A 144,179-nucleotide genomic window follows, 5' to 3' on the forward strand; every position below is an offset into this window, starting at 1 on the left:
ACGGTCCCCTTAAGGGTATACACTCACCAGAGCACAATGTATAGCCAGCATAACACAGGGAACACTCGTCTGAATTATTATACAATGAAATTGAGAATAAATGACATTAGTCAATAATAGATGTAATAACTAATGTAATTTATCCTTAATTTCATTGTATAATAATTAATCAAATGAGTGTCTGAATTAATGAACATTTAGACATGTTTTTGAGTGTGATTATATATTAATCGCTTTTGTTCACCTATGTCTGGGATAGGACGAGTATCAGTGCGGTGCAGCTCGCTTCTTTCTACAGGAGGAGGCGGTCACTGAAGGTGGGATTGCCACTTCCACTCCGGTTGATCCGGGGTGTTGAGTGGTTGTCCATAACGAGGCTTGGATCTCGTTTTTTCATGACGCGTACGCTCACTATTTGCTGTTTGCGCTCCGCCGCGGGCTGGGCCTTCCCTCACAACGGCGTGATGCGCGTGCACGTGCGCGTCTGACCCGGGAATGATATGAGACAGGAATGCCCAGAGTGGACTGATTCTTGTTCACAATGGTTCTTGGGTATAATCCGTGGGTTTTCCCTGTTGTATTATGGGACAGGAACGCCCAGATTGGGCTGATTCATGCTCTCATTGGTTCTTGGGTATAATCCACGGGTTTTCCCTGTTGTATTTTGCGTCAAATATGCCTCCACCACCACCCAGATGGTGTGGGCACAGGTGATGGTTTAATGTGAGGCTTGGTGTTCTGGCCGTGGAGCGCACGCGCATGCGCATGAGCCGCTCGTGACACTTCCAAACGAGGTTTGGTTTTCTGTCTGGGGCGTGCGTGCGTGCGCACATGGACCGGAACTGAGCCCTTCCATATGACGCTGTTAGCTATTTAGGGGGGTGATGCGGTGTGCCGCCCATGCCCCTTGATGAAGCGATCTTTTGCGAAACTAGTAGGGCGGAACGTGCGGTACATCGGCGTCACCCCCCTGGACTGCTTGGTTTCCCTGTTTGGACGGGTTCGTCTGTATGTATCTGGCCGGGACATCAGACTTTAAAGGCTCTTTTACCACTGCAAAATTGTGAGTTGTTAGCACGTACAATTTTTTACAATAAAGTTTTAAAGGTTTTACACGATCGAGGCCCCCTCTTTCTTCTTTTTTCCATATCCATGAATTATGAATGTTTATGCTTTGGATTAATGGAACGAGGTGACAATTCCCAATAGGCTGTCTCCATCCAGCTTGAGGCTTCGCAATCCCTATACCTACATGCTACCTGGGGTCCCCTATAATCAGGGGACCACCGGGATCTGGTACGCAGATTTACATGCTTTGTTGGTGGAGGATCATAGCTATCTGGTTGTCACTCCATATTGGTGATCCATTAGTTATATCTTTTTGAGGACTCTTTTTTCTTCACTGGTGAAGGAGCATTCCACTTTATTTTTCTTCTTTGGATTTGGGACTCAACGTTTCAACCAATTTTTATCTTATGGACTTTTTGCTGAAAGTTTTGTGTATTTTCATGCATGACATATGATTATATATAGACTGTTACTTTTCCTTGTCAAGAATATCTTTATTAAATGCAAGAATAAATTGTACATGAAGCATACATTCGTTACAGTTATCAGGTGGTTATTATAACATAAGATTGACTAACAGTATCATCTTTCTTAAACAACAATAAACGGGAATATTTTAGCCATGTTCTGTGTACTATCGCAGGAAGAGTTTAAGTAGTTAACATAGCCAAATATGTAATCCTTACAACTTGTCCTAGTGGCTAGTGGATAATATATCAAAGATAATATGTCCTTATTTAATGTAACCTTACTACCTATCAACTTTAAATTTCTAAAATGTGCTACCTTTTCAAAGTTAACGGTAGATACACGAGGGTACTACCTTATGCAGTATCAGATCAGGAAAAGGAAGAAGCGAAGAAAAGGAAGGAAAATGGGGGGGGGGGTCAGGTAAGGAAGTCTGCAGGGATGGGCTAGGATCCGGCGTCAAAGCATGAAATGTACAACGGTTATTTTCGTATAGGAAAGCTACCATGGCATCATTACACCTCTATTAAAATTTTCTGGTATAGCATATTGTATCCAAGGGTTCCATATTTTTTCAAAGTTGGCGATCGTGTCCGTTTCTAACGCTTCCATTTTGGCGTGCGTCATAGCAATATTCATTCTATTTTTTGTTTCCGTCGTTGATAAAATTGGAGTTTTCCAAGCTTTTGCTATGGTTTGTTTGGCTGCCGTAAAGAGTTGTGTTAGTAGCTTGAAGTGCGTGTGTGTTAGATTGATGGGCTTTAAATTCAGTAGTGCCAATTTAGGGTCTGGAAGTATTCTCAATTTAGTCACCGCATTTACCATCTTGAAAATCTTATCCCAGAATTTCTGTACTATTGGACACGTCCACCAAGTATGAAAATATGTACCTTCGGTGATGCAACCCCTATAGCAATGTCCGGTGCAGTTTGGTGCATATTTAGCTATTCTGCTTGGCACCAGGTACCATCTCATTAATACCTTATAGCCCGCTTCCAATGCTATTATATTCGAGGAAGCCGATTTAGTGTTTCGCCATATTTGATTCCAATCCGAGGTATTAAGTTCTATACCCAGGTCACTCTCCCATTTCTGAACATAAGGAAGCTTTGTTGTGTTATTGTGGGATAGTGACTGCAAGTACAGAACCGAAATTGTACCTCTTACATGTGGATTATCTTTACATATACTTTCAAAAGGTGACATCTGGTTTTTCAGAGCCGAAGAGGTCAGATGTGTTTCCACAAATTTTTTTATTTGGAGGTATCGAAACAATTCTGATTGAGGTATACCGTATTTTTTACATACTGTCGGGAAGGGCATGATACCCGATGAATCCAAAAATGTATAGACATATATACAGTCTTTCCTTACCCATTCCTTGAATGTGAAGACTGTTACTTTTCAATTCATCATTACAATTTACAGTTATCATATATGTTCACACCAGTTGTTTTAATGTTTAGCGCTACTTGTTTTCTTTCCAAATTTTTCACTGTTTAATGTTACACAGTAAGTTACAGCTTTACTATTTGCTTCACTAGCTTCCACTTCTACACTCGTTTGATTTACGGGTTGCTTATTGCTTTATTAGCGCAGTTTTTTCTCCTTTTTTCACAATTCATCATATTACATATGGACTTTTCATTTTTATATGTTATGTTTTATAATTGTTTTAACTAAAGTGTGGATTGTTTATGACATTTTTTTGGTGTATAGGGCAGCACCTACTTTTTAAATGTTTCTATTTGCATAGTGTTTGATTTGCACTTAATGGGGCAGCAGCCCTAGGTCAGTGAGTGGGATTTATTGGCATTTGGGTTGGAGCCCTTCATATTTATTATACTCAGATCCAGTAACTAAACTGTAAGATCTTGAAGTATTTTTATAGTGCGTATACGCAAGATGAAACACGTGACATTAAAAGCTTAATCTCGCGCATGAAATGTATGACACTACAGGCATGTGTTGGAAAAAAATAAACCCTTCTCCCAGATCTTGCATAAGGTTTTTTTTACCCTTACATGTCTGTATTATCGTACAGCACATGAGGGATCTAAAGCACAAGATGCCATTTGCTTCATCTTGTGCTTGTGAAGCATTACAGGTTTTTTTTAAATGGTGGCATGGGACCTAGGCTGCACAAAGGCAGGTCCAAAATAGGTAAGCATGAAGAAAAATTCTAAAAGTTCCAAGGACATAGGTAAATATTATTGTTTGGTTTCCCCCTTAGTCCGTTTTTAAAGTGTTGGGTTAAGCATTTTTTGAATAGTACACACTGACTGTGGCACATGCACAGTGGAGTGTACACTCCTATCCTATTCCTGACCTGTAAACATGGAGCAGCTGTATTCCTGGACAATTTAACTTATGTGTAGGGATTGGCTCATCAGTAGCAACCCAATGACCAAAGAGGGGGACAGGAACCTTGAATAAATAGTGGATAAGATAAGAATGCTAGCAAATGAAGCAATAAGTGAAATCTTTGAGCTGTCAAGGATAGGTAAAGCAAAAAGAGAGGTTAGGTTGCCATGATGTCCAAGTATGCTGTGCCTACATGCACAATATGCAAAAGAGCAGTGGACCTATATATCTAGATTCTTGCACAAGTCCAGTCACTATACACAAACAAATACCACTGCCACACTTCTTATTTCCTACTCTCCATCTTTACCATTCTGCTTTTGCTGCTAATGTTAATAGTAGCACACAAAAAGAGTCCCTAACTGGAGTAGAGCATTGATAGGTCTTATTCAAATAAACATCTTACTGCGGCAAAATATACCTGATGTGTTTCACACTAGGCTTATTTTTGCTGCCGTAAGGTGCTTAAGTCCTCCCAGTGCACTACTTAATTTGTGGACTCTATTGTGTGCCTATGAGCTCATTCATGACTAGTTCTCTTTAAGGAACAAGAGATACATACCCCCCTCACTGTTATTGTGGCAGTAGAAAAGTCAGAAAAATAAGTTTGCTTTTCTATGATTCTGTATATGTTCTTCTAAGAAAAATTATCATATGTCCAGCAAAATATTGCAAAAGCAAAATGTACTTACTGTAGTTATGTTAAAATATGAATTCAGAGTGCCAATAGGCTGAAATACCATCTCCAGTGACCTGGTGTTTTTAATGCTGTTTATTAGCTGATACTAAATGTGGATATAGAGCACACTCACTGGGACCAATTCCTTTTGGCCTGAAAATTTTAAACTCTCAAATGTACTCCAGTCCAGATCTAATTAATGGGATAACATCTGCTTAAAGCATTTTTCTATGATAACTTCTATCAACTTCTCTGCAATTCTGGCTGTCAGAATTCATAGTTTCCAAGAGTGATATTAATCTATAGCATTGAAAGAAGTAAAAACTCAGTAGAGTGTAGAGTAGCTTTTACTTAGAATATGTTTATGAGCTGAGCCATTGGGGCTGATTAATTTACATATCAATAGTAAAGAACTTTAGCATAAAGCAGTGACATAATCTGAAAGGCTTCATAGATTTGTGCCCGCTTTGAATAAATAGCATCATGATTGGAAGACATTTTTTAGGCAATCTGCTGTTTAACCTGTGAATACCTCTTTTAAAAAAATTACAGAAATATACATGACCATTTTTATTTTCCTCGTTTTAAGATCCATATTGAAAATAAATTACCTAAAGCATTTAAATATTAAAAATATATTTCTCATTTATGTGATATTGGAAGGCTACATGAAATGTTGCCATTTGAAAAATAATCTGTGTAAAGACTGCTCACAAGTAGAAGCAGTAGACATGCTTTATACAAGCAGTGTAAGAACTTTAAACCAAGCCCTTACTCACCTCTGTAGCTATATGTACAAATACATCCTCAAAGTTTATAAAAAGAGGCATGGAAGTGGCAGCAAATCTCCTTTTATTTTCTTTATTAACTAGAATTTGGCAGTCAACCAGCCCCTTTCATAATAGCACATGCACACTTTAAAATAGGCATGCATAGGCTCTCTATGTGGTTGTTGGTGATTTTAATTATGCCAGCTTGACTTTATACGTTCATCAGCATGTCACTGTTGTCATCCAATGAGTGAACATGCTTAATTGAGTATATACAAATAGACAGAGCTAGTCCTCAACCCCATCTTGACTTTTCTGATCACATTTCCATAATCGTGGTCCCTGCCTACCACCCCTTGCAAAGTCAGTAAACCAACAACGACTATTATGGTGTGGCCTAGTGACACTGCCTCAAAGCTACAGGAAAGTTTTGAGTGTACTAACTGGCAGATCTTTAAAAAGGCAACAACAATTGTCAGAGGTGTGGATCTGATGGAATAATCGGTTTTGAGCTATATCAGCAAGCGTGTGCAAGATTTTCTACAGCTAGAATAATTACTATTTACCCAAAACAGAAACCCTGGTTGACTGTAGAGGTTCACTCTCTGCTGAAAGCCCTTGAGTCTGTCGACACATTCAACCACTTGACCTCTACAGTGCTTTTCCCCCTTTATGACCAGAGCATTTTTTGCTATTCAGCACTGCGCTACTTTAACTGGCAATTGCGTGATCATACAACACTGTACACATTTTTTTTTTGCACAAATAGAGCATTCTTTTGGTGGTATTGGGTACAATTGGGTAGTGGGTAAAAATGACTAGTTTTTTTATTTTTATTATGTAATTGAAAAAAAGACCAAAAATGTTGAAAAGTAAAAACTATGGGCCAGATTCAGGTACAATTACGTTACTCCGCGGCGGCGTAACGTATCCCATTTACGTTACACCGCCGCAGGTTTACAGCATAAGTGCCTGATTCACAAAGCTCTTACCTGTAAACTTGCGGCGGTGTAACGTAAATCCGCTCGGCGCAAGCCCGCCTAATTCAAATGGGGCGGGCACCATTTAAATTAGGCGCGTTCCCGCGCCGAACGTACTGCGCATGCTCCTTCAGGAAAATTACCCGACGTGCATTGCGCTAAATGACGTCGCACGTACGTCATTTGTTTAGATGTTAACGTAAATGGCGTCCAGCGCCATTCACGTACGACTTACGCAAACGTCATGATTTTTTAAATTTCGACGTGGGAACGACGGCCATACTTAACATTGCTTAGAACACCTAGAAGGCAGCCCTAACTTTACGACGCGTATCGCTACGGAAAAAATGTAAATTTAGATCGACGGGCATCGCGGACGTTCGTGAATCGCCGTAACTAGTCATTTGCATATTCTACACCGACCGCAAAGGCCTCGCCACCTAGCGGCCGGCCTAGAATTGCATCCTAAGATCCGACGGTGTAAGTCAATTACACCTGTCGGATCTTAGGGCTATCTATGCGTAACTGATTCTATGAATCAGCCGCATAGTTAGGACGGGCGGATCACAGAGATACGACGGCGTATCAGGAGATACGCCGTCGTATCTCTTTTGTGAATCTGGCCCAATATTTTCTACATTCTTTTAGAAAACATACCAAAACATACTGCTTTAATATTAGCTTCTTCGCATAATAGCAGTCGCTGCCTGGTCCTGGACATTGATGAGCATACTCTGTGAGAGAGGTACTTCACGTGCCCCCCAACTGGCATGATGGACAATATTTGAAAATATGTTAAATATGTGTATATATTGTACAGAGGTCAAGTCATTAGGCTTTATCATGTTCTTTATCTGCACTGTATATGTTATCATGTGTTTACTTTAGTATTTAAAACATTAGTAGTTTTGTTGTAGTAGCAGAGCATTACTTAAATACTATTGCATTGATTTGTAGTGTGGGAACACGTGATAGTGCCAGCTGACTGCACTAGTATTTATATTTAGGTCACAAGTAGCACAGGAGAATTACAATAAATTAAAGACACAGGTGATGATGCTGGACTCTAGGAAGACTGACACCACTAACCCTCCTGTCTACCTCAGGTGTGAAGCTGTTAAGACAATCCCTTGCTCTAAATATTTATGGGTGCACATCGCTGATAACCTCACCTGGACACTAATAGAGCCAACATAGTGAAGAAGGCCTATCAATACTTTTTGAGGAGATTGAAGTGTGCTGGCTTTAGTACTTCAGTTCTCATCTTACTTTATAGGTGTAAGGTGGAGAACATCTTTACTTATTTTAATACCATCTGATATGGTAATTGCTCTTCTGCAGATAAACAGGCACTGTAGCAGGTAGCAGCACTTTTCCCACCATTAATAACATTTATAATGGGTGGTGTAGGTCCATCCTCCTGTTCTTTGGGCCCCTGCCAGTGCGCTGGGCCTCTCCCACTTGCTGAGTGCCCCCATAGCAAGTCAGCACTTGTGTGTCTGTACAGAGAGAGCGGTTCTGTTCCCGCCTTACTGGCTGTGATTGACAGCAGCGGGACACAATGGCTCCTGCTGCTGCATTACTGGATCGAGATCAGGCTTAGGTAAGTATCAGGGGGCCTCATAGAATGCATGAAGGTTAAAAACCTTCAGCCTTTAGAACCACTTTAATGGTATTATTATTCATCTTCACACTTTTATCTTTATACTTATGTTTACAAACTCATTTATTTCCTTTTTTGTTTGTCTTGCTTTTATTGTTGTTCAGTGGGAACTCAGTACCTGATTCCATTCATTTCATGTATAAAAATTTTTTGGAATAACATCAAAACACCTTTATCCTTATAAATAAAGCATATCTAAACAGAAAACCAAAAAAATGTAATAATGCAGTTTACAAATTCTTATATTAAGTGGTTGTGTTTGTATTTTTGTGCTACCAGTGGGACAATTGGGGTGCTGATGATGAAACGGAGGAAGAAATTTGAGGTAGCTTTAATGGGGACATTTTACTCCTCCCCAATTCCAGAATTGGGAGATTGGAAATTGGGTGATTGGCCATTACTCCAGAGTCAGCAAAAAAAATTGTCAGTTTGAGGATCTCCTGCATCATAGCTACAGGGGGAAACCTATGGCCATGATTTGCCCACCCTTCCACAACATACAAAACAGTAACGCTCAAGTAGATGGATTTTTATGGGAAACACATCCTTTTCAATTCCCAAAATGCAACACTGTGTAAAAACAAGTGTTTAAATGTAATACACAATGTTTGGCAAAAAAGCCTGATGTACTTTACCTGCAATTCAAGCACACCTCAGTAGGACCCACTGCATTTGAAGTAATGCAGGTCAAACACTGCCTCTGAAATTTCATTTACAAGACTTGGTTGTAAATGAAAGTTTACTGAAACAATTTTCGGCTCAAATCACATAAAATGTGTCTCAAATACACATAAAATGCAGATAAACAACACCTGTATACATATGAATGAATGAATGAATGAATGAAAACTTATATAGTGCGGCACATGCGAACTTAATCGCCTCTCGGCGCTTGTTGTTCCTGTCTCCTTTGGTATCAAAAGAGATGCGTTTTGATCTTTCTCCTGAATGCTAAGTGGTTCTCCTCCAACCGAATGCTGGTTGGTAAAGCGTTCCATAGTCTGGGACCTTGGACCGCGAATCTCCTTTCTCCTTTGGATTTGTAGTTGGCTTTCGGTATCTGAAGAAGATTTTGATTGGTGGATCGCAAAACGCGATTGGGATTTTGAGCTTTTATTTTTTTGCATAGATAATGGGGAGCATTCCCATGGATACATCTATGCGTTAGACAGAGTGCTTTAAAAGCAATTCTGTCTTTTACTGGCAACCAATGAAGGGATCTCAGTGAAGGTGAGATTGATTCCCAGGGTTTTTTCCCAGTCACAAGCCTGGCGGCCTTATTTTGAACGACTTGCAGATGAGCGATTTGGTATTTTGGGAGTCCGAGGTAAAGGGCATTTGCATAATCCAGTCTGGAGTTTACAATAGCTCCCACCACGACCGCTATGTCTTCTTTTGGAATGAAAGGAGTAAGTCTGCGTAGTAGGCGCAGCAGATGGTGAGATCCGCTGACTACTGACCCTATTTGTGCATCCATTGTCATGTAGGAGTCGAAGATGACCCAGAGACTTTTGACTTTGGCGCTAGGGGTGATGATTTTGCCCAGAATGGGCGGGGGGTCCAAGTTGTTGCAGGTTGTTTCATACGCTTGGCGTATACACATAGGCTTTAAAAATGTCATGCTTAAATAATTCAGCATGGTTGCAAATTGGTTAGCTCTCTTGCTTTGTAAGGCTGAGAACCCAGTTACATTCCCACCAAAGACACTATCTATCTGGTATGTATGTGTTCTCCTTGAGTCTATGTCTCACCATCTTTATTGGTTTCCCAATACTGTCCAAAGCTATACTGGTGGATTTAATCAGCTTCCATATAAATTGGATATTTTGTATACTTGTGTATTCCACAGTAGTATGAATCTAGGTGCATGGGTAGAGAAAGAAGCATCAACACTTTACCAGTAATTTAATAATATAAATATTCGAGACCCATATTCACCCATATCTTTTACATTTGTACAGAATAAAATCCTGGAATTTATGTTTACTATACCACAATACATTGGCAGAAGTCCTTGGAATCCTAAACTTTAGTTATTTTGCCACAGCACAGATAATGACCCTAATAACCCTTCATGCAACTAGAAAATTCCCCTTATAGATACTGATACCAATTCAACCTTATCTAGTTGCCTCCTAGAGACCGACCCCCTCCCCTCTCATTACTGACTTTACACCACTCTCTTCTCCAATGGGACAAAAAAGTCTCTGTAGCCTTGCATCCCCCCTTCTAGGGAACAGTACCCCCCTTTCCCTCAGCCCATAATGACCCACTGGGCTTCTGCTGGTGGACCTACAAGTATGTAAAATGAGATTGCATTCTACTCACAATAAATGGTATCAAGTCTCTTCAATTGTTTGAAGTAAATAGTACATGCCTCCTGAAGAAACATTTGTAGGGCTTATTTTTCAACTTTACTACCCTTGAATTACTTCTAATAAGCACTTACACATGACGTAATGGGAATGTAATTTTTGTGATGGCCTTGATCTCCCCAAGTAGAACAAAGTATGGATGGCCATTGCTACGTTTTCCACTAATGTCTTAACCTAAGGAAACTCTCATATTTTTTAACTGACAAATGACTTCAACACAGATTGCCAAATTCGCACCCGGACCCTTCACAAACTTCTGAGCTCACACTCATGTTCGAATGCCATTCAAAACATTGATGCAGTGGTCAAAGTATTTCCACAGTAAAATGCTGACAAGCATAAAATTCAGCAGACATGTTGACTGGTTACCTTTAATTGTGATTGCTAAATAGGAAATTTGACTAACATTTCATTGTCGTTGCAATCTACTATCTTGGAATTTTGAACCCACGTAAGATTAACCATTCCTTGATCCCCATTAGCACCCTGGGCACCCTGGGTTATGCTCCATCCTTTGTTATTTAACACATGCAAGTTGACACACTGGTGTTCTATTTTTACGTCTTAATAAGCAGCTCAGTGGGACATTAGGATAGTAGACCTTCAGTAAGTTGAAATTTTAACTGCAATGGAACTAAGCAAGTGAACTATAGTGTATTTGAAGTGTATCCATTATATGAATGCATCACGGTTGAACAAAATGATCTTTGCAAGGACTGTCAGTGGGCTTCCCCAAATAAGATTATATTTTCCATGGGTATAAAATCAAGCAGAAAGTGGGAATTAGAACATATCTACAGTTTATTTTTGTTGTTTTGCTTTGATAGAGTAATGGGGGGGGGGGGTAGAACAACTTTTCCCTGTCTGTGTCTCCATTGGGAGATGCATTTATTTTTCTTACAATCACTCTCAATTTTAAACTGTAAGTTCCCCAATCCAGAATAGAGGGAAAATCTTTGGATATTTGTACCAGTGACAACTAAGAGAGGATTTTCCTCACTTGTTGCATCTCCTGGACAGAATATGAAGGAAAATCTTGTGTGACACAAATGACAAAAAAAAAGAAAAACTCTAACGGGGATGATTTTAATGGAACAGAGAATCTTCGGATGGGCAGCACACCCACACAGAGAATAAAGTAGAAAGTCTTTATTGAAGCATAAATATTAAAAGCACTGGGTGAGTACAGGCAGGGGAAATGAAGGTAGATTGACGTGTTTCACATTGTAGAGGTGCTATGTCAAACCAGGGTTGATTTTAACCCCTTCCCGCAGAGCGTACGCATATATGCGGCCTCGGCTTTAGGGGGTTTATAGCGGGATGATGCCCGCAGCTGCAGGCATCATCCCAGTATCATTTTTTAGAGTGGGCAGTCGGCTTTCCAGGGATAACAACTTTGAAGTGTAAAGGAGAGATTTGGGGTATTTTAGCCCTCCATAAAGAGTACCTGTCACCACCTATTACTGTCACAAGGGATGATTCCTGCAGCACAATGTAAAAAAATAAGAAAAAAATAATTAAAGTGCCCTGTCCCCGCGATCTCGTGCAACAAAGAAAACACATACGGAAGTCGCGTCCACATATGTAAACGGTGTTCAAATCACACATGTGAGATATCGCCACGATCGTCAGAGCGAGAGCAATAATTCTATCACTATACCTCTTCTGTAACTTGAACCTAGTAACCATTATTTTTTTTAAAGCGTTGCCCATGGACATTTTTAGGTACCATAGTTTTCCGCCATTTTTACGAGTGTGCGCAATTTTAAAGCATGACATGTTTGGTATCTATTTACTCGGCATAACATCATCTTCCACATTATACAAAAAAGTGGGCTAACTTTACTGTTTCATTTTTTTAAATTCATGAAAGTGTCCTTTTCCCCAAAAAGTCTGCTTAAATATATATATATATATATATATATATATATATATATATATATATATATATATATATATATATATATATACAAAAAATACGGATTTTAACTTGTAAACACCAAATGTCAGAAATAGACTTATGCCGCGTACACACGATCGGTCCATCCGGTCTGATCGTGTCAGAACGCGGTGACGTAAAACACAACGACGTGCTGAAAAAAATTAAGTTCAATGCTTCCAAGCATGCGTCGACTTGATTCTGAGCATGCATGGATTTTTAACTAATGGTTGTGCCTACTAACGATCGTTTTTTTTTCTATCGGTTAGGTATCCATCGGTTAAATTTAAAACAAGATTGCTTTTTTTTAACCTATGGATAAATAACCGATGGGGCCCCCACACGATCGGTTTGGTCCGATGAAAATGGTCCATCAGACCGTTCTCATCGGTTTGACCGATCATGTGTACGCGGCATTAGTCATGAAAGGGTTAACAACAAATATTTTTTGTATTCAAAAAATGTAAGCTATAGGTATGCTTTAAGGATATGGGAATTACAATGTTCCCCATCATTAAATACTAAACCATCCACTTCATACCACACACAATAGTGATGTACATATGAGCCTACTGGTCAAATGAGCTTACTAGAGACAGAAAACACATATATATATATATATATATATATATATATATATATATATATATATATATATATATATACTGTATATTATTGGTATACAATACTTTTTGTCTTGTCCTATTTAAAGTGGAGGTTCATCCGAAAAGTACATTTTTAACCTTAGATTGATGCTCATTTTGTCAAGGGGAATTGGGTAGTTTTTTTAAAATCTAAGCAGTACTTACCGTTTTAGAGAGCGATCTTCTCCCCGATTCCCCTTGACAAAATGAGCATCAATCTAAGGTTAAACTATTTTTTTCGGGTGAACTCCCGCTTTAAGAAAAGCTATAAGATAGCAAAGGATGATTTGTTAACGTGGGCCACAAAATAAGATTCACATACGGTACTTAAAATTGCGTCCCAGAAAACTGAATACAAATACATGAGCTATATCCCCTCTTTGATTTAGTTAAACTCTATTGTTTAACAAAAGAAAATGAAATTGGTATGTAGGTCTTCCTGCTATCCAGTGCTTTTTTGTTTAACCATATTTTCTTCTTTCAGAGCAAATGAACATACTTATTTTGCATATCTTCGGAAACCATTTATAGACAATAAAATATCAACATAATGTTTTTGTCACTTTTAAAAATGCTGGTTATTATAATGGGTACGATATTTTATTACCACAAAACACAGGATTTGATTTGTGCTGATTCATTGATAGCACGTTTATCTGCCTCATATTTTAACCAGAAATGTTCACTGATCTGCATTCCAATAAGTCATAATTTGATATCGCTGCAGGTGCTTTATTTCAGTTTCCTAAAATCCACATTTATAGACAGACCATAGATTTTTTGGTTTAGTTTCAAGCATTAGGAGGGCCTCATGTCTTATACAATACATTTTATATAGAAATTAGGTTTGTAGTGTTTAGAGTACAAGGTAAATGCACAGCATCAATATTTTGTTTGCTTTTAATAATTGTTTATAGTATCTACAGTATATTTTCTAATTTATTTCCTTATTGCATTTCTTTCTACACTATGTTGATGTTAGGAATATACTGATAGAAATCTGGGATCTCCACAAACATAGAGATCATATCTGCAGTGTATGTCCGGGTTTTATCTTCTATTTTCTGGGACGTTCTGGGAAGTTTTGTCTCTCCAGCTAAATATGTAGGTACTGTAAGGGGTTAGCTCGGTAGCGGGGGTGTGTGACCCCCTGGATGGGTTCACTACACACTGAACGATATAGAGAAACAGCCGAAGACGGTTGAAAACAAAGAATTTTGTTTATTCTTCCATCTTGCTGGAAACAATTGCAAGCATCCAAACAGCATAAACAAAATCAAACATAAAATAAACCCTGGCCACTTGGGGCGTCTACCTTCACCACACAGGAACCTATCTATGGAGTCTGGCACAGCCTAGTGCTGGGCAGACACTGCTGGTCATACAGCAGAAAACAAATAGTCCTTTTGATTTTTATCACACAGAAAAATCAACAGCACCTCACCTCTTCAGAAGTATTTCTGTTCACTGCTCTCCTTCACTCAAAAAGCCTTTACAACCCCTTTAAGCATTCCATAACATACTGTAGGTATCTAATTTTTCCATTTCATAACTGCAGAATATTATATATTACATCAGGGCTCAAAATTTCAAGTCCTGACCTACTAGCCAACCCCTACCCTGCCCTGACCCTAATCCCGCCCCTAAACACGCCCTCATATATTATCTCATGAAATTACACTTAAGTGTTCTATGCAGAATTAAGTTATAAAAATATTAACAACAACTTTATCCTGTGTCCGCCAATGCAGCCTGTGTCCGCCAATGCAGCCCGTGTCTGCCAATGCAGCCCGTGTCCGCCAGTGCAGCCCATGTCCGCCAGTGCAGCCCATGTCCGCCAATGCAGCCCGTGTCCGCCAGTGCAGCCCATGTCCACCAGTGCAGCCCATGTCCGCCAATGCAGCCTGTGTCCCGGTCCTCAGTGCAGCATGTGTCCCCAGTTCAGTATGTGTCCCCAGTTTAGCCTGTGTCCCCAGTTCAGCATGTGTCCCCAGTTTCCTTTAGTACCACTTTAAGTCAGACTGAACTGATAACAATTGGGAAGATCAGTTGTGTTGATTCTACAAACCAATGCTACTTAATCTTTATACAATAGGGTTTCTTTGGCAATGCATTATGGTAAGTTAATCTCCTTGCTTACATTTCCTCCTCACCCTCATCTTGAATAAACCACTAGCCGACCTGCCGCCTTCATTATACCGCGGCAGGTCGGTACAATCCCACGTTTAAGAGGAATAACATTAATGCACGCACCGCGTGGACGCACCCGCTGCACTGCAGGGGTGCTGATGCTCGTGACTGGCAGTCCCAATGACCGCTGGCCATGAGCAATTGCGGGCATGAGAGGCAGAACAGGGATGTTCCCTGTTCTGAGAGGAGAGTGAGTTCCTACAAGCTGGGAACCACGTTCTGTCATCTCCTATAGTCAGTTCCCACCCCCCACAGTTAGAACACACACTAGGGAAAACAGTTAACACCCTTGATTGCCCCCTGGTGTTAACCCCTTCCCTGCCAGTGATATTTACACAGTAATCAGTGTATTTTTATCGCTGTATAAATGCCAATGGTCCCAAAAATGTGTCAAAAATGTGTCCGCCATAATGTCGCAGTACCGATAAAAATCTCAGATCACCGCCAGTACTAGTAAAAAAAATTATAATAATAAAAATGCCATAAATCTATCCCTTATTTTGTAGACACTATGGGCCGGATTCACGTAACACTTACGCCGACGTATGTACAGATACGCCGCGTAAGTGTAAATGTGCGCCATCGTATCTATGCGCCGTGCCCATAGAACTAGATACGCCTGAAAATAGGCTTCCTCCGACTGATGTAACATTCCTACGCCGGCGTATCTTGGGCGCATATTTACGCTGGCCGCAAGGGGCGCTCCCGTTGATTTACGCGTCGAATATGTAAATGACTGAGATACGCCGATTCACAAATGTACTTGCACCCGTCGCAGTAATATACGCCATTTACGTAAGGCGTACGTCCGGCGTAGAGTTATTCCGCGTATAGGAGGCGCATCCCATGCAAAGGTATGGACCATGGAACAGCCGTCGTATTTTACCTTGTTTACTTAGTACTACGTGAATAGGGCTGGGCGTAGGTTACTTTCAGTGATTCGACGTATCTTAGGCATTCGTTCCGACGTGATTCTAAGCATGGGCACTGGGAAGCATCTACGGGACGGCGCATGCGCCGTTCGTTTGGCCCATCATTTGCATGGGGTCACGGTTTATTTAAATGTATCACGCCCACTTCCTCCTACTTTGAATTAGGCCGGCTTATGCCGAGGAATTTACGTTACGCCAGCGCAATGTTGGGAGCAAGTGCTTTGTGAATATCGTGCTTGCCTCTCTGTGTTACGTCGGCGTAGCGCATATGAGATGCGCTACGCCAGCATAAAGATGCGCTCAGGTATGTGAATCCAGCCCTATAACTTTTGTGCAAACCAATCAATATTCACTTATTGTGATTTTTATTACCAAAAATATGTAGAAGAATACATATCGTCCTAAACTGAGGAAAAAAATTGCTTTTGTGAAAAAAAATTGGGGATAATTATTATAGCAAAAAGTATAAAATAGTGGGCCGGATTCAGATAGGAGATACAACGGCGTATCTCCTGATACGCCGTCGTATCTCTGAGTGCGGGCCGTCGTATCTATGCGCCTGATTCAGAGAATCAGTTACGCATAAATTTTCCTAAGATCCGACTGGTGTAAGTGTCTTACACCGTCGTATCTTAGGCTGCATATTCACGCTGGCCGCTAGGTGGCGCTTCCGTATAGTTACGCAAGGAATATGCTAATTAGGTATTTACGTCGATTCAAGAAACGTATGTCCCGCGGGTGCATTTTTTTACGTCATTTATGTTAGGCTTTTTATTGGCGTATAGTTACCCCTGCTATATGAGGCGTAGCTAATAGTAAGTATGGCCGTCGTTCCCGCGCCGAGTTTTAAAATGTTACGTCGTTTGCGTAAGTCGTTCGCGAATAGGGCTGTACGTCATTTACGTTCACGTCGAATCCAATACGTCCTTGCAGCGTACTTTGGAGCAATGCACACTGGGAAATTTTATGGACGGCGCATGCGGGGTCAAGTGAAATTTAAATAAAACACGCCCCCAACATCCCCATTTGAATTAGGCGGGCTTACTCCGCCACACATATGTAACGCCACCGTAATCAAGGGCGCAAGTTCTTTTTGAATACAGAACTTGCGCCCAAAGTTACAGCGGCGTAACGTATCAGAGATACGTTACGCCCGCAGAAAGATGCGCTCATCTTTCTGAATCTAGCCCACAGTGGTTTTTTTTTTCAAAATAGTCACTCTTTTTTTGTTTATAGCACAAAAGAAAAAATGCAGAGATGATGAAATACCACCAAAAGAAAGCTCTATTTGTGGGAAAAAAGAATGTCAATTTTTACAGCGTCACACGACCACGCAATTGTCAGTTAAAGCGACGCAGTGCTGTATCGCAATAAATTACCTGGTCATTGAGCAGTCAAATCTTCCCGGGGCTGAAGTAATTAATATTGGCTGCTTTGAGAAACCTTACCTTACCAGCCCCTTTCATTCATTGTATTTCAGCTCTTTCAATCATGAAGGCTCAGCACTGCGAGGGCTCTTGAGAGGAGTGTTGAGGCAGGGTGCTTTATTGTTGTCAGTAAGCTACGTCCAGCATCCAGCCATGATCTGCCTACAAATGCATAGAGAAACATAGAGTCCCCGTGTTAAATAATACCAACCATTCATTAATCTTTTTTTTTTTTACTTAACGTTCAGGTTGAACTAAAACAAAAAATGATTTCAATCACTCCCGCATTCAATGATCAGAGACGGCTGCACTGAAAAACCCAACAGGCTGGTTCTACACAAGTCAGTACATTTTTCCATGACTTGAAGCACTGCCTGTGTAATCTTGAGGTCTATGGACCTCAAGTCGCATTAAAGTCAGACCAAAGTAGTGCAGACCAAAGTACCTTGAAGTCGCACAGATATGAATGGTACTCACTGGAAATGACGGGGTACGCCTTGTCGTGCGACTTTGCAGTCACAGGACAAGTCAAACAAGTGTGAAAGGGACCCTAAATTTGAGTCAGTAGTGTCAGTGTGTTTGGGCTGGATAAAAAAGCAAAATGAGCACTATAGTTTCTGGGCTGTACTACGGGTTCAAACAACAACTAACATACACATATGTGGTATTGCTACAAGCGTCAGAAGCAGGAGAAATTAATGTGGGTTGTTCTTTGGTGGAAAATGATGGTCGTTTTAAGAAATATACAGCTAACTTTTAAAAAAATATTTTTTTACTATTTTGGGACAGTTTTCTTATGATAATAAAAAAAAAATCAGGAGAATGAAAATGGAAAATGATAGCTCTAAAAAAAAAACAAGGTATAATCCACCTGGATGCACAAAATAATTGTGATGATATGTACAGTTTACGAACACATGTCAAAGTTGAAAAATTGTGCTCAGGCATTTAGATTTTTATTTACCTTTAGGCGCAAAGAGGTTATTAATTATACCTACTGAAAAAAGTAGGAGGTTGCCATTTATAGCTTCTGAAAATGCTAGTTGAATGGTCATATTTTGCTTCAATGCTCTACAGTCACAGACTTAGAACAAGCATGCTGAAAAAGAGTGTCATAATAGTGTAATGCCGCGTACACACGACCGTTATTCATGTAGTGGAAAAAACACGTTTTTCTCGACGTGATTCCTCTCAAGCCTGCCTTGCATACACACGATTGTGATAAAAAATGCTCGAGCAAAGCGCGGTGACGTACAACACGTCCGACAGCACTATAAAGATGATGTTTCATTTAACTGGCACCACCCTTGCACCACCCTTTGGGCTGATTATGCAAATTTCCCTTCTCATAACTTGCTTCTGAGCGTGCATGTTTTTTTCCCCGTTGTTAAAGCCTACACACGACCGTTTTTCACGACGAGAAAAACGACGACATGAAAAACGATGAGAAAAAATAGAGCAGGTTCTACATTTTTAATGCCCATTTTTCTCGTCGCGAAAAATGGCCTGGAGCTTACACACGACCGTTTTTCACGACCAATTTAAAAAATGCAATTTTTCTCGTCATGAAAACCGATTGTGTGTACGCAGCATTAGACATAGGGGCAGATCCACAAAAGAATTACGCCGGCGTATCTATTGATACACCGCGTAGTTTTAAAGTTCCAAAGTCGTATCTTTGTTTTGTATCTACAAAACAAGATACGATGGCATCTGGGATCGATCCGACAGGCGTACGTCTTAGTACGCCGTCGGATCTTAGATGCATTTTTTCCGCCGGCCCGCTAAGGTGGCCTTTTCGTTGAATTCCGCGTTGAGTATGCAAATTATCTAGTTACGGCGATCCACGAACATACGTCCGGCCGGTGCATTTTTTTACGTCGTTTGCGTTCGGCTTTTTCTGGCGTGTAGTTACCCCTGCTATTATGAGGCATACTCAATGTTAAGTATGGCCGTCGTTCCCGCGTCAAATTTTGAATTTTTTACGTCGTTTGCTTAAGTCGTTTGCGAATAGGGATTTGCGTAGAATGACATCACCGTCGGAAGCATTGGCTTGTTCAGATTTAATTTCGAGCATGCGCACTGGGACACTCCCACGGACGGGTCACAAAGTATTTACATAAAACATGCCCCCATCACAGCCATTTGAATTCCGCGCCCTTACGCCGCCAAAGATACACTACGGCTCAAATTCTTTGAGGATTCTAAAAAAATAAAGTTACGGCGGCGTAGTGTATCTTAGATACGCTACGCCCGGCGGAGAGAAGCGCCGATCTACGTGGATCTGCCCCATAATCTCTATCCCCGTTCTATGTCAAGATTCAGAAAACGTTACAGCACTGGCATCAGCATGACAGCCAGAAAACAAGCGTTTTAAAATGAGATGTTGGCAGTGGCATCCTAGATACTTTTCTCATGACATGTGCACTTTAAGTTATAATGACCAAGCATCAATCTGATACTTTTAGCTATTTCTCTAAATATATTGTGCATTTCATCGCTGGACCATGGGACAGGTTAGTGTGTGCTTATTAAACTGCACTTTTTGTAGCTGCTGACTTTTAATAAATGTAAAGACGACTGGAACAGCGCTTTAACTCCTTCCTGCCGGCCGTACGCAGATATGCTGCCTCGGCTTTGGGGGGTTATACCGGGATGATGTCTGCAGCTGCTCTTCAAGGATAACAACCGATGTGGCTAAATGCAGCTTGGTTGTTATACCGCAGGAGCGAGAGAGGATTTCCCTTCCGCCACCTTCTGCCACTCTTTCCGGGCCTCCCTTCCCACTGGGAGACCCGAGACATGATCCGGCACTTCCGCCGGCTACAGTGAGACTGGAAGGAAGCCGTAAACGGCTTTGATCCAGTCTCCTTAGTATAAACGCAGAAGCAACATCACAACATCACTTCTGATTTACTCAGCTGCCAATAGCGGCATTTAAAATAAATACCGTATTCAGAATGGCTGTTTTTGCCGATCTGAATACTTTGAAGTGCTAAGGAGGGATTTGTGGTCTTTTAGACCCCCGATCCCTCCATAAAGTGTACCTGTCACCACCTATTACTGTCACAAAGGATGTTTACATTTCTGGTGACAACAATAAAATATTTTTTTACTATTTTGGGACAGTTTTCTTATGATAATAAAAAAAAAATCAGGAGAATGAAAATGGAAAATGATAGCTCTAAAAAAAAAACAAGGTATAATCCACCTGGATGCACAAAATAATTGTGATGATATGTACAGTTTACGAACACATGTCAAAGTTGAAAAATTGTGCTCAGGCATTTAGATTTTTATTTACCTTTAGGCGCAAAGAGGTTATTAATTATACCTACTGAAAAAAGTAGGAGGTTGCCATTTATAGCTTCTGAAAATGCTAGTTGAATGGTCATATTTTGCTTCAATGCTCTACAGTCACAGACTTAGAACAAGCATGCTGAAAAAGAGTGTCATAATAGTGTAATGCCGCGTACACACGACCGTTATTCATGTAGTGGAAAAAACACGTTTTTCTCGACGTGATTCCTCTCAAGCCTGCCTTGCATACACACGATTGTGATAAAAAATGCTCGAGCAAAGCGCGGTGACGTACAACACGTCCGACAGCACTATAAAGATGATGTTTCATTTAACTGGCACCACCCTTGCACCACCCTTTGGGCTGATTATGCAAATTTCCCTTCTCATAACTTGCTTCTGAGCGTGCATGTTTTTTTCCCCGTTGTTAAAGCCTACACACGACCGTTTTTCACGACGAGAAAAACGACGACATGAAAAACGATGAGAAAAAATAGAGCAGGTTCTACATTTTTAATGCCCATTTTTCTCGTCGCGAAAAATGGCCTGGAGCTTACACACGACCGTTTTTCACGACCAATTTAAAAGTGGATCAAAAGTGACAATGTAAAAAAAAAAAATAAGATTATTTTTTTTAAAGCACCCCCGTCCCCACAAGCTTGAGCAGCAAAGAAAACGCACATGTAAGTCACGCCCGCATATATAAACGGTGTTCAAATCACACATCTGAGGTATTGCTGCGATCGTCAGAACAAGAGAAATAATTCTAGCATTGGACCTCCTCTGTATCTCTAACCTGGTAACCGTTATTTTTTTTAAACCCCGCCTATGGAGATTTATAGATACCGTAGTCTGTCGCCATTCCACAAGTGTGTGCAATTTCAAAGCATGACATGTTAGGTATCTATTTACTCGGCGTAACATCATCTTTCACATACATATACAAAAAAATTGGGCTAACTTTACTGTTTTTTTTTTTTCATTCATGAAAGTGTGTTTTTTTCCCCCAAAAAAATGTTTGAAAGACCGCTGCGCAAATGCAGTGTGACATACAATTTTGCATCAAACACAATTTTATTCTCTAGATATATAAAAAATATATAATGTTTGGGGGTTCTAAGTAATTTTCTGGCAAAAAAATACATATTTTAACTTGTAAGCATCAAATGTCAGAAATAGGCTTAGTCATGAAAGGGTTAGTAGTAGTTTGATGTGACTTTGACGAGACTTTACAGTATCTTATGCAGATATGCAGCATAAAAGAATATGCCATGCACTGCCTGTGTAATCTTCCTGTAATGTCGGATCCGAATCACATCAATATAGATAAGGATTCGACTTGGAGAAGATTTCTATTAAAGTCTATGGGCACAATTTAGATAGAAGTCGCCTTGAAGTAATACAGGAACCCTTTCTACGTCAGAGCGACTTCAGTAGTGCTAATTAAAACATCTCTTATTGACTAACATGGGATTTCACATTGGGATCTCACAAATGGGATCACAAGTCGAGGCAGTATTAAAGCAGTTGTAAACCCGCACCAAATTTTTTTTTTCTCCTGCAAGGCAAAAGTCATAATGAGCTAAAATGCACCGCATATTAGGTTATTATGAAATACTTACCTCGGAACGAGGTGTGTAGAACTTACCAGGTTCACGCCGAGCGAGATATCATCTTGCCTCGGTGTGTCTTCCGGGTATCGCCGCTCCAGCGCTGTGATTAGCTGGAGCGGCGATGACGTCACTCCCGCGCGTGCGTGCAGGAGATTAAAATTCGGCAAGGTCCAGTGGCTGCCGGTCCTTTCACCGTAGATCCCCCGTGCGCATGCGCCGCTGGGATTACGAGGGGAATATCTCCTAAACCGTGCAGGTTTAGGAGATATTCTCCTTACCTACAGGTAAGCCTTATTATAGGCTTACCTGTAGGTAAAAGTAAAAAAAGTGGGTTTACAACCACTTTAACCGAGCCTCAGCGGTCTCCTCCCCACCTGCACCCTATGATTGGACAGTGAAATGAAGAGGTGCAGACTGATGAGCTCATCTCTTTGTCACTCTGCTTTCTCCTCCTATTAGCATGCACTGACACTATAATGACTAGCATTCATTATTCTTGCACTGTAGCACAACTGATTGGCTTGTTGTGCTGCTGCCTCCTCCCTCATTCTGAGTTCTGTTGTAAAGGGAATTGAAAGAAACTAATATCAATCACAAGATTTTTTTTTTTTTTTTAACTGCTTGCATTTTTTTAGACATGTGCAGAACAAAACAATTGTTTTGTTTTGTTTCGTTCTGATTCGTTATTCACGTAAGATTGTTTTTTTTATTTATTTGTTTTTTATTTGATTTTAAAATGGCTTGGTACAACAGGCATATATTTAAACAGATAGCAATATTACAGCATACGAGCCAAGAAAGGAAAATTAAACAAAAAACGACCAATTACAGACAATACTAATCATATTCTCAGCTTGTATAGCCGAAGGTGCCTGGTGCCTGCTATATCTCCTAGCCATATGTCTATTCTTCCCCTCCCCCAACCCCCCTCCCTACCCCTGTCTAAGGAAGCGTGCTACCCTATTGATCGATCCACTGTGCAAAAAGGAGAGACGAGAAGAGATGAGGCCATTGGGTTTACAGCTTTTTCCTTTATATTGGTGTTAGGGGTCAAATTCCCGGGGGGTACTAAACCCTGTTTGGGGCTCCCATCCGTCCCACCCCGACCTCAATGGGGATCAGCCACTGCTGCCGGGGGCGGGCGTAGTATCCTGGAAGGAATTTTTCCGATTTCCCTAGCCTAAGTTCCCCTCCGCCCTCTGCCACGGTCCCCATATTCTTTCAAATTTCCCGTAGTTCCCTTGACGAGTGAAGTACACTCTCTCGTTTGAGATTGTTAGCTTCATAGTTGCTAACCAGTTTTCTACCGACGGAGGAGTCTGTGCCTGCCATTTTTGGGCTATCGTCTTACGTGCCTGGAAGAGGCATCTCAGTATAGCTTCCCTATTGCCTTGAGGAACTCTTATGTCCTCTATGCACCCCAAAAGACAAATCCTAGCCACTGGGTCAAGAGATATTCTGAAGACTTTGTTTATCTTTTCTATTATTTTCACCCAAAAGCCATAGAGTTTGGGGCACTTCCAGACCATGTGTATTAGATCTCCTTTATCTTTACATCTCGGGCATTCATTATTTTGTCTCCACCCTAATTTAAACATTTTGTGCGGGGTATGGTATACCCTATATAACAGGAACAAGTGGGACAGTCTTTGCGCGGGGGCAATTGAGACCAGAGCGCCTTGTTGAAGGATCCTATCCCACAGTTCGGGTGATATTGTTCCCAAGTCTTTTTCCCATGCTACTTTACTCTTAGCCGGGCCCGCTCTACTTATTGCGCTAGCGCCCAGACTATTATATAATGTTGATATTAAGCCTTTGGCAATTCTTGCATTGATTACCTTAATAAGAATGGGTATCTGGGTCCATACAATTGTATTAGAGCTAAACTGTGCTTGAATAGCATGGCGAATCTGCAAGTACTTATAAAATGTTTTGTTTGAGATATTAAATTCCCTTGTTAAATCTAGAAATGTTTTTAAGGTATTGTCCTCAAACAGGTGCTTTAGGCGGGTTATACCTTGACTCGTCCACTCCCTTGATTCTTCTATACTTGTTACTTCCTGTAAGTTGTTATTTTTCCATAGGGGGGAAAATTCTGTTTGGCCAACATATCCCAATAGGGTCTTTGTAATATGCCAAACTTTAGTAACTAGTTTTATGGTGGGGTATTTGTGGGGGAAAAAATTTGCCTCTAGAGCTTCCACCAGCAGTTTGTGGGGGTTGCGTATTAACATCAAACGGATAATGGAGTCGTCTCTCTCTGCGGTTCCGCACCCTGCTAAATGTTGCAATTGTGACGCAATAAAATATAGCTTTGGGTGTGGAACCGCCATTCACCCTTCTTTTATTGGCAGTTGAAGTGTTTGCAAACTTATCCTTGCTTGGCCTCCCTTCCATATAAGTTCTCTAAATAATGATTCTATGTTTTTGAACCACATGTATCCCAACCATAAGGGTGCATTATGGAGCACGTATAATAATTGTGGCTGCCATAGCATTTTAATTAGGTTACATCGTCCTGCTACGGACAAGGGCAGTCTTTTCCAGATATCACATTTATTTTTCCACTTTGCTAGCAATGGGGCAAGATTTAAATTTGCATATTGAGAGACGTCTTTCGTTATCCATATCCCTAGGTATTTGAATTTTGTAACCACACTTAGTTGAGAGTTAAGCTGGAGGTCAACTGGATCCAGTGGTAAAAGGGCAGATTTTTCCCAGTTTATTTTTAACCCTGAGAAATGACCAAAATCGTCTACCAATTGCATCACTTTGTCTAGTGTGGTTTCAACATCACCTAGAAAAAACAAGATATCATCTGCAAATAGTGCAATTTTGTCTTCCCCTTGGTGTCTTCTAAACCCCATTATGTCCGACCTCGCCCTGGCCATTATTGCAAGTGGTTCCATAGCGAGGGCGAACAGAAGGGGGGATAGAGGACACCCCTGTCTCGTCCCTCGCTCTAGTTGAAAGACTTCCGATATCTCATTATTAATTTTAACTTTAGCTCTTGGCTCGCTATATAGTAATTTAACCCATCTAATAAAGCGAGGTCCGATGCCGAATTTCTCTAATACTTCCCATAAGTATCTCCATTCAAGGCTATCGAATGCCTTAGCGGCATCGAGAGATAGCACCGCTCTGGGTCTTTCATTATCCGTTGGGATTTGTATATTTAAAAAAGTTCTTCTTATATTGGTAGTTGTTGCTCTGCCTGGTATAAACCCTGACTGGTCTAGGTGAATAAGGCTACTAATATATCTATTTAGGCGTGTTGCTAGAATTTTAGCTAGGATCTTAACATCGGTAGGTAGCAAGGAAATTGGGCGATAAGATGAGGGCGACAATTTTTCCTTCCCCTCCTTGTGAATTACTATGATAGTTGCTTCCAGCATTGAACAAGGGAGTGTACCTCCACTTTCAGCCCCTTCCAGGGCCTTCAGCAACTCTGGAAGCAAGATCTCGCTAAATTTCTTGTATATCTCGATGGGTAATCCATCCGGGCCAGGAGATTTTTGATTTGGCATCTCGGTTACTACTTGCTGGATTTCGCTTAAAGTGATTGGTGCTTCCAGGGCCTGTCTATCCTTATCAGGCAGGGTAGGGACTACTATTTTCTTGAAAAACGTTTCCATGGCTACTCTCCCGACCCCCCCCTTAGATTTGTAGAGTTCTTTATAGTAATCACAAAACGTTTGTAGAATCACTTGGCCATCCATAGAAGTTTCTCCCGCTATTGTCCTTATTGCTAGGATATTTGACGGGGGGGAGTTAGTTCTACTCAGGAGCGATAACATCCGCCCTATCTTCTCTCCCTCGCCAAACTGGCACTGTCTTTGTAGAGTTCGCTTATTCTCCGCGTTTCTCAGAATGGCTGTGCTATACTCTAGCTGTTTTGTCAACCATGCTTCCCGCGTGTCTGGGGTAGGCTGCTCGATAAACCTTTGTTCTGCTTGAGTGGTCTCACGGGCCAACCTAACCTCCTGCTCTCTCCCTTCTCTTTTTATCCTAGCGACCTGCTGTATTAGCAGACCTCGCATAAAGGCTTTCAGAGAATCCCAGACTATTCCCGTCGGTGCGGATCCTGTATTAATGTATACAAAATCTTTTAATTTAGACTCCAAGGATCCTGGATCGACAAACAGCTCCAGCCAACCTGGGTTAAATTTCCATTCATTGCGGGAGACTTTAACTCCAATCTTCAATATAAGCACCAGAGGGGAATGGTCCGAAACCCCTCTGGGGCCATAGTATATTCTCTTTACCAGGGGAATTACATCCTCACTACCCACAGCCAGATCTATTCTAGAAAGCGTGTGGTGGGAGCTGGAATAGCACGAGTATTGGTGATCCTGTGGAAAATAAGTTCTCCATATATCCCTCAACCCTATTTCCTCTAGGAATCGAGCTAGTCGTCCCTTGTTAGATTTTTTCCCAGGAGGGAATCTATCCAGGCTTCTGTCTAAAACCTCATTATAATCCCCTACAGCTATTACCGGAACAGCTGTTTTATCCAAAACAAACTCAAAGAGTTTATATAGGACCTCTAGCTTAAATGGTGGGGGGGATATACATGTTGGCTAGAACGTATGGGCGGTTCTCGATTAGACAGGAAAGAAATATATATCGACCTTGGTCGTCTATCTGAGACTCGATACAGGAAAACGTCACGCCCCTCCCCACCAATATGCTCACTCCCCTTGAATAAGATGAGTGCACCGAGTGAAACTGGGATTGAAATTTACGACTATTCAATAATGAAACTGAGTCCTTGGTCAAATGTGTCTCTTGCAAGCATATCAGTCCCGGTATACCATCTTCCAGGAGTGACATAACTGCTGTTCTCTTGGTTGGATCCCCCATTCCTCGTACATTCCAAGAAGTGATGGCCAGTAACCTATCCTGCATCTAGACTGTTTAACATAATAATAAAGTGCTCGGATTTGGTCCCGCAGCCTAGGTACATGGCCATCTCTCGCTTTTCTATGTAAACCTGGGCGCCCTCTGGCACAAAGGATGTTTACATTTCTGGTGACAACAATAAAAGTGACAATGTAAAAAAAAAAATAAGATTATTTTTTTTAAAGCACCCCCGTCCCCACAAGCTTGAGCAGCAAAGAAAACGCACATGTAAGTCACGCCCGCATATATAAACGGTGTTCAAATCACACATCTGAGGTATTGCTGCGATCGTCAGAACAAGAGAAATAATTCTAGCATTGGACCTCCTCTGTATCTCTAACCTGGTAACCGTTATTTTTTTTAAACCCCGCCTATGGAGATTTATAGATACCGTAGTCTGTCGCCATTCCACAAGTGTGTGCAATTTCAAAGCATGACATGTTAGGTATCTATTTACTCGGCGTAACATCATCTTTCACATACATATACAAAAAAATTGGGCTAACTTTACTGTTTTTTTTTTTTTCATTCATGAAAGTGTGTTTTTTTCCCCCAAAAAAATGTTTGAAAGACCGCTGCGCAAATGCAGTGTGACATACAATTTTGCATCAAACACAATTTTATTCTCTAGATATATAAAAAATATATAATGTTTGGGGGTTCTAAGTAATTTTCTGGCAAAAAAATACATATTTTAACTTGTAAGCATCAAATGTCAGAAATAGGCTTAGTCATGAAAGGGTTAGTAGTAGTTTGATGTGACTTTGACGAGACTTTACAGTATCTTATGCAGATATGCAGCATAAAAGAATATGCCATGCACTGCCTGTGTAATCTTCCTGTAATGTCGGATCCGAATCACATCAATATAGATAAGGATTCGACTTGGAGAAGATTTCTATTAAAGTCTATGGGCACAATTTAGATAGAAGTCGCCTTGAAGTAATACAGGAACCCTTTCTACGTCAGAGCGACTTCAGTAGTGCTAATTAAAACATCTCTTATTGACTAACATGGGATTTCACATTGGGATCTCACAAATGGGATCACAAGTCGAGGCAGTATTAAAGCAGTTGTAAACCCGCACCAAATTTTTTTTTTCTCCTGCAAGGCAAAAGTCATAATGAGCTAAAATGCACCGCATATTAGGTCATTATGAAATACTTACCTCGGAACGAGGTGTGTAGAACTTACCAGGTTCACGCCGAGCGAGATATCATCTTGCCTCGGTGTGTCTTCCGGGTATCGCCGCTCCAGCGCTGTGATTAGCTGGAGCGGCGATGACGTCACCCCACGCGCGTGCGTGCAGGAGATTAAAATTTGGCAAGGTCCAGTGGCTGCCGGTCCTTTCACCGTAGATCCCCCGTGCGCATGCGCCGCTGGGATTACGAGGGGAATATCTCCTAAACCGTGCAGGTTTAGGAGATATTCTCCTTACCTACAGGTAAGCCTTATTATAGGCTTACCTGTAGGTAAAAGTAAAAAAAGTGGGTTTACAACCACTTTAACCGAGCCTCAGCGGTCTCCTCCCCACCTGCACCCTATGATTGGACAGTGAAATGAAGAGGTGCAGACTGATGAGCTCATCTCTTTGTCACTCTGCTTTCTCCTCCTATTAGCATGCACTGACACTATAATGACTAGCATTCATTATTCTTGCACTGTAGCACAACTGATTGGCTTGTTGTGCTGCTGCCTCCTCCCTCATTCTGAGTTCTGTTGTAAAGGGAATTGAAAGAAACTAATATCAATCACAAGAATTTTTTTTTTTTTTTAACTGCTTGCATTTTTTTAGACATGTGCAGAACAAAACAATTGTTTTGTTTTGTTTCGTTCTGATTCGTTATTCACGTAAGATTGTTTAGTTAAATTTGCTTTATTTGTTTAATTTGTTTTCGGGATTTGTTTTGTTTATTTATTGACAAATCGATTTGAAAAGTTTTCAAATCACTTTGAAAAGTTTTCAAATCACTTTGAATAGTTTTCGAATCAATTTCAAATAGTTTTCGAATCCATTTCAAATCGTTTTCGAATTTGAAACGTTTTTGAATTTGAAAAGTATTCGAATAGTTTTCAAATTCGAATAGTTTTCCAATTCAAATCGTTTTCCAATTTCCAAAAATAATAAAATAGAATAGAATATAAAGGAATATAATAGGAAAAAAACTATTATATTCCTTTAATTTCTATTCTATTTTATTCTCTTTGGAAATTGGAAAACTATTTGAATTTGAAAACTATTTGAATTTGAAAAGTTTTTGAATTTGAAAAGTTTTCAAATTTAAAAACTATTCGAAAAGTATTTTGTCATGAATATGCATCATGTCTGTCTGCCTACCTGATCTCCATGTGTTCATTAGAGGCAGATCCTGTTCTGGTTTCCCTTCTTATCACTTCCTCTTCCTGTATGGCTCCACCCTAGTCCATCCCAGGAAGCCTATATTAACCTTTGCTCTACAGGTCTGCAGTGCTGTTCAACAGTGTTCCTATGCTCAGTTCCTGTCTGCAGTGTATTGCTAGTTCCTGGTTGCAGAGTGCTACGATCATCTTCCGTGTACCGTTTTGGCTTGTCCCCGACTTCCCTGTCTGCCTGTGCCCCTGACTATTTGCATGTTCCACGGTTATCCTTGTCTGCCTGTTGCCCTGACCTCGGCCTGTCCATCACCACTGTTTGTCCTGCTGGCTGCTTCCCCCTTCTCCCTGCGGAGTGTGACTTGAGGAATCCCGGGAACGCGACCTGGACCCAGTTGCGGCCAAGACCATCCCTACCACCAAGGGCTCTGGTGAATACAAAACTGGGTCTTAGACTCCGCGCCCTGGGTGATCTTGGGTTACGCTTCCTCCCTGCCAGCAGTAGTCGGCTATAGGGTTCACTTCCCTGTGGTGCATCCCTGACCCCTACAGGGTGCACTTGTCACCTGGCCACAGGTGACCTGACAGTTTGAACAGCCATGAACCCGGCCGACGTGCCGCTTCCTGCAGATGACCCATTACAGGGCGTTGTTCACAGACTCGAGACGCATGAAGCTAATCAGGCTCAGGTGATGCGTTTCCTTCAGGATCTGGCTTCCCGCTTTGATCAGCTTCAGACCTCGTTGGGAGCCCCGAATCTACAACCCCAAGTACAACCAGCGGCAGCGGCTGCGCCCGTCGCACCAGTCGCAGAGTCGCATTCGCTGAAGCTACCACCTCCAGTCCGTTTTTCTGGAGACTCCAAGGCCTGCAGGGGGTTTCTTAGCCAGTGCACCATCCATTTTGAACTACAGCCTCAAAACTTCTTGTCTGATCGGGCAAAGGTAGCCTATATTATTTCCCTCCTTTCCGGTGAAGCTTTAGCCTGGGCTGCCCCTATGTGGGAGAGGAATGATCCGGTAGTTTCCAGCCTGTTCAACTTCCTAAAGCTCTTTCGGAACATCTTTGAAGAGCCGGCTCGGGCCTCTTCAGCAGCCAGTGCTCTGCTACGTCTCCGCCAAGAATCTCGTTCAGTGGGTCAATATGCTCTTCAGTTCCGTATACTCTCAGCGGAATTGAGCTGGAACAATGAGGCCCTGGTCGCTACCTTTTTACATGGCCTCTCTGACCGAGTGAAGGACGAATTAGCGGGAAGAACCATCCCCGTCGGTCTGGACGATGTCATCTCCCTGTGCAATCAGATCGATATTCGTTTTCAGGAGAGGTCCATTGAGAAAAGACACCAGCACTCCCTAGGTCGTAGTCAGTCTGTGCTTCCCTCACTTCGTCCCGTAGACCATCCCCTGCCTGCTGAGGAACCTATGCAGCTGGGCCGGACCAGACTAACACCCGAAGAACGTGCTAGACGCAGAACTCTGGACTTGTGCCTCTATTGTGGAGGCAAGGGCCATCTTCGTGCCTCCTGCCCGCTTCGCCCGGGAAACGCTCAGGTCTAATACATTTAGAAGGTGGAGTATTGGACCCAGAAACATCACCTTCCCGTCTGCTCCTTCCGGTGTCCCTTCATGTAGGCACTTCTCCCCTATCGATCTCTGCATATCTGGATTCCGGGGCTGCCGGCAACTTTATGGACTGGAGAACTGCTTCTTCTATGAAGCTTACCCTTTCACCCCTCACTACGCCGCTGGTAGTCTCGGCAATTGATGGCACTATTCTCCCAGGGGGTCCTATTCGCTTCCAGACACTACCCATTAGGATGTCGATAGGGATTCTCCACCAGGAGTGGATATCCTTTCTCATCCTACCTAAAGCCTCCACTCCCATTGTATTGGGCCTTCCTTGGCTACAGCTCCACTCTCCCCATGTGGACTGGGCTTCTGGGCAGATTCTGGCTTGGGGTCCCTCATGTTTCTCGTCATGTCTTTCCAAGGCGACTCCTAAGGGGGAACTTCCGGTTGCTACCACATCAGTATCTTCGGATCTTCCCACTGCTTACAGCGATTACCGGGATGTGTTCTGTAAGAAATCAGCCGAGGTGCTTCCTCCCCACAGATCTTTTGACTGTGCCATTGACCTTGTTCCTGGAGCAATTCTGCCCAGGGGTCGCACATACCCTTTGTCCATCCCAGAGACCCAGGCCATGTCTGAGTATGTCGCAGAAAACCTTGACAGAGGTTTCATTCGGAAATCGTCATCGCCTGCAGGAGCAGGGTTCTTTTTTGTTGCCAAGAAGGATGGTACCTTGAGACCCTGTATTGATTATCGAGGATTAAACGCTGTTACTATTAAGAATCGTTACCCCTTACCCTTGATATCTGAATTGTTCGATAGGTTGAGGGGTGCCTCCATTTTCACTAAGTTGGATCTCAGGGGGGCGTACAACCTCATTCGAATACGAGAAGGTGATGAGTGGAAGACTGCGTTTAACACTCGAGACGGCCATTATGAGTATCTGGTCATGCCTTTCGGGTTATGTAATGCCCCAGCCGTGTTTCAAAACTTTGTCAACGAAATCTTCAGGGACCTGCTGTACCAGTTTGTTGTCATCTATCTGGATGACATTCTAATCTTTTCGGAAAATCTGCATGTCCACAGGAACCATGTTCGCACTGTACTCCAGCGCCTCAGAGAGAATAATCTCTATGCCAAACTGGAGAAATGCTCCTTTGAATGTTCTGAGGTCCTGTTTCTAGGATGCTTTGTTTCAAGCTTGGGCCTTCGTATGGATCCTGGGAAGGTCTTAGCCATTACCAATTGGCCTCTTCCTGCTAGCCTCAAGGCCACACAGCGCTTTCTTGGTTTCACAAATTATTATAGGCAGTTCATCAGGAATTATTCTTCCATTGCCGCGCCTATTATCGCTTTGACCAAGAAGGGTGCTAATGCCAAAGACTGGCCTCCCGAAGCTGTCTCTGCGTTTCACGATCTGAAACAGGCCTTCGTCTCTGGACCTCTTTTGAGGAGACCAAACCCTGAGGAGGCATTCTTTATTGAAGTGGACGCTTCTTCAGTGGGAGTGGGAGCGGTGCTTCTTCAACTTTTTGAGAAGAGACGTCAACCATGTGCGTTCTTTTCCAAAAAATTTTCTCAGGCAGAGAGAAATTATGCCATCGGTGACCGGGAACTTCTCGCAATTAAATTGGCGCTAGAAGAGTGGCGTCATCTTTTGGAGGGTTCTCCTCACTCCATAACGATCTTCACCGATCACAAGAATCTACAGTACTTACAGAATGCTAAACGTCTGAATCCCAGACAGGCCAGGTGGAGTCTCTTCTTTTCCCGTTTCAGTTTCACGATTACATACAAACCTGGTTCCTGCAACGGTCGGGCTGATGCGCTTTCTAGATCCTTTGACACCTTGGACGAAGATCTCACTCTTGAACCTGAGCCGATCATTCCAACTTCATGCATTGTTGCCCATTCTACCACCCTGGACTCAAAAATTCCTCCTGGTAAGACCTTTGTCCCCACTGAGCTAAGAGCCAAGATCCTTCGTTGGGGACATGATTCCAAGGTGGCGGGCCATGCTGGTTTCCTCCGGTCCTTCCTACTCATTAGTCGTCACTATTGGTGGCCAAATCTCCGCTCAGAAGTTAAAGACTATGTCAAGGCTTGTCATGTCTGTGCTCAGTTCAAATCCTCCACACAAGCTCCTGCTGGTCTCCTCATGCCCTTGCCCATTCCCAAGGAGCCCTGGGCTCACATTGCCATGGATTTTATCACCGATCTTCCACTGTCTGACGGTAATACGGTCATTTGGGTGGTAGTCGATCGGTTCTCCAAAATGGCACATTTTGTTCCCCTTCCTGGTCTGCCTTCTGCTACTGCTTTGGTCCCCATTTTTGTTCGAGAGATTTTCCGTCTTCATGGGGTTCCTTCTCATATTGTTTCGGACAGGGGTGTTCAATTTACGTCTCGTTTTTGGAGAGCCTTTTGCAAATCCCTCAATATTGCTTTGGATTTTTCCTCTTCTTACCATCCTCAATCCAATGGGCAGACAGAGAGGGTTAATCAGGAGTTAGAGGTTTTTCTTCGTACCTTAGTCTCCGCTCATCATGACGATTGGTCCTCTCTACTTCCATGGGCGGAATTTTCCCATAACAATCATGTGAATACCAGTTCGCAGAGAACACCCTTTTTCTCAGTTTATGGAAGACATCCTCAACTTCCACTTCCCATGACCTGTTCTCTGGATATCCCAGCTTTGGCTTCAGCTCAAGAGTCATTCAATTCCATCTGGAGCGACGTCCATGATTCCCTCCGGGCAGCTGCCGACAAATTCAAAGGCTTTGCTGACCGCCGCAGGCGTAAACCGCCTTCTCTTCAACCAGGGGACAAAGTCTGGCTCTCCACCAGAAACATCAAGCTCCGAGTTCCTTCTCTGAAGTTTGCTCCAAGATTCATTGGTCCATACACCATAATGGCTAAGCTGAATCCAGTTTGTTTCAAGCTTCAGATTCCCAAAAACCTCAAAATCTCTAACTCCTTCCATGTTTCCCTTCTGAAGCCTTTAGTCCTTAATAGGTTCTCTCGTCCTCTCCCCACCACGGCACCAGTCTCTGAGGAGAATCAGGAATATGAGGTCAGTCAAGTACTGGATTCCCGACTCTGTAGAGGCGCTCTTCAGTACCTTGTTCATTGGAAAGGCTTTGGTCCTGAGGAGAGGTCTTGGGTTCCTGCATCAGAGGTCTTTGCACCTCGTCTATTGAAGAATTTTCATCTGAAGTTTCCCTCTAAACCCGGACCCAGGCAGGGAAGGGGGAGGCCTCGTAAGAGGGAGGGTACTGTCATGAATATGCATCATGTCTGTCTGCCTACCTGATCTCCATGTGTTCATTAGAGGCAGATCCTGTTCTGGTTTCCCTTCTTATCACTTCCTCTTCCTGTATGGCTCCACCCTAGTCCAACCCAGGAAGCCTATATTAACCTTTGCTCTACAGGTCTGCAGTGCTGTTCAACAGTGTTCCTATGCTCAGTTCCTGTCTGCAGTGTATTGCTAGTTCCTGGTTGCAGAGTGCTACGATCATCTTCCGTGTACCGTTTTGGCTTGTCCCCGACTTCCCTGTCTGCCTGTGCCCCTGACTATTTGCATGTTCCACGGTTATCCTTGTCTGCCTGTTGCCCTGACCTCGGCCTGTCCATCACCACTGTTTGTCCTGCTGGCTGCTTCCCCCTTCTAACTGCGGAGTGTGACTTGAGGAATCCCGGGAACGCGACCTGGACCCAGTTGCGGCGAAGACCATCCCTACCACCAAGGGCTCTGGTGAATACAAAACTGGGTCTTAGACTCCGCGCCCTGGGTGATCTTGGGTTACGCTTCCTCCCTGCCAGCAGTAGTCGGCTATAGGGTTCACTTCCCTGTGGTGCATCCCTGACCCCTACAGGGTGCACTTGTCACCTGGCCACAGGTGACCTGACATATTTGAAAACTATTTGAATTTGAATTTCATTATTTCAGGTTCTTTTAAATACAGTACTATTCTAATACGGAAATTCGGATAAATCAAAATTTCCGAATAACAAAAATTTGTCAGAATTTTTATTTGGAACGAAAGGAACCACACATGTATAGCATTTAATATACATAGAACGATGTACAGTATTGATAAATACAGAGCTGCATTTATTTATGTTTTTTATATCTGCTCGGAGTTCAGCTTCAATTCTCTTCCTAATCCATCTAATTACAATTCACGTCCTGGAATGTATATCATTTCTTTTAAATATACAATCTGTATACAGTGCAACTTTAGCGCTCATTGTCTTATTCCATATGCGACCATCATGCTTCGAGTTGATAAGATCAGTAGCACAGTTATGGAATAGTTGGCATTGCTGCTGTGCATTATAATGAAATTGATGTGTTTGGATTTGCTCTCCATACCTTGACTGCTGGCTGAATCATAGTGATCATAATGAAATATTTAGTTTTCAGTTTTTTGTTTTATTTTCTAGCATCTCTAACGATTTTCTAAACATGTACTGACACCTGCTGTGCCAAATGAAAATGCAGTACAGATTTGTAGCTTTTCAAATTCTCATTTGGATATTGTGGCTTTGATAATACTGTTTACAGAATGTTAAATGAAAAATAGATTTCAGGTGGTGGACAGCGGACACCTCTTTCCATGGGTCGTCTGAGGAATGCAGAACACAAGTCCCATGTATTTTATGGCAATAGGTAGGCGTTTGGCAGTAACAAAGGTTACCTTAGAAGGACAGTTTGAATGGTTTGCTGGATGCGTGAGGCAATAGCCTTGAACAAACATTTTAATTGTTGTTTTTGTAAGCTGAAAAGGTATTTACTTATGACATTTTTTTATTTTTATATGCTTAGGTTAAAGACCAACTTAACTTTCAATTTAAATCCGCAAAATACTTAACAGGTATATTTAAACATGTGATGTAAATCCTACATTTCATTTTCTTTAAACCACAGTCACAGCCTGGGTAGAAAAGTGCGTCTCCTGCCTGTAAAGAAGAACTCTTTTGTTTTCTCTTTGGAAGCAGCGGTCTCTCTGCTGAGATGTGACTAAAGCCTCGTACACTCAATTGGATTTTCAGCAAACAAAGCGTCGGTCTTTTGTCTGAAGGGCGTTGGCCATGAACTTGTCTTACATACAAATGCAGGGCAGCCATCAAACATTTTGGGGCCCCTTACACAGCTTTCTCTGGAGCAGAGAATCGGGGGGGGCCCTCCTTTCTCCTTCTGCGAGATGATAAGCATGGAGGGGAGGTTGTGGTAATGAAAGTGTCATCTCTTCTCTTCTTAATCCTGCCGCGAGATGATAAGTGGGACGGGGGGGGGGGGGGTGTGGCTGACGTGCAAAACAAAGACAAGTCAAGTCTTCTCTCTCCTGCCGTGAGTTGCTAAAGTCAGATGAAAAATGGGGGGGGGTGGGCCCTTGCCGCGAGTTGCTAAACAACAGTGGGGGGGCCATGCCACGAGTTTCAAATGAAAAAACTTGAGGGGGGTCTACCGCAAGTTTCAAATGAAAAAAAAAATATGGGGGGCGACTGGGCCCCTGGGGACCATCGGTCCCCTTACATGTGTAATGCCAGTACCCTCCTGATGGCAGCCCTGTACAAACGGCACACAATTATCGGCCAACCAACACAAACGTAGTGACGTACTACATGTTTTTTCCTCTCTTGAGTGCCACCCTTTGGGCACCTTCTGCTAATGTTGTGTTTGGTGAGCACTGATTCTGAGCATGCGTGTTTGTACTTTGGACTTTTGTCTGATGGACTTATGTACACACACTACCATCCAACATTTGTTTGTGAAAAAAATCCGACAGCAATTGTCTGATGGAGCATACAAACGGTCGGAACTTTCTGTCAATACACAATTTCCTTCGGAAAATCCAATCGTGTGTATGAGGCTTAAAGGAGAAGTATGGTTTTCACATTTTTAGGCTATTTATATTTACCTCAGTGGATGGAGCATCAGACCGATGCTCCAGCTGTCCCCCGCCGTCTGTGCACTGAGAACCGAGCCACCGAACATCGCCGCTGGCTCGGATCTCACAGATCCCCGAGAGGAAAGAGGCTGACTGTCCACGCTCTTTGGAGAGCTGAGCAGTGAAAGGCGGGGAGAGGATGTCTCAGCGTCTCACTGAGACTCTGAGACTGCCATCAATCAAGGCAGCTGGCGTATCCCGACTTGGGAAGTCGTGATGACGCGCTGCCCCGACTAATGGCAGTGACATCAGCAGAGAGCAGACTTCAGGCCGATCTCCACTGAAAACGGGTCACAGGAGTGCAAAACGAATTGCACTCCTGTGACCCATAGGAGAAGCCCAGCCTAAAAAGCTCAGGCTGGACTTCTCCTTTAAGTCAGAACTAAAGCCATCCAATCAGAAGAGAATGTGAGCTTTGGCTGATTGCAGGGTTATAGGTCTGATTCAGCAAAGGGTATGTTGGACCTCTATAGAGAGACCACTGCTTCCATACAGGTCCAATTTTACAACATGTTAGGGTGAGACAGGGTTTTCTTGGATGGTGCTTTAGAAAAAAGAAAGACTGTAAAACTTTGTAAACCTTTTGTTTTGTTGACACTGTAATGCATTTATCTGATTTAAGCTTAAAGTTAATTTGGTTATCAACATTGTTTAGCCTTCTTGCCATTTAGGCCTCATGTACACAGGACATTTGAAAACCACTTCTGAATGCTGGAACTTAACAGCTAGTAACTGATGTTTGAAAAATGTCAGTTTTGTCGCATTTACATGGTGCGTTTATGCACTTTAGCAGCGTGTATGCGCCTTTGCGTTTAGGGAAGCGTTTTTGACAGATAACGGAAAATTGTATATCAAATACTTACTGCAATTTCCTTTCCTGACAAGAGCCATGTCAGCCACCACCAGGTAAGGCCCCGCCCACCCCCATGCAATCAGGACCCAATTTATAAATTTGACCCCCTGCCCTGAAGGGAATTCCTTTTCTTTCCTCTATTTCACTGTACACAGGTTTCTTCCTACAAAGCCTCTTACATGGAGATCCTGCAAATAAGAGCACATCCTTTTGTGGGTTGAGTTGAATATACCTGGGTTCAGTTTGGGGCAGAATATACACTATATTGCCAAAAGTGTTGGGACACCTACTTTTACATGCACATGAAATTTTAATGGCACCCAGTCTTAGTCCGTAGGGTTCAATATGGAGTTGGTCCCCTTTTTGCAGCTATAACAGCTTCAACTCTTCTAAAAAGGATGTTTACAAGGTTTAGGAGTGTGTCTATGGAAATAGGGAATGCGGGTGTAGCGCTAAAAATAAAAAATTAAAAAAAACAGTTCAAATAAATCGCTCCAAGGTAATGGAATGAAGCACACATTGAATCCAAAGGTCCAAGGAAGAGGAGACCAGGAGTAGAAAAAAATGAGAGAGCCATCACCAACACCCGTACACACTGACCCTTACCGTCAGTGCATAGGTAATGCACATGTAGAAAAAATCCTGAAGCAAAAGGCAAGGGAACTTTCAATCACCATATGGTTCCTCCTAAAAAACGATCTCCCAAAGTTCCTCTATCTACAGACCGATGTTTCTTCACCAACGTGTGTCATCAGGGGCGTGGATGACACACGTTGGTGAAGAAACGTCGGGGGAGTGGAGGACGGCAGATGTATTGCTGTTGGACGGAGGAGTGAGCGCCATCTTGTGGGTAGGAAGCGCTGGTCGCTTTCCTTATTACACGTTTATTATCTTTGAATTTTATGTGAGTGCATTCATATCCATTTCTCAATAAATTTTATTTTTTTGATGGATGTTTGCGCAATGAGTTCCTTTTTTTTTATCCTTTATACATGTCACTATAATTTTCTAATTGGAGCTGCTCTGGTTGACATCATGCTGTGATTAAATTATATCACTATCATCCGGCTCGTCTGTAGAAAGAGGAACTTTGGGAGATCGTTTTTTAGGAGGAACCATATGGTGATTGAAAGTTCCCTTGCCTTTTGCCTTAGGATTTTTTTCTACATGTGCATTACCTATGCACTGATGGTAAGGGTCAGTGTGTACGGGTGTTGGTGATGGCTCTCTCATTTGTTTCTACTCCTGGTCTCCTCTTCCTTTGGATTTAATTTATGCTTTATTCCATTACCTTGGAGGGATTTATTAGAACTGTTTTTTTTTATTTATTTTTAGCGCTACACCCGCATTCCCTATCACTGTTTATTGTGCCCAACAATATTGTGTTAGCTGCTATATTTTACATCTAATTTCTAGCGCAACAAATCGTGGCTTTCAGTCTCCACTCTAATTCATCCCAATTAGGGCCTTGACCTGAAGGGCCTGGTAATAAAGTTGAGCGGACACCTGAATGTTCGTGTTCGACGGGTTCGGCCAAACTTCGGTAAAAAGTCCGGATTCAGGACCCGAACTTGACTCCGAACCCGAACCCTGTTGAAGTCAATGGGAACCCGAATTTTTGAGTACTAAAATGTCTCTAAAAAAGTAATGGAAAGGGCTAGATGGCTGCAAATAGCAGCAACATGTTGGTAAGAACACTGCAAACACTGGAGGAAACACTGCAAAATATATTTTTTACCCTAAATGGGTGTTTTTTGAATAGCAAAATAGAAGAACAGTAGCTAAAGTGTTTATCTCACACGTACAGATATAGAGGAAACACTGAAAAATATTTTTGTTTTGCCCTAAATGGGTGTTTTTTGAATAGAACAATAGAAGAACACTAGCTAAAGTATTTATCTCACACGTACAGATATGGAGGAAACACTGCAAACACTGGAGGAAACACTGCAAAATATATTTGTTTGCCCTAAATGGGTGTTTTTTGAATAGAACAATAGAAGAACACTAGCTAAAGTATTTATCTCACACGTACAGATATGGAGGAAAACCTGCAAACACTGGAGGAAACACTGCAAAATATATTTTTTTGCTCTAAATGGGTGTTTTTTTAATAGAACAATAGAAGAACACTAGCTAAAGTGTTTATCTCACATGTACAGATATGGAGGAAACACTACAAACACTGGAGGAAAACACTGCAATTTTTTTTTTTTGCCCTAAATGGGTGTTTTTTGAATAGAACAATAGAAGAACACTAGCTAAAGTATTTATCTCACACGTACAGATATGGAGGAAACACTACAAACACTGGAGGAAACACTGCAAAATATATTTGTTTGCCCTAAATGGGTGTTTTTTGAATAGAACAATAGAAGAACACTAGCTAAAGTGTTTATCTCACACGTACAGATATGGAGGAAAACCTGCAAACACTGGAGGAAACACTGCAAAATATATATTTTTTGCCCTAAATGGGTGTTTCTTGAATAGCACAATAGAAGAACAGTATCTACAGTGTTTATCTCACACGTACAGATATGGAGGAAACACTGCAAACACTGGAGGAAACACTGCAAAAAATGTTTTTTCTCTAAATGGATGTTTTTTGAATAGCACAATAGAAGAAAAGTATCTAAAAGGTGTATCTCACACGTACAGATATGGTGAAAACACTGCATTTTTTGTTGCCCTAAATGGATGTTTTTTGAATAGCACAATAGAAGAAAAGTATCTAAAGGGTGTATCTCACAGTAACATATGCAGTGCTGGTATAATTTGATTTCTGAAGCAGGACTGACTCCTATATATTTCTCTCCCTACAAGCAAAACCAGGAACCTTTCCCTAAAGTATCTAATGCAGAGTATCTCACAGTAACATATGCAGTGCTGGTGTAATTTGATTTCTGAAGCAGGACTGGCTCCTATATATTTCTCTCCCTACAAGCAAAACCAGGAACCTTTCCCTAAAGTATCTAATGCAAAGTATCTCACAGTAACATATGCAGTGCTGGTGTAATTTGATTTCTGAAGCAGGACTGACTCCTATATATTTCTCTCCCTACAAGCAAAACCAGGAACCTTTCCCTAAAGTATCTAATGCAGAGTATCTCACAGTAACATATGCAGTGCTGGTGCAATTTGATTTCTGAAGCAGGACTGACTCCTATATATTTCTCTCCCTACAAGCAAAACCAGGAACCTTTCCCTAAAGTATCTAATGCAGAGTATCTCACAGTAACATATGCAGTGCTGGTGTAATTTGATTTCTGAAGCAGGACTGACTCCTATATATTTCTCTCCCTACAAGCAAAACCAAGAACCTTTCCCTAAAGTATCTAATGCAGAGTGACTTGCTGTGCTATGTAGATCGCTGAGTAATTTGATTTCTGAAGAAGGACAGTCTGACTCCTATCTAATCCTCTCCCTTTTTTAGAGCAGCAGCAGCAGCAGCCTTTCCCTACCCTATCTAAAGCAGAGTGACGTGCTGTGCTGTGTGCCTCGAGCTTATATTGAGGCTGGGTCACATGCTGCACTAGCCAATCACAGTCATGCCATTAGTAGGCATGGCTGTGATGGCTTCTAGGTCATTACATTGCCGAACCCAAACTCGAACCCGAACTTACAGTAAATTGTTTGGGTTCGGGTTCGGGTACCAAAAACAGTTCGGGTTTACTCAACCCTACCTGGTAATGGAATTTGGGGGGACCCCCATGCATTTTTATTTATTTTTTGGTTTGGGGTTCCCTTTAATATTCATACCAGACCCAAAGGGCCTGGTAATGGACTGGGGGGAAACAAATGTTGTTTTTTTCAATGACTTTTATCTTTATTGCCAGGACCCGACAATTCATTAGAGCCACGAGAAGTTTTGAATGACTTTTTTTCCTTTAGAAATTTAATTTTGTGCAGGGACAGGGAACATGCGCTACTTAACAGGCATACTATAAACACCCCCCACGTACGAAATTTAAAGGAATATTTCACATTTATTGTTTTACATTAAGCTTTATAAAATCACTGCTCCCGAAAAAACTGACGTTTTTAAAACTTTATTTTGCATTGATACAATGTCCCCTGGGGCAGGACCCCAAACTCTTTTTATGACAATAACTTGCATATTAACCTTTAAAATTAGCACTAAAAAAATTCCATACAAAAAATATAAAAGTATAAAGGCATTTACTAAAGAAAAAAAAATCCCATAATATGAATCCATCATCATTATGCTGTCGAGTGATGCAGATACTGTATATACCAATCATGATAAATAACACTTGATGCCCATCAAAGGAAAAAACAAATCTGCTGACCAACAACCCATAGACCTCACCACTAAAAATAAACAAAATGTGTTCATTGTTAGCAATATTTATTCAATGCCATTGCACAAATTAGAGGCCATATTTGGTCAAGGATGTAACACCAACCTTGTTCCTGTGTGTACACGATTGGGGATTCCCAGACAGTAAATGAATGGGTTGGCTAATGCAACCCTTCAAAGCAGAAAACTCTCATGTACTGTATATTAGCAGTATTCCAGAAATTCTTGACATTCCTGTCCCGTTGAATAAAAATTCCAGTGTTTGGACGCATGCCGAAACAGCTTGTTTAAACTTTGAGCTCACCCCTACTGACAGTGCTACAATTAACAGCCATATTGTCAGCCTGCTGTACAAGCTCATTGAGTTGTCTGTTGGCCTGTCTATCTGATAAACCTGATATACAGTGCATCCCAATGGTTTACCCACAGGACTCTGTTTCTTGCTGCATCAGATATTACTTCAAATGAGCCTAAAGGCTGAAAGTTTTTTAACTTAATGCATTCTATGCATTAAGGTAAAATCCTTCTGGGTGCAGTTCCTCTCTTAACCCCCCTCCACCCCCTTATACTTCCCGTCCCATTTTGATCCAGCTGTGTGCATGACAGCAGTCACTCTCCCGGGTCTCTATCTCCTCATTGACTGACACCCTAGGCTCCTGCTGCTGTCAATCACAGTCAGTAAGCCAATGAGGAGAGCTGCACCCTGAGCTTACACAGTTGTGTGACATTAGCAATTTAATGTTTGCTAATGTCTTTCTGTTTCTCCTCCCGGCCAATTAGGGAGCAGGTCTTGAGACCCAATTTTCTGGAAGTCCTAAAACCCCATTGGCCAGGATTCCGAAGAACCAATTGGCTGGGAGAATTAGTAGCGACTGCCAGGACTGGAGGAGACGGAGGGGGGAATCCGCAGCTCTGACCTGGATGGGGTAAGTGTCAATCAATTGGCGAGTGAGCAACCAGGAAGGTGAAGTTGGTGTGAGGTGGCAGGCAGGAGTGACCGGGTAGATGTCTCAGATTTGTTTGCTGCCCCCCCCCTTACCAATGGATCACCAGCCACCACTGGTTAGAACAGACTACTATACTGCTTCCAGATTCACTATTGCCACTGCTATGTCCTGCACACGGAAGACAGAGCACAGAGCCAGTGAATAGTGCATGCCATGTGTTTTCATATAAGGATAGTTAAAAAAAAAAGAAGAGGAAAACACATTGATGCACATTCTATTCCTACAATATATATATATATATATATATATATATATATATATATATATATATATATATATATATATATATATATATATATATATATATATATATATATTACTTCTTAGTTAAGGCTAATTATCCTTGAAAAGACATTCTGGCTTCAGCACAGTTGAAATGTTTCTAGGATAGAAGTTGCAGCCCATTAAATGGTGCATGTTGTCTCATATTTATAAAGAGATTTGGTAGTATTTATTTTATTGTGACTCCACACATGTAACCGTGACACATCTGTAATCATTGATATACAGTACAAATCACTGACCCTTTGCATCACTGCACTGTTTGTATGTAAGATGTATGGCCCAGATTCACGAACGACTTACGCCGACGTATCTTCTTATACGTCGCGTAAGTCCACGGATGCGCCGATGTATCTATGCTCCGTATTCTTGAAACCAGATACGCCTGAATTCTGGCTCCATCCGACCGACGTAAGTCTCCTACCCCGTCGTATCTTGGGCGCATTTTTACGCTGGCCGCAAGGGGCGCTTCCATTGATTTACGCGCTGAATATGTAAATGAGCTAGATACACCGATTCACGAACGTACTTATGCCCGTCGCAGTAATCTACGCCGTTTACGTAAGGCGTACATCTGGCGTATAGTTATCCCTCATAAAGCAGGGGTAAGTCATGTTATGGTATGGACGTCGGAACAGCCATCGGATTTTACGTTGTTTACGTAAGTCTTACATAAATGGGGCTGGGCGTAAGTTACATTTCACGTCGTACGCATTCAGCCATCGTATCTTAGGGAGTATATGCGACGTGATTCTGAGCATGCGCGTGCATGCGCTGTTCGATTGGCCATTTAATTACATGGGGTCACGGTTAATTTCAATACATCACGCCCACTACCTGTCTACTTTGAATTAGGCGGGCTTACGCCGGCCCATTTACGTTACGCCGGCGCAAATATGGGAGCGAGTGCTTTGTGAATACTCAGCTTGCCTCTCAATGTTTCGTCGGCGTATCGCATATGAGATGCCCTATGCCGGCACAAAGATACGATGTACCTGAATCTGCCCCTATGTATTTTAACCATCCAATGACGTGCCAGCATGATCCTGACTTTTAATAAACCTTGCAAATGATTGGTTTAAAGTGAAAAAAAGTTTTATTTTATAAACAAAGTTAAGTGAGCATTTATTTTTATAGGGGGAAGACTGTCAACTCCTTTAGAAAAAAAATCTAGCAATGCACTTTTATCCAAAAATAAACTGTCGTTGCCTTTTGTTAATTAGAAACCTGAACTCTGCTGTAGTGAACTGATCCTTAAAATTCAGTGCAGCTACTCCTGCAGCTCACAGGTGAATTGTATTATAATTTTAGCTCATCTATTAGAAAAAAAATGCTTTTTGGCATATAATTTTCACAACCTGTAGAATATTAGATATTTACTTATCTTTAATGTCTAATTTCCCTTTATCATTATATGGTTATTTTAGTGTTGTATTTCAACTAAAAGAAAAAAAACCTTAAATATAATTACATAATTAAAAAATAAGCAAAGAAACAAAACACATTCCTCAGCTGTATCATTTTAGGCAAGATAGAAAATTGTATGTAAAGGCATTCAGTTTCTGTAATGGGTTAATAGGGTAAGAAATAAATGCTCTCCAACTTATAAGGTCAATAATTGTTGTTTAATCATCCTACTGTTACTAAGCTGGCACTCAGCAGTCAGAATTACCAGTACAGCATTAATAAACAGGAATGAGTTAATAGCGCATAAAGACCTTCTAGTGGAACAGTGGGGGAGTGGAATATTCTTTTCTTAAGTCAGCTGTAATTAATTACTACATGGTGTGCTTCTGACTATTACCATAACAGAGCAATTGGACGTGAAGAATGGATAATAGTATGGACAAGGAGGTATTTTTAGACTATCAGCAGTGAAGCAGGTAAATGCCCTGCTCAAGCAGAAACCTTTAAATAAGTTCTGAACATTTTTAATGGCATTTAGCCTTGATAGAATTTTGAAAAGATCAATCTTATAAATTATTTAAAATAACTTTAGAACACCGTGGCTGTGATATGTAAATAACAGTCCTACAAATCTCATGCAGGCAGCTAGTGTCACGCTTGTAACGGTTAATTAATCCAAGATTTCTTTCGTTTTTTCACCCACTTTTTTTTCACAACGCTCGACTTACTTTTAGTACATCCAGATCTTGCTTTAGTATTAAAAGATTTAATATCTGTTTATAACGTTATTTACTGTATGTAGGATGTCAATTTAAAATACAATTTAAATATTTGTTTATTACATTGTCATTTTGATATTGATGGGATCCATTATTCAACAATTTTTGTTACATGTTTGGGTTTTCTTTTTCTTTTCTAAGCTCAGCTATTTGCTCTAAAAAGATTCTCTCTGATTTCTCAATAACCATTGATTTTACAAACTGTAGTACCCTTGAAAAACAAACATTTTCAGCCACATTACAGAAATATTTGTCATTGCCTTTCACCCAGCTGGGAAGATTCACCCTCACTATTTATCCTAACAATTGAAAAAAAACTTTCAGAGGGTTTATATCCCTTAGGTCGGGTTCACACTGGTACAACACAACTGTTGTAGGAGTGTCATCCTACTTTGCCCTGAGACATCGATCCTATCTTGCCCTGTGACATCGATCCTACTTCAGGCCTACTTACATCTGACTTGAATGAACAAGATAAGATTTTGCTCCAACTTTGAGATAGTCTGACTTTGACCAATCAAAACAATCCCAGTGCGACATAAATTCCTTTTACTGCTGCTGTAAATCATGTCGGATGTCACAAGTCGGATGGTTAGGGCAAGGATTCAACTTTAATCCAACTTCAATGATATTCAATGGGCTGAAGTAGGACCAAAGTCGGACCAAAGTAGTGCAGGAACCTTTTTCAAAGTCGGACTGACTTGTGTCGGACCAGTCAAGACAGCTCTCATAATAGGGAATCATTGATCTACACACGTCATGCGACATTTGCTTCCAACATCAGAGCATATGTCGTACCAGTGTTAACCCGGCCTTAAGGCTGGGTTCGCACTGATACGACATGACTGTTGTACAACTATCATCTTACTTTTCCCTGTTACATCTGTCCTACATCAGTCCTACATCAGTCCTACTTCGGTTCTACTTCCATCCGACTTGAATGAACAAGATAAGATTTTGCTCCGACTTTGAGATCGTACGACTTGTCCTTTAACCAATCAAAACAATACCAAAGTGATATAAATTCCTTTTACTGCTGCTGTGATCACCATGTCGGATGTCACAAGGTGGACTTTGATCCGAATTCAATGATATTTAATGGACTGAAGTAGGACCAAAGTTGGACCAAAGTAGTGCAGGAAGCATTTTCAAAGTCGGACCAACTTGTGTCGGACCAGTTAAGATGGCTCTCATAGGGAAACATTGATTTGCACATGTCATGCGACATAAGCTCCCAATGTCTGAGTGTTTGTTGTACCAGTGTGAGCCCAGCCTGAGGCCGGGTTCACACTGGTACGACATGACAGTCGTACTACTTTGGATCCGACTTTGCCCTGCGACTTGAAGTCCGACATGCATCCGACTTCAATGAACAGGGATCCAACGTCGATCCCTGACAATACCAGGCACTTTGTCTGGTATGAATCTTGAGGGGGAACTCCACGGCAATTAAAAAAAATGGCATGGGTTCCCCCTCCAAGAGCATAGCAGGCCCTTTGGTCTGGTATGGATTTTAAGGGGAACCCCCTACGCCGAAAGAATGGTGTGGGGGTCCCCCCAAAATCCATACCAGACTCTTATCCGAGCATGCAGCCTGGCTGGTCAGGATAGAGGGTGGGGACGAGCGAGCGTCCCCCTCCTGAACTGTACCAGGCCACATGCCCTCAACATGGGGGGGTGGGTGCCCTGTGGCCCCCCACCCCAAAGCACCCTGTCCCCATGTTTATGAGGAAAAGGGCCTCTTCCCGACAACCCTGGCCATTGGCTGTTGGGGTCTGTGGGCGGGGGGGTTTCATTGGAATTTGGGAGCCCCTATGTGAATGTGTATAAGGTATATTGTACCTCTACCCATTCACCTGTCAAAAAATAAAACACTCTACACAGGTTTTTAAAGTAATTTATTAGGCAGCTCTGTGGGTCTCTTCCGCCCCTGGGGGTCTCTTCTGACTTCTCCGCTCTCACTGGCCTTTTCTCCTTGCTCTCTGTTTCTTCTCCTGCTGTCCGGTGCCTTCTCCCGGGCCTCCTCCACTATCTTCTGCTCTTTTGCTGGCTCTTTTGCTAGCTATTGCCCGATCTTCTCCATCGTCTTCTTCCCTCTTCTCTTCTGCCGATGTTGACATGATGCCCTCTCCCGATGTAATGCCGTGTGCATGGTGCACAATGACTTATATAGGCATAGGGCAGGGTCACCGGGTAATTTCATCCAGTGACCCCCGCCCCCTTATGGCGTCACCAACCCATCATGCCCCGAGCGGTGACGTCATAAGGGGGCAGGGTCACCGGATTAGATTAGTCATTTTACAGTGTGCAACTAAACCAACTCACATGCCATCACTCACATTTACTCTATACCAGTGGTCTCCAAACTGCATCCCTTTGCTTGCTTTTATCCAGCCCTTGGGGCATTATTCCACCTACTGTCAGCAACAGTGCAGCATAGTTCCTGCCACTGACACTGAGAGAGGTGCACAAGTCCTCTTACTAACCCCCAACTATGGCACACTATTCTTCCCATTGATGCCAACAATATTTCCTCCCTTTAACACCTATGATGGGACACTATTCATCCAACTGACATGAACAGTGAGGCATAATTCTTTCCATTGATACCAATGTTGGGGCACTATTCCTTCCAGTGACACCAATGATAGTACAATATTCCTCCCACTGTCACCAACAATGGGACACTTTTCCTCTTACTGACACCATTGATAGGGCATTATTCCTCCCACTGACACCAATAATGGGACATTATTCCTGGTGGGTGATACCAAAGACAGGGCAGTATTACTCCCCCTAATACCAATCATGGTGCATTATTTAATCAGATTGACACCAAACAATTTCTTCTCCCACTGGCCACAGTTCAGCCCCCCTAAAGTTTGAAGGGCAGTAAACTGGCCCTTCGTTTTAGAAAGTTTGGAGACCACTGCTCTACACCCATAGATAGAATAAAAGTTATGCATACAGTATACAAACAAGAAGGAAAATGCGCCAAACTAAGTGCAGTAAGTAGGGATTTAATTAGAATAATTTTGTACACAGTAAATTGGTTACTCACAAAATCAGTGATAACACAGGCATGGTAGGGAAAAACGGCTGGTCCAGTGTCACAGCGTATCATCAGCAGCTACAGGGGCTTCACACCGGCTAGTCTCATGTCATGGCACCGTAGGAGATGAAGATGGAGGTCCAAAGTATTAGGGAGCCTTTGGGGGACCACAAGACATCCAAGAGCCGTGGATGCTGCTTCAGAGCGGCGTGCGTTCCAGCGTGGAACGCAACGTATCGCCGTACGACCGGAAGTGACGTGGGGACTCAGGCCAGCCAATGGGATGACGCGTTTCTCAGCCTCCGCTGGTTCATCAGATCCATCAGATCTGAAATTCCCTGGTTTGGTCCTGAAGGCTTCTTTTTTTGTAACTCCAATTTTGGACGGTGTAGTCCAAGCTAAAAACACAAAGGGTCTCATTTCTAAAGTTTACATGTAATTGCTACTTAATTAGATTTTTACATTTCCTATACCATGTAGGCAGAAATGGGAGTTGGATGTTGATGTTGCTCTTGGAGACATATGGGATCAAATAATGTAGAACGTTCAGCTGGTCTCACTGTATCCAACTCATAGAGTCACTCAACTATTCATCTTACATAGGTCCTATCGAACCCCAGAACTGCTGCATAGGATAGGTAGGAAGGATAATCCTGAATGTTTAAAATGTGCCCAATCTCCTGGATCTTTGTTCCCTTGTTTTGGAGAAAATTACACCCGTATTCGAGGGATGTAATAGATGTGATAAACTCTGTTTATAACACTGCATTAATTCCAGATCCTGCTCTATACCTATTAGTAGGGGTGTGCATGTTCACTGGTCTCACAATTCGATTATGATTATCTTGTCAACGATTCGATTCCGTGATGCATCACGATTACCGACGAGCTCTCACTTCCGCTTGGGCCGCCAAAGCGACCCCTCCTCCCTGCACTCTTCTGAGACACATCACAGGTCCCAGAAGATTGCCTGGCTATGCAGGACAGCGCAGTGAGACACGCGCACCTGGTTGTGAAGGTGCAAGCTGTCACAACCGGATGCCCACAGTAGTATTGCCAGTGCTGTGGACAGAATGGAGTGTTTGGGTGGCCACGTGGCTGGATTGTGGGACAGGTGAGTGTCTTTTTATTAAAAGTCAGAAGATATACTTTTTTTGTAGCTGCTGACTTTTAATAAAGCAAAAAATTTACTGAACTCTGCTTTTAAATAAAAATAACCTCACTCCCTTAAAGTGGAGTTCCTTATATGACAGCGTCGCGCACGTCGCCGCGTCATCATCGCGGCGATGGCGCGACACGTCATCGCGATGGGAATTCGGCGCGGATTTCGATCCGATGGTGTGTACACTCCATCGGATCAAAATCCTCAGAGGATTTATCCGCGGAAACGGTCCAGAGGACCGTATCCGCGGATAAATCCTATTGTGTGAACTAGGCATAGGAGTTAACACAATGGAATGTGCAAACCTGGGAGCTTAGGGAAATATCAACACAGAGCATGTGTAGGAGGAGAAATCATACTGCTGTTAGAATACCCATTTTGGAATACATACTGTTATAATCCATTAAGTGTATGTGTTTTTTTAAATATATGCAGCTTCTCATACCTGCCTGTGTATACTCTGTATATTCCACTCATGTCTGGCCCGCCTCTCGCCTCTCGTCTCTCATTCTCGACTTTCCTGACGTCAGTGGGAATTCTCAGCCCCACCCACCGACTTTAGCTATCAGATCACAAGAGAGGCGGGCGGGGCTGACGTCAGGAGAGACGTGGCAGGTGAGAGGTGGGCCAGAGCGAACAGTCACATGAGCGGAATATACAGAGTATACAGACAGAAATGCAGGTATGAAATACTGTATATTTTAAAAAGCACATGCAGCGGTGGCCACTTAATGGATTATAATGGCATGTATTACAAAACTGGTATTTTAATAGACATGCTTGGTGCGCTCTCCCGGGAGGGGCGGGGCAAGTCGGGATGACGTCACCCGACATTGATTATTGGGGTCACATGCATCAATGCCGCATCGGGGACCCCCGAATCTCGATGCATCGATGCAACGATTATATTCAGCACCCCTACCTATTAGGGTATATAAATCCCAACAATCAGGTAGTGACTGTTAGAAGATCACTTCTTATGGCCCATAAGTTGATAGCCACTCGTTGGGTCTTGCCCAACCCTCCTACCATGGGGGATGGTCTGGGAAATAGATAAACATGTTATGTTTGAAAAAAACACCTATGTTCAACAGAACAAATCCTTGACATTTGATTATATATGGAAAAATATATATAGATGCTCCAGCCTAAATGCACAATAAAGAGATGTAGTGTTTGAAGAGCTGGTTGGCCTGTTTTATTTAACTTTTTAAATAGTGTATCGGTTGCCCTGGAATATTTCGGGACTTTTTGGTATACTTGATAATAAAGAAATAAATGTGCTGTTTTATCAGCTTTACTGAGCAGTAAGGAAAGGATAGAGGAGGCGAGGAAGAGAGAGATAGCTAGATTCATATAGATGGCATATAGATGGCAGCAACTTTAAGGCGGCGTAGCTTAAGGCATTTAAGTTACGCCGCCGTAAGTTAGCGAGGCAAGTACATGATTCACAATGTACTTGCCTGCTAAGTTACGGCGGCGTAGCCTAAAGCGGGCGGGCGCAATGGCGCCTAATTCAAATTTAGCTAAGGGGGCGTGTTTTATGTCAATGGAGCTTGACCTGACGTTTTTCACCTTTTTTATTTTAACTGCGCATGCGCCGTGCGCCTACATTTCCCAGTGTGCATTGCGGCTACGTCCGCCGCACGGGCCTAGTGATTTTGACGTGGACGTAAACGACGAAAATCCCTATTCACGGACGACTTACGCAAGCAACGTAAATTTTTCAAATTTCGACGCGGGAACGGCGGCCATACTTAACATTACTATTCCATCTATTTGATGGAATAACTTTAGGCGGCCTATCTCTTAGTAAACGGCGTAAATGTACTGCGGCGACCGGGCGTACGTTCGTGAATAGGCGTATCTACTAATTTACATATTCTACGCCGACCGCAATGGAAGCGCCACCTAGCAGCCAGCCTCAATATTGCAACCTAAAATAGGACGGCGCAAGCCGTCGTATCTTAGATATGTTTAAGCGTATCTCTGTTTGAGAATACACTTAAACATAGGTCGGCGCAGATTCTGAGTTAGGTCGGCGTATCTACTGATACGCCGGCCTAACTCTTTCTGAATCTGGCTAAGAGAGAGGAGAGGAAAGAAAAGGGGAGAAAGGGAATTTCGTGTTCTGTTTTTTTTTTTTGGTTGTTTTGTTTATTTGTATACGTTTGTTATATAAAATCTGATAAAAAAAAAAAAAGAAAATACTCATGATCTTTGATCTGCTTGGCCTCCATATGATCAACACAACAATCCTCTTTAGAACATAAGTTCCATTCGGGTTGAATGGAATATCTTTATTACCAAGAGTCAGAGCAAGATCATTCCATTGGTATACAGTACATGTCTGTGGCAGAAAAAGGATGTCCTGCTTCATTTCAAGGAGACAAGATTGCTTGTAAACCCTTTTTTTTAATAGCCTTGCCAACCCTATCACCCCTTCTGGGCATCCCTGTACTTGTGAGGGCTGTGGGGAGTGGCTCCCTCAGCCATGCTGTCATAAACTATGATCTGTTTTTTACCTCATGAGTGTATTGATTTTAGCTTACACAACAAATTCTCTTTGTTTTAATACTGCACTTAGAGGCTCCCTTTGCACATGCCTTTGCTTTTGTACTTTTCACAGTTGTTTGAGTTCCCTGCTCATCCCTCCTGTGCTGCATCGGTATTTACGTATGCCTTGTTCAGTTTGATTGGTAGATCAGTTACCATTGGGCTTTAATTATCAGTACACAATATAATAATTATAATATTGCCACATCATTACTTGTACAGTATTGATACTGAATTTCCTTATTCATCTAATCAATCACCCACTTTATGGTATATACTTTTGTGGATTTGAATGCATGGGTTTTTTATATTCAATTCATCTGACTCTTCCATGTCGTTACGTTCTAACAGTTCTACTTCAGATGACCTTTCATTCATTTTATTGTCTTCTTGTACCGGCTGATATGAACATTTTGATTACATTTTGGAACATTTTGATTTTTATTGATCCACTGTACAAGATTCTTTTATAATTCAACATTGCATAAATACTTTGATGGCTTCAATAATATAAATCTCTTCATTCATCTGCTTTACAACTCTGCTGTGTGTGTTAAATATTATTACCAGTTCTCTTTCATTGAGTGAAACTTCAAACTCCTTTGAAACATCATTGTCCACCTTTTTCATTATGCTATCAAAACCATCCAAATTGTCAAAAGTGCCCAGAGATGCAGCTGGGGCCAAATTGAAAAGCTTTTTCACATCAGAAAACACCAAAATAACTCCTTGTAGCCATTACCCCTGTAAATCCAGTTTCTGAAGCCCATTCATCTGTGCCCATCAACTTTTACACTGTATCACAGAGTATGGGCAGCAAACAGTTACTCATTACACAGTATTCATCTATATGCCTCCATGGTATAATCTGTCCCTTCAGGGGCTCTCCTCATTGTAGGAGAGTACATTGAGTTCCCAGCATAGCTGGAGAAATGACCATGGTGCTGGACATTACCCTGGGGAACATTTGTCGGGGAGCAGTATTTCAAGGGTGACAAATCCCTTAAATAACATGCCTGTCAAGTGGTGCATTTGCACAATGTATATAACCTACTGGAAAAAATAAATAATCGCCCTCATAAACGCTGTGTATAAATGATAAGACAATTAACACATGAACATTCACATCTATAAAAACAGTGACTGTTTCCCAAAAACATGTAATAGTCCTTGTGTCACGTGATATAAAGTATAATATTAAATGAGTCCCCATGAATTAGAAGCCTGATATTTTCCAAAAAAGAATCAAACAATCAAGAAAAACAAAAATAAATAAAAAGAAACAAAATTGTCTATGAAAAAAGAGGAAGAAAAACAAATCCTCCTCCACCCATGTGAAAAAATTCTTAAATGGTGAAAGCTTGAGTGATGTACAACTTTGGCATCAGTATGGGGTGATAATCCAACAGAAAGAAACCTCCACCGAAAGAGCAGACCGATCTGCTTACCAGATCTCGTTTGTCTCTTATTACAGGGGACCCCAGGTCACATGTATGGTGATACAAACAGCTGGGCTTAGCGAGACGTAGGCAGCCTGATAACGGTCATCTCCACAATCCGATCCTTCAAGGATGATGATCACATATACATGAAAAGAGACAAAGGGATGCCTCGATCGTGTATTCATATGTATAAAAACTCACACTTTTGCAGTAAAAAAGAAGCCTTGAGTCTGCTGTACCGTCCAGACACAGACAGACAGACCCGTCAGTTGGGAAATCCTTGAGCAGTCCGGGGGGTGATGCCAGTGTGCCACTCATTCCGCCCGACTAGTTTCGTGAAAGACTCACTTCATCAAGGGGCACTATAACCTACTACAGCAAAACTGACATTTACAAAGACAAAAATACAATTTCAATTGCTGGTAAAATACAGCTCCTGTCTGCATTGTTCTGTTCACAAATAAACACCCCTTACTCTGGTATTCATTTTAAGTCGTTACCAAAATCCACACATGGTTCATATTCAAGCAGGCAGCTTTGTAAGCTTGGGATGAGCATTTGCCTCCCCTTCCAAGTTCCCACTTCCTGAATTATGGAATGATGCAAGGTTACATGCCTTTGACATGGGGGAGTACCTTGCCAGAGGGTACCCTCCTGGCAAAATACTTTTCCTCCATGTTGCTGAGTAGGGATGAGCCGAACACCCCCCTGTTCGGTTCGCACCAGAACCTGCGAACACACCAAATGTTTGTGTCAACTTTAGAACCCCTATTAAAGTCTATGGGACTCTAATGGGGCTAATTTTAAAGGCTAATATCTAAGTTATTGTTCTTTGGGGACCTGGGTCCTGCCCCAGGGGACATGTATCAATGCAAAAAAGTTTTAAAAACGTCTGTTTTTTCGGGAGCAGTGAATTTAATAATGCTTAAATTACACTTCCTTCGTGAAATGGTAGGGGTACAATTACCCCATTACCAATTCACATGGGGGGGCAGGATCTGGGGTCTCCTTTGTTAAAGGGGTCTTCCAGATTCTGATAAGCCCAACGCCCGCAGACCCCCACAACCACCGGCCAGGGTTGTGGGGATAAGGCCCTTGTGCCCACCAACATGGGGACATCCTCCCCATGTTGAGGGCATGTTGCCTGGTACGGTTCAGGAGGGGGGGCGCTCTCTCATCCCCCCTCTTTTCTGTGGCCAGGCAGGTTACGTGCTCGGATAAGGGGTCCGGTGTGGATTTTTGGGGGAACTCCACGCCATTTTTTTTATTTGGGGTGGAGTTCCCCTTAAAATACACACCAGACCTGAAGGGTCTGGAATGGATATTTGGGGCGAACCCCACATCATTTTTTTTTATATTGACGGCGGGGTTGCCCTTAATATCCATACCAGACCTGAAGGGCCTGGTAATTGAATTTGGGGGGACCCCACACTTTTTTTTTTTTTATGAATGAATTCTCTCTGAATCATTTTTAAATAACTTTTTTTCCTTCCGAAATTTACACTTTGTGCAGAGACTAGTTCTAAGTACGGGAAACATGTGCTATTTCACATGCATACTTTACACCCCCCCCCCCCCCCCGGTATGAAATTTAAAGGAATATTTCACTTTTATTGTTTCACTTTAAGCATTATTAAATTCACTGCTCCCGAAAAAACGTAAGTTTTTAAAACTTTTTTTGCATTGATACATGTCCCATGGGGCAGGACCCAGGTCCCCAAACACTTTTTAGGACAGTAACTTGCATATTGGCCTTTAAAATTAGCACTTTAGATTTCTCCCATAGACTTTAACAGGGTGTTCTGCGGCTTTTCGAATTTGCCGCATGAGTTCGACTCAAACTAGAAGCTCATCCATATTGCTGAGGACAAAGGCCTCTTCCCCACAATCCTGGCCTGGTGCATATGTAGGTCTGTGGGCAGAAGGTTTGCTGAATCTGAAAGACCCTTTTAAAAAAAAAAAAAAAGGGGTGGGCTCCAGGATACTAGTAATCAACTATATGAATGTGTATGAGGTATACCCCTGGATAAAAACATGAGGTGTTGCAGTCAGTTATCTAATAAAAGCCTTTGCTGTGGCTGTATTTAAGCTAGGCAGCAATGTAATGCCGTGTACACACGATCGGTCAATCCGATGAGAACGGTCTGATGGACCGTTTTCATCAGACCAAACCGATCGTGTGTAGGCTCCATCGGTTATTTATCCATCGGTTAAAAAATGTGAAACTTGTTTCAAAATTAACCGATGGATACCTAACCAATAGAAAAAAAATGATTGTTTGTAGGCACGTCCATCGGTTAAAAATCCATGCATGCTCAGACTAAATTAGGGGACGGGAGCGCTCGTTCTGGTAAAACTAGCGTTCGTTATGGAGGTAGCACATTCATCACGCTGTAACAGACAGAAAAGCGTGAATCGGCTCTAACCAAACTTTTACTAACATGCAGTAACACAGAATCAGCAAAAGCAGCCCCAAGGGTGGTGCCATTGGATTTGAACTTCCCCTTTATAGTGCCGTCGTACGTGGTTTACGTGACCGCGTTCTGACATGATCGGTTTTTAAACCGATGGTATATAGGCACGACTGACCATCAGTCAGCTTCATCGGTTAACTGATGGAAAAATCCATCAGACTGTTCTCATCGGATTGACCGATTGTGTGTACAGGGCATAACAGTAAATGTGGTGTACTTACATACAAAAGTTATCACTAAAGCCAAAAAAAGGTTACAATCTAGATGAAGGAAACGTTACAATATCTTTTTCAGGTAGAGTTCTATTTTGTAATTGTGATTGCAATGCATAATATCCATAGCTTTGTTACTTTCTTAACACACTGTTTCCACAGCTTTGCTGCTTTCTCCCAACTTGGAACTTAAAACACTATTCAATAAACAACAAGTGCACAAGCATTGTTTGACACCCTCATGAAACCTTTATTAAAAATATTAAAATCTGGCATTCACAAATGTTCTTTTTATGCTTGCTTTGATATACTGTATAATAGGGCATATTAGCAGTAATGCATGCAATAGACTGCAGCTGCATGGGATAGTACAAAGGAGTAATACTATTAAATAAAGAAACCAGAACCACTTCAAGTTCAAATGGTCATAATATGGTCACTGTTTTCTATTTAGGGGTAACCCAAGTTTAAATTGATCATAGTAACAAACAAAGTAAAATATTGGCATAACTTTAATTCTCATTGCCTCCAAATTACCAAATATAGTAAATCAAATACCACTGTCCATCCAGACTACAGTGAATGACTAACCCCCACTAAATAACACTGTGACGCAAAATACAAAAAGTGGGGGGGGGCACGGTCTGGTCCTGTTCAAGTGGCTGAGAGCATGAGGGAAAGAACTTTATAGGCAGGGAGAAGGCGCACATGCAGAACTGTCAAATTAGTCCAATGAGCTGCTTGTTGCTCTGGGAGAAGTTTGTAAAAAAAAACAATAGCAACCTGCAAAAGATTAGAGGGAGAGAATAGTAAGACAAGCGCCCTTTGCCCTATCCTATAAGGGTCCCTGCATATTGCAGGGGATCAGTACATGGCATAGTACAAAGGAGTAATAAAGAGACAGATTCCACTTCAGGTTCAAGTCATAATATGGCCATGGTGTTTTGTTTATTCATTTTAAACAGATCATAGTAACACAAACTTAAAATGTTGGCATAACTTTCATTCTAATTGCCTCCAAATAAGCAAATACAGTACATCAAATACCGCTGTCCATCCAGACTACACTGGATTACTTACCCCCCCAACTGAAACCAAGTGTTGAACACTTGGCAGAGCCACCCCCCCCCCAACACTGTGGCTTGATCAATAATGTTCTGTAAACAAAAATTAAATATATCCAAATCTTTATTGGATAAATGAACCAAATAAGGTCTGTAAAGACCTGGGATAAACCCTTCTAAATCAAAATGCTGATATGGCAAACCATTTGAATGAAGTAAGAAATTGTAAATTGTCCTATTCAAATGTCTACAAATTCTGACTAAAAAACAAGGTAATTAAAGGAGACCAATATAGCCTAGGGATAATTTTATAAAAGGCAATAATAGTAAGCAGAAACAAGACTTTGAAATAAAAATGAATCTTGCTTCATCTTGCAAAGAAGATCCCAGGTTCTAACCTTACCCAGGTTGTTAGCCCCTGCATGTATAATAATTAAATGTTGATTGGGCCAGAAACTTGATAACTGAATGAGTTCATCTCTCACGCTCCTCCATCTTAAACCTCTAATACCTTGCCAAAAAGTTTGAAAAGTGTTTGTATTTAAACCTAAAATCTCAGCGTATGTCCTGGAAGTTGTCCTCTTCTGGGCCCAGTAAACATAAGAGTGGGCAAATATCCAGATCATCACTACCACAAAGGGCCGCTCTCTTAACTTATTCCAGAGAAAAACCAAGAGAGCTGGCAAGTGTAGCCACCTCTATTCTAAATGAGTGGGAGGAAAGATAGAAACCAGCAAGTCCTAAATGCTTGACGCAAGCTTAAAGGACAGGAGAAAACGTATATCTGGTAAGAGAGTACAGATCTGAATGAATAAAGAATGATCCAACAGGAATAATTCTTGCTGCAAAAGCAAACAGGCCAAGTAGAGACTAGACTGTAAACTTCCATCACTAACTTTTACTTTTAGGTTATAAGGCTTATCTATAGGTAGTGTAAATATCTCCTAAGCGGGCACTGTTTAAGAGATATCTATTGTACATGCAACCAGTGAGTCCGGTGCCGTAAACAGCGGCTCCCGCCCGCATGCGTGAGAATTATGTCATCGTGGCACTGGCCAGTTTGCAAACCCAGAAGCAAGACAGGTGAAGATGAGAGCGTCTGCAGCTATGACATTTTAGTGCTGGAAGAGCTTAATTTTAAGGTAAGTTAGTTAGACCAAAGGTGAGGGGATTGTCACTCATTGTGGACTTCTTCAACACTCGTGAAAGACTGCAGATTTTGCTGTTTCTTTGGACTGTTACTCTTCACATTCTCTGGGAATATTATATTATGTTATTAATTTGGATTGTTTTAACAGCGCTGCACTTATTTGCTTTTAATATTTGTTACTTGAATTACGTGAAAATTCTTTAGTGTTCAGCTTGCTTACGGGGGTTTTAGTTGTATTTCTGCACTGATTGTACCTTTCTGTTTTCTTTTCCATTTTAAGGTAAATTTAACATAATGTGCTAGTATGCAATACATACTAGAACATTCTGACATTACTTTGCAGGGTAAGAAAAAAAAAAGTCCAGTGGTTTACAACCGCTTTAAGAAGTGCTTTGCATTTAGATAAAAATACAGAGATTAATAATCTAATTCTGGCTAATTTTGACAGTGGCAATCTAAATTCCATGCAGAGGAATCAATAATAATGCCCCATAACTCAATACTAGTGGATGGAAAAACGGGTTTCTCTTGTGCCAAAGGAGTGCCAAAACATTCACACATGTTAAAGAAATATAATAAAGCTTCAGCACAAATAAAGGAATTGACAGGACCAAGAAACGAAAAATCATCAAAATAATGGATATAATTAGATTATGGGCAAGATATAGATAAAAACCTATTCTAGAAATGAGGAAAAGGCCTTACAGTAAAAGCAGTATATGAAACGTGCCATAATAGAATAGATTATCAAAGTGAAAACCCTTGTATCATGCCTGCAGTCTCTAATCGCCTCTTGTGTCATGTCTTCAGTCTCTGACCATCTCCTGTATCATGTCTACGACCTCTAACCACCACCTCTTCTATCATGTTTTCAGTCTGTGGCCATCTCTTCTATCATGTCTTCAGGCTGTGGCCATCTCCTGTGTCATGCCCATAGTTTTTGATTATATCCTGTTGTTTGTCTACTGTCTAAAAAGCTAAATATCCAGTTAATTTAAAACGTGGCCCTTTGGTGATGTGGGGGGCTGCACTTGAGGTCCCCATATCAAGGAAGTTGGCCACCACTAGTCTAATAAATAGGTACAGCAATCCAAGGGTGAAGCACAAAATGCAGTGATAAGAATTTGCTTAATTTAGCTATACCAATACAACACAGCTTCTTGATTAATATAGGTACTTTACTTTGTTCTATGCTTTTTGCACTTTCCTATTGAATAAATTAAATATTGTGGTTGACTAGATGTTTCTGAACGTGAATAAGTAAATTTAGTATGTATATATACTTTTCTTTTTTGTTATTTTTGTCTTGGATGAGAAAAGGAATCCATTATATCTTTATTTAAAGCAGAACTGTAGTTCTTCTGTTCATTCAACAATATGCTGAACCTACAGTATAACGGATGAGATGTCCTTTGCTGATACTCTGTTCAGTGGCAATAAAATTATCTTGGTAACTACTACTGTACTTTGTTTCTTGCTTTTTGCCATTGGTAGGTCACTTCAGATATAACACCCGTGCATGCCAGAAGTTAGCCAGAGTGTACACTGCACTAAGCATGTGTACTTTACTTTATAAAATTGTTAGGAGAAATGGTTTTGTCAGCAATCAGCATCAAGGATGACCAGATATATGTAGCTGCTGTAAGGGGATAGCTCAGTAGCAGGGTGTGTGACCCCCTGGATGGGTTCGCTACACACTGAATTTATACATACAGGCAGTCGAAGACGGTTGAAAACAAAGATTTTGGTTAATTCTTCCATCTTGCTGGAAACAAGTGCAAGCATCCAAACAGCATAAACAAAATCAAACATAAAATAAACCCTGGCCACTTTGGGCGTCTACCTTACACACAGGAACCTATCTATGGAGTCTGGCTCAGCCTAGTGCTGGGCAGATATTGCTGGTCATACAGCAGAAAAAAACAATAGTCTTTTTATTTTTATCACACAGAAAAATCAATTTCCTCCTCACCTCCTGAGAAGACTTTCTGGCACTGCTCTCCTTACTCACAAAGACTCAGGATGCAGCAAATCAGTGGTAATCCTCTGGACTACTTATAGAGGCCTTAATTGCCTCATTCTGAACAGCTGAAGTCTTCCAACGGCCTTTAGCCTTTTCTGGCTATGTTTGCAGCCGACGCCTAATAACAATTTGTGTATTGTCTAAACAAGGCAGAAATGTATGTCCCATCTTTGACAACACCCACAGATTTACCTGACTTCCTGTCACACTGCACAAGAAAACTGGGACCAAACAATGTATATATCATTGAAGTGAGATTTATTTACAGTGAAACAAAAGACAATCACATACCAGCAAACATTAAACATAAACAAACCCCAGTGACAAAATACCTAATTAACCTAACAAGAGACCTAACAACTAACTATATACAAAATATATACAAAATGAGGGACACAGGTAACAGGGAATACCAGACATGCAAGGAAAGGGGGGAATCAAGACTGGGTACAGGAACAAGAAGCAGGATCAAGCAGCAGAGTGCAGGATGCACGACTAGCTCAGGAGCAGGATAAGCATGTTTTGTGATCCGATGGTGCTCCACTGATTTCAAAATTCGGCCAACCAAGTCTTCAATTTCACCTCATGTTGCTACAGAAAATAACTTTCATGGCTGGGAATCTTCTTTTTTCCCAGGAATTTTATTTACTTTCACATGCACATTTCTTTTTCGATTACATTTCTCACACTATTCTCCCATCATTAATTAGAAAACGTTTTGTTTTTCAAAAAATGTCCAACATTACTCAAATTTGATGGCCACATGAAAATCGGCTGTTGCTGCAGCCCACTAATGGTACAAAATTCGAAGCAAAAATTCTTAACTAAAATTTTTGAAAGAAAATTCTTTTGAAATTCGACCCATGTATGGCCTGCCATGTTTGACCCATATATGGCTTACCCTCCAAGCTGAGGCCAGGTGGAACTAATTGCAGGTAACAGCTGGCTGCTGGTAGACACCCATTGGTGGTCACTGAAACTACAGATTTAAGCCCAGAGACCCACAGTGACACTAGCAGGTGAACCAGGTCCTGACAGGTTTTTAAAAGACTTAGTTAATATTCCAATCGCACACCTTCCTGGAAAAACGGCCAATAAGTGCAAAAATGGGTGCTGAAGAGATCACATGCTGGGAACTGTAACAACAAATCATACGAACATATTCGCCAGCACACCGCAGATCATACAAAACGTCCAAAAGTTTAATGCAGTGAAAACATCACAAAGATTGCAACGTTTCGAGGCCACGCAGGACCTCTTCTTCACTTGCCCGAAGAAGAGGTCCTGCGTGGCCTCGAAAACGTTGCAATCCTTGTGATGTTTTCACTGCATTAATCTTTTGGACGTTTTGTACGATCCGCGGTGTGCTGGCGAATATGCTCGTAGGTTTTTAAAAGAGACATGCAAAATATCCTTTTGCTTATAAAAAAAAAGTCTTTACCAAAGTAAAACTATAGGAAGGTATGTCTGCTGGGTAAGACTATAATTATTGTTGCAGTGTATCATAAGATTGCCTAGGTTTAGTCATTTTGAATAAGTGTTGTCGGTGCCAAGGGCAAGGGCAATAATAAGAACTCTGATTCTATTGCAGCTTAAAGATTCCAATAAAATATGCCAAAACAGCTCATGGTGGTCTGCTGAATACTTGAAAATGGCAACATAACTGTATTTATAGTCAGATTGGTTAAATCCAAACTTTATCCATAGTTTATTTTGCAGATTTCTCTCACTTTTGATTCAAATGACTGTGTGACACAAATTGTAATTACCAGGGCAGAAAGGTACCAACAGCAAAAATCACAATTCGCTATACCAACATCTCTGTTTCTGTATGGTTCCCCATTGGAGAGATTTACCAACACTGTTTATCCCTCTGACATGTCAACAATGTGACAGTAAATAAGAAACCTCCTCAGTTGGGGACACAGATGGCACAACAATCCTGACCAAGGCTATAACCCTTCTATACTCTATCCAAAACCGACAAAAAAAAAACATTAACTAGAGCTGGGCTTTAAAATTGGAAAATAATTGTTTCCTTTGTTTAGTCTGCTTTATAACAATGGGGTCCTACCTTATATGTGACAGACTTAAATTAAGCTGCAGATTTAGATATGTAGCAGATGAAAAGGAAAAGGAAGCAAAACATATTACTGTACAATTTGAAAATTAAAGAAAATTTGTATTTCATTGTTTCAATGTCATGCCTAATTCATTTATTACAGAGCAAAAGTAATAACGAACACTTTTTTTTATAAAAGAAAAATTGTGACCTCTTCTCTTTGTGCCTCTGGAAGTACTTGTCTGTAAAAAGAGGTAAGGTAATAGCTGACTGCTCTTAGACTTTCTGCTGCTTAATTAACTGTCCAGTGAGAATTATTGAAATACTTATATAATTCTTATTTAGCACTCATTAAAGTGAAGGATACAAATGCTGGACAATGAGATGTTCGGCAAGGCTTTCAGAAAAGGGAGTTGGTACTGTAATAGCTAAGAGTTATGAAAGCCTTCCTATTAAATGTAATAGAATAGACCTTTCATTTTAAAAGTCATTGGCTCCGATCTTTAGATTATTCAACTAAAATGTGTCACCTCGAGTACACTCCATAGCAGCACACAATATCTATATTATTTCAAGTTAAGGGAATCAGTTAGGTAACTAGCTGGTAGGTGAAGTGGTATCATATATTCATCATTTTATTCATCATTTTATTCATCATTTTATTCTTTAGACTATATTTATTTTCTCCATAGTATCAACTTTCATTCAACAGAAAGCTTGATAAGTATAGAAACCAACAGCTGAGTTTTAATATTCATCCACTCATGTCAAGCCCTATTTGGGTATATATGTCCATCTTCTGTTGCACTTCCAAGTCAATCATGAAAACATTGTGACACATTTAGGTCATCCTCCTGGCCCATTCAAAAATGCTTTTTAAAATATAAACCCTCTCTGTTTATTGAAAATGTAAAACAAAATGAGTAGTAATAAACAAGATAATTTTACCATATATTGGTGGAAAGAAATCTAACATATAGCTTCAACAAATACAAAAACACAAAAATGGATAAGCTAATAAATAGTTTGTTATAGTTTGTTAAGATCCTTAACCTGCATATTGGTCTGGGTCTTAAGTGGTTAAAGTAAAACAATAAACATTTAAAATTCCTTTAAATATCATTCCTGTAGGTTCTCCTTAGTATGCCTGTAAAGTAGCACGTTTCCTGTGTTTATAACAGTACCACAGCAAAATTTTATTTCTAAAGGAAAAAAGGTAATTTAAAACTGCTTGCGGCTGTAATGAATTGTCGGATCCAGCAATATAGTTAAAAATCATTAAAAAAAAAGACCCCCCTCTTTGGGTCTGGTATGAATATTATGGGAAACCCAGCACAAAAATTAAAAACGCATGGGGGTCCCCCCAAAATCCATACCAGGCCCTTCAGGTTTGGTATGGATATTAAGGGGAACCCTGCGCCTAAAAGAAAAAAGGCATGGGGTCCCCCCAAAATCCATACCAGACCCTTATCCAACCACGCAACCTGGCAGGCTGCAGGAAAAGAAGGGGGATAAGAGAGCAGAACTAGGACTAGTTAACTACTGTAGGAATAACTATTATAACTAGAAATAACTAGGGTATGGGCACCTATTACTCAGGTAACACATGTGGTAACAATCCCAACTTTAATAGAAAGGAAGATGGCCATGCCTGAGTGTGACTGGGTATATAGCTGATTAAAACAAACATCAGGTGAGACATAGTGATTCCCATAGTTTCCAGGATTTGAACATGTCTTTGGGTTAAACAAGTAACATATTTGTTTCTGTGGTACTACAGGCCAAAGAAGAGCCTTGCATGTTTGAGATGTGGGAGTACAACAGCTTGTGGGCTGATTTTTGGGACTGCGAGTAACAGATCAGCTACAGGTAACAAGTTAGCTTTCATGTCAATGGTACAACAGGTGACTGATCAGCAATACAGGGAAGCTAAGCAGACCATTCTCTAGTGCTGTTTTACTCTCACTTATAGGTCTTACCACCTCCACATTAAATAGACAGTGAAAGAAGAAGTAGCACACTAAGAAACGTATCTTTCTGTCAGCTTCTGCTCTCTTCTTCCATCAGCAGGCTCCTTTCACTGTAATACTTTTGACTGGCTCTATATGCGCCTTCTTCCTTTACCTTTTTGAGCTCTGGTGTACAGAAACTAAAATAGGCTGATTCCAATTCAAGTTCAGGTACTTAAACTGCTTGCATGAAACAATTTATTTAATGCTGTATTAACGATTATAGAACTGCATTAACTTGTGTCTTTTATATCTGCCTAGAGTTCAGATTTAATGATTAGAACCATAGTATGGGTTACTGTTCTTCTTTCTTTCCTATAAAGTTATTTTCTCTTATATCATACCTGTCTGTACTAGTTAGACAGTAACTGATGACACACTAGGGAAAACTTACTGAAATATGTTAAAATCTCCCAAGCAAATAAAACTATATTGTAAGAAGTTTCATAATAATTTATGAAATCCATAAAGTATGTCTGTATATCAAAATGACATAAATTATGATATCAATAAGAAGAAGTGAATAATGAAAAATCTGCTACATCAGCAATTTTTTTTATCCACATGTGTAATCCCTCAGCAGGTTTTGTATCTTCTCTTCTAGTTATCTTGCACTGTTTAATACCATTTCTACCCACCTCCAGGCCCCATCCAGTTACTTAGGTACATGCTAGTCAAAAGGTTGCACAGTATTTGAACAAGTATGTATCCCAGGACAGAGTTGTAACTAGAACCTTCAGGGCACCGGTGGAAGAAACCATGAAGAGCTCCCTTGACCTCTGGTCCAGGGGCCCTTCCCACTGCTCCTGGGGTCCTTTACTCCTGCAGTGGGACCCTTTCAGGCATCTTGGGTAAGGTTGCCACCTTTTCTTCAAGCCAAACCTGAACACTTTAATGGTGCAAAGCAAATTTTGTTTTGTAGTATACACTATACATATATTTTGTGATTAAAGAACATTTCTGATCATATGACAAGAGTCCCTCCCCCTTACATCAGAGTCCAAAGTGTTCCCCTTTACATCTGACTATGCAGAGTTTGCCTTTATATCTGAATCCACAGAGTTCTCCTCAAATCTAAACTCACTGAGTTACCTTTAATCTGAACTCACAGAGTAACCCTTTACATCTGCACTTGCACAGTTCCATTACACTATATGGGAGAACTCTGGGGACTCTGATTTAATCAAGTGCCTTCTGCCCCATAGCAGATTTACTGCTACAGAGCAGCTCTCCTTTGCAGAAACATGTATATATATGTCACTTTGCACTTCCGCCTAGGGGACACAAGCCCCCGATGGCCTGCTTCTGCTGTGCTTAATCACAGCAGAAGCCGAACAGCAGGTGCCAGCACTGGATGTCCGCCGGCACCCACCAATCGCATGTTAAACATACAGGCAGATCTGACGGGAGGAAGGGATGGATTTGTTTTTCTGCCAAGCAGGAAATATAATCCATCTCCCCTAGTAAAAGCAGTATACATATGTCATAAAAATACTGGCTAGGTACACAGTTTTGCTCGCCCTAGATGTTAAACCCATTCCCAGCCAGTGTCATTAGTACAGTGATAGTGCATTTTTTTAGCACTGATCGCTGTATTAGTGTCACTGGTTCCCGCAAAGTGTCAAAAGTGTCTTTTAGTGTCCATTTGACTGCCACAATATCGCAGTCATGCTATAAGGCTCTGATCGTTGCCATTACCAGTATAAATAATAATAAAAAAAGAATTCCATAAATATATACCATAGTTTGTAGATGCTATAACATTCACATAAACCAATCAATATACGCTTATTGGGATTTGTTTACCAAAAACATGTAGCAGAATACATATTGGTCTAAATTGATGAAGACTTTTTTTTTTTTATTATTGTATGTTCTATAGCAGAGCATAAATATATATATATTTTTTTTAAATTGACAGCATTTTATTGGTTTATAGCACAAAAATAAAAAATGCAGTGGTGATCAAATACCACCAAAAGAAAGCTCTACTTGTGGTAAAAAAAATTACATCCATTTTATTTGGGTACAGTGTTGCATGACTGCGCAATTGTCAGTTAAAATAACACTGTGACGTATCGCAACAGATGGCCTGGTCATGAAGTAAATACTCCATAGGTCAAGTGGTTAAGGAAGAACACTGAGGCCTTGTACACACGGTCGTTCCAAACCGATGAGAATGGTCCGACGGACCGTTTTCATCGGTTCACCGCTGAAGTGGCCTGATGGTCTGATGTGCGTACACACCATCGTTCCAAAAACCGATCGGATCAGAACGCGGTGACGTCAAACACACGACGTGCTGAATAAAACAAAGTTCAATGCTTCCAAGCATGCGTCGACTTGATTCTGAGCATGCACAGGTTTGGAACCGATGCTTTCTGTACTAACCATTGGTTTGGACCGATCGGGTAGCAGTCCATCGGTTCGGTTTTAAAAGCATGTTTTAAAATTTTGGACCGAAGGAAAACAGAACGATGGGCTATACACACGGTCGGTTTGGACCGATGAAACTGAACCTCGGTCCATTCTCATCGGTTTTGTCCGACCATGTGTACGGGGCCTGAGAAGTCTGATGTAAGGAGGAGGCTCTGATGTAAGGGCGAACACTGCAGACACTGGTGTAAAGGGTAACTTTGATATAAGGGGTCTCTGATAACCAGAGCCCTCACTGTTATTATAGTTCCCAGGGTTTGCAGAGCTCCCTTACATAAGAGTCTGCAGAATTTCACTGTAAGGGGGTAAAAGGGAACTCTGATGTAATGGGTGCTCTGAGAACCCTGATTTAATGGGGGGCTCTGATGTAAGGGAGAATGCTGTGGATGCTGGTTTAAAGGTGAACTCTGATGTAAGGGAGTCTCTGCTCACCAAAGCTCCTACTTACATCAGAGTCCACAGAGCACCCCTTACATCTAAGTCTCCCTTACATTAGTGTATCCATTGGCAGGAGAGAGGGGGGGACACTTCAGTTACCATGGATGGTGAGCTAACTCATCTCAGTAAGGAGGCTCAGGCAGTCTGCATATTTGCTCCAAGAGGTAGTTGCTGGCTGCTGGGCTTTCCCTCCCACTCATCCCCTTTCTGAGCACAACACTGCTGGGGATTAGATCTGTCAGTGCTGGGTCTGAGCTGTATGAGAGAGAGTATAACAGACATTCTCTGCTTACAACTGCAGCCAGCAACCCTGCTGCAGAGCCACAGTCTAGGCTCTTGGGCCCCCTCCCCCTACAGTGACAGAACACCAGGGCCCTGTCTCAAGTGTGACCTTTGCCACTGGCCCAGGAGCTGGAGAGCACACCGTTCACTGGAGTAATATTGCTATAACAAAGCCAGGTAAGCTTGCTAGTGGTAAAAAATGTGTTTAAGCCTGACCCCAACCAAAAACCTTTTCTTTAAAAAAAAGAAATTATAATAGGGAATATATTGAACTGCCAGTTTTCTTTTGGTGGTCTGTATCTTCACTAGGGAGATTACTTCTCACTTGTTGATCTGGTAGCAGAAGATCTAAGAAAGAAGAATGGATAGGTTATAAAAAAAATATCCTAAACTTTGAACATGTCACGGAGCACTGCTCAATCCATCATCCAAAATGGAAAGAGTATGGCACAACTGCAAACCTATCAAGACATGGCCATCCCCCAAACTGACAGGTCAGGAAAGGAGATCATTATTTATAGAAGCAGTTAGGAGGCCAATGGTAACTCTGGAGGAGCTGCAGAGATCTACAGCTCAGATGGGAGAATCTGTCCACGGGACAACTATTAGTCGTGCACTCCACAAATCTGGCATTTTTGGAAGAGTGGCAAGAACAAAGCCATTGTTAAAAGAAAGAACGCCTTAAGAAGTGCCGTATGCAGTTTGGGGGACACAGCAAACATATGGAAGAAGGTGCTCTGGTCAGATGAGAGCAAAAATTTAACTTTTTGGCCTAAAAGCAAATGTGTGGCAGGAAAACTAACACTGCACATCACCTAGAAAACACATGATCCCCATAGTGCAACATGGTGGTGGCAGCATCATGTTATGGGGATTTTCTTAAGCAGGGACAGGGAAGCTGGTGGGAGTTCAGGGTAAGATTGATGGAGCCAAATACAGAGCAATCTTAGAAGAAAACCTAGTAGAGTCTGCAAAAGATTTGAGACTGGGGTGGAGGTTAACCTTCTAGCAGGACAAAGACTCTAAACATACAGCCTGAACTACAATAGAATGGTTTATCAAAGCAAATGCTTGTGTTAGAATGGCCAGAACTAGATCCAATTGAGAATCTGTGGCAAGACTTTCAAATTGCTTTTCACTGACGCTCTCCATCCAATCTGAGGCCCCATACACACGAGAGGATCCATCCGCTGGAATTGATCCACGGACCGGCTCCAGCGGATAGATCCCCTGGTGTGTACGATCCAGCGGATCTGTTTCCGCGGATTTTTATCCCCTGGGATGGATTTCCAGCGGATAAAAATTTGAAGACATGCTTTCAAATCTATCCGCTTGAATCCATCCCAATGGATTGATCTGCTGGTCTGTACAGACTCACCGGATCAATCCGTCCGAATCAATCCCCCGCATGCGTCGTAATGATTCGACGCATGCGTGGAATTCCTTATATGACAGCGTCGCGCACGGCGCCGCGTCATCATCGCGGCGATGGCGCGACACGTCATCGCGATGGGATTTCGGCGCGGATTTCGATCCGATGGTGAGTACACTCCATCGGATCAAAATCCTCGAGAGGATTTATCCGCGGAAACGGTCCGGTGGACCGTATCCGCGGATAAATCCTCTCGTGTGTATGGGGCCTGACAGAGCTTGAGCTATTTTGCAAAGAAGAATAGGCAAAAATGTCACTCTCTAGATTTGCGAAGCTGGTAGAGACATGCCCAAAAATACTTGCAGCTATAATTGTAGCAAAAGGGGGTTCTACAAAGTATTGACATAGGGGGGCTGAATCCAAATGCACGCTACACTTTTCACATATTTATTTGTAAAAAAAAAATGAAAACCGTTTATCATTTATCCATCTACTTAAAGTGGAGTTCCACCCACAATTTCACTTTTTAAATATAAATACCACTGCAATACACAAGCTTAATGTAGTCTAGTAAAGTTAGTCTGTAAACTAAGGTTCGTTTTGTTAGGTTGTTACAGCATTTAGACACTTTATAAAATAGAAATTGACTGGGGCCATCTTAAGTGTGGGCATCATGAAGCCAGACTGTATGACTTCCTGGATTTCAGCCTTGCAGATTTCCACATGCTCAGTGCTGCACAAGCAATGTAATAGGTTTCAGTCAAGTTTCCATAGCAACGGGAGTGTCAGACGAAGTTGCCGCCCCTTATGCAAACCTCTCCTGAAATAACCCATTAAAAGTTGATATGTGGAGGGGATAGGGATTGCTGATCGCTGAAAGTAAATGACATTAAAAGTTGATAATAAAAAACAATGACATCTGCCGTCGATCGCTGAAAGTAAATGACAATCAATGACATTGCGCATTAAAAGGTTCACAAGCGGGGGGAGGGGGGGTGTCGTTGATCGAATATATATGACAATGACAACTTATAAAACTTCATGCCGCCGATCGCTGAAAGTAAATTACATTCAATGACATTGCCGATCGGCGAATATAAATGACACTGACATTGCACACTATAACTTGAGAAGCGGGGGGGCGCCGATCGCCCAACATATACTGCCATTGCACACTATAACTTGAGAAGCCGATCGCCCAGCATAAAAGACAATAGACATGATGGGTGCCGCCGATCGCCCAACATACACTGCTACCGAACATAAACACTGAGTTGGGGGGGTTCTGCCGATCGGCCATCATAGAAGACACTGAGAAGGGGGGCTGCCGATCAGCCATCAGAGAAGACACTGAGAAGCCGGGGACGATCACCCAACATACACTGCCATCGCCGGACATAAAAAGATACTAACAAGAGGGGGGGTGAGGGTAGATTAGTCTGCCACTCGCCGATCGGCGGACATAAAAAATACTGAGAAGCGGGGGGGGTGTCTGCCGCCGATCGCCGCACATAAAAAAAATACTAAGAAGCGTGTGGGGGGCAGCGCGTGCCACCGATTGACGGACATTGTAAAAATACTGATAAGCGTGTGGGGGGGGGGCGGCGCGTGCCACCGATTGACGGACATTAAAAAAATACTGAGAAGGGGGCGTCTGCCGCCGATCGCCGGACATAAAAGTACTGATAAGGGGGGGCGTTAGTGCCGCGATTGCGGGACATTAAAAAAATCTGACAAGGGGAGGGGGGACCGCAGGTGCCGCAAATCGCGGGACTTTTAGAAAGATACTGAGGGGTTGCGTGTGCTACTGTGAAGTGGCTAGTGGAGCTTCACTCACTAGCGTCCGGCTCCATGGTAACAGGGAGGTCAGGACATGAGCCGCCCTTCTAGGAATGACTGGCCAATGAGAAAAACTGGAGGGCGTGGCTTAGGGAAATCGGCTGCCTTCTGGGATTCATGCCAAACATCTCCCAGGAGGCATTGCTGAGGGGGGAGGATGAGTTCAGGGCTCCGCCGCGGCAGGAGGAGAGCTATAAACCTTATAAAACTGTGAGTTTTTAAAAAAAAAAATATATATATATACGCCAAATTCGTTTAAGGGGACTGAGCAGCAGGGGATGAAGAGGAGTTGTAAAATAGGGTGGAACTCCACTTTAACAATTATGTACCACTTTGTGTTGGTCTATCACATAAAATCCCAATAAAATACATTTATGTTTTTGGTTGTAACATGACAAAATACTGAAAATGTCAAGGGGTATGAATACTTTTTCAAGGCACTGTATACTATACTATATATACTATAATATATTTATTTTTATTTTATTGTTTATAATAGTAATGTCGGGAAATCTGACACTAACTGACACTTTGTGGGACCTGGCTAACTGCTACTGACATCTCCAGTGACACTAATACATTGATCAGTGCTATTAATATACACTGATACTGTACTAATGACACTGGCTGGGAAGGGTTTAACATCTGGGGCAATAAAGGGGTAAATGCTTGCCTAATAATGTTTACTGTGTATATTGTGTGCTGTTTTTACTAAGCAATGTGCCAGTTTTTATTCCCTGTTTTGCAGGGAAGCAAAAACTGGCACATCGCCACTGTCAGAAGAGAGCTTTGTGTTGTTTCCTGTCACTCGTTCTGATGATCGGTGGATCCTGGCCATTAATCATTGGCCAGATCCGCTGATCTACATGTGCTGGAGCCAGTGTGCCGGCGCGTCCCCTACCCAGAGATGCAGAATCACCTATATATAGGTGATTCTGCGCAGCAAGCCCGCACTGTAGCAGTAAAACTACACTGTGGTCGGCAAGTAGATAATCTCATTGTTTTGGTTTCATCACTGGACCTTGCAAATAATTATTGTTCTCTGCGGAAAAAAAAATTGCTAATTTAACTTATTTTGTCATTTATTAATAAATTGTATGGTCTTCACTTATTTATTTTGCCTTTCAGAAGCTTTAACTTTGAGCCTAGTAATTGGGTAAAAAAAATTGAAAATAGTGACCATATTTGATTTGCCAAATGGAATGATCTTCTAATCATGTCCTTTAGTGGCATCAGCCTCCTAATGTCCTATTTTAAAAGTCTGAGGCCATTTAGAGCACAAAGAACTGAAAAGACTTGGACTGTTAAATACCACATCTGGGCTCAGTAACACGCATACTAATAACATCATTACAGCTTAGTGGCTTAGAGAGAGCATGTTTATTCCATCGTGCTTCCTGTCACCTTGTGCAGCTGACTACTTAATATGTGGGTTTGAATTAAAAAAACACACATGGTAAATTGCCTTGTATTTGCCCAAAAAATAGGTTACAGAGTTCATGTATTTATTTTATTTTCCTCCCTTCTGTTTGTGTGGGAGGTAAATTTTTAGAGAGTTCTCCTTTCATTGGGACTGAACTTAAACCTAAGTGACCTTTCTTGTGAATTGAAAACATCTCCCTTTGGAATGTAACTTGTAGACCATAGAATCACGTTTAAAACCATTTTCCTTGCATCTTTGATATAAGGGGGATTCTAGCTTTTTGCTGCCTGAGGCACACTTTTAAATGTAACGCCTATAGATAGGTGTACTACCAGAGTAACAGAAAGGCTAAGTAGAAACTAACTATGTACAATATATACAAAATGGAAACACAGAAAAACAGGGCATATTTGAAGGTGTAAGGAACATTTAGGAAGGAGGAACCAACACTGAATAGAACAAGGGGAAGTAGGTACTAGGCAACAGGGTGCAAGAGGAGCAATATATTGGTGCAATGCAGGAAGAGGATCATGCAGGAATCAGGCTCAGGCATTAATAGCAAGCAAGGATATCTGTAGGCAAAACACTGAAGTATTGTGTAATAATAGAGGAGGGAGTAAATACCCTCCCAGTAGCTAGCATCAGGTGGAGACTGAATACTGGGATCTGCTGGTTGCTGGGAGACACCCGCTGGTGGACATTGGAACTTCAAACCTACACCCAGGGAACCACAGTGCTACCAGCAGGTGACCCAGATCTCGACACTTTGATTCTCGACTCTCCTGTTTTCTGGAATTCAGGGAAGGAAAACTGTTTAGGTACCCAAGTCACTGCCTGAGTGGCATGTTCACTTGCTATTGGCTATCCAGCAGTAGGTCTCCTCAGGCTCACGAAAACTACAATGAAGACATAGGGGCAGATCCACAGAGCGAGTACGCCGGCGTATCTACTGATACGCCGGTGTACTTTCAAATTACCCGCGTCGTATCGTTGTTTTGAATCCTCAAAACAAGATACGACGGCATCTGGGTTAGATCCGACAGGCTTACGTCTTCGTACGCCTTCGCATCTAAGATGCAATTCTTCGGCATCCGCTGGGTGGCGTTCACGTCGTTTTCCGTGTAGAGTATGCAAATTAGCTATTTCCGACGATCAACGAACGTACGAGCGACCGGCGCATTCCTTTACGTCGTCTCTAGTCCTCTTTTTCCGGCGTATAGTTAAAGCTGGTATTTTGTGGCGTATAGTTAGACCTGCCATGTTGGCCGTCGTTCCCGCATTTATTTTGAATTTTTTTTTTTGCGTAAGTCGTCCGTGAATCGGGATGGACGTAATTCACGTCTATGTTAAAAAAAATGATGTCCTTTGCGACGTCATTTAGCGCAATGCACGGAGGGAAATTTAGGGATGGCGCATGCGCAGTTCATTCGGCGCAGGGACGTGCTTCATTTAAATGAAACACGCCCCCTAATCGCCAATTTGAATTATGCGCCGTTACGCCGCCAGAGATAGACTACGCAGACTTACTTACGGTATCTCTGATACGCTGCGCGAGTGCAGATCTCTGTGGATCTGCCCCATATTGTGCAAAACTAAATTACTTTAGTATGTTGATGATACAAAAGTTCAGTCTGGCTTTTATGGTCCCTTTAATAAGGCCCAGGAACCTAGTAAGTATGGTAGTTGATCTCCTGGAAACCTCATGGCCAAAGTTGGATTGGGAATAAAGAAGGCATTCTGGCAGGTCAAGTACATTGGCACATTTTTGTATGCATGAGAAAACTTTGCTTAGGCTTGTATAGCAATACAATAATTACCACTACTACCTACTACTGTCAACTAAATACAAACATTCTATAAGATACTTGAATGCAGTACTGCTAACCACTAGCCCAAACCTTCCCTAAATTTACACTGCATTGTGTGCAGATTTTTTGTTGAAGAAAGGGATTTAAATATGTTGTTTGAGGCCCGGTTCACACTGCTGTGAATTCTTTTGCGAATTTGAGCCATTGCGATTTCTCAAATTCTCAAGTCATTAAAATAACATTGTTTTCCATTAGTGCGGTTCACATCAGCGAATATAAGCTGCGGGAAAAAAGGGTCCTGTGCGAGTTCAATCCACGTGCGATGCAAATTCAGCTCTATAGACTGGCATTCCCTGAAATCGCTGTAAAATCGCGCTATTTTGATTTGCAGCAGTGTGAACCTAGCCTCATACTCACTTCAGCCAGATCAAACAGTAGTACATGTTTTATCAGAAATAACCTTTCAGAACTGACAGTCTGTTCACGTAAAATTTGAGTACTGATTTATTATTGTGTCATATTAGCTTACAATTTATAAAATGCAAAAATTACTTGTTATTTAGTTTTTACCAGTGCCATCCACTTTGTTCTAAAGCTGTATGTATATGCATGATTTTCATTTCATATTTATTGACTAGGTCATTTTTTTTAGTTGTCCTGAGAAATAATGACAGTGTATACAAAATGATGACCTCTAAGGGGAGTCCTTTGCTGAGATTACTGTATTGTCAAAACATATTCAAATTTCTTTTACATGTGTTGCTATATTATTCTGCCTGAACGATTTTGCTAAAGTGAAATCTTGGCGTGTTTGCTAAATAATATTGCAAGCACAATTCCTTTTTTGTAGAATGGAAAGAAAGACTTTTCACATTTTCACTTTGCACATTTCAATTGTGATAGGCCCACAGCATGGGCAGAATATGTGCAGGTAAGCTGTCGATTTGATTGGACCCACTAAGACGCCCTAAGACCTGAATAATGCTGTAAAGCTGAACCACTATCAACTGTTTCACTGAAAGATAGCAATTTGATTTGTGCAAAGTATATGTTCAGGTATTGGCAAATCATTTTACAGTAGAAGAGGGGACCTATAACATTTTACCAATAATTATTTTGAGGTTGTTTTTTTTTTCAATACTCTTATTATTATATTTAACAAGCCACAAATAGGATACCATGTCATTCACTTGCCATGTAATGTAAAAATCAGCACAAGAGGAGTTCCAAAGGAAATAAGTTGAAACATGCCCAGGACTTAAAGCGGCAACCTGTTGACTAAATGATATGTTATTCATGAAAGTACTACTGAAGACGTTGTTACCATATAAAATTATCATTGTGTAAGATATTTAATAGGTATTCTGTAGTTATGTATCAAACATTGACTGCTGGAGCATCTAGATGCATTCCCAAACTTTAGATAATTCAGCCCCCTATTTGGTGGGAGCTAAAGATCATATATAGAAACTGAATTTCTACCGCTGCTATACATGACAGCTTCCAGCTGTGACCAGGGATTCCCAGAAACATCAATGGTTCCTATAGATGCCATGGGTGCTGTGCCGAAAACATTTTTTTTTAACTAAGCTTCAGCTTTAACTGGATTTTTCAAGCATTGAATAACAAATGGGCTTCTTCAGTGCTAATTCCAAGAATACGAGATGATTCAGACAACAAGTTGCCAGTTTAAGTCCTGGGTTTCAACTACTTTCCTTTGGAACTAAACTTCAGCTTCAAATTTATGACAGCAAATGCACACTGAGCTTAATAGAAGTCTAGTACATGTTGTGAACCAGTGTCAGCGATGCACTGAGAGGACATGGAAGAGATCTACACTGTAACCCTGTCATTTCATTTAACAGTTCAGTGTTGGAGTCCTAAAGGCCAGTACAGTACATGGTTTGTCATTGGACTGTTGAATGGCAGGGAGTGGATATTTGCACTCAGAGATGTACGCAGATCCTAACAGGTTAATTATAAAGTACTAGGCAGGATCACCTTTGTAGTTTAACAGTGTAAACTAATCTTCCATTTCTTTTCTAAACAAACTCTCTCTTTATAGACAGTATATGCCCCTTTATACCAATTGGAGCTGGGATAAATTGTCTTGTTGTTGTCTATGTGTGACATTGTTCTTTGGCCTTATTGTCCCCATATTAGGTACAACGTTATTTACATTTTGAATCAGGTAACGAGATAGGATGAAGAAACATTGATCTGGGGCCCCAACATATAAGCTGTGGTACTTTATCTTTTATGTACAACAATAATATAAAAGGGGCATTTTGAAATATCGCAAGGGTTTTTCCCTAAATCATTGTGTGTTATGTGGCTATGGCACACATAAACAGATATCACTGCATATAAGTACAGCTCCTGTTTAATAATTTACCATACTAGTGATATTTAGTATCTATTTCCAATATACAGCTCAATAGTTTTTCTGGAACCTGTTGAATAAAGCAATTTTTTAGCAACCCCTGAAAAGTACACTTGTAATTCATTAACCATTGGATTTGAAATATTTCAACGACTTTACCACCATTATACAACCACATAATGTGCACAATTTGTGATTAGGAAAAATACAAGACTGAATCTGTGACACGTTGTGCATCTTGACGCTAAAGCAATCCTGATGCTAGAAATCAGGGGCCAATGGTTAAAGAATAAGTTCACTCAAAAAATAATAATAAAATCACATTATTTTGCAGGTGAAAACATGTGCATCTATTTTTCAAAGGAGCCTGCAGAGCATTGCACCCATAATCAGCAGATTTTGTGTGCAATGTCAGGCATAGACTCAGTATAGCTGTCTGCCCATATCTCCGAAATGTGTAGACAGTTACTGAAGTCCAGGAGAAATTAATGAACTATGAGAGTGCTCACTAGTACTCACCAGTAGTTCATTCATTCACAGATAGCTGGGAATAAATTATGCGATTCTCTGAAAGGAGTCCCACACAACCACGCTGTTTTTGAATTTTGACAGTGGGTGTGGGGAGAGAATCCCCAGCCTGCTGTCACAAAGTGGATTCGGGAGTGGGATGCTGTGGGCATGTGTTTTAGTAAACTGTTACACCCTGAATATGAGTGTAAAATGTATCACATTACCAAAGGTGAACTTATCCTTTAAATTTTCCCTGGCATAACTTTGCGTTTCTGCATTATTGATAAATTTAAAAAAAAAAATAGTAGTTGCAATTACCAATAGTTATCAATACTTTTAATAAAGCCCGTTATATAATATATTGATTGTTCCTTCATGGGACTGTACGTTCCCTAAATAAAGATTTTTCCATGTAATATGAAAAACAATCTTTTGCTGTGTCCCTTAGGTTGGAATACTCTTTTATATCTGTCTGACAAGAAATTGCTGAAGAATAATTGTTTGCTCCTGTGGGTATAAAAACTTATATTAGATTTATGAAGGAATTCAAGGAGTAAGTGGATTCACAATACCTAGGTAATTTTGTTGAATTTAGGGAGTGTCTCTAACCTTGACCACATGCGAAACAAAAGCAAGCACTAACAAACTGCAGATTGTGCTAGTGAATGTCACTATTCACACAACGTTTGTGCTGTAGTGTATTTGGAGAAATAACAGGAAATGTGTTTAAGCCATTATTTGATCGTACTTCATATGAGCAATAAAATGCATTTTACATGAAGTTTGTTACACTTAGCTGGATAATGCAAGGTCATGTTAAGTCCACAATTCCTAAGCACAAAAGTGGGAATCCCGCCTGACCATGTTTAACTGATATACTTGTTAATAGCATTTATTCTTTACTAATCCTGCTTCCAGTTTTATAACTACACTTTGTAGCATTTCCTCTAATGCAACACACACTGCAAGTTTGTGTATATTGACTAAACCTGTTTTTCATAGTCCAACACATAATCCAAATATATATTTCAGTAATGGATTTGTTCACGCCATAAACCATTTAACTCTGTTTAGGAAAGATAGGTAAAAGGTTTATTGTAAAAGATGGCTTTGGTGCAAATATTAGCTCTACCCTTTGAACGTGCTTGGAATGCTTAAGCTCATGTTCTTTTAAAGGTTCCATTTTCATTAAAACACTGGACAGGTGGTAATGCTTTGGCTCTAATGTTACCGTGAAGTTCAGACAATGCAATCTATTCTTCTGAAGTATTAGACTTTTTATTGCACTCTCCCATTTAGCTTTGTCCTAAAACATTCCTCCATGACCTTATTCTGTTTAAAAACACACTGGCACAATCCCCCAGGTCACCCTGGCAAAGTGCCCATGCTCACATTTACTTTTGTCCTTTGAGTGTTTTCTGAAGCCCATTAAGTTGTGTCTTGGCAGACCAGACTTACTCAACTTGCCCTAAGACCCGAGGAAAAAGGGTTATCAAATTCTTTCATCTTTGTCAGATACAAAATGACTGAATATAGCTTCTATAAAGGACACACTCTTCTTAAGTGGAAGCGATGTTTCAATAACAGTTAGTTAAATAGTGTGGATTGTTTTTGTGTTGGATATGTCAAATATTTGTCTAAATTTGAACTCACCATTATTTTAACAGTATGACATAATTCAAACCATACTGTATGTATTGTTAATTGCTAAAACAAATTACTAAAAACACAAACTGTAAAGCCTCATGCACACTCAAAATATAAAAACTGCTGTAAAAATACTGGATAAAAATTCCTAATGTTTTTTCTGGCATTTAACAGTGTTTAGCCTAGTGTGTAAGCTACCTTTAGTAGCTGCAGCGTTAAGGAGTGGAGCCATCGGCCTCCTTAACAACCAGTGAATACCCCGTTGTTAAGGAGGGGGCCAGGAATCTGGCTGCCGCATCCTTAACAATAAATGCATCATTAGGTGTCAGCGGGATTTTAAAAAAAATCTGAAAAAAACTGTGTGGGGGTCCCCTCAATCCATACCAGCCCCTTATCCAAGCATGTAGCCTGGAACATCATGAAAGGGGGGGTGAGCAAGCGCTCCCCCTCCTGAACCATACCAGGCCACATGCCCTCAACATGGGGGGGTGTTTTGGGGCAGGTGGGCTCTGGCGGGGAAGCAAGCTGAAAGATAATGACTCATCTGTTTTTAAGGATGCGGCGGTCATTTTCTCAACCCACTCCTTAGCAACCGGCTAATCACTGGCTGTTAAGGACAATGCTAAGTTTATGGGCAATGTTAGGATTAAATGCCTCCAGATCAACAAACTCTGCTAAATGCTGGACACTGGGGTTTAGCTGAGTTTGGGAGACTAGGAGAAACATACTCCTAATATCACATTTACTGTCTGGAAGCTTTAAGTGGTCTATGCTCTGGAAAAGCAAATGTCCTTATCCCTACGTTGAAATGGAGAGCAATGGCCTGCAACCAAAAATGATTTAACCTAGCCAAAAAACATTTCTTCTGAAAGTAATCTCTGGGATTTAGGACCTGTAGAGTTTGGATATCATCCAGATTCTGTAATACTACAGATATATGGGGCATAATCTGATGTCAGAATTAAAGCTACAGTTTATTGGGATGGTACCATAACAGGACCCACAGAGCTTTAACCATGAAACTTAAGATGATTGTATAGTGGGTTTTTTTTATGCAGCAATGTGGACTACAATTATAAAGTACAGTGTTCCTCTGGTATTTCTATGCATTGCATGTCCCTCTAGTACTCAATATTATCAATTATTATCAATTGACATCATATTAGTGAGCCAAGCTAAAGGGATTGTGGGACGAATAGTTCTACAGACTGATAATTGCTTTGCATGATCCTGTGCCTGCACTACACATACCAGGGGTCTTTGATGCCATCGGAGAGAGTGGTCTATATAAGAAGCCAAAGCCATGCCCTGCAGTCTCTTCCTCCTGGGCCTGACATGAGACAAACCTCTCTGTGCATGGTGAGAGAGGTTGCAGCCTACCATGTGGTGTAAACATTCCAACCTGGATGAGAGGGGCCTAGCACTGCCTGCTGTTCATCGGACATCCATCTAGCACCACTTTGGTCCCCTGCCAACCTGTGTCCTACACTTCATATCGGGAGATCAGAACAGCAGGTCTGCTGCATGTGTGTTACTTTGGGGGCTGCGGTCCTGAAGGCATTAAATCTGCCTGGTCGTTGGTGAGAGGGCAATTGCCTACCTTTACAAATCCTTTCTTATGGTTTCACTGGGACACTTTGCACAGACATCTTTACCTTGGGAATACTTTACTGAACCTATTTTGAACACTGTGCGTAGACACCTTTAGCCTTTACCATTTAGGAAAGCTTATTGCTTGTTTCAGATCTGCTGTCATTATTGCTTCAAGGGCCCTTATACCATTGCCATTAAGTCTGACCTCTCATTAGGGTTTAAGGTTTATATACTGGGCAAGGTTTCACCTACTAGAAGTGTGTCAGTATAACCATCTAACATTGTTTATCCTTTCAGGTGCAAGCAGTACTCCACTGTACATGTGTATATAATAGACTGTTTACCTGCAAATATCTTGACTTGTGTTATTGGGAGGAATTTCTTTGCTGAGTTGGCGCTGTTGCCTGAAATTCAGCAGATCTTTTACCTCCTCTTTGTGACAATATCTTCTTTGAACTGTCCTAGTAAATTTTATCAGAATATAAATGCACAGAGTTGTCTGACTTATTGCTTTGAAGTGGTGCAAAGATGTCTGAACCTAGAGTGTCAGGTGAGTTGGAATGTTCACGGCAGTGCAGATAAGCAGGTAAATCCAAGCAGCCTCCTAGAGGGTTATGCTATATTAGGGGGCTCATTCGGGATGCTATCTGCAGCTGGCCTTACCCGACCTAGATAAAAGCCACAATCCATGTGGGAAGTCGCTTTGATGGCCGCGGTTGCTTGAATCAGGAGTCAGGGAGCTCCCACAGAGAAGAGCACTGTTCTGGAGATCTCGGAAAGTGAGCACACTGAGAGAGAGAGATCAGAAGGTGGCTGAGAGCTCTGGTCCACTGACACCGAGCCTACATTGTGGAAACTGAAGGCACATATTAGATGGATCATGTCAGGGTACTACTAGAATGGCAGGAAGAGGCACCCATGTGCTTACAGGAGGAAGAAATACGTCTGGCTGAAGGGGTGATTGCTAAAGTTGTCCCACTCAAGTGGGGAGAGAACAGAATGAGAGGCAGCCCTCGACCAGAACTCAGGAGATGTTCCCTTACCTGTGGGAGCTGACTCTCAAGGAGCCAGTGCCCCTCCTCTCTCTTTCTACATGGATATGAGCCGATTGGTTGATAGTTTAGTGAGAAATGAATCTGGAAATGCGAACCAGAGCTATCAAAGGCTTAGGTTCTTCTCAGGACAACTGCCAACTTCAGTGACGTTAAGACGTCACGCCCAGGTACCCGGAAGTAAACAAAGCCGCAAACGCGGCTGTCGGCATGAGATCTGTGATTTTTTTTTCACGATCTCATGCTTGTAAGCCTGGAGGAGAGATGTGGGGTCTTATTGAGCCCACATATCTCCATAAAGAGGACCTGTCACAGTGGTTCATATTACAAGGGATGTTTACATTCCTTGTAATTGGAATAAAAGTGATAACAAAAATGTAAAAAAAAGTTAAATAAAAATAGCTTGCACTCAGAAGCGAACACGCATGCAAGTCCCGCCCACATATGTAAATGCCGTTCAAACCCCACATGTGAGGTATCGTCGCATGCGTTAGAGTGTGTACAACACTAGACCTCCTCTGTAACTCGAAAATAGTAACCTGTAAAAAAATTTAAAGCATCGCCTATGGAGATTTTTAAGTACCGAAGTTTGTCGTCATTCCATGAGTGGGCGCAATTTTAAATCGTGACATGTTAGGTATCTATTTACTCGGCGTAACATCATCTTTCACATTATACAAAAAAATTGGGCTAACTTTACTGTTTTGTTATTTTTTAATTCATGAAACCGTTTTTTTCCCAAAAAAAGGCGTTTGACAAATTTTTGCGCAAATACTGTGCGAGAAAAAAAGTTGCAATGACCGCCATTTTATTCCCTAGGGTGTCTGCTAAAAAAAATATATATAGTGTTTGGGGGTTCTGATAAATTTTCTAGGACCTGAAGGGCCTGGTAATTGAATTTTTTTCTCAATGACTTTCAATGCTTTTTCTCTATATTGCCGGGAGCCGACAATTCATTATGACTTTTTTTCCTTCAGAAATGACACTTTGTGCAGGGACAGTTCTAAGCACGGGAAACAAGCGCTACTTCACAGGCATACTATACACCCCCCATGTATGAAATGTAAAGGAATATTTCACTTTTATTGCTTCACTTTAAACATTATTAAAATCACTTCTGAAAAAACTGAAGTTTTTAAAACCTTTTTTGCATTGATACATGTCCCCTGGGGCAGGACCCGGGTCCCCAAACACTTTTTAGGACAATAACTTGCATATTAGCCTTTAAAATTAGCACTTTAGATTTCAAATATTCGAGTCCGACTTCGATGGGGTTCTAAAGTTCACGCAAACTTTTGGTCTGTTCGCAGGTTCTGGTGCAAAACGAAAGGGGGGTGTTCGGCTCATCCCTAATGGTCACTTTCAAGCTGTTCATAGATCGATTTTACTGGCCATCCATGAGAACAGAGGTGGAAAGCTACTGTCGCTGGTGCATCAGATGCATTCAGAGAAAGACCTTAACAGGCAGGGTAGCCCCAATGAGCCATCTTCAAAGCCAGGGACCCATGGAGTTGATGTGCATTAATTTCTTGTAATATTCTGGAAATGTATTGCGCAGGTCTCAATTAAGTGTATAATTAATAAGTGATAATAGGTGCAAATTAATTCAAAGGTAACGTAAAAAAATGCTGCTGCAGCAAAATATGTCAGATAAAACATACAATCAAAATAAAAATAATAAGCTGCGCTGCATAAACAGTAAAAATCTATTTAAAACAATACTGGTAAATAAAACTGATAAATATAGCTATGTGCACAAATTAATTACACCTGTGCAAACACCTAATAAAGTGACAATATAAATCAATGTGATAATCAAGAGTTCATATGGATTTGAATTCCCATGTGATTCCAAGGTATATCAAGAGTAAAAAGTGCCAGGAATGTCCCAGGAAACCGTGTCTGAAAGCAGAATAGATGAGAACCTCCACCTCTTATCTCCTATCAGCTTACTGACTTCAATTGATCTCTGATTAGTGAGATCGCATGCACGTGTGGCTTAAAGCCCTGCAGTTTCCTGGAGCTTCTTGTGTGCTCTCTCCACCTTTATATTTCTCAAATAGGTATCGAGCAAGTCTCCCCACAATGGATGGCCCAAAGAAAAGAAAGGATGCCAACATAGAGTAGTACCATAATATAAAAACGGTTTAAAAAGTACTGGTTGCACTCACATTTCAGTAGAATAAAAATAGTGTGTAAAATTGTTGTAGCCGGCCGGCTCTCATTATCCGCCCGTCCTTCCGGATGGCAGCGAGGTGTACAGTGGTGACGTCAGCACGCCGCTCCTCCCTACACCGTTTCGTCAAATCGCTGACTTCTTCCAGGGGCACGAGCTGCGCGCTGACTCACCACTTCTTATTCATTTGCAACAACCAGGACCGCCAGCTCTGACATCCGGGAATCAAGGATGCGGATCCGCCATTTTAGGCAGGGATCGTTGTATTATAATACATATCGGGAAAGGTTTATTATATGGCGGTCAACCTAGAGAGTATTACATTAAATAATCACATTCTCCATTTAAAAACGGTCAACCTCTAAAATAAAATTTAAAATATAACAAGGAACCTGTGCAGTGTATCTGTCTACTGGATAGATGTGGCATTTCTCTCATCCGGTCTACAAAACACCTCCTATCAGGATCGATTGTAAACTTATTGGAGATCACATCTGGTTATGTGCCAATATGAATCAGGGTCTGATCCCTGTACATATTGTACAAAGTACCGTGACCGTATAAATAAAGTTACTCAACTCTTAATGAGTATAGCAATTATCTGTATATTGGTATATGGGCGTGCATTAGCAATATGCAACGTCCAATGGCAGAATATATATACAGTGATAAAAAGATATAGTTTCACATAAATTGATGTGGGCACTATATTTTAAGTTAAATGCGAGGACAGAAACAAAATATAATTAAAAGCCTATATTTAATAGGGAGGGGCATGATAAATCCACAACTTTATTTATCATAAATTGGGCATTTATATTATAGCAGAGTAGTTAATTAAGTTTCCCAATAGATATGTAACGTTAAGTATAAACCAAAAGACATTATGAATATTTTTGGCCCAGATTTGCCCAGATCTCAAAGCTAGTTTACAAAAAAACTTGAATTCATATAAGATAAACAGAAAATCGAATAGCTAAACTATCCATTATCAATGAAAGCGTTGACATCCGTGTCAACATTTAACCCGTAAGGGGTATAGGTACGAACCCAGTATGTCCAGGCCATTTCTAGCCTGAATAATTCCCTTACCAGAGAGCTTCCTCTCCAATGAGGATCGAATTTGTCGATCCCCAAGAAAAGTGTTCCCTCTGGGTTTCAGTTATGATGCTGGTCATAGTGATGAGATACTGAGTGTTGGGGAAAACCTGATCTAATGTTGGCAATGTGTTCACCCAATCTGACCTGCATTGATCGTTTCGTCCTACCTATGTATTGTTGTCCACAAGGACATTGCAATAAATAGACAATACCGGTCGAGCTGCAGGTGATAAAAGGCTCAATCTTATGTTCCCTAGAGGTACTAGTTGAAAAGAATGATGAAGTCTTCTTAGATTTTATTTTATTTAAAGTACAAACTTGGCATCTACGGCATTGATGATAGCCTGTGATGCCTCGTTGGAAGAAAGATACCTTTTTGGTGGGAGGTTCCACCACATTGGGTGCTATTTTGATAACCCTATCATTGCCTAGCAGGTGCCAATAATTTTTAATTATTTTCTTTATCATATAATGCTGGGTGGAGTACGTTGTGATAAATGGTACTATTGGTCCATTGTGACTGGACCTTGAAGTAGAATCCAACAATTGTGGTCTATCTATTCCAGCCACTTCCCTTAGAGTAGTTTCCAGCATTCCAGGGTCATATCCTTTTTCTAGCAGTCTGTTCTTAAGAATGCCTGCTTGTGTTTCGTAATCCTCAAGAGTGGTACAATTTCTCCTCATTCTCACAAACTGACTCTTTGGAACAGATTTTAGCCAGTTATCATGGTGGCAACTCCCCACAGGAATAAATGAATTTCGGTCTGTGTTTTTAAAATATGTTTTCGTATTAAAACAACCATCCTCTTTCCTGATAGTGAGGTCTAGGAAGTTAATTGATTCCTGACTAGCCTCGTGTGTAAGACGGATTCCCCTATCGTTAGTATTGAGAAAAAAGATGAATTCATCTAGTTGGGGTTTAGTGACATTCCATAGGAGGAGGACGTCGTCAATGTACCTGGCCCACATTGTTATATGAGGGTTTTGGTCACTATAGACGACGTCCTCCTCCCACTTGGCCATAAACAAATTGGCCAAACTAGGTGCATACTTCGCACCCATGGCGAAAAACAGTTGTTCCTTTTCATTAAGGATTCCCTGATCAGAGCCTTTCTTGACTAATGTCTCCAATGTGCTCTTATAGTGAATTACAGGGTTTCCCAACAAAGGTGTATATGTTTCCTGGTCTTCCACTATCTTCTTAGTCTCATTGATGTACATAATTCGATCCATAACAACTATCCCTCCACCCTTATCTGCCGGGCGTATAACCAAATCTTTATTGGTACACAAAGAGTCAAGTCCTTTTATTGAATTTTGATCCATTTTATTATTGGAGACTTTGATCGTTTCCAAATCTCTCAGCACTACATCCCTAAACACTCTCAGTGAAGGGGCCACGTTCCTGGAGGATTACATGTTGAAGCGTTGGCCAACCCTGAGTACTGTAGAGTGTGTTGGGATGTGACTCTGTCTTGACTAGGCAAACCTTCAATCGATCCTGATAGGAGGTGTTTTGTAGACTGGATGAGAGAAATGCCACGTCTATCCGGTTGACAGATACACTGCACAGGTTCCTTGTTATATTTTAAATTTTATTTTAGAGGTTGACCGTTTTTAATTGGAGAACATGATTATTTAATGTAATACTCTCTAGGTTGACCGCCATATAATAAACCTTTCCCGAAATGTATTATAATACACTATTGGCAACGATCCCTGCCTAAAGATGGCGGATCCACGTCCTTGATTCCCGGATGTCAGAGCTGGGGGGTTCTGGGCGTGGCAAATGAATAAGAAGTGGTGAGTCAGCGCGCCGCTCATGCCCCTGGAAGAAGTCAGCGATTTGCTGAAACGGCGTAGGGAGGAGCGGCGTGCTGACGTCACCACTGTACACCTCGCTGCCATCCGGAAGGACAGGGGGATAATGAGAGCCGGCTGGCTACAACAATTTTACATGCTATTTTTATTCTACTGAAATGTGAGTGCAACCAGTACTTTATTAAACAGTTTTTATATTACGGTACTACTCTATGTTGGCATCCTTTCTTTTCTTTGGGCCATCCATTGCGGGGAGACTTGCTCGATACCCATTTGAGAAATATAAAGGTGGAGACAATACACAAGAAGCTCCAGGAAACTGCATGGCTTTAAGCCACACGCGCATGCGATCTCACTAATCAGAGATCAATTGAAGTAGGTAAGCTGATAGGAGATAAGAGGTGGAGGTTCTCATCTATTCTGCTATCAGACACGGTTTCCTGGGACATTCCTGGCACTTTTTACTCTTGATATACCTTGGAATCACATGGGAATTCAAATCCATATGAACTCTTGATTAATTTCTTGTGTCTGGAACCTGACCTGAGTGGACGGAGTAATGTCCTGGTTGTGACAGATCATTTCACCCGATATGCTCAAGGTTTTCCCACTAGGAATCAACAAGTTAGGTGGCAAAGACTCTAGTGAAGAAGTTCTTCGTTCATTATAGGTTGCCTCAGCGCCTGCATTCAGATCAAGGCCGGGACTTTGAGAGCAAGCTGATCAGAAGATTATGTGAAAGTTATCAGAATAAACGTTATCAGAATATAAACGCACAGAGTTGTCTGACTTACTGCTTTGAATTGTTGCAAAAATGTATGAGCCCAGAGTGTCAGGTGAGTTGGAATGTTCATCAGGTCACGGCAGTGCAGATGAGCAGGTAAATCTAAGGCCCCGTACACACGAGAGGATCCATCCGCTGGAATTGACCCGCGGACCGGCTCCAGCGGATAGATCCCCTGGTGTGTACAATCCAGCGGATCTGTTTCCGCAGATTTTTATCCCCTGGGATGGATTTCCAGCGGATAAAAATTTCCTAACATGCTAAGAAATCTATCCGCTTGAATCCATCCCAACGGATTGATCCGCTGGTCTGTACAGACTCACCGGATCAATCCGTCCGAATGAATGCCCCGCATGCGTCGTAATGATTCGACGCATGCGTGGAATTCCTTATATGACAGCGTCGCGCACGTCGCCGCGTCATCATCGCGGCGACGGCGCGACACGTCATCGCGATGGGATTTCGGCGCGGATTTCGATCCGATGGTGAGTACACTCCATTGGATCTATGTATTGTTGTCCACAAGGACATTGCAATAAATAGACAATACCGGTCGAGCTGCAGGTGATAAAAGGCTCAATCTTATGTTCCCTAGAGGTACTAGTTGAAAAGAATGATGAAGTCTTCTTAGATTTTATTTTATTTAAAGTACAAACTTGGCATCTACGGCATTGATGATAGCCTGTGATGCCTCGTTGGAAGAAAGATACCTTTTTGGTGGGAGGTTCCACCACATTGGGTGCTATTTTGATAACCCTATCATTGCCTAGCAGGTGCCAATGTTTTTTAATTATTTTCTTTATCATATAATGCTGGGTGGAGTACGTTGTGATAAATGGTACTATTGGTCCATTGTGACTGGACCTTGAAGTAGAATCCAACAATTGTGGTCTATCTATTCCAGCCACTTCCCTTAGAGTAGTTTCCAGCATTCCAGGGTCATATCCTTTTTCTAGCAGTCTGTTCTTAAGAATGCCTGCTTGTGTTTCGTAATCCTCAAGAGTGGTACAATTTCTCCTCATTCTCACAAACTGACTCTTTGGAACAGATTTTAGCCAGTTATCATGGTGGCAACTCCCCACAGGAATAAATGAATTTCGGTCTGTTTTTTTAAAATATGTTTTCGTATTAAAACAACCATCCTCTTTCCTGATAGTGAGGTCTAGGAAGTTAATTGATTCCTGACTAGCCTCGTGTGTAAGACGGATTCCCCTATCGTTAGTATTGAGAAAAAAGATGAATTCATCTAGTTGGGGTTTAGTGACATTCCATAGGAGGAGGACGTCGTCAATGTACCTGGCCCACATTGTTATATGAGGGTTTTGGTCACTATAGACGACGTCCTCCTCCCACTTGGCCATAAACAAATTGGCCAAACTAGGTGCATACTTCGCACCCATGGCGAAAAACAGTTGTTCCTTTTCATTAAGGATTCCCTGATCAGAGCCTTTCTTGACTAATGTCTCCAATGTGCTCTTATAGTGAATTACAGGGTTTCCCAACAAAGGTGTATATGTTTCCTGGTCTTCCACTATCTTCTTAGTCTCATTGATGTACATAATTCGATCCATAACAACTATCCCTCCACCCTTATCTGCCGGGCGTATAACCAAATCTTTATTGGTACACAAAGAGTCAAGTCCTTTTATTGAATTTTGATCCATTTTATTATTGGAGACTTTGATCGTTTCCAAATCTCTCAGCACTACATCCCTAAACACTCTCAGTGAAGGGGCCACGTTCCTGGAGGATTACATGTTGAAGCGTTGGCCAACCCTGAGTACTGTAGAGTGTGTTGGGATGTGACTCTGTCTTGACTAGGCAAACCTTCAATCGATCCTGATAGGAGGTGTTTTGTAGACTGGATGAGAGAAATGCCACGTCTATCCGGTTGACAGATACACTGCACAGGTTCCTTGTTATATTTTAAATTTTATTTTAGAGGTTGACCGTTTTTAATTGGAGAACATGATTATTTAATGTAATACTCTCTAGGTTGACCGCCATATAATAAACCTTTCCCGAAATGTATTATAATACACTATTGGCAACGATCCCTGCCTAAAGATGGCGGATCCACGTCCTTGATTCCCGGATGTCAGAGCTGGGGGGTTCTGGGCGTGGCAAATGAATAAGAAGTGGTGAGTCAGCGCGCCGCTCATGCCCCTGGAAGAAGTCAGCGATTTGCCGAAACGGCGTAGGGAGGAGCGGCGTGCTGACGTCACCACTGTACACCTCGCTGCCATCCGGAAGGACAGGGGGATAATGAGAGCCGGCTGGCTACAACAATTTTACATGCTATTTTTATTCTACTGAAATGTGAGTGCAACCAGTACTTTATTAAACAGTTTTTATATTACGGTACTACTCTATGTTGGCATCCTTTCTTTTCTTTGGGCCATCCATTGCGGGGAGACTTGCTCGATACCCATTTGAGAAATATAAAGGTGGAGACAATACACAAGAAGCTCCAGGAAACTGCATGGCTTTAAGCCACACGCGCATGCGATCTCACTAATCAGAGATCAATTGAAGTAGGTAAGCTGATAGGAGATAAGAGGTGGAGGTTCTCATCTATTCTGCTATCAGACACGGTTTCCTGGGACATTCCTGGCACTTTTTACTCTTGATATACCTTGGAATCACATGGGAATTCAAATCCATATGAACTCTTGATTAATTTCTTGTGTCTGGAACCTGACCTGAGTGGACGGAGTAATGTCCTGGTTGTGACAGATCATTTCACCCGATATGCTCAAGGTTTTCCCACTAGGAATCAACAAGTTAGGTGGCAAAGACTCTAGTGAAGAAGTTCTTCGTTCATTATAGGTTGCCTCAGCGCCTGCATTCAGATCAAGGCCGGGACTTTGAGAGCAAGCTGATCAGAAGATTATGTGAAAGTTATCAGAATAAACGTTATCAGAATATAAACGCACAGAGTTGTCTGACTTACTGCTTTGAATTGTTGCAAAAATGTATGAGCCCAGAGTGTCAGGTGAGTTGGAATGTTCATCAGGTCACGGCAGTGCAGATGAGCAGGTAAATCTAAGGCCCCGTACACACGAGAGGATCCATCCGCTGGAATTTATCCGCGGACCGGCTCCAGCGGATAGATCCCCTGGTGTGTACAATCCAGCGGATCTGTTTCTGCAGATTTTTATCCCCTGGGATGGATTTCCAGCGGATAAAAATTTCCTAACATGCTAAGAAATCTATCCGCTTGAATCCATCCCAACGGATTGATCCGCTGGTCTGTACAGACTCACCGGATCAATCCGTCCAAATGAATCCCCCGCATGCGTCGTAATGATTCGACGCATGCGTGGAATTCCTTATATGACAGCGTCGCGCACGTCGCCGCGATTTCGATCCGATGGTGAGTACACTCCATTGGATCAAAATCCGCGGAAATCCTCGAGAGGATTTATCCGTGGATACGGTCCGGCGGACCGTATCCGCGGATCAATCCTCTCGTGTTTACCCGGCATAAGCAGTCTCTTAGGGGGTCGTGCTACATTTATAACAAACATCTTGTATTTATATGCTCTGGGCATTGGTTTTGCATAGATTGGCCCTGAACCTCCTCATCTGGTGTCCCCCGCGGGTGCTCCTGGCTCTTCCTTCCTTCTGAGTGCTCCCATAGAAAGCAACTTCCTAAAGGGGCACTAGTGTAGGCTTACTCCTGAGCCAGACTATAGACACACAGATCAGCTCGGCTCTGCCCCCCCCCCTTTCCTCACAGGATTTAATTGACAGCAGCAGGAGCCAATGACTCTTAATATATTTTAGGTGGTTCATATAAACATATTTAGCTATTACTGATGATACCCTTGCTATAGCAATTATATATGACTTTTGTTCATTTTTGTCACCTTCTAGACACTTCAGGATAGCAAGCACTGCTCCCACCCCCCTCTTGGCTCATCAGGGTGTCAGGTGTCTACTCCATGTAAAGCATCTGGGTTTTGTGGATCACAGCATGAGACAGGCTGAGTTCCTTGTTCCTTGCAGATGATAGCTTGTTTCTAAACACAGCAGACTATCGATGGGGGATTGGAAGAGAATTTACCCTAGTTATTAAACATGTTGTGTGTTGTTACAATATTTTTATTGTGATCTGATATTTTTGTGTGCTGTTGTCATTGTTTTCTGTTAGTTAATATGTAGACCACACAGAAGCAAATCAACTGAACCTCTTCTTGACGTCATCAGGCCAATGCAGTCTTCTGGATTTCAAGTGGATCACACCATTAAACAGTCAAAAATAAATAACTATGTCACTCAGGCGCCGATGTAAACATATATAGAATGACCCTCCTCCTCCTCAATTAAGAAGGTAGGAGACTTGGGGTCTGGTGCATCCTATTTCCACAGATGTATGTAAGTAAAAGGGGGCTTTTAGCTTAGGCCTTTTTTAACCTCTTCCCACCCACCGCATCCAGGCCCTTTAAGGTTTAAAAAAGCTGGGAGGCGGAGGTGGGCATTCGGGTCATGTGACCTCCATGATTGGTTGTCACATCGGTCAAATGATTGGAAAGCTCACAATTTCTGGTATGTAGGAAGGTGGCAGAATGTGGCAAGAGGGAGGGGATGACAATCTTCTGCCACATGTAAAAGTGACCTGGCGGTTGATCACTTTCACATTAAAAAGCATAGTCTGAGCACAGCAGCAAGATTATTATAGCAGGAGCTTGGAAGTATCCTTTAGACCGGGGATATGCAATTAGCGGACCTCCAGCTGTTGCAGAACTACAATTCCCATGAGGCATAGCAAGACTCTGACAGCCACAAGCATGACACCAGAGTCAGAAGCACGATGGGACTTGTAGTTTTGCAACAGCTGGAGGTCCGCTAATTGCATATCCCTGCTTTAGACGATTGAAACATACAATCTCTTGGATTATGATTCATGAAAGGATTACTGTCAGAACCTGTACTCACCGAGACCGAGATGCTGAGGGCGGCTCACCTTTGCGACCCTGTGCAGACCACTCCCTGGAGTTGGGACAGAGGAGGGACGGCACAAGGAGGCACCGGTGCCGGGAGCTGGCAGGCAGACTTGGTGCAGCTGACAGTAGCAGGGCAGGTGCAGAAGACTGGAGACAAGCGTTGGTCAGACAGGAACTGGTAGGTAAGTCTGGTAGGGTCCACAGGAGATGAAGGCAGATCCGAGTCACAGGCCGAGGGTCAAGGGCAGGAGAGTTCAGAGGGAGTCCATGAGAGCAAGCCAAGGTCAAGGGGCAGGAGACAACAGCAATCCAGGTAACGTTAGCCAAAGGGTCAGAGGTTCCAGGTGAGAGGAGAGTCGTCAGGAATTCCGGGTCAAAACAGGCAGGTACGGCAACAGGTAAACACATAGGAGCTGAAGACAAGCCAGCAACTTGTTCAGGGGATGAGGCCAGTTTAAATAGGAGAGCCAGTCCTCTGATTGGCCACAGAGCTGTCACGTGCACGGCCGTGCGCGCGTCCACGCACACGGCGCGCCGCTGTACCACGCATGCGCGCGCACATATTGCGCCCGGACGTGCGCCCGTGCCCAGTCGCCCCGCGCATGCGCGGGAGCTCAATGGAGCCGGGAATGGAGCCCTGACAGTGCCCCCTCCCAAGGGGCGGGCTCCGGACGCCCAAACTGTCCATCACCTCAGGGTGCTCCGCATGAAAGGCCCGAATCAGACGAGGGGCATGGAGATTTCGGGAAGGCTCCCAGGAGTTGTCTTCAGGGGGATACCCCTTCCATTTGATGAGGTATTGTAATTGTCTTCCTCTCTTCCTACAATTCAAGATGGCCTCCACCTCAAATTCCTTTTCCCCCTCAATCTCCACTGGTGGTGGCGGCAGTTCTTCCCTACCGTTGAAGGGGTCAGACACAACGGGCTTAAGCAGGGAGGCGTGAAACACAGGGTGGATCTTGTAGGACCTGGGTAAAGCCAACTCAAAAGCTACTTGGTTGATTTCTCGCCTGATCTCAAATGGCCCGATGAACCTTGGACCCAGCTTCCGAGAGGGAATAGGTAACTTGAGGTTGATGGCGGATAGCCAGACCTTCTCACCCACTTTGAAGACAGGGCAATCCTTCCTCCCCTTGTCATGGAACCTCTTAAAGTCCTGCTGAGCTTGCTGCATGCTTTCCTGTAACTTCTGAAAGTTTTGCTGGATGCAGGTCACACGTTCCTGGACCGCTGGCACAGATGTTTCCGGGATGGAGTCCGGCAAAAAGGAAGGGTGGAAACCGAAGTTAGCCCAGAACGGGGTTTGGTTTGTGGAAGAATGTATGGAATTATTGTAAGCGAACTCGGCTGTAGATAACAAGGAGGACCAATCGTCTTGGGAGACTGAGCAAAAGCATCGTAGATACTGTTCTAGCGTTTGATTAGTGCGCTCTGTCTGGCCATTACTTTGAGGGTGATAGGCCGAGGACAGACAGATCTTCACTTCCAAAGCTCTGCAAAGTTCCTTCCAAAATTTGGATGTGAATTGAGTACCTCTGTCAGATACTATGCTTTTGGGCACTCCATGGAGCTTGATAATCTCTTTAAAAAAGATTTTGGCTGTGTCTGCCGCGGAGGGCGTACCCACCATGGGCAAGAAATGCGCCATCTTGGACAGACGGTCCACCACGACTAGGATCGTGGTAAACCCGGCTGAAGGAGGCAATTCGACAATAAAGTCCATGGAGATGTCAATCCAGGGCCGTTCTGGGATAGGAAGGGGTTTCAGCAGCCCCCAGGTCTTCGTGTTTGGCCCCTTACTCCGCTGGCAGCGAATGCAGGAAGAGACATAATCCTTGCAGTCGGACCTCCATTTAGGCCACCAGAAGGAGCGAGAGATCAGTTCGGAAGTTTTACGGGTACCAAAATGGCCAGCCAATTTACGATCATGGAAGGTGCTGAGGATTAACTGTCTTGCCTCTGTTGGAACAAAAATCTTCCCACGAGACCACAGCAGGTCGTCCTTTTTCTCCAAGGAGGAAACCTCATGATCAGGGCACCGTTGGCATGCGGTCTTTAGAGCAGTCAACAAATCTGTTTGAGGGAGAAGCAACAAATTTTGAGGTGACAGGATCGTGCTGGGCTCGGAAGTATCGGGCGTCTCTGGAAACATCCTGGAGAGGGCATCAGCTTTTCCATTTTTTGCGCCAGGACGATAGGTAATATGGAAATTGAAGCGAGCAAAAAAAAGAGCCCAACGGGCTTGTCTGGGCCTAAGGCGTTTTGCAGACCGTAAGTATTCCAGGTTCCTGTGGTCAGTGAAAATGATAATGGAATGCGCTGCCCCCTCCAGCAGGTACCTCCACTCCTCCAGTGCAAATTTTATGGCCAGTAGTTCTCTATCGCCTACGTCGTAATTGCGCTCAGGAGGACTTAGTTTCCGAGAGGCGTAGGCTACTGGGTGAAGAAGCGACTTCGGTCCCTGTCTCTGGGAAAGAATAGCGCCTGTAGCAGATTCCGAGGCGTCCACTTCTAGAACAAAAGGTAACGTAGAATCCGGATGACAAAGTACAGGTGCCGAGGTAAAGGCCGTTTTGAGTTTGATAAAGGCCTCCTGAGCCTCTTGTGGCCACTGGAAGCGGTGCCCCTGGCGGGTCAACTTAGTGATGGGAGAAACAATTGATGAAAAACCGATGATGAATCGTCTATAAAAATTGGCGAAGCCAATGAAGCGCTGAACGCCCTTTTTGTCTGTTGGAGGTGCCCACTCCTGAATAGCACTGATTTTCTGGGGATCCATGGCTACCCCATTCACAGAAATGATGAATCCTAAAAATTGCACTGATGTCTTTTCGAACTCGCATTTTTCTGATTTGAGATAAAGCCGGTGTTGTCTCAAGATGGTGAGAACCTGCCTGACATGTTGCCGATGTAATTCTTTTGTGGCTGAAAAGATGAGAATATCGTCCAAGTAGACTACGAGGAAGTAATCTAAAAATTGTCGAAAAATGTCATTGACTAGATGCTGGAAAGTGGCGGGCGCAATACAAAGCCCAAAGGGCATGACCAGATACTCGAAGTGCCCGAATCTGGACCTGAACGCAGTCTTCCACTCATCTCCTGCCCTTATTCGGACCAAATTGTAGGCGCCCCGGAGGTCCAATTTAGAAAAAACCTGAGCTGATCGGAACCTTTGAAAGAGCTCGGGGATTAGAGGCAGCGGGTACCGGTTCTTGATGGTAATTTTGTTTAACTCCCTATAATCAATGCAGGGTCTAAGCGATCCATCTTTTTTCTCGACAAAGAAGATCCCCGCCCCCGCTGGCGAGGAGGAGGGACGGATGAACTTCTTACTTAAATTTTCTTCAATATAGGCCTTGAGGGTCTTCAACTCAGTCTCTGACAAGGGGAATATGCGCCCAAAGGGAATTTCAGATCCGGGCAAGAGGTCAATGGGGCAGTCATATGACCGATGTGGTGGGAGACAATCGGCTTGTTTTTTGTCAAAGACATCCTTGAAGTCTAGGTAGGCTGGAGGAACATGCTGTAGGTCTTCAGGTGGAGTAGCTAACGTGGAGCAGGCGACTGGAACGGGTGCGAGACAGTGCTGGGAACAGTAGGTGGAAGGGAAGCTGACTTCTTTCTTGAGCCAATCAATGCAGGGCAGATGCACTTGTAGCCAAGGGAGACCCAGAATGATAGGGAACATGGGGGACGGGATCAAGTCCAAACAGAGGAACTCCCGGTGCCCAGAATCTGAGATGGCACAAAGAGGAAGGGTTTCCTGGGTAATCAATCCGGAACGGGGGAGAGAGCTATCAGCCAGATGAACTTGCAGCTGAAAATCCTTGGTACGGCAGGGGATACGCAGCTTTTGGGCCAAGGATGAGTCCAAGAAGCAGCTGCAGGCCCCGGAATCAATTATCGCCGGCAGACGTGTTGCCCCTTCCGGGAGCTGTAGGGAAAGAAAGAGGATAACATAAGTCTGAGGCAAACTGGTAACAGGGAAATTGATAGCAGATGGAGGTTTCGACTTACAAGGCCTTACTGGGCAAGTGCGCAAAAAGTGTCCGGCGGCTCCGCAGTACAGACAGAGGTTAGATTGACGCCTCCGGAGTCTCTCTTCTGGAGTCAGAGGGGCCCGTACTATACCAAGCTGCATCGGCTCTGGGTCGGGTAATGAGGTGTTTGGTGGAGCTGGGTGAGGCGGAGGTACTGGAGCATATCTTGGTGGAACCCAGTTAGGCCGGTTGGACTGGAACCTCTCCGAACGACGTTCTCGAAGGCGCCTATCCAGCTGAGTGGCGGTTTGGATTAAATCCTCCAGAGAGGCAGGGGGTGCCGACCTGGCAAGCTCATCCTTTAGGTTCTCAGAGAGGCCCTGGCGGTATTGGTACCTGAGGGCCAACTCATTCCAGCCTGTGTCAGCAGACCACTTTCTAAATTCGGCGGTGTAGTCTTCCACTGGCCGTCTCCCTTGATTTAAGCTGTGCAGAGTACCCTCTGCGGTGGCTGCACGTAGAGGATCGTCGTATAATTTCCCCATGTGGGTGAAGAAGGTGTCCATAGAGTCAAGTATTGGACTGCGTTGTTCCATTAAGGAGTGTGCCCATGCTTGAGGCTCCTCAGAAAGAAGAGAGATTACGAATCCAACCTTAACAGCTTCGGTCGCAAAAGTTCTAGGTTGCAAGGCCAGGTAAAGGGAACAGGCATTCTTGAAAGCCCGGTATTTCCGGCGGTCGCCTGAGAATCACTCGGGCATGGAGACCCGGGGTTCGGGATTACTCCCCATCATGGCAGGGCTTGCAGAAGCTTGGGCAGCAGAAGGTCCGGGTGAAGAGGCTAGGACTGCAGCGGATGGACCTGGGGAACCGGCCAGTTGTTAGAGGCGGCCATCAATCTGGAGATAGCCTTCCTGAAGCTTCTGGACTGCCTCTGTTAAGGCGGAGACCTGTTGGCACAGCGTCTCAAAGGGTGAGCGCGCCCTGTCGGTCTCAGACATCTGGCTGGCTTGTACTGTCAGAACCTGTACTCACCGAGACCGAGATGCTGAGGGCGGCTCACCTTTGCGACCCCGTGCAGACCACTCCCTGGAGTTGGGACAGAGGAGGGACGGCACAAGGAGGCACCGGTGCCGGGAGCTGGCAGGCAGACTTGGTGCAGCTGACAGTAGCAGGGCAGGTGCAGAAGACTGGAGACAAGCGTTGGTCAGGCAGGAACTGGTAGGTAAGTCTGGTAGGGTCCACAGGAGATGAAGGCAGATCCGAGTCACAGGCCGAGGGTCAAGGGCAGGAGAGTTCAGAGGGAGTCCATGAGAGCAAGCCAAGGTCAAGGGGCAGGAGACAACAGCAATCCAGGTAACGTTAGCCAAAGGGTCAGAGGTTCCAGGTGAGAGGAGAGTCGTCAGGAATTCCGGGTCAAAACAGGCAGGTACGGCAACAGGTAAACACATAGGAGCTGAAGACAAGCCAGCAACTTGTTCAGGGGATGAGGCCAGTTTAAATAGGAGAGCCAGTCCTCTGATTGGCCACAGAGCTGTCACGTGCACGGCCGTGTGCGCGTCCACGCACACGGCGCGCCGCTGTACCGCGCATGCGCGCGCACATATTGCGCCCGGACGTGCGCCCATGCCCAGTCGCCCCGCGCATGCGCGGGAGCTCAATGGAGCCGGGAATGGAGCCCTGACAATTACAAGTATTATTAATGATTGAAGCAAGCTGTTTGACCAGATCTGGGATTCTTGGGCAAGCCATTTATGTGTACCCTTGCTCTTGACACCTGGTGCTGTACAAACCCGGGACCCATCTCCTTATTCCCTAACCTCCTCTCCAGCCTAGCTCTCCTTGTGTCCTCTGGATTCTCCTTTCTGCCCATTTTCACCTTCCTTCTCCTTTTTCATTCTTCCTCTTCTTTGACCCCTTGTTGTCCCCTTTTGATATCCATCATTGTATCTTTATTGCTTTGATATAGATGGTGACCAATGGTATTTTACACTTATCAGGAGCACCTTAAGAATGCCCTGTTTTGTAGCATGCTCAGTGGCTGTATCAAGAGCTTCAATATGCATTACAATGCATTTTTTGCTTCCAGTTAATGGTTCTTGGTAATAAACTCAGGTTTCTTATTTCATGACTCAAAATTTGTAAACTACACTCCTGTGTTCTGGAATTATGCTACGTGTGTTGCTTTAGACAATGTGACGTTGTTGCCATGTTGCTGTTTTTTCTATGCTGAAATTATTTACATTTTTTAATGTAAAAAGCATAGTCTGCTCTAAAAAAACATACCAGGATCATGGTCGCAGCTACAGCCATGATCCTGGTATAACCAGTGAAACCCGAGGACATACAGGTACGTCTATTTGTGTGAAGTGCGTTGCGTGAATTTATATGTGTGAAATTATTGGTTAGACATTTGTTTATGTTTTTTATTGTTTTTTACAGGTTTGATTGGTCATGCAAAAAATTTGATGTTTTTGTGTAAAGTGTGTTTCACTTCGTGAGGTAAAAAATTAGTCAAGGTAATGAGGTGAGAACACAGACACTATTATTCTTTGTAAGCGAAAGTGAAATTGGAATTTGATTTAATAAAATGACAATGATGAAGGTCTGTTGTTGTTAGTGATAAGTGATGGTTTTTACCTTCTACAGACATATTTGAAGAATATTAATTTTGCATAGACTAGAGAATACAAGACCATGCATCAACTATTATTATTATTTATTGAATTTTGGCTAACTCTGTGAACATACATCAGTTATTGAAATATATGTTGATAGCTAAAAAAAAATTCTAAGTTTGTAAACATAGTCATCACTGGGGAATTTGCAGAAGGTCACCCAGTTTCAAGAATTCTTATTATACCCAGGTTGGTCTGACCACTACCATTACTGAGGTTCTTTCTATATTACTGAGGACATCAGGCGACAATTTATTACTGTTGCTTAGGGGCAGATCCACAGAGCAAGTACGCCAGCATATCTACTGATACGCCGGCGTACTTTCAAATTTCCCGCGTTGTATCTTTAGTTTGAATCCTCAAACCAAGATACAATGGCTTCTGGGTTCGATCCGACAGGCGTACGGCTTCGTACGCCTTCGGATCATAGGTGCAATACTTTGGCGCCCGCTGGGTGGAGTTTGCGTCGTTTTCCGCGTCGGGTATGCAAATTAGCGATTTACGACGATCCACGAACGTACGCGCGGCCGTCGCATTTTCTAACGTCGTCTGTAGTCGGCTTTTTCTGGCGTATAGTTAAAGCTGGTATTTTGTGGCGTATAGATAGACTTGCCATGTTAAGTATGGCCGTCGTTCCCGCGTCAAAATTTGAATTTTTTTTTTGCGTAAGTCGTCCGTGAATCGGGATGGACGTAACTCACGTCTAAGTTAAAAAAATGACGTCCTAGCGACGTCATTTAGCGCAATGCACGGCGGGAAATTTCGGAACGACGCATGCGCAGTTCATTCGGCGTGGGGACGCGCTTCATTTAAATGAATCACGCCGCCGTAACTTATGGCGCAAAATCGTTGAGGATTCAAAATTACGCCAGGTAAGGTACGGAGGCGTAGCGTATCTCTGATACGCGGCGCAAGTGCAATTGTATGTGGATCTGGCCCTTAAAGTGTAAGCTAGGACAAAATTAGGAAAAAACATATTTAGTACATTTGTATAATGCATGCAAATTTTGCTATGTTTGATTTTTTTTAAATGCTGTAACTACAGAAAAATACTTGATCTACCAAAAACCTAGACCCCAAAGCATTCTCCCCATGTTGAGGGCATGGGGCCTGGTATGATTCAGGAGGGGGGCGCTCTCTCATTCCCCCTCTTTTCCTGAGGCCTGCCAGGTTGTGTGCTCGGATAAGGGTCTGGTATGGATTTTTGGAGGGACCCCTACGGCGTTTTTGTTTAGTTTTTGCGCTGGTTTCCCCTTAAAATCCATACCACACCTGGTTGGTCTGGTATGGATTTTCGCCAGTTAAAAAAAAATAATAGGCAGCGGGTTCCCCTTAACCACTTAAGCCCCGGACCAAAACGCTGCCTAAAGACCCAAGGTGTTTTTACAATTTGGCACTGTGCTGGTTTAACTGGTAATTGCGCGGTCATGCAATGTTGTACCGAAACAAAATTTGCGTCTTTTTCTTCCCACAAATAGAGCTTTCTTTTGATGGTATTTGATTGCCTCTGCGATTTTTATTTTTTGCGATATAAACGGAAAAAGATCGAAAATTTAGAAAAAAAATGATTTTTCTTATAACAAAAAGTAAAAAATATCGAATAAACAAAATTTTAGTCAAACATTTAGGCCAAAATGTATTCAGCCACATGTCTTTAGTAAAAAAAATAGTCAAAAAAATAGTTACAAACTAGGGTACATTTTCTGGAATTTACACAGCTTTTATTTTATGACTGCCTATCTCATTTCTTGAGGTGCTAAAATGGCAGGGCAGTACAAAACCCACCCAAATGACCCGATTTTGAAAAGTAGACACCCCAAGGAAAATGCTGAGAGGCATGTTGAGTCCATTGAATATTTTTTTTTTTGTCCCAAGTGATTGAATAATGACAAAAAAAATTAAAAAAATAAAAATTTACAAAAAGTTGTCACTAAATGATATATTGCTAACACATGCCATGGTTATATGTGGAATTGCACCCCAAAATACATTCTGCTGCTTCTTCTGAGTACGGGGATACCACATGTGTGGGACTTTTTGGGAGCCTAGCCATGTACGGGACCCCGAAAACCAAGCACCGCCTTCAGCATTTCTAAGGGCACAAATTTTTGATTTCACTCCTCACTACCTATCACAGTTTCGAAGGCCATAAAATGCAAAAATAGCACAAAACCCCCCAAAATGACCCCATTTTGGAAAGTAGACACCCCAAAATATTTGCTGAGAGGCATGTCGAGTCCATGGAATATTTTATATTTTGACACAAGTTGCTGGAATATGATAAACTGATTTTTTTTTGCACAAAGTTGTCACTAAATGTTATATTTCTCACACATGCCATGGTTATATGTGGAATTGCACCCCAAAATACATTCTGCTGCTTCTCCTGAGTACAGGGATACCACATGTGTGTGACTTTTTGGGAGCCTAGCCGCGTACGGGGCCCCGAAAACCAAGCACCGCCTTCAAGATTTCTAAGGGAATACATTTTTGATTTCACTCCTCACTACCTATCATAGTTTTGAAGGCCATACAATGCCAAGATGGCACACAACCCCCCCAAATGACCCCATTTTGGAAAGAAGACACCCAAAGCTATTTGCTGAGAGGCATGTTGAGTCCATGGAATGTTTAATTTTTTTTGCCCCAAGTGATTGAATATTGACCAAAAAAATAAATAAAATAAAAATTACAAAACGTTGTCACTAAATGATATATTTCTCACACATGCCATGGTTATATGTGGTATTGCACCCCAAAATACATTCTGCTGCTTCTCCTGAGTACGGGGATACCACATGTGTGGGACTTTTTGGGAGCTTAGCCGCGTACGGGACCCCAAAACCAATCACCACCTTCAAGATTTCTAAGGACATACATTTTTGATTTCACTCACACAAATCTTGAAGGCAGTGATTGTTTTTTGGGGTCCCGTACGCGGCTAGGCTCCCAAAAAGTCCCACACATGTGGTATCTCCGTACTCAGGAGAAGCAGCAGAATGTATTTTGGGGTGCAATTCCACATATAACCATGGCATGTGTGAGAAATATATCATTTAGTGACAACGTTTTGTAATTATTTTTTTTTTGGTCAATATTCAATCACTTGGGGCAAAAAAAAAAAATATTCCATGGACTCAACATGCCTCTCAGCAAATAGCTTGGGGTGTCTTCTTTCCAAAATGGGGTCATTTGGGGGGGTTGTGTGCCATCTTGGCATTTTATGGCCTTCAAAACTATGATAGGTAGTGAGGAGTGAAATCAAAAATTTATGCCCTTAGAAATCTTGAAGGCTTTTTGGGGCCCCGTACGCGGCTAGACTCCCAAAAAGTCCCACACATGTGGTATCCCCGTACTCAGGAGAAGCAGCAGAATGTATTTTGGGGTGCAATTCCACATATGGGGGGAGTATGCTTTGCGTGTGGGTGTAACTAGCTACCTAGCGGCACCAGCGACACTAATACAGCGATCAGAAAAATGATCGCTTAGTGACGCTGGCAATAGGGGGTAAAAGGGTTAACTCTAGGGGCAATCAGGGGTTAAAAACTTTATTAGAAAATGTATGGGGTACCTAACACTATAAAAACCTGGCGGGCGAACCTCAAAAAATAACTAGCTACCTAGCGGCACCAGCGACACTAATACAGTGATCAGAAAAACGATCGCTTAGTGACGCTGGCAATAGGGGGTGAAAGGGTTAACTCTAGGGGCAATCAGGGGTTAAAACCTTTATTAGAAAATGTATGGGGGTACCTAACGCTATAAAAACCTAGCGGGCGAACCTCAAAAAATAACTAGCTACCTAGCGGCACTAATACAGCGATCAGAAAAACGATCGCTTAGTGACGCTGGTAATAGGGGGTAAAAGGGTTAACTCTAGGGGCAATCAGGGGTTAAAACCTTTATTAGAAAATGTATGGGGGTACCTTACGCTATAAAAACCTGGCGGGCGAACCTCAAAAAATAACTAGCTACCTAGCGGCACCAGCGACACTAATACAGCGATCAGAAAAACGATCGCTTAGTGACGCTGGCAATAGGGGGTGAAAGGGTTAACTCTAGGGGCAATCAAGGGTTAAAACCTTTATTAGAAAATGTATGGGGGTACCAAACGCTATAAAAACCTGGCGGGCGAACCTCAAAAAATAACTAGCTACCTAGCGGCACCAGCGACACTAATACAGCAATCAGAAAAACGATTGCTTAGTGATGCTGGCAATAGGGAGGTGAAAGAGTTAACTCTAGGGGAAATCAGGGGCTAAAACCTTTATTAGAAAATGTATGGGGGTATCTAACGCTATAAAAACCTGGCGGGCGAACCTCAAAAAATAACTAGCTACCTAGCGGCACGAGCGACACTAATACAGCGATCAGAAAAACGATCGCTTAGTGACGCTGGCAAAAGAGGGGGGTGAAAGGGTTAACTAGGGGGTGATCAAGGGGTTAAAAGTGTTAGGTCCAGGGTAGCCCCCTACCCCCCCCCCCAATAAAGGTTTTAACCCCTTGATCACCCCCTAGTTAACCCTTTCACCCCCCTTTTGCCAGCGTCACTAAGCGATCGTTTTTCTGATCGCTGTATTAGTGTCGCTTGTGCCGCTAGGTAGCTAGTTTTTTTTTGAGGTTCGCCGCCATGTTTTTATAGCGTTAGGTACCCCCATAAATTTTCTAACGCTATAAAAACATGGCGGCGAACCTCAAAAAAAAACTAGCTACCTAGTGGCACGAGCGACACTAATACAGCGATCAGAAAAACGATCGCTTAGTGACGCTGGCAAAAGGGGGTTGAAAGGGTTAACTAGGGGGTGATCAAGGGGTTAAAAGTGTTAGGTCCAGGGTAGCCCCCTACCCCCCCCCCCAATAAAGGTTTTAACCCCTTGATCACCCCCTAGTTAACCCTTTCACCCCCCTTTTGCCAGCGTCACTAAGCGATCGTTTTTCTGATCGCTGTATTAGTGTCGCTTGTGCCGCTAGGTAGCTAGTTTTTTTTTGAGGTTCGCCGCCATGTTTTTATAGCGTTAGGTACCCCCATAAATTTTCTAACGCTATAAAAACATGGCGGCGAACCTAAAAAAAAAACGAGCTACCTAGTGGCACGAGCGACACTAATACAGCGATCAGAAAAAAGATCGCTTAGTGACGCTGGCAAAAGGAGGGTGAAAGGGTTAACTAGGGGGTGATCAAGGGGTTAAAACCTTTATTGGGGGGGGGGGTAGAGGGCTATCCTGGACCTAACACTAACTGCCTGTCACACTGACACTAAATGCAGTGATCAGTAAATGATCACTGCTATTTAGTGACAGTGTGACAGGGGGGCTGGGGGGGTGATCGGGGGGTGACCGGGGGGGATTGTATGCCTATGTGTACAGGTGTCAGTGTAGTGCTTGTGCTTGTGTACTCACTGTGTGATGTCTCCGCTCCTCCGCCGGACGAATATACCGGCGGGAGGAGCGGTGACATCACTTCCTCCTCTGCCTGTGTTTACAATGCAGGTGGAGGAGGGCGGGGGAGGAAGCGGATTGGCTGGGGAGCGATCCCGGATCGCTCCTGAAGCTTACCGGACCGCCGCAAGTACCGGGGGGGTCCCGATTGGACCCCCGACCCACGTCAAGCAGAGCACGTACAGGTACGTTGATGTGCCTGTCCATGCCATTCTGCTGACATATATGTACATGAGGCAGTCCGGAAGTGGTTAATATCCATACCAGACCTGAAGGGCCTGGTATTAAATTTGGGGGGAACCCCAAGCAATTTTTTTTTTATTTTGGTTCGGGGTTCCCCTTAATATTCATACCAGACCAAAGGGCCTGGTAATGGACTGGGGGGAACCCTTGCCATTTTTTTCAATGAGTTTTATCTGTATTGCCGAGACCCGACAATTCATTATAGCCGCGAGTAGTTTAAAATGACTTGTTTTCCTTTAGAAATGTCCTTTTGCTGTGGGACTCTTCCAAAAATTGGAAAAAGCGCCACTTTACAGGCATACTATAGATACCCAAAGACACAAAATGTAAAGAAATATTTCACTTTTATTGTTTCACTTTAAGCATTATTGAAATCACTGGGCCAGATTCAGGTACATCTGCGTCGGCGTAACGTATCGCATTTACGTTACACCGCCGCAAGTTTTACAGGCAAGTGCTTGATTCACAAAGCACTTGCCTGTAAAGTTGCGGCGGCGTAGCGTAAATTCCCTCCGGCGCAAGCCCGCCTAATTAAAATGATCCGGGTAGGGGGCGTGGATCATTTAAATTAGGCGCGTTCCCACGCCGAACGTACTGCGCATGCTCCGTTTTTAAATTTTCCGCCGTGCTTTGCGCGAAATGACGTCGCACCGACGTCATTTTTTGAACGTTGACGTGAGTTACGTCCTTTCCTATTCACGGACGACTTACGCAAAAAAAATAATTCAAAATTCTATGCGGGAACGACGCCCATACTTTAACATGGCAGGTCTAAATATAGACCACAAAATAGCAGCTCTAACTATACGCCGGGAAAAGCCGACTAGCGACGACGTAAGAGAATGCAACGGCCGCGCGTACCTTCGTGGATCGACGGAAAATGCTAATTAGCATACCCGACGCGGAAAACGACGCAAACTCCACCCAGCGGCCGCCGAAGTATTGCACCTACGATCCGAAGGCTTACGAAGCCGTACGCCTGTCGGATCGAAGTCAGAAGCCGTCGTATCTTGGTTTGAGGATTCAAACTAAAGATACGACGCGGCAAATTTGAAAGTACGCCGGTGTATCAGTAGATACGCCGGCGTACTTCTTCTTTAAATCTGGCCCACTGCTCCCAAAAAAACGGCTGTTTTTAAAACTTTTTTGCATTGCAGGTCCCCAAACACTTTTTATGACAATACCATGCATATAAGCCTTTAAAATTAGCACTTTTGATTTTTCATGTTATTCTGCCATAGACTTTTAAACGGTGTTCACTGCAAACGGTGAGACTTTTAAACAATGTTCACTGCAAATTCGAAAGCAGCAGGGCTTTCGAATTTGCAGTGAACACCGCAAATTGTTCACTATTTGGCGAACAGGCGAAAAACCTGATGTTCAAGTCGAACTTTTACGTTTGACTCAAACATTGGGCTCATCCCTACTTGTAAGCAACAAATGTCAGAACATCAATAATTACATTATTGATTTTTTTTTATTATTGTAGCACTTACCCACGAAGGAGCTGCTGAATATTTCAGGCAGCATTTTACGTCTATATCTTCACCATCCAGGGTAGTAGAAGACAGTTGAAAAAGTTCAATGTCCATACTTTACACTTCTTTTCCTAAGATTTATTTGCAGAACTTGGTAAAGAAAGAAGAAGTGGTTGAAGGGGTGTAAGGGTAAACAAGTAGATCTCAAGGTGTATAATCTCAATTCGGAAACACTCCTAAATCCAGCAAAACAGTTCTCGTCGCCACTCTAGCAAGAGTGGGTATTGCTCACCCGGTTAGGTCCCTCTCTTCACTGGCCTAGCAGCCGGAATGGTGCACGGAATAAAGTACAGTCTCTGCCACAGACCTTCCTTTATGATGAGACACTTTCGGTCCAGAATCTCCTTTAACACAGGATTCAGCACCTGGATCTCTCCAGATTAACTTCTGTAGAACTCAGATATGACAGGCGATCAGTGTATGGTGCATCCTTCAATTAAGTTTCCAGGCCTCCTCCCAAGATACCAGCCTCTTGCCTGGTCCTCTCCAGGATAGGTCCTCATCTGGCTTTCTTCATCAAGCGGCTATTTCCTTCTAGGACAGACAGCACAGGAAAACTTTGAAAGTGCAGGCCCCAGTCTGACTAATGGGCCTACTTAGACAGATCACAACCCTGGACCAACATGGTCCCGGAGCCAGGATTTCAGGAACACGCACCCCTGGCCAGGCGGGCCACGGGGTGGTGGGACGACAGACTGACGACGACGGTCCAGTGGTGTCTGTTCCTTAAGTACCCATCCCCAGCATGCACAGCAGGATGATCACCCCCACTGATTGGCTGCCGAGGGGGGCACCCAATACACTGTGCTGCCACCCTTTGGCCTGGAGTGGTAATAACACCCCCAGGCGAACATTGGTGGTTACTCCCAGCACAGTCATGGCTGAAACAGAGGCTATATTTAGTCAAAATTACACATGTTCAAGTCAACTAACACTCAGACCCCTCTAAATTTAAAGCAGCGCCTGCCCAACAGGAGCAGTCCACTACATTATTATTATATTATTATTTGTTATAATTATTTATAGTTATGTATTATGTTATAATTTATGATTTTGTGTTTCAAACTTTATCATACCAGGGATGTCTACTAGACTCTTGTTTGGACAGATTTAAGTGAGTTATTTCTAAGAATTACAGGCCTACAATATAAAATGCCAAATTTCCATGCAAAATAATGGTACCGATTTCTGCATCAAAAATATGACATAATCAGGGAGGTTAAAATCATTGGCTCCTGTAAAAACTGATCTTTTAAAAAAAAAAATTGCATTGATACATTTACTCCAGGGCAGTACCCGAACCCCCATATCTTTTTATGGCTAATTACTTGAATATAAGCCTTCAAAATGGGGACTTTTGCTTTTTCAAGTTCTGGTCCCAAAGACTTTAATAGGGTTTAGCATTTGGGTCAGAACTTTTTCTCTATTCGAGAGTCCTGGTGTGAACCGAACAGGTAGGGGGGGCATCTCTTGTGATGATCTTGCCACCTATGGGATCTTTGTGACTTCTCTTTAGTTAGAGGGTCATTTATAGCTGGTAAGCCTGCATTTTTACCAATAAGGTGGTGGTTTGATGCTCGGACTCCTAAAATGCATTAGTGGTGGATATCTATTTTGGCGTTATGATTTTGATATCAACAATAAATAAGGGACCTTTCTCTAAAACATTTTTCTGTAAGCATTTTGTGCGTATATATATATATATATATATATATATATATATATATATATATATATATATATATATATATACTGTATATAATTACTACTATACACTTATTTGGAATTGCCTTTATAATTTGTTAATGTGGCTCAAGGTATTAAAGTTAGAGAACTACTGTGACAAATATCTTATAGAAGAGCTGCTGCTTCTTATATTTCATGTTATTCACTATATATATATATTGTTTTAATCTTCTTATACACAAGTGCAGTTTCTTGGTTCGAAATTCTTAGTGATGTCCCACCACCACAGCAAAAATTTGCTGAAAGAGATGGTTTAGTAGCCAGTAAAGAAAAAAAATTGTAGAAGTAGCACTAATAGTAAAATTAATATTCAAAATGCTATTTTATATTATGATGTCATGTTTGTGATCCTGCATGCAAATACCCTATATCCCTTGCACACATTTTTTAAACTGTGGCTTTTTTTACACAAGATATTTTGTAAGTTTTAGTAGACAGGCACTGGTGTGACAGACACTGGTATTTTTTATTTGCAGCCTCAGAAAGACTGATAGGCATACAGGGTATATTATATAGTGACTGGGCAGCACCAGAAGTTCTAATAGATGATAAATCTACTCCCAGATAGGGAAGAAGACCAGCATGTGCAAGTGAGACACCTAAATAAATGCTATTTCCTGCACAGAAAAGCAAGGAAGAACCTGTGACTAGCAAGATTCAAAGACTCCTCCTGTGCATCTGATGTCAGCCCATCTTGACTTGAGACTTCACAGGGGTCAGAGCCAGTGTAAACTAACTAACCCCTAATGATACTATATTGGCTTTGTGTTATCATTACATGCACACAGATGTTCTATGCTTAATTGGCCTCAGTAACAGTATATCAGTATAACAGAACGGGTAATTGGTTAAATGATCAGACAGAGAATTACTGTAACTTGCAGTTTACTGAACAGGTACATAGTTATAATCGACAATTTAACACAGGTCAAATTAGCAAAGAGCATGCGTACATTGCAGAATAATACAGAACAGATTATGAAAGCTGCCCATAATCTTTAAAAGACTATAACAACAGAGAATCAAGCTGTGAGATAATACACCAGTAAAACTAGTCTAGAACACAACTATTTGCAACTGCCTTATAAACAGCATACCTCACTATGAAGTTCAGGGTGCTCTGGTAACACAGGCAAACACCTGAAGGGCTGCAAGGTCTAAGGACCACACCACTGGAACTTCAATACTCTGGTATCAATCTGGGAAGTACTCCCCAAGTATCTGGGCATTTTACAGAAGTTGCATGCTATTAGGTTTTGGCCTGTCTGCCCGCACACTGATGCTGTTAGTGAAGGGCCTCCCACCTAGGTGCAGATCACTTGCCCAGCTATCTCTGCCTCACCAGGTGTGGCCTGTTTGAGCTGCTGGGTGTCTCCAGGAAACCAGGGAATTGTGAGAAAAGGAGTGAAATGGGTCTGCATCTGAGTTTGGTGAGTACTTACTCTGCTATAGTATATCTACTGGAGCATCCCTTCCACCCCTCCCCTGGGACCCATAGCAGCTGCATTTGGTGGATCATTGTTAAGGGGTGATTCACATGGTGGTGTCTGAAAAGGAATAGGCTTCACATGAAGTTGAACTGGTGACACCTAAATATCAGGGGACATAAAATTCTCCCCTTGATTATTCTTAAAGCCCAACTTGGGTTTTACCTCGTTTTCGTCAGGCAGAGAACAATACCAGAAGGACTGTTGGTCCAATTAAGGCTCATAATACACAGAAGATTTAAGCTCTCCTACTCAGCCATGATGCAGAGAAAGCTTTTGAAAGGCTTAACTGACCGTTATTATCAACCACCCTTAGATATTTAGGAATTAAGGGTCCCTTTATGCTTGCTATTTTACAAATCTTTACTCCAGCCCTACAGCTCCATTAGAACACCATATGCTTCTTGATATCCATGGCATCCTGGGGAGCACTAGGGAATTCAAGGTCTCACTCTTTCTTGATGATGACCTTTTAACATTCACCCCGTTGCACAAGACTCTCCCTAGCTTCCACATAGAATTGTATTCATTTTTTTTCCACTCTGGATACAAAATCAATAATTCCAAAACGCAGGCCCACCCCCTTAATATATCAGGCTCTACAACACATTCCCTTACTCATGAAAATCTACAGAGCTAGAATATCTAGGAGTGAAGTTGACATCCACTTATGAGGCGCTATAAAGGGAAAACATTATCCCCCCTATAATAACATTAGTAAGATTATTCTTTAGCAGAAAACCCTCCCAATATCTTTTTTTGGCCGAATAATGACCATGAATATGGCTATTAGTTAACCTAAACTGTTGTATTTATATGAAGCCTTACTAATTCTGATCCCACTGTCCCACCCTTAGATGCTTCAAACTAAACTGTTCATTCTAAACTAAGTGTCATAGAATTGCCAGATAAGTCTTATGTGCTCTGCAAGATCAAGTATTGTCCTTTCCAAACCTCTCCAAATACAGTATTAGTTAATGGCTCAACTACGGGTATTGGCTTTTTGGCTTGCTCAGTGATGCTACAGCATGCCTACAGCATACTAATCACATCTGCTTGGTCTCAGGTGTTCCCTATCCATGTTGTTTTATGCTAATTTCAATGTAAGTGTGCTGCTTATTTTTAATACAGTGATTTTTTATTTTATACTGACCTCAGTGCCCTTAGTGCAGTGTTTCTCAATTCCAGTCCTCAGGCCCCCCCAACAGGTCAGGTTTTCAGGATTTCCATTATTTTGCACAGGTGATTTGATCAGTTTCACTGCCTTAGTAATCACCACAGCCTTTTCATCTGAGGGAAATCCTGAAAACCTGACCTGTTGGGGGGGCATGAGGACTGGAATTGAGAAACACTGCCTTAGTGCAACCTATGTCCTATGCAACCCATGTCCCTTATTTTTTCCCTGCATCCAATTCACATGACAGGGGAGTGTGCCCCGTTCTCAATTAGTTCACCCACCTCTGGGCGGCCACAGTCCAAATTGCAGAAGGGTCCTGTGCATCTTGTTCTTTTTCAGGTGTGAATTCAGCCAAAAAATCAGACCTGATTCACACCTGAAATGGTAAACAGACACAAACCAGACCCGCTGTTGTGAGCCACGGGAACAGTTAGTGTAAACCCAGCCTTAGGCCGCGTACACACGATTGGTTAAACCGATGAGAACGGTCTGATGGACCATTTTCATCGGTCCAAACCGATCTTGTGTGGGCCCCATCGGTTATTTATTCATAGGTTAAAAAAAAAGCAATCTTGTTTTAAATTTAACCGATGGATACCTAACCGATAGAAAAAAAAACAATCGTTTGTAGGCACGTCCATCGGTTAAAAATCCATGCATGCTCAGAATCAAGTCAACGCATGCTTGGAAGCATTGAACTTAATTTTTTTCAGCACGAAGTTGTGTTTTACGTCACCTCGTTTTGACACAATCGTTTTTTTAACTGATGGTGTGTAGGCACGACTGACCATCAGTCAGCTTCATCGGTTAACCAATGAAAACCGTCCATCAGACCGTTTTCATCAGATGGACCGATCGTGTGTACAGGGCATAAGAGTTCAATCTGCACATTATATAGAGAAAATCAATATAAGATACTTTTTCAATTGCATTACACTCCAGATAAGTTATGCTCCATCTATCCTTTGGCAGATAACAGATGTTGGAGATGTAGGAATGATCTTGGGACGTTCCAACATGTCTACTGGATTTGCCCACTTATTAAACCTTTCTGGCAAGCTATCTATACCCTTATCCATTGAGTCTTTGGTTACTGGATCCCATATACACTTAAAACATACCTCTTGGGTTTATGCACTTTTGATTTCTCTAAAACATCTAAGCGGCTTCTGTCACATAGTCTCACATTCCTTCTTTCCTCTTTTTTTTCTCTTTTGCATCCACTCTTAGATGTCCTTAACTCTTAATATAATCGTGTGTAGCGCCCTGTTCCTGTTGACCAGGCGCAATTATTCAAATTTAGTGGGATATCTGAAATTTAGTTATTTCAGATTTGTGTTTTATGGCTAAATTGGCCTTTGCTCCAGCTTTGACTGAGTTGGGTATATTCCCCACGGGTACCAGCAGGTGTCATTGTCCCCTCTGGTTCCGTGTTGGAAGTTACAGCCAGTCAGAGTTTATTGGGTGCTCTTTCCCAGAACCAACACAGTGGGAGTTTATTTACCGCTGGGCATGCTGGGAGAGGGTAGTTAAGGGGTGGACCCAATTTTCCTCTCTCTCTCGCCTCATGGTCACCTTGACCTGGGGACTGTGACAGTTCCTCTTCTGCCTCGTGGCCATCTGGCCCGAGGCTTTGCAACTGGAGGTGGGCCCAGAAGCTATCTGGGGCTTACTGGCTCAAGAGTGATCCTATGCTGTCTGTCCTGCGGAAAGAAGCTGATCAACTGAAGAAACCCGGAGGAGAACTCATCTTGGAGAGGACACAGCTGGAAGCTGGTATCTCAAGAGGAGCCTGGTACCTCAGTTGGAGGACGCATCCTGACCTATCTGCTTCACAGTATTGCTGGTCGGCTTAAAGGGACTTTTTCAATATGTGCAACTGAGTTTACTGAGGAAAATTCTGATTATTGGATCCTGTGGCAGAGGATCGTTCAGCAGCTAGTGTTACTATAAGGTCTGTGCCAGAGACCTTTACTTTTTGACTGTTAGTGCATAATTCCAGCTGCCAGGTCTGTGGGAGGCCTGTCCGGGTGAGCAAGATCCAACGACAGTGATGGCACCTGTCTCAGGGATCTCAAGGTTTCATTGATCTACAGAAAGGTACCTGAACTTTCCCTCTTCCTCCATTCCCCTTGTTCCGTCAACATTGTGGTTGAATAAAAAGCCTATGGAAAAGACTCAGTGACTGGCAACCGTGTTTTTTTTAAATTTGATTAACCCTAGATTCTGAGCCAACACAGAGAACAGTGGGGTAGCGGCCGACCAAAACTAACCAACAGCTCCTTCGGGGTAGTGCTACACTTGTTTGCATATTTTAACATTTAGAGTACATGCTCACTGTCCTGTAAGTACTCATCATCTCAATCCACCAAATTTCGCTAAGTCACAGGTCTCTGCACATATACATTATTAGCTGGATTCAAGTAGATATGCCGTCGTAACTCTGAATCTACGCCGGCGTAAATTTAAGCATATTCTGGAAACCAGATACGCTTAAATTAGGCTAAGTTATGAGCGGCGTAAGTCTCCTACGCCATCGTATCTTAGGGTGCAATTTTTCCGCTGGCCGCTAGGTGGCGCTTCCGTTGAGTTTGGCGTAGAATATGTAAATGACTAGATACGCCGATTCACGAACGTACGCGCGCCCATCGCAGTAAAGATACGCCGTTTCCGTAAGAGGTACACCGGCGTAAAGATAAAGCTGCCCCCTAGGTGGCGTAGCCAATGTTAAGTATGGCTGTCGTTCCCACGTCGAAATTTGAAATTTTTACGTTGTTTGCATAAGTCATCCGTGAATGGGGCTGGACGTAATTTACGTTCACGTTGAAACCAATACGTCCTTGCGGCGTACTTTGGAGCAATGCACACTGGGATATGTACACGGACTGCACATGCGCCGTTCATAAAAAAACGTCAATCACGTCGGGTCACCACCCATTTACATAAAACACGCCCCCTCATCCTCATTTGAATTAGGCGCGCTTACGCCAGCCCCATTTACGCTACGCCGCCGTAACTTAGGAGGCAAGTGCTTTGTGAATACAGCACTTGCCTCTCTGACTTACGGCGGCGTAGCGTAAATACGATACGCTACGCCACCGCAAAGATATACACATGTACCTGAATCTAGCTATATATCTGTCAATTACATGTTATGTTCCTATATGATGTTGCCTGACTGTTATGCCTTATGCTCTGTACACACGATACGTTAATCTGATAAAAACTGTCTGATGGATTTTTCCATCAGTTATCCGATGAAGCTGACTGATGATCAGTCGTGCCTACACACCATCAGTTAAAAAAACGATCGTGTCAGAATGCGGTGACGTAAAACACAACGACGTGCTGAAAAAAATGAAGTTCAATGCTTCCAAGCATGCGTCGACTTGATTCTGAGCATGCGTGGATTTTTAACCGATGGACGTACCCACAGACAATAGTTTTTTTTTCTATAGGTTTTTAATCCATCAGATAATTTTAAAACAAGTTCCTATTTTTTTGACTGATGGATAAAAAAACAATGGGACCACACACAATAGGTTAGGCTGCGTACACACGATCAGTCAAAACCGATGAAAACGGACTGAAGGACCGTTTTCATTGGTCCAAACCGATCGTGTGTGGACCCCATCGGTCTGTTAACCTTCGGTCAAGAAAATTAGAACTTGCTTTAAAATTGAACCGATGAACACCTAACCGATAGGTCAAAACCGATCGTTAGTATGCAAAAGCATCAGTAAAAAACCCACGCATGCTCAGAATCAAGTCGACGCATGCTTGGAAGCATTGAACTTCGTTTTTTTCAGCACATAGTTGTGTTTTATTTCACCGCGTTATGACATGATCGGTTATTTAACCCATGGTGTGTAGACACATCAGACCATCAGTCAGCTTCATCGGTTAACCGATGAGAACGGTCCTTCGGACCATTCTCATCGGATGGACTGATCGTGTGTACGCGGCCTTAGTCTGATGAAAACGGTCCATCAGACCGTTTTCATCAGACTAACCTATCGTGTGTACAGGGCATTACTGTACACCAATTTTGTAATGGAGTTCTAACTGACAGTGCGGAATATGCATTTGTATACTTTTCAGGAAGTGCTGTATAACTGTACTTTTTTATCCTTGATTTTCCATTTATTGTGGACTTTTCTTTATTTCTTAAATACATAAAAAACAGACAATTGAAATATAAGGAGACAATCACGTTATGGTTAGGGATTTGGGTGGCTGAATATAAGAGGCTTTACATTAGGGGGTTGTAGGGACTACACACAAGGAAGCTGATGGTGATTTACAATACACAACAAAGGGAGATACTTAATTATAATTATGAGAGGTTGCACATAAGCAGGCCAAGAATGAGTTGCTCTGTCATATATTGGACTGTTTTATAAGGTGATATAATTTGATACAGCTATTTAATATGCATTGTAGAATAATACCATTTTGGTGGGACACAATATACAGTATAATATGCTACTGCAGTCTGATACGTTCTTTCTGGGTAGCATAACACATTGTTTAAGATGATTTGCTTGCTAGTGATGTAGTGTGTTGTGTTTGGTTTTATAATAATGATTGTGGTTGCAGAATGCTGTAGTTTGCTATTATAGTGTGATATGTTCTCGCCGCCATTTACTTCATTTATTGTAATGTGAGATGTGGAATGCTTATGTGGCATGACATATTAGGTTTAAATCACTAAGGAAAATAAGTCATTTTAACTTCATTCATTAATTATGTCATAAAGAAATTTTGCAAAAATGTTTAATTTTCACACCTAAATTTAACTTAAAGGACTTGTAAAGCTTCACATGTTTTCACCTTAATGCATACGGTGAAAAAGCATCCAATGCTTACAAGCCCCCCAGCCCCCCCCCCCACGTTTACTTACGTGAACGCGCTGGCTTCTCGGCCTGGTCTTTTTGGCTGTTCTCAGCTCTTCATTGGATGATTGATAGCAGTGCAGCCATTGGTTTCCGCTGCTGTCAATCAAATCAATGACTAGGTGTGCCGGGGGTGGGGCCGAGTGATACACTTGGTGGCTATGGCCACCACTGTATAACAAGGGAGCACACCTGTAAGATAACCCCCTTGGGAAAGTGCTTCCCAGAAGGGGGTTAGCTCTTGCGGGGAGGAGCTGAGCCAGCCACAGAGGGACCCCAGAAGACGAGGATCGGGGCCACTCTGTGCAAAACAAACTGCACAGTGGAGGTAAGTATGACATGTTTGTTATTAAAAAAAAAAAAACCTTTACTAACCCTTTAAAGGGGTTGTAAAGGTTAATTTTTGATTTTCTAAATTCCTTTAAAGGAGTTGTAAAGAATTTTTTTTTCACCTTAATGCAATCTATGAATTAAGGTGAAAAAACATCTGATGATGCCGGCCCCCCCGAGCCTCCCGTTTTACTTACCCGACCCCTTAAAAGTCCCACGCTCGGTCCCGAGATCCTCTTCGCTGCTCAGCCTGGCCGCTGATTGGCTAGAGCGGATGGATTGAGAGCAGCGCAGCCATTGGCTGGCACTGCTGTCAATCACATCCAGTGACGTGACGCGCCGAGGGGCGGGGCCGAGTGATACAGTGAGCGGCTATGGCCGCTCGCTGTATCTCGGGAGCGTGCCCGCAAGGACTCATCACCATGCAAGCATGACTGTGGTGAGTTCTTGTGGGGAGGACCAGAGACAGCCACCGAGGGACCCCCCCCCCCAGAAGATGTGGATCCACTCTCTGCAAAACGAACTGCACAGTGGAGGTAAGTATAACATGTTTGTTATTTTAAAGAAACATTTTTTTTCCCTATAGTAACCCTTTAAGCTAGTGCATTGTTGGTTCACTTACCTTTTCCTTCGATTTCCCTTCTTAATGTTTTTTTTCTTTGTCTGAATTTCTCACTTCCTGTTTCTCCTCAGTAAACTTGCCACCATCAACCGAGCGGTGGTTAGTCAGCCAGAACAGCTTACTAAACAGCTTACTGAGGAGGAACAGGAAGTGAGAAATTCAGACACAGAAAACAAAGGAAAAAAACATTTAGAAGGGTATTTGAAGGAAAAGGTAAGTGAACCAACAATGCACTAGCTTAAAGGAACCTATTTAGAAAATAAAAAACAATCCTTTACAACCCCTTTAAGCAACTTTCCCCTTTTTTTGGACCATAAGATAGCCGGATTCACAAAGACTAACGCCGACGTATCTTTATATACGCCGCGTAAGTCCATGGATGCGCTGTCGTATCTATGCGCCGTATTCACAGTACAAGATACGCCTGAATTTTGGCTTCCTACGACCGACGTAAGTCTCCTACGCCGTCATATCTTGGGTGCATATTTACGCTGGCCGCTAGGGGCGCTTCCATTGATTTACACATTGAATATGTAAATGACCTAGATACGCCGATTCACGAACGTACTACGTAAGGCCTACGTCCGGCGTAAATATAAACCACCAAATAGCTGGTCTAAGTCGTGTAGGGTATGGACGTCAGAACTGCCGTCGGATTTTACGTCGTTTGCGTAAGACGTACGTGAATGGGGCTGGGCGTAGGTTACGTTCACATCTTATGAATTGAGCTGGCGTATCTTAGGTAGTGATTCTGAGCATGGGCGCGCATGCGCCGTTCGTTTGGCGCTTCATTTACATGGGGTCACGGTTAATTTTAATACAACACGCCCACTACCTTCCGAATTTGAATTAGGCGGGCTTACGCCGGCCCATTTACGATACGCCGCCGTAACTTAGGGAGCAAGTGCTTTGTGAATACTGGTCTTGCCTCTCTATGTTATGTCGGCGTAGCGCATATGACATGTGCTACGCCCGCTCAAACATACGCCACTGTCTGTGAATCTGGCCCAGAGTATTTATCCTTATTTTTCCCTGGCAAAAAGGTCCAACTCACTATGCTATAAAACTATAAATGTTCTTTTCAATCACAATCGTTATTTTTAAGCATGTGACTGTTATTTTCAGCTCTCATTGGCCCAGTCTTATGAAAATAACAGTTGTTACAGCAAATAACAATTCTTAGAGCTTAGTGAGGAGCAAAAATCATTTCTGCACAGGAGCCCCTTGATGACCATGTCCACCATTGTATGGAAGTGGCACTGCTTTGCCAGTTTAGTTCATTATGTCTTGGTGTGGCTGCTGTGTTAATGAGCATTTTCCTACATTTATTCATGCTTTAATAGTACATGAACAACAAAAGCTTCCAAAATGTAGAAGATTGCTGAGGCTGATGACAAGGCTTTTCAGCTCTAAGCTTTGTATTTTTTATTATTTTAATTTTTCTTTTATGGCTTGTTCATTAAGTACAGTATATGCTATCTCGTTATATGCTTTTTGGGAACTTTTTTCTGTATGACTTTTCTTTATTTGAAAGATGTGTGTGTCTGCTTTTTTTTTTTTGTGAGGGGGGGCGTGTTTAGGTTTGTTTATTTTATTTAGATATCTTTGTTTTTTCCCTTTTTTGTGTTAAATCATTACTTGTATACTGCCCCTTTTACATTTTAAGTGTTACTTTTTTAGTGTATGTTTTCTTTCTATAACACAAATGTAAAGTAATGCGACTAATTGAAGCTGTTTTAGCACAAGAATGGGTCCAGGACAGTTGAATAAGGACTCCATAACTCTCAGGCCGCGTACACACGATCGGTTCAAACCGATGAAAACGAAAAGTTAGAGAACTTGCTTTAAAATCGAACCGATGGGCCGCTGACCAATAGGTCCAAACCGATGGTTAGTGCACAAAAGCATTGGTTCAAAACCCGCGCATGCTCAGAATCAAGTCGACGCATGCTTGGAAGCATTGGGCCAAATTCTCAAAAAGTCTGCCTAACTTAAATTTCAGCAGTTAAGTTACACTGACTTAAAATTTCTACCTAAGTGCCCGATCGTCAAAGCACTTACCTAGAAATTTCAGGCCGTGTAACTTAAGTGCCGCCGTCGTAAGGCGGTCCTCCTCTCCTGGGGGCGTTTAAAATTTAAATGAGGCGCGCTCCCGCGCCGGCCGTACTGCGCATGCGTGTGACGTCATTTTCCCGACGTGCAGCGCGCGAACGTAATTAACGCCGGGCGGCTTTGAGAATTTCGACGGGACACTAAAGTTGCGACGGGTGAAAAAAAAAAGACGCGCCGGGAAAACAAATAATTATAAAAAAAATGACAGCGTCGCTCAGCATGCATTCCTGAGAGGGAGAACTCCATGCCAATTTTCAAAGAAAAAACCGGCATGGGTTCCCCCCCCAGGAGCATACCAGGCCCTTAGGTCTGGTATGGGTTGTAAGGAGACCCCCCCATGCCGAAAAATTGACGTAGGGGGTCCCCCTACAATCCATACCAGACCCGTATCCAAAGCACGCTACCCGGCCGGTCAGGAAGGGAGTGGGGACGAGCGAGCGCCCCCCCCCTCCTGAGCCGTGCCAGGCCGCATGCCCTCAACATGGGGGGGTTGGGTGCTCTGGGGCAGGGGGGCGCACTGCGGGCCCCCCCACCCCAGAGCACCCTGTCCCCATGTTGATGAGGACAGGACCTCTTCCCGACAACCCTTGCCGTTGGTTGTCAGGGTCTGCGGGCGGGGGCTTATCGGAATCTGGGAGTCCCCTTTAATAAGGGGGCCCCCAGATACCGGCCCCCCACCCTAAGTGAATGGATATGGGGTACATCGTACCCCTACCCATTCACCTGGAGGCAAAAAGTAAAAGTTAGTAAACACACAACACAAGGCTTTTTAAAATAATTTATTATTCTGCTCCGGATGCCCCCCCTGTCTTCTTTATTAGCTCTATTTCCAGGGGGGGCTTCTTCTTCCGCTCTCCGGGGGTCTTCCACTCTCCGGGGGTCTTCTTCCACTCTCCAGGGGGGTTTCTTCTTCCGCTCTCCGGGGGGGGCTTCTCCGCTCTCCGGGGGGCTTCTTCCATCTTCTCCCCTCTTCCGCTGTTGACTCGGCGAACCCCGGTTCTTCTCCAGCTGTCCGGTGCCTTCTTCTTCAGCGCCAGCTGCCTGCTATGTTTGTGTGTTAGCTCAATTAGTAACAGGCAGCTGGCGCGGTCTTCTGTGACGTCAGGGTCTTCTGTTCTTCTCCCCTCTTCCGATGTTGACTCGTCGCCTGTTGTCGCTGTAATGATGGAAGCGCGCCTTGCATCCCATTTATATAGGCATCACCGTCCCATCATGCTCCGGTAGGTACCCACGTGGTGGGTGCACGTGGGTAGGCACCTGGTGGAGAAGAACCGGGGTTTGCCGAGTCAACAGCGGAAGAGGGGAGAAGATGGAAGAAGCCCCCCGGAGAGCGGAGAAGCCCCCCCCCGGAGAGCGGAAGAAGAAACCCCCCCCGGAGAGTGGAAGAAGACCCCCGGAGAGTGGAAGACCCCCGGAGAGCGGAAGAAGAAGCCCCCCCTGGAAATAGAGCTAATAAAGAAGACAGGGGGGGCATCCGGAGCAGAATAATAAATTATTTTAAAAAGCCTTGTGTTGTGTGTTTACTAACTTTTACTTTTTGCCTCCAGGTGAATGGGTAGGGGTACGATGTACCCCATATCCATTCACTTAGGGTGGGGGGCCGGTATCTGGGGGCCCCCTTATTAAAGGGGACTCCCAGATTCCGATAAGCCCCCGCCCGCAGACCCCGACAACCAACGGCAAGGGTTGTCGGGAAGAGGTCCTGTCCTCATCAACATGGGGACAGGGTGCTCTGGGGTGGGGGGGCCCGCAGTGCGCCCCCCTGCCCCAGAGCACCCAACCCCCCCATGTTGAGGGCATGCGGCCTGGCACGGCTCAGGAGGGGGGGGGGCGCTCGCTCGTCCCCACTCCCTTCCTGACCGGCCGGGTAGCGTGCTTTGGATACGGGTCTGGTATGGATTGTAGGGGGACCCCCTACGTCAATTTTTCGGTGTGGGGGGGTCTCCTTACAACCCATACCAGACCTAAGGGCCTGGTATGCTCCTGGGGGGGAACCCATGCCGGTTTTGAATTTTAAAATTGCCGTGGAGTTCTCCCTCGGGAATGCATACCAAATGCCGTCGCTGGAATGGGCCTTTACAATGTGTGACTAACTTTCCACATTATAAAACCAGCCCTAGTTTTGCGCAGGCAAATTCGGAACTTAGGCAGAAATCACAGTGATGAAATGCTTTGAAAATCTGCTTAAGTCCTCATTTGCATACGCAAAGCTGCATTTCAATGAGAAATGCCCCCAGTGGCGGATGCGGTACTGCATCCTAAAATCTGACCGTGTAAGTGTCTTACACATGTCAGATTAGATTAGGAAAAAGCCTTTTGAGAATCGTTTCCAAAGTTAGGCACAGGGATACGCAGGCTGAACAGCAGTTAAGTCTGCGTATCTCTTTTGAAAATCAGGCCCATTGAACTTAGTTTTTTTCAGCACGTCGTTGTGTTTTACGTCACCGCGTTCTGACCCGATTGGATTTTGAACTGATGGTGTGTACGCCCATCAGACCATCAGGCCGCTTCAGCGGTGAACCAATGAAAACGGTCCGTCGGACCATTCTCATCGGATGGACCGGTCATGTGTACGCGGCCTTAGGAGCTTTTTAAAGACAACTGCAGCCTAAAAACAACCAAAACCACCTTCATTTCACTTTCCCTATTGACTTCAAAGTATTTCACCAAAAATTTGAAAAACTCTTGCTAAAATGTTCTGATTATTTCCAAAAATGCAGGAAAATTAAAACTCACAATTTCACTCCTTTTTAAAAACATGTCTGAATATAAATAGGGTACTTTGTCCTAGATCAAAATGTGCATATACTGTAATTTGTATGGCTAGTTGTGTTATATATCACTTGGTACATGCCAAAATGTAATTGATCGTGTTAGTTGTATTCAATTAGCTGCATATGTGCTATTGTGATAACAGTTGGGATGAGGCAACAGTTTATTCTAGGTTCAGACTAAATATTTCCTGTTTAGCTGGAGCCAAGCATAATATATAGGTTCTGTATTTTTACCACTTTAATATATGACAGCTTCCTGCTGTGAACCGTTCCTAAGGAAGCAGCAGGTGCTGACACCCACTGCATCCCTGGCATCTGCTGTTGTCCCCGGCACATTGATTACATGGATGGGAATCCATAAAGTGGATGGGAGATATCTGTGACCTCACTGCCTGGATATGGTCACTGGCCATATTTAGTCAATAATGTATCCCCAATAATAGTATCCTGTATCCCCATCCCTTCCCTTATTTAGCCGATGACAGCTTGGGGAGCTGTCTTTCAGCATGCAGTTAGGTCGAGATCAGAGTTGTGTGTGATGGGTACATTGGGTTTTTAATTTTGATGAGTCAGTGGGTGGCTGGCATTATGATTGATGCTAGGGTTACAATGAATTACAGTTTAGGGGAATTTTTATTTATTTAATTGAAGTGGCTGTAACCCTAAAACAGTGCCTGCACTGTCTAACCTGCCCATCTGGAAGCTGTAAAAACCTGGTTGATCCTGCCAGTTTCTGCCCTCCCTTCTGTAAACTAACCACGGTTTATCATGGCTGCTGAGCCCTGACATTGTGGTCAGTTTTCGTGCCTCCTTCATCCGCAGCTCTCCTCTCTGCTCTCCCCTGTCCCCCCCCCCCGGCCTGTCAGCTTAGGAGTCTGTGTAATGGCTCTTCTAAGCAGCCATTCTGCTCTGTGTAATTGTTTGATAAAAACAAAGCCTCCAAATACCTTTTGGTCATGTATCTTCAGGCCAGTCACATGACTCCCAGACGCTCTCCTACTCCAATCTAGGGCTTCAGTGGGAGGGACTGAGCTTCCAGCACATCCGGGCTGATGTCAGAGAAAAATCCCCTCCCACTGTAGCCCTGACATGGAGTATTAGAGCGGCCAGGAGTCACGTGACCGACCTGAATATACATGACAAAAAGGTATTAGAGGCATGGTTTTTAACAAACAATTACACAGTGCATGCAGCTGAAGATAGGGAGGCTGGTAGTGAATCATAATGTAAGTTTACAAACCCTTTAAAGACTTGTCAAACATTTCAGTGTGAGCCTGGTATGGTTCAGAAGAGGGGGACATGCTTGTCTCCCTTTCTTTGGCCTGCCAGGTTGCATGTATAGATTAAGGGTCCATTACGGATGGGGGGCTTACACCACAACACCCTTTATTCATTGAAGCACATAGCTGCACTTACTTCATTGTATCAGCACCAATATCAATAGCAAATGAATCATTTTGGGTCAGAGAAGAGGCACAGAGGAAAAAGTCCCATCAAGACACAAGACCAATCAGAAGACAAATGAAATAGGTAAGCATAAAGCAGAACCTCCAGAGGTAGTGGGCGATTGGTGGGAAGGGGACTAAGCCCAGAGCTGGGCAATAATTCAATTCTAGAAGGGGGAATAAAACTGACAATGCCAATGAGTTTATAAACTGTAAAATAACTATGTTTTTAAATTTAGAACAACATGCTAACTGCCATTGTTATTAAAATATGGATAATGCTGACAGACAGATATGCAGACTAACTTTTTGCTCAAAAAATGCATATAGGTAGGCTATTGTTCCTCCTCGTTATAATTGATCTTGTTGAGTGCATATGTTTCTATGCTTTTTTCTGACACTCACTCAGTACAAACTGTCCTCATGAGAGACTAAGCATCAAAGCTTACAAAATATATTAACTGCATATTTGCTTATGAGCCAGATAAAAAAAAAAAATACAAAGAGCCTCCAGGTTTTCAAGCTGGGAGTGGAACAGCTTTGCAATTTGCTTCTGAAACTGTATTTTGATCTTAATGAATATAAAATGGCTCCCATTAAAAGTAAAACCGATTATTTCAGGTCTTCTAGGGCCCATAGCTTTTTGACAGTCTTGGAGAGTTACTGTGATCTTTCATTAAGACTTCACAGCAGGTCCTCCTCACCCTCAAATCGAGCCTTGCAGTACAGGAGATTGGCTACATTTAAAAGTCATTTTCTGAAATCTACACATATTTCCCATTTGGTAATGAAAGCCATGTGAGAATTTAGGCTTTTCTATACACTGGCACTAATTAAGCACTCAAATTTGTCCAAATCAAAATGCTGCCTATGACTGTCATCCCAGTGACAAAATTACATCTTATCAAATCTCTTCTCTGTTCAGGCTTATTCAGTAAGCCAATGCAAAGAACACGGACAATGTGTAAAGGACAGCAATCCATAGCAACCAATCAGTGAAGGATAACTTGCGATTGGCTACTGTTTCTTAAAGCATCGTGTACCAAATTAATACTTTTTAGATTGCCTTTTTTTATACAGTCCTGTTGTCTTAAAGTGTATGTTACCCCAACATATCATATTCCTGATATGTGCCTGCTGTTCCATGCACATGTATGAGAAAGTATCCTATTCTCTTTGCATTGCTTCCTTTCTTTGAAATACCTGGTGATCTTGTCAGCCCCCTTGCTTTCCTATTTCAAACTTACCACACTAGGCATGAGAGCACATTTATTCCAGAGTGGTCAAGTTTCTTCTTTGCATTTTACTTGCAAGCACAGCCTGCCTTTGACTCCAATGGTCAAACTTATGCTGACATGTTCCCCTGCACAGATCTTCACTGGGACTGCTGTTTCTCTGTCTCCTGCTGACATGCCCCCTTGCAATATCCACTCCCAGTTTTCGAATGCCCCGTGCACACGATAGTAATTTCCGATGGAAAAATTCAGACAGACTTTTTCCATCAGAAATTCCGACCGTGTGTATGCCCCATTGGAGTAATTCCATTAGAAATTCCAATGAATTCCGTCGGAGTTTAGATAGAGAACATGTACTCTTTTACTCCGATGGAATTCCGTCGGAATTCCAATGTGATTTTGGTCAGACAAAGGTCTGATTGTGTGTACGGGGCGTAACTCCCTTATGCAGGTGATAACAGAGGACATGTTTTATTATTTAAAAAAAAAACTAAAAAATATATTTATAATTTAATTTTTTATATCTATACATAAATGTTTTGTCTTGCACTTCTATCTATATTTGAATGGGTTATTTTTACAAGGTAAAAGTTCACATATACTTTAAAGAAGAAAACATGACAAAATTAAAGAATCTACATTATTTAAATGCTAAATGCTAAAATGATTATTACTTTTTTGTATAGAGTCCTGATGTTTAGGTACATATTCCCAAAATGATATTTTTGTCCTTTTTTTTGCTAATTGAGGCAGCACTGTGGCTAAGTGGTTAGCGCTCCCACCTGGCAGGACTAGTATGGACTTTGCATGTTCTCCCTGTACCTGCGTGGGGTTCACCCACACTCCAACGACATGCTGGTAGTTCAATTGTCTCCTGTCCTAATTGCCAATATTATGTGTATATATGAATGTGAGTTACGGACCTTAGATTGTACGCCCCTTGAGGGCATGGACTGATGTGATTGTATAAAAAAATGTAAAGCGCTGCTTAAATTGACAGCACTATATAAGTACCTATAATAAATTAAATGAAAAATAATCATCCACATATTCCATTTGTGCATGTATGAACGAGAAAGAAAGATGATTTGCCAAGTTGCCTTGAAAGTATTTATTATCTTGATTTACCTTATCTGTGCAAATATAATAGAGAAAATGAATAGAGAAACATAGTTTGTGTGGGTGTCAGATTCTGATAAAGTAATAAGGTATAATAGGTGACCGCGACATTGTGTCAATCTGGCTGCTTTTATCAGCGAGATTGACCACCTACGAGCCCCGTTGCGGGAGCCAGCGCGGAGCTGGCTCGCCGGGAAGGGAAAAAGCCGACATAGGTCCAACTTAGAATGAACGGGGATCTGACTTGGATTCCTGCCAATTCCAGATGCTCTGTTTGGTATTATTCATGAGGGGGAACTCCACGCCAAATTTTAAATAAAAAAAACGGCATGGGTTCCCCTCCAGGAGCATACCAGGCCCTTGGGCCGCATGCCCTTAACATGGGGGGGGTGCTTTGGGGCGGGGGGTCACTGAGCATCGTAAACTGTTTTTACGATGCGTCAGTTTATGAATGAAGAGAAGCCGCTATCTCCATTCATCTTAAGTGCAGCTGAGGCTACAGAGAAAGGGACTGGAGAATCTGTGTCCTCAGTCCCCTTCCCTGATTTAAAAGGAAGATGTCAGGGGTCTTTTAAGACCCTTGATATCTCACCAAAGCTACCCCCCAACATGGCTAATAAAAAATAAAAAATAGAGAATTGTAATAAATACGTTTTGAAATCGTTAAATTGTAAAAATAATAAAAAAAATATAAGAAAAAAACACACTGACACTGTCCACTCACCCCCCCCCTAAAAAAAACAAAAAATATATAAATAAAGCTTTGTGAAAAACAAAAAATAAAAAATTTAATTGTAAAAAACACGTCATTAGTGCTGCATATTAGTGCCATTGTCATATGGCATACAAAAAAAGTATCGGTGAGTACTTGAAACCCTCATATAGTTCATTTTACAACTCATCTTTTAAAGCAAGGTACTAAACCCCAAATGTTATATATATATTGCAGCTTACCAATCATTAGATTTGGCTGCATTAATTTTCTTCTTTAAAGCGGGGTTCCACCCGCAATTTTATTTTTTAAGTCAGCAGCTACAAACACTGTAGCTGCTGAGTTTTAATAAGGACACTTACCTATCCTACTCGCCCGCGATGTCAGCTGCCCCGAGTCCGATTCCTCGATGCTAGCAGCTCCCGGCGCCGCCATCCTCAGTAAGGGAAACAGGCAGTGAAGCCGTGTGGCTTCACTGCCCGATTCCTACTGCGAATGCGCGAGCCGCGCGACTCTTTGTGAATGCAGTTCCCAGAAAGCAGTGTGCCCCATTCACAGGAAGACCCACTGTGGATGATGAAGAGGCAGATTACGGATTTCCGCATAGCAACCGCTATTTCTGGTAAGTGTATAAAAAAAATACTGTATTTATCGGCATATACCGCGTACTTTTTTCCCCTTAAAATAAGGGGAAACTCGTGGGTGCGCGATATACGCCGATACCCGCTTCCCGCGCTCAGTTTGAATGCCTGCGCCGACATATACCGAGTGCAGTACAGTCTACATTCTGCCAGGCTCGGCTTCGCTCGTGCTCACGCATAAACGTCACAGAGGGTGAGCACGAGCGAAGCCGAGCCTGGCCCAATGTAGACGAGTGTACTGCACTTAGTATATGTCGGCAAAGGCATTCAAACTGAGCATGGGAAGCAGCGATTCGACGGGAAGACAGCGCGGGAGAAGCCGGGAGGACACCACCGTAGCCGCAGATGGACGCTGGACCTGACGAGGCCACCGCTGGACGCCGTACCCGACGAGGCCGCCGATGGACGCCGCGCAAGACACCAAAACTGTAAGTACTAAAATGTTTTTTTTTACAGGACTTGCGGGTCCACATTAGGGGTGCGCGCTATACGCCGGAGCGTGCAATACCCCAATAAATACGGTATCTATTTTTTGGGGGATTTTCGCCCAAAAAAAAAAATTCAGGGTCAAACTCCACATGATAGTTTTTGGGCATGAAAAAAACCGACGTTTTTCAGCATGTCCAAAAAACAAAGTTTTTCCAACTTTATCATTAAAAACGATGTTGCCCACACACCATAGTTTTTGAAAAATTATGAACAAAGTGTGGTGACGTACAACACGTACGACGGCACTCTAAAGGGTAGGTTCCATTCGCCTTTGGGCTGCTTTTAGCTGATTCCTTGTTAGTAAAAGACGATTCGCGCTTTTTTGTCTGTTACAGCGTGATGAATGTGCTTACTCCATTATGAATGGTAGTTTTACCAGAACGAGCGCTCTTGTCTCATAACTTGCTTCTGGGCATGCGCGGGTTTAAAACGTTGTTTTAGCCCACACACAATCATTTTTTACAACCCGAAAAACAACTATTTTTCAGAAGCCGAAAAACGATGTGAAGCCCACACACGATCATTTTAAATGATGTTTTTAAAAACATCATTTTTTTTTTATGCCGAAGAACGATCGTGTGTACACGGCATAAGGCTGGGTTCCCACTTATGCGAATTAGATGCGGATTTACTCTGCTTCAAATTTGCATGACAGGAGAATTTGATTGGCTCTCAATGGAGCCGGATCACACATCTCTGGGGCGGCTCCATTTGAGGTCCGAATACAGGAAAAAAATCTGACTTAATTCGGACCTGAAACAGTGAACGGGGATGCACCAGACTCCCTGCTGTGCCCCGCGGCCGCACATAGTGTGAATCCAGCCCTAGGCTTTTTTCCTTCAGTTGGTGATCTGGCCACTAACAAACCTTCTGTACTAGGCCTTGTACACACGACCGAACATGTCCGATGAAAACGGTCCGTGGACCGTTTTCATCGGACATGTCTGCTGGGAGGTTTTGGTCTGATGTGTGTACACACCATCAGACCAAAATCCCCGCGGACAGAGAACGCGGTGACGTAGAAAACACTGACGTTCTCTAACACGGAAGTTCAATGCTTCCACGCATGCGTCGAATCAATTCGACGCATGCGCGGGATTTCGGGCCGCTGGTTATACGTCATAACCAGCGGACATGTCCGATGAGTCGTACTAACCATAGGACATGTCCGACGGACAGGTTTCCAGCGGACAAGTTTCTTAGCATGCTAAGAAACTTTTGTCCGCTGGAAACCTATCCGCTAGGCCAGGAAACATGTCCGCTAGGCCGTACACACGGTCGGACATGTCCGCGGACCAGTTTCAGCGGACATGTTCGGTCGTGTGTACGAGGCCTTAGTCAGACACCACTTTGAATAAAGAAGCACAAGAAACAACACCCAGCGGCACTGTCAGTCTGGGTGGGAGGGGAGTGTTAAATGTATTAGCAGAATTAAATACACTAACAAAAATGAAGCTAAACTGTAGCTTTATAATCAGCTCCTTTTCTTTCGGATAAAGGTTTTACATGAATAAATAAAAGCTGATCATTTAAAAAATATATATGTTTTAATAAAGCAGAACTTCACCCAAAAGAGGAAGTTCTGCCTCTTTCCCTCCTCCTTCACTCCTCTGCCATCTTCTGCACTTATTTTTTTGGTGGGAGGAGCAGGTACCTGGTATTGACAGGTACCCATTTCCACTTCCACCTGGATCGCCACGACGATCTGAGTGGAAGTTCACCCCCCTCTTCACCCACACCTTCTGGGACACATCACAGGTCCCAGAAGACTGCAGGAGCAATCACAAAGCACTTGCACATGCGCATTGGGAAGCCATTTGTGAAGCTGCAAGGCTTCTTTACCAGTTTCCCTTAGTTAAGATGCCGGAGCCTGGACCTGAAGCCTACTGAAGAATCAGCTCGGATGAGGACAGCGCTGGATCCCTGGACAGGTAAGTGTCCTATAGTAAAAGCCAGGAGCTACAGTATTTGTAGCTACTGACTTTATATTTTTGGGGGGGAAACTGAAGCTATTTATCAAGTTTTAAAAAATAAAAAATAAACATAAAGCAAGAAATGACACTAATGCCGCGTACATGTCATCGACAAAAACAATGTTTTTCTCAACGTAATTCTTGTCAAGCCTGCCTTGCATACACACGATTGTGAAAAAAATGCTCGAGCAAAGCACGGTGACGTACAACACGTACGACGGCACTATAAAGGGGAAGTTCCATTCGGATGGCGCCACCCTTTGGGCTGCTTTTGCTGATTTTGTGTTAGTAAAAGTTTGGTGAGAGACGATTCGCGCTTTTCAGTCTTCGTGCTTTTCAGTCTGTTACAGCGTGACGAATGTGCTATCTCCATTACAAACGCTAGTTTTACCAGAACGAGTGTTCCCGTCTCATAACTTGCTTCTGAGCATGCACGATTTTTCCCCGTCGTTAAAGCCTACACACGACCATTTTTAAAGACGTGAAACACGACAACGTGAAGAACGACGAGAAAAATTAGAGCATGTTCTAAATTTTTAATGGCCATTTTTCACGTCGATAAAAATGTTCTGGAGCTTACACACGATCATTTTTAATGACCAATTAAAAAAATGGCATTTTACTCGTCATGAAAAATGGTCGTGTGTACGTGGCATAAGAATTATATCCCACAAAGTAAGCGTTCACACTATAGAGGGGCCATAATAGAAATTAGACTTGTCAATTCAATCACTGTACAAAAAAATCTGATCATTTTACCCCTCCTGCCAGTGTTAAATGGTTTGTCTCATTTTTGTAAACTGATACATTCTGCTGGAGAGCCTTGAGCTTCTGAAAAATAACAGACTTAACTGGATCGCCAGATTAAAATAGAAGAAGGAATGCCTAAGAAAGAAATAGATTGCATCACATCTGAGAATTTATAAGCTGCAATATAATAAATGTTTGCTTTTGGTTTTAATACTGTTTTTTTAGTTTTTTGAGTTACTAAACTTTGCTTTATCATGCAAGCAGTCATGTTTAATTTTTTTCTGTTTTTTTTTTTTTTTTTTTACTGGACTGGAACTTTTTAATGAGTAGCTTGTACGGATTGTAGGTACATAATATTGTCCTTACATATATCTCTTTAAAACTAGTCTCTCCATCTTGGCATGGTGCCTGAAATTGCAACCATTCTATAGAGTGGAAAACATTTTAAAGAAATGATGCTAAATTGCATTCAAATTTTAAAACTAAATAGCTTCAGATATAATGACCCCATATAAGCTTTCTCTCCATTCTTTTTCTACATGACCTGGCCAGTGTGAATATATTAACACAACAATAGAAGACATTATGGTTCAGGGAGAAACTCATGCAAATTTCGTTAAACTGCAAGAGAAAAATGATTCATGCAGCTCCGGTTGTGTGAAAGGGAAATGAATGAAAAGATGGCAAGTTCATAAGTCTTTATATCAGGTCACGAGAGATTGCACATAAAATCTGTATTGGAAGAATGATATTATATGGTGTGCATGCAGGCTCTAATTCATCAGACTGAACCAGAGAAGAAATTGGTATACTGCCCTCGTGTGGACACTGGGATAGTCATTAATCATTACTAAGCTTCAGTATATTTCCTATTTAACTATTGTAAGAAATAACATGAAGTTTATATGTATTTATATATCATACATGCTGCCTGCTTGCAGTAAATATTTTACAATTACAATGAAAGAATAAATAATTTCTGTATTTTCGTTTTTAATTACATTTTTTCACAATACATTAGCGAGACTGCATGAGAGACGATCCACAAACGAGCTGTTATTTTTGCAGTATCCTCTATTTATTCCTGAGATAAGATTGGCTGCAGTTCACATCCACAAATCTGTATTTTATGCATTAGTAATTAGTTATTTTCATTAACAGTCTTTATGCCAAGATTTAAAGTGGTTGTAAAGCCTAAACATTTTTTACCTTAATACATTCCTCATTCAATCCAGTGCCATGCACATCTGCAGCTCTCTCCTCACTTCTGGGTCTCGCTGGCTTTTCTGGGTCGGGTGACAGCTGGTGCTGTCAATCAAAGCCAGTGACGAGGGTGCTGGGGGCAGGCCGAGTCCCTCTGTCTGTGACAATGTACACAGCGAGTACACACGACTGCCCCCATGGGAAGCCAATTCCCATGGGGGTACTGGACAGAGGGGGAGGGGGGCCAGGAGTGCCGGTGGGGACCCGAAAAGAGGAAGTTCACAGCTGCTCTGTGCAATAGAATTGCAGGTAAGTATAGACTTGTTTGTTATTTAGGTATTTTAAATGTATCTTTACAATCACTTTAACCCCTCTCTATTTGAATCTACTTTAAGAATTCACAAGTTACAGTAGGTGCCGCAGATTTTGTGGTTCCAGCGAGATGGGATCGCGCTGGAAACCGGCGATGCAAGGCTGTGCTTCTCACGCTCACCACCCCCACGAGAGGCCGTGCATACATAGGAATCCATTGGAGGCAGCGAGTGGGAGGAGCGACATAGCTCGGCGCTGACTCCCGTGACGGGGATCGCGGGTGTCAATCTCACCGCTAACAGAGGCGAGATTGACACAATATCGGTGGCAAGTAGTGTACATACCTTTGATCTAACCAGCCACTTGAAAATCATGTGATGTCATAGTTTTTTTCTCTTCTTGTCTGGTAGCAGTGCTAGAAGGCCCTTACTCCTGCACAGAATAACTTGACACATGGGATGTCCAGTGTGCAGCAGTGCTGGGAGCACAGGACGGCATGATAGCACACCCTCAGGGGGTGTGTCCATAAAGACCTGGGCTCAGAGGAAGTGGGATGAATGATATTGGTATTAATCAACATTGAAGGGGAGGGAGGTGTAGTAGAGAAGGGAACTTTCTGTAAGATAGAGTGCCATTTTGCAAATGAGTATTGCACTGAAAGCTGCCTCTTTTATTTTAACAAGATCTAGCCTCCTCAGTCCTCTGCTATCTTTTATTTGACTATATATGTCACCCTAGCAGCAGCAGTAAATCATGTGGCACTAGAAAAAAAAACATAACAATCATGTACACTGCAGGTATACACAGCTGTCTCCGCAATCCAAAACTGTTAAGAAATGTTCATCAGTCCATGTAAAGATTATTATCCAGAAGGAAATTAAAAGTTATACAGATTTACCACACTCCCCTGTAGCTTCTGGGACAGGATCTGGGAAGGATCCACTCACAGATGCATAGAAAAGAACACAGAGCAGGGTGCTGGGGAATGCAGGATCATTAAACAACACATAATAAAACAAAGCACACTTACCGTGTTAAGCCGCGTACACACGCCCGTTTTTCATGATGAGAAAATGCAATTTTTTCAATTGGTTGTGAAAAATGGTCGTGTGTATGCTCCAGAGCATTTTTCTCAACGTGAAAAATGGGCGTTAAAAATTTAGAACCTGCTCTATTTTGTCTCGTAGTTTTTCACATCGTGTGTACGCTTTAACGAGGGGGAAAAAAACATGCATGCACAGAAGCAAGTTATGAGATGGGAGCGCTCGTTGTGGTAAAACTAGCGTTCGTAATGGAGATAGCACATTCATCACGCTGTAACAGACTGAAAAGCACGAAGACTAAAAAGCGCGAATCATCTCTCACCAAACTTTTACTAACATGCGGTAACACAAAATCAGCAAAAGCAGCCCAAAGGGTTGTGCCATTCGGATAGAACTTCCCCTTTATAGTGCCATCGTACGCGTTGTCGTACATGTTGTACGTCACGCGCTTCGCTCAAGCATTTTTTTTCACAATCGTGTGTATGCAAGTCAGGCTTGAGAGGAATCACGTTGAGAAAAACATGACATGAATAACGGCCGTGTGTACGCGGCATTAGAACTCTAAGTTCAGCATGATGGCAGACAAATACTGCCTCACATCAACAGTATACATGAATAGGGCCGATCAAACAGCAGCATGTGTAGGAACTGCCAAAGATTGCCAGAAGAACAGAATACCAGAGGTGTGTATGGTATAAAGGAAGGAAACAACCCCTAGTGCCGAATACAATGAGGACCCAACAGTCACTATAACAGAAGCAGCCTCAGCCTGGCTCAGTCAAGCCAACCACCCCTGAAAAAGCGAATGTGACTGTTGGGTCTTGATGGTGTGCAAATTAATAGTTCATTTTGACTATCTTTACAGATTACAGATTGTTTTAGGGAAACACCCCCCCCCAAAATAAAAAAAATAAAGGAAAATAATTAGTCAATGGCAAGAAAAGAAAATGGCAATACTAAACACTAATGTTGTTGCATGAAGTTCCTGTGACTCGAAGCAAGGTTTGGTGTCAAATTGCCACAACCGTACTTCATAGTAGAAAGGAGCTTCCTGTAAAGGACAACACTGAGTTTGAGGCTCAGGTTCTAGCCTGTACAAGGTTTGCAGACTCGCCATACTAATGCAGAAATTTGCCCGACCCAAATTTATTGTAAAGATAATGCACTATAAGGGTCTGTGAACTTTGGTCAGTCGGATTAGAAGGGCCAATAATGGAGGCTTTTCTTACATAGGAGCACTCTGACTATAAAGGGGGAAGCACAAAGCAACTATAGTGTCAGTGTTATAGCAGCTGTTGCATGGTAAGAATATATAAAATGGACAACCAACCCATTTGCTGCCTTTTTTTTATTATTGGGCACTTATTATTTTTTATTTATTTACTATTGGGGGTCTATTCATTTATTTATGTATTTATTTATGGTTGATTTAAGGCCAGCGGTCATTTTTAGCATAATGTCCCAACCACCGGCTTTTTTTTAGGAGTGCAGTATTTTTTGTTTTTCATTTATTATACACTATTTATTTATATCTTTATTTTGAGTTAAACTTTTGTTTGCAGCAAGGCTTCCCTTAAAAATAGTGGGCATGTGTTTTAAGGTATATTTTTTTAAGCTTTTAATTATTTGGAGAGTATATTCTGTTATTGTAGGTTGACAGGGCCCTTTTTAGCTTAAAGTTTTTATGCTTCAAGACTTCCCATTAAAAAATGTAATAAATAAAAAAAAAATAGCCTTTTCTCTTTAGGGGTGGTACTTTGGAGTTTTGTTTCCTTTGGGTGCTTCTTGATTTATATTTTATGTTCATGAGCCTTTTTTAAGTTTGGGATTTTCAATGTGCAATGTCAACGTGTTCCTGACCATGCAACATCGTCATTTGAAAGAAAAATAAAAAAACATGGAAGAACAGAGTAAATCTAAACCACCTCACATTATATCACTCACCTTATCTCTATAGAGAAAATTAAATGTAGGCATGCACCAGTTAAGCTTATTATCTTTGCTGATAAAGTGAGAAAAACTTTGATAGGAATATACAAAATGACCGAACAGTTAGGCCTCGTACACACGATAGGTTAAACAGAGGACAACAGTCTGATGGAACGTCTTCATCGGTCAAAAAAAAGCCAACTTGCTTTAAATTTAGCCAATGGATTCCTAACCGATGGGAAAAAAACGATCGTTAGTAGGCACAACCATTGGTTAAAAATCTACGCATGCTCAGAATCAAGTCGACGCATGCTTAGAAGCATTGAACTTCGTTTTTTTCAGCACGTCGTTGTGTTTTACGTCACCGCGTTCTGACACGATCGTTTTTTTAACTGTTGGTGTGTAGGCACGATGGACCATCAGTCAGCTTCATCGGTCCATCGGTCCGTTCTCATTGGATGGACTGATCGTGTATCTATGAAGCTATAGTTATTAAACACACAACACAAGGGTTTTTAAAATAATTTATTAGTCTGCTCCGGAGGCCCCCCCTGTCTTCTTTATTAGCTCTAATACCAGGGGGGGCTTCTTCTTCCGCTCTCCGGGGGTCTTCTCCGCTCTCCGGGGGGGGCTTCTTCTTCCGCTCTCCGGGGGGGGTCTTCTCCGCTCTCCAGGGGTCTTCTTCTATCCTCGCCGCTCTCCGCTGTTGACTCGGCGCACCCCAATTAGTAGCAGGCAGCCATCGCGGTCTTCTGTGACGTCAGGTTCTTCTCTTCTGTTCTTCTCCCCTCTTCCGATGTTGACTCGTCGCCTCTTGACACTGCAATGATGGAAGCGCGCCTTGCATCCCATTTATATAGGCATCACCGTCCCATCATGCTCCGGTAGGTACCCACGTGGTGGGTGCACGTGGGTAGGCACCCACCACGTGGGTACCTTCCGGAGCATGATGGGGGTCTCCTTACAACCCATACCAGACCTAAGGGCCTGGTATGCTCCTGGGGGGGAACCCATGCCGGTTTGGATTTTACAAATTGCCGTGGAGTTCTCCCTCGGGAATGCATACCAAATGCCGTCGCTTGAATGTGCTTTTACATGGTGTTACTAACTTTAGACCATGTAAAGGCAGCCCTAGTTTTACACTTGGCAAACTAAAACTTACGGCGAAAAAACGAAGCAGAAAAGCTTTGTGGATCGCCCTAAGTGCTAATTTGCATACCAGAAGAGGCATTTCGACTCGAAATGCCCCCAGTGGCGGATGCGGTACTGCATCCTAAGATCCGGCAGTGTAAGTCCCTTACAGATGTCGGATCTTCTGCCTAACTTTGGAAAACTGCTTCTGAGGATCAGTTCCAAAGTTAGAACCAGAGATACGACGGCTTACGCCGGAGTATCTCTTTTGAGGATTAGGCCCATAGTTACAAAGTTAGTCTAGTTGAAAAAAGACAGGAGTCCATCTAGTTCAACCAATAAAAAGGAAAAATATATATACAATTCTATATACACAATCCTATACCCAAAGTTGATCCAGAGGAAGGCAAAAAACTCCAACAAAGTGTGATCAAATTTGCTCCAGCAAATGAAAAAAGATCCTTCCTGATCCCCCAAGAGGAAATCAGGTATGCCTTGGATCAACTTTACCTATACATATTAGTATCTATTTATATTATGTACAATTAGGAGAGAATCCAAGCATTTTTTAAAGCAATCTACTGAGCTGGACAGAACCAGCTCTTGAGGGAGTCTATTCCACATTTTCACAGCTCTTACTTTGAAGAAACCCTTTTATATTTGGAGATTAAATCTCTTTTCCTCCAGATGTAAAGAATGTCCCTTGACCTCTGTGATGACCTTAAATTGAATAACTCAACACCAAGTATGCTATATGGACAACTTATGTATTTATACATGTTGATCATATCCCCCCTTAATCTCCTCTTCTCAAGATTCAGTTCCTCTAATCTTTCCCCATAGCTGAGCTTCTCCATGCCTCTTATCAGTTTGGTTGCTCTTCTCTGCACTTTCTCCAATTCCCCAATATCCTTTTTATGAATTAGTGCCAAAAACTGAACTGCATATTCCAGATGAGGCTTTACTAATGATTTGTACAGGGGTAAAATGATATCACTCTCTCTCTTTTTTTTATCCACAATTAAACAACAGGCATAACCGCCACTACTAAAGAGGAAGGAGAGCCTGCATATGCATAAGCAAATATGGATTCCCCCTTGTATACATACATTAACAAACTACTGTATATCCAGAAACAAGATTAAAGAAATAGCACATATAAATACGATTATTTACAAATGGCTCATTGCTTTCTTTAATAAAGTTATTAGAAAATCTATATTCCCCTCTAATGATACATGAGAACCTAAGTGATTTATTAGTACAATAGGAAATGGCAAGTATTTCACATTACTATTTGTACTGAGCAAGCTACCTATGTGCAGTAGATATACAGTACATGCCTTATGTTCAATTACCTGGCCAATAAAGGTTGTGGTAATTTACGTCTTCTAGGAATATCATGCTAAATGATATTTTTTGACACACAGGATGATTTATTATTACGCTTTACATCACCCTAACTGTAAACACCAAAGACTAATGAGAAATTTCCAATTTGCAAGAAGATTCTAATACAACTTAAAGCTGAAAGCAATATTGACAGAGAAATATGGGAAATCTGTTGTGGGGTAATAACATTACTACTGTGTTATACATATATTTTCCCTACATGCATCAAATGCAAGCACAACACATGCAACAACAGTTATTGCACTCAATTCACAAAAGCATAGCATATGCTGTACTGGCAAAGGATTTTCTGTGCCGTGGTATAATCTCTAAAGTAGGTGGCAACTTTAACCTTAAATAGATGTATAAATCAAATCTGCAGTGCCAACATATTCAATAATTGTGGCACACAACAAACAAAACAAAAGCAACTGTGCAAGTGTTCATCAATAAGATTGATTATAAATTGAAAAAAACACATCATGGAGGAGTTACTAGGGCTAAAGTAAGATGCTGGGTCAATAGTGGCTTTTCATGTATGAAATGTGATGTTTTATTTATTGTTTATTGTTTATTGCTTATTGCTTGTATAGCGTAGAATCACCCGAAGGTATCGAAACGCTTCCAGACCTTAACAATTCACAACAGGACCGAGTGTTACAGGCATAAATTAACATAATAACAATATAAAATATGTACCACAATTAAAATCAAATAATAAAACAACAATATAACACCATAAAACCAATACAGTACAAAACCATAGAAATCACATAAGACCAAAAGAGAGACAACACACAATTCCCAACAGATCTAGCAGTGCTTCCCGCCAGAATGACCCTAACCTCACTCTTCCTATCAATCTGCCTCTGCCCACAGATAGGTTTTTAGATCCCTCCTGAATGTGGGTAGGTCAGGACTCTGTCTAAGACTTAGGGGAATTAGATTCCATTCTCTCGGGCCAAGGACAGAAAAAGCCCTGCCCCCCCATTTTTTCAGCCGACTCTTTGGCTGTTCCAAACGGAATTGGCAGCTCCATCTAAGAGAGCGGCCAGTAACATGTCTATTCAATTTCTCACATAGATAGGCGGGTCCTAGCCCGTGAAACGCTTTAAAAACAAATGTTAGAATTTTAAAACGCACCCTCTGACCAACTGGCAGCCAATGCAGGGCAGCCTGATGTCTCGCGGTGGGGCAGTGGCCTCTGAGATTTAATGCAAGCCTTACCGCCTGATTCTGGACTTTTTGAAGTCTCCTAATCTGGACTTGAGGCAGTCCAGCCAGGGGACCATTACAATAGTCCAGATGTGGAAGGACCAGAGCGCGCACTACCGAGATCCTCTCCAGATCTGACAGAAAAGGCAAAATGCGGTAAAGAAGCCGCATCTTAAAATGGCAGGTCTTGACAACCTGACCGACATAGGGGATTAGCGTCAAGTCGCTGTCAATTAGGACCCCTAGTGTCCCCACTGTGTCGGCCGTCCGCGGGCACACCCCTGCCCCATCGGGCCATGATAACACCCAATGTCCCTCAGGAATATTCCCTGATCTCAGAACCTCGGTTTTGGCCTGGTTTAGCTGCAGGTAGTTAGCTGCCATCCAGTTTTTTATAATCTCCAAACCTGCTACCAACTTGGCCTCCGCCTCTGGCTCATTGGTCGAGATTCTGGAGAACAACTGGGTGTCATCCGCATAGGACTGAAATCGAAGTCCCAGACTTGCGATCACCGCCAGCAGAGGGCGAAGATAGATGTTAAAGAGAAGAGGGGAAAGCGGGGACCCCTGTGGGACCCCACACGTCACCTTGATAGGCTCCGAGTAGAAGTCCCCCAGTTTCACCCTATACTCCCTCTCCTCTAAAAATGACTTAAACCATTTCAAGGCCTGGTCACTCACCCTCGCCACCTCCTGAAGCCGTGTCAGCAAGATCTGGTGATTTACTGTGTCGAATGCGGCTGACAGGTCCAAGAGAATAAGGATTGAGTGGGCCCCCCCGGTCCGCGTCGACCAGTAGATGGTCCATGACATCCAGCAACGCCGTCTCCGTCCCATGTTTGGGCTGGAAACCGGACTGCCACTTATCGAACAGATTGCCCTCCTCCATGAAAAGCTGCAGCTGACCACAGACAACCTTCTCCATTATCTTGGCTGGAAAAGATAGCCCTGTGATAGGCCTGGACTTCTCCGGGTCAGAGGGATCGGTACCACCTTTTTTTAAGATAGGGGTAACAATTGCCCGTTTAAAAAATCTAGGAACGGTACCGTCCACTAGAGAGCAATTGATAAGGTCAGCCAAAACTGGGGCTAAAATCACACGGGCTTGTTTTAACACCTGGCCTGGACACGGGTCGGAAGGAGGAGCTGAGGCCTTAGATTTCGCAATTAAATCCAAGACTTCTATGGCGGAAACTGTCCTAAAATCAAATTCTAAGAACCAGAATTTCTGGTACCCTTACCGCCGACGGGGGTGACCTTGTCATCTCCAGTTCGGCACTTACCTGGCCTTCAAGGCCCTTATATATTTTAATTATTTTATTCACAAAAAAGTCTGCAAACTCTTGGGCTTTCTCTTTAGAAGCCTTCACCTCCATCTGGGCTGCCTGTGGACTGGCGAAATTCCTCACTATCCTAAACAACTCCTGAGGGTTGTTACCTGCAGCCTCAATCTTAGATGATATATAAGATCTTTTTACACGTACAATTGCCGCTTTATAACCGCGCATGAAGATTCTCCATTTTATAAGGTTAGGTTTGGACTAGTTTTTCCGCCACGTTCTTTCCAGGGCTCGTCCCTTTTTCCTTAAGTCAGCCAGATCAAGAGACAACCAGTCTGCTGAGCCCAGTTTTCTACCTTTTTTTGCTTTTCTGGACTGTACTGGGGCTACTATATCCAGGGCTGCTGTTATACCATAATGCAGCATCTGAAAAAACTCATCAGTTTTTGTTTTACCTTCTGAGTTATTAGCTAACTCTGTTGCTAAATGTTGATTAAATAGCTCTTGGGGGAAGTCTTTAAAACTTCGGAAGGTAGCATCTTTATGCTGAACTCCTTCATTATCGCCCCCACCTGGAAGATCTATATCAAACAGTAAAATTGCATGATCAGACCAAGGGTAGGGGACCACATTCCGCAGGGATATAGCTATATCCCTGGAAAGTATTACATCCAGAGTGTGTCCCAGCATATGAGTAGGTTCCGTCTTCAGGATGGATAAGTCCAACACATCTCCTTTTTGACGGAAAAGACAGGCTTCAGCTAAATCTGGTTTGTCTAACCACACATTAAAATCACCCAACAGAAGTGTGGGGGCCGACTTACAAAGGGCATTATCTGCCCAGGTCCAGAAAAACTCTAGTGCCAATGCCTTTCTGGCAGGGGAAATATATATAATGTGTATATCATAAAAAATATTAACTGCACATTCTAATTGCAGGGATAGAATTTCACAACCCATTCCTCGAGTCTCATTCCTTTTTTTTATAGTAAAAACATCCTTAAAGATAATAGCAGTCCTACCTCCCCGCCCATTAACCCTATTTTGAGTAAATATCTTGTACCCCGACGGTACTGCTGCAGATAAAGCAGGAGTGCTTGCATCCGTCAGCCATGTTTCAGTTATACATAGGAAGTCACAATTATGTTCATTAATTACATCAAAAATATTGTTTGCATGGGCCACTAAGGAGCGAACATTCATTAAGGCCCATTTACTATTACCCACCAGTCTCCCTGCTAAATATTTATAGTGGGCTTTGTCAGGGCCACACTGAGCTTTCCCCTCCAAACGTGCTTCCTTCCGTATACTTTTTAAATAGGTTCTAAGCCCTCGACAGGGACCATAGGCCCCCTCGGTATGTTGATGTCCCTTGTTAATGCAATTTAGAAACGCAGCTTTTAATCCATCTGGCTCCACTGAGCCATTGTTGTAAAACTGTAACAAGTCCATTTCTGATATTTGTATCCTAGGGGCAAAAAAGTACTTTAGAGAGTCAAGATAAATGTATCGGAGTGTCACTTACAATTTTTGGTGTGCCCCCTCACAGGTCGCAGATCACACGCTGTGTTCCCAGTTCCCTTCTTCTTGTAAAGATTAGTCCGGCAGCGTTTTACGCCCTCGACAGTCGCGAACGGCCGCGGACGCCCGCAGACGCTGCGCCCTTTGGCGCGCCAATGGCGCGCCGCTGCGCGTCAGCGCTCTGGCCCAGATTATGAAGGGCGGGCAGGTGGGGCTGATGAGACGAGCCACCTGCGGGGGGCGGAGCCTAGGCGGAGCCCAGACGGGGCTCTGGCAGATGGAAACGCCTGCTCCCACGCCTCCCAGCAGTTTATCACAGGCCAAGTCACAAGGGTTTGCAGAAACACAAAAAACACTGGAGAAACAGCAGGACGTGTAGACAGGCAGCGCCGGCAGGACCTGGCAGGTCTGGATTTTTTATTTATTTATGGTTTTATGCTTATACAGGTTTGCATTAAATACCACACTGAGGGTATCTTTTTGGCTCCTGATAAGCTTTATTTATTCCAGAAGTGCCTACTGATGTGGATACTGGGCAAAGTTCTCATATTTGCTGTAGATGTTTGATTACTTGCCGACCACGTAGCTAGGAATGTACGTCATGATTGTCACATATTGGCCCGGTATTGTTTTTCTCTTAGGCAGTCGTCTTTCAGATAAAAGTGGTCCCAGTGAAAGATTCACCACGAGATTACTTTTATAGGCAGCGGGAGTGGTGCCTCACCACTTCCCGCTTGTTTACAAGCTTACTGGAGCCGTCAGTAAGCCCGGAACTGATCTGATGCGGCCGATGGCTAGGCAGGAAGTCGAGTCAGGGCTAGATGGCCCCCACTTGGCTTTACGCCCTTGGAGGACCAGAGGGACCTCTGACATCACTTTCGTTCCTCGGGCAGATAGACAGGATTTTTTTTTCTTCTAAAGCCCTGTAAACACGATCTGATATCTGATGGAATCTAACCTGATGGATTTTTTCATCGGCTATCTGATGAAGCTATCTTTCATCAGTCTTGCCTACACACCATTGGTTAAAAATGCTTTTGTGTCCAACGCAGTGACGTAAAACACTACAATGTGCTGAGAAAAATTAAGTTCAATGCTTCCGAGCATGCGTCGACTTGATTCTGAGCATGCGTGGATTTTTGACCCATGGATTTCCCCACAGACGATTGTTTTTTTCTTTCGTTTTTTTAACCATAAGAAAAATTTGAAACAGGTTCTATTTTTTTTCACCGATGGATAAAAAACTGATAGGGCCCACACACGAACGGTTCGTCCGATGAAAACGGTCCATCAGTCCGTTTTCATCAGACGAACCGATCGTGTGTACAAGGCTTTACAGGGAGTGCAGAATTATTAGGCAAGTTGTATTTTTGAGGATTAATTTTATTATTGAACAACAACCATGTTCTCAATGAACCCAAAAAACTCATTAATATCAAAGCTGAATATTTTTGGAAGTAGTTTTTAGTTTGTTTTTAGTTTTAGCTATTTTAGGGGGATATATGTGTGTGCAGGTGACTATTACTGTGCATAATTATTAGGCAACTTAACAAAAAAAAAATATATACCCATTTCAATTATTTATTTTTACCAGTGAAACCAATATAACATCTCAACATTCACAAATATAAATTTCTGACATTCAAAAACAAAACAAAAACAAATCAGTGACCAATATAGCCACCTTTCTTTGCAAGGACACTCAAAAGCCTGCCATCCATGGATTCTGTCAGTGTTTTGATCTGTTCACCATCAACATTGCGTGCAGCAGCAACCGCAGCCTCCCAGACACTGTTCAGAGAGGTGTACTGTTTTCCCTCCTTGTAAATCTCACATTTGATGATGGACCACAGGTTCTCAATGGGGTTCAGATAAAGTGAACAAGGAGGCCATGTCATTAGTTTTTCTTCTTTTATACCCTTTCTTGCCAGCCACGCTGTGGAGTACTTGGACGCGTGTGATGGAGCATTGTCCTGCATGAAAATCATGTTTTTCTTGAAGGATGCAGACTTCTTCCTGTACCACTGCTTGAAGAAGGTGTCTTCCAGAAACTGGCAGTAGGACTGGGAGTTGAGCTTGACTCCATCCTCAACCCGAAAAGGCCCCACAAGCTCATCTTTGATGATACCAGCCCAAACCAGTACTCCACCTCCACCTTGCTGGCGTCTGAGTCGGACTGGAGCTCTCTGCCCTTTACCAATCCAGCCACGGGCCCATCCATCTGGCCCATCAAGACTCACTCTCATTTCATCAGTCCATAAAACCTTAGAAAAATCAGTCTTGAGATATTTCTTGGCCCAGTCTTGACGTTTCAGCTTGTGTGTCTTGTTCAGTGGTGGTCGTCTTTCAGCCTTTCTTACCTTGGCCATGTCTCTGAGTATTGCACACCTTGTGCTTTTGGGCACTCCAGTGATGTTGCAGCTCTGAAATATGGCCAAACTGGTGGCAAGTGGCATCTTGGCAGCTGCACGCTTGACTTTTCTCAGTTCATGGGCAGTTATTTTGCGCCTTGGTTTTTCCACACGCTTCTTGCGACCCTGTTGACTATTTTGGATGAAACGCTTGATTGTTCGATGATCACGCTTCAGAAGCTTTGCAATTTTAAGAGTGCTGCATCCCTCTGCAAGATATCTCACTATTTTTTGACTTTTCTGAGCCTGTCAAGTCCTTCTTGTGCGCTATGCATAAAAGTATATGAGTTATGTGCACTATAATGCATGCCCACTGATGTGAATGGCTCCTTAGTGTTTTGGTGCCCTGCAGAGCACCAACATATGGAAAGTATTATTGCTGTGTTTGTAGTGTGCATGTGTATGTTATTTGTGTCTAATTGAGGATCCCACTGCCACATAAGAGTCAAAAGCACATTGTATTCTGCATGAAAACATACACCTGTCAGCCATAGCATTATGATAATCCACCTAATATTATTAATATATTTTGCTGTCAAAAGCCCTGACCTATTGTGTAATAGTGTTGCTCACGAATATTCGCATTGCGAATATTCGACTCGAATATAGCATATTCGAGAAATCGCGCTATATTTCGAAATTCGCGGTGAATATTCGCAATTCCGAATATTCGATTTTTTACAATTTTTTTTTTAAT

This window comes from Rana temporaria, chromosome 4, assembly GCF_905171775.1.
Source record: "Rana temporaria chromosome 4, aRanTem1.1, whole genome shotgun sequence".
In the NCBI taxonomy this organism is placed as follows: Eukaryota; Metazoa; Chordata; class Amphibia; order Anura; family Ranidae; genus Rana; species Rana temporaria.